The 144,179-nt window shown below is 43.0% G+C and overlaps 1 protein-coding gene across 1 annotated transcript; it reads left to right on the forward strand.

The window, feature by feature from the left end:
- The first annotated feature begins 2,716 nt into the window (after nt 1-2,716).
- LOC124777751 (transcription initiation factor TFIID subunit 9-like) lies at nt 2,717-109,151 on the forward strand. The gene is made up of 5 exons (XM_047253253.1): nt 2,717-2,936; nt 66,567-66,703; nt 66,780-66,911; nt 89,481-89,790; nt 108,739-109,151. The coding sequence occupies exons 1-5, from the start codon at nt 2,816-2,818 to the stop codon at nt 108,885-108,887; spliced, it is 849 nt and encodes a 282-aa protein (XP_047109209.1). The 5' UTR covers nt 2,717-2,815; the 3' UTR covers nt 108,888-109,151.
- The last annotated feature ends 35,028 nt before the right edge of the window (nt 109,152-144,179 follow it).

Below are 144,179 nucleotides of genomic sequence, written 5' to 3' on the forward strand. Positions count from 1 at the left end.
ATGGACAGGATAAATGTCCAGTACTGTACAGGAGTTAAGAGTCCAGTAGTCACTGCACAGTCTATAGGTGCCATTTTGTCTAACAATACCATCTTGCTAAAGCTCCTCTGTAACCAGCTTAGCCACATGGAGCTAACATATGTGGCCTGAGTCAGATTGGTGAGCCCAGCGTGGTATTTATTTTATGAAGTGTTTCCTTCGTAATATCACACTGTCTCAATTGCAAATGTAAATCTGATGCAGAAGGGTAAGCACACACAACAGGTGCATGAGCACCAGAAGAAGAAAGCCCTGGACCGACCCATGGTGGTGCTGGTATAGTTGTTGCAGGCTGCACCGATGGTGTGTGGATGTCTGCTGCTCGCTGCTCGACGTCCGCAGACTCGTTCATGATGACGCTGCTCCTGAGTGTGCTGTTCCAAGTACAAACACGCCGCTATGAGATCGTGTGCAGACGCGCAAATTATGCGATGTATAGTGTGGTTCTCTTCGTGAGGAGAAGCTTTTCGTGTTGTTTGATGATGTATTGCCGAGTCTTTTGGAGCAATTTTAGCGCTGGTGATAGGTAGCCTCATAGTATCTGTCAAAGGAATTGACAGTCTGCGAGCTGGAGTCTATAGTTGTGTTTGCGTGTGGCACGGTAGGGCGCTGATGATTACTGTCACAGAATGTTCACTGCAATGGTGTAGGAGAGTTCCCTTTACCAAATCGGTTTAGAGATGAGAACGACTTAGAAAGGCAGCCACAGTACTGGACCGTTGATCTACATCTACATCTACATCCATAATCCGCAAGCCACCTGACGGTGTGTGGCGGAGGGTACCTTGAGTACTTCTATCCGTTCTCCCTTCTATTCCAGTCTCGTATTGTTCGTGGAAAGAAGGATTGTCGGTATGCCTCTGTGTGGGCTCTAATCTCTCTGTTTTTATCCTCATAGTCTCTTCGCAAGATATAGGTAGGAGGGAGCAATATACTGCTTGACTCCTCAGTGAAGGTATGTTCTCGAAACTTCAACAAAAGCCCGTACCGAGCTACTGGGCGTCTCTCCTGCAGAGTCTTCCACTGGAGTTTATCTATCATCTCCATAATGCTTTCGCGATTACTAATTGATCCTGTAACGAAGCGCGCTGCTCTCCATTGGATCTTCTCTATCTCTTCTATCAACCCTATCTGGTAAGGATCCCACACTGCTGAGCAGTATTCAAGCAGTGGGCGAACAATGTCAGTGATGAAAAATTGCCAAGAGAATTATCTAAGTCCAAGGTTCGATATGTAGTTCCATGCACAACAATGTACAAATCGTCTGCAGTCTGGAGTTGAAACAGAGGTTTTCCTGTTTGTGGCCGTTCGCATGGTATGACACTCACTTCAGACCCAGTGGCAATGAGAAAATATTGGTTGCAAGGGTAATCCACGATTTAGAGTCTGCCCCAAGAGAATGGTGTGTAATGAGATTGGTTCACATGACAAGGCATTAGGCGACTTGAATTGGTGCAACGAGCTGGATCTTTATCCCATGTGGATATTCATGAAATGTTGCACAGTTCATTCTCTCTCGCCAAAACGGTCATGAAACCAACAAAGGCCTAGTCATGTCTTCTTGTTGGTGAACGGTCAGTCGTTGTTAGTTGGCCATGCATTTGTTATGGCTGGCTGGGGATCCCTGCCGCAGTGCGTGCAGGTGACGTCATCCTTGATGGTGTCCGTGTATGCTCAGAGTCATTTGGCTGCCTGCTGCTGCGTGTCATGGCATGGTTCCCTAGTGAGGTAGGGCTGGTCATTATTGTTTGGTGAATTAAAGCATTGTCACTGTTGTAACACGGTTAGGAGTCAGTCCATAAAAATTAACTGTACCTGGGGAGATAAATTTATAATCCATAGTGCTCATGGACTGTAATCTAGCACAATTGTTGCATCAATCAATATTTGGAGACATCTCTGGCGATCATCATAAATAAACTGAAGCAAGTGTTGTTGCAGCATTCGTACGAGGCACTGGATAAACAGTATCTTCACCATGTTGCATTTTTGGTAGCCAGGGGTGACAAAATAACATCAGCGTGCTCATCGAGGTGGCACAGTAATGTGACAAACATGGAGCTGTCCTCTTCCGGTATTGTCAAACATACATCATTTTTCGCTTTCAGATATCTAACCTCGCTAATGGAAGAACACTCAATGGAAAAAATATCCAAGCCGTCGTGGAATATTTGAAATTTGTCCCAAATAAGAAGCAAAATGGTGAAGATTAAGAACATACAAAAACACAACATTCACTACTGTCAGATGTGTAAGTGCGGCAAAAATGTGTTAAGGTCCGATGTTAGCAGACGACGGCACCTTCAAAACTTTCTTCCCCAGAAACGTTGACTGACATGACATGTTGTGACGTACCCTTGACGACCAGTGTGACTTCTACAATTTGAAGTACATTGCGGAATGAATAGGCGTGGCTTGACGTGACAGAGCGTGTAAATTGGTTTATAAGCAACTGTTGCTTTTATTTGTCTGCTAGAGAGTGCACCACAGTGTGAGATACGGTGCTGTGAACGCATAGACTTACTACGTTATTGGTGCCGCCGATAGTCCGAAGTCCTCCGCATATGCCGCAGCTAGACGCTTCACCGAGCAGACTGCAAAGAACACATAAAGAGATCACTGTTCGATCATCGCAAAGACATATATCGGTCCGTTCGACAGTCGACTCGATGCCAATTGCCAATTGAGTCTATGGAATAGTTATTGGAGCGTGTGTGAGCTTGTTGGTGTTTATATTTCATTGTGTGAAACTCTGTAATTCTTGTGTTTGTTGATTATGGCGGGAGTGCCGAGGCACATGCCGAAAGATGCACAAGTAATTTTGGCAATAATGAAAGACATGGGGATACAGGACTATGATCAACGAGTTCTGACACAACTTCTGGAATTCACGTATCGTAAGCATATTGATAAACTGATGCCAATAAATTATTTGTTGTGTAAGAAGGTGACAGTTTGGTTGTGAGCTGGTGAAGCAAACGAATCTGGAACAAAAAAAAAGTTTGTGGTGATAGATAGATCTGTAGGTTATAGTCGCCGTATTGTTTACAGCGTTTGTCGCATGTTTCGTACGTCATTGGTCGAAGCCGACGATTTGTATCGGACAGCCCCGTCTGTCTGGGCTACTCTCAGCAGAAGAATGTAGAAGTGACATTGTACTTCGTTGCAGTTAGCTGCATATCTTGAAGAGCTTCATCCTCTCTCTCTCTCTCTCTCTCTCTCTCTCTCTCTCAAAAGTCACGCAACTGATCACTCAGAAGCTAGATTTGTTTTACACATTTCGTAATTTATTTTACTAGTTCTGTGTGCTAGAGACCCTGTAAAATATTGTCGCATCGAATTGATCACACAGACTATTTATTAATATTCTTCGGAATTAGTGCATAATTTCTAGTTGTTATTGCCTGGAATGGCATAACTGTGTATTACATTGTAATAAGAAAATAACATTAGTAAAAAGCTGTAACAGCGAAATTTACGTTAAGCTGTTATGAAGATATATCCTCTACTTGAGTGCTTCATCATATTGGAAAATTTATAATCTAGTTTCAAAGACGGTGGGAAATTGCGAAATTGTCATGTGTGGATTCTACACGAGATTAATAGTCATTTTCGGCTACAGGAGAGAGAGTAGTTTGTTCAAGCAACCAATCTTCGTGTTGTACAGGCTAGTAGTTCTGACTTCCTCTGCCCTGGTGTTTGGGAATAGTGTTTTAAACAGTGTGTATAGAATTATACAGTTCTTAGTAGTGCTGTTCAAGTAAGAAAAAAAACTTTCAGGTGTGTGCTGCCTTTTGTGGGAGAAATTCAGGACCGCATAAATGTGTTTGCCGATACATATTTTTCCCATTAATTTCTTTAGTATTATGTGGTAGCTTTGGGACATTTGTTGACTTTCTCCAGATGATTGTGTGCCATAACAAATTACCAATTTGCAGTAACAGTGGTAATGAATTTTCCTTTTCTTGTTCGTGTTCCTGGCACATGTCAAACAGATCGTAAATTTATTTGTTAAGTAGGCCTCGGCTATAGGGATCTTACAGTTTAATCTTTTTGTCAGGCTTTAAGCTTAACAACTGTAAGTCTTTTATTTACCTTAAGGTTACATCCAAAATAAATTTTATGTATGACTCTAATCATTTACTAATTGTTGCAACTTATATGATGTATTTTATATGCAAGAAAACTTACAAGGATATTCTAATCAGAGTTATGACAGCCGATACGGCAGATTGATGGATGTCTCCATTCTGTTTGTTTAGTTTCATGTTGTAACATCTGGGTTTTTAGGTTTAGTCCAGTTTGATGCAACCAAAATTCAAGCTTTTCTCCATTGTGGTATTTTCGTCACACTAAAATTTTCTAGGCAAGTTATTTTGAATTAGAATTAATCTTCAGTCTGCAATTAAGGCTAAATGAACATAAATAATGTTGGTAAGTCATTTATATAGAAACATGAAAGAGGGGGGCACACTATTGACCCTGTGGAATTACTGTGTAAATTTTTTTCCTTCAGAGGCATGATTGCTTGACTTTAATGTTACAATACAATTTTCCTTCCCTTCTGTTACAAATGAGCTGAACTACTCTTCATTATCATATACATCCTTATTTTTTTTAGATAAGTAACGAGTGATTTATCAAGTCAGATGCGTTTGTCAGATTACGGAATAGTCATGTGTCCTTTGTAGCAATATCAGCTAAAATTATATAAGAGCAAATGTGTTATTATTTTCAACAGTAAAAACTGATCACAAAAAATAGAAAACAAACTTGGATTTTCCTGATGGCCTTTTATAAAGTCTTACCTAAATATTTAATGTGCATGTTTGATTCCATGGGAATGATTGTGCCCCATGACTTTGACGTAAGCCGGGACAGAAAGGAGGTCAGCATTGGTCATGTCATCTCTCTCTCTCTCTCTCTCTCTCTCTCTCTCTCTCTAGATTTCAACAGAAATGGCAACTATCGTCACAGCCTCATCATAACCAGTCATGTAGACTAAACATAATTATAACAACATATTCTGATCCAACTAATCAATGAGTGTACATATTTGAGTTAGATTAGAATGTGTCATTATAATTGCTTCAGTCTACATGACTACTTATAATGCACTGATGATAGCTGCGCTGTCATTTAAAATCTAGATCTGCAATGCAATAAAAAAAAGAAGGATGCCATTATCATCAATGCTGGCCTTCTTTCTGTTCTAATGTGCAGTATATTCTAAACCACGTGATGGCATTTACATTGCTTTCTTGAGCTTAGCATTCGATACTGCGTTACTAATTCAAAACCAATCTTGTCACCTTTAAAACTATCCTAGACCATGGGCTACATGACATACCAGTATGTCACATCTAGGATCTCATATTTGCATTCATTGGCTTTGCCAACTTGCAACCAAACTGTCCCCTTCCAATCTAACCTAGACCTTGGGGTGTGCTATAGATCAGTCTGTCAGTACAACTAATACAGACAAAAAAGAAACATTGTTAATGTGTGCTCTTTCTGTCTGTTAAATATTTTAATTTTTTGTGTGTGATTGCCCTATATTTGAGAAGTTCAAAACAGTTTTTTAAAATAATTTATCTTGCATCTTTACTGGTGCGCGACGATTTTTCAGTCTGCAGACATTAGTGAAAATTTGAATATCTTTCTGCTGGGTTATGTTACAACATTGCAATTGACATGATTGTTTTTAGAAAAGTGTCCTGTACAACATTGTCTATTACACAAAATACCCTAAATTCAAAAATAACCAGTCAAAATTACCTCCAAGTTTGATGCCCAAATTTTCAAAAATCCACTTTTTAGGCTCAAAAATAACAAACAAGGAGTGATGTATGAGAGTCTATTTTTTTCCCCATAGTTAGTTATCGTACACTACTAGCTTCATATAGAGCAAGAACACTTACAAATGTTTCCTTAATTTTTTATGAATTTTTGAAATTTGAAAATTTTCATTTTTTATAAAGTTTGGGGTTAGTTATCTCAGGTGGAACTGAATATAAAAATATGATTTTTTTCACAGTTTGTACACCTATATGATAGCAACATATTTTAAAAATTTCAACGTTAATGTCTGACTGTGAACAAAGATATGAATTTTTGAAATGAGGGAATAATTCACATTACTCTACAATTGATCTTATGACTGTTGCCAATTCATGTGTGATGTTGCGGGATATAATCAATTGTTATTGAAGTAAGGTAGTGAATTATATACAAAAAGTGGAAACATCACTGAAATTAACATTTATATTATTTTGACATACTTAAAATAAATATTTTCAATTAACATCCTTCGAGATGTGACTGTTCCTAAACCTGGTGATGAATGTTTAGAACACTTATTTCTTCAGACAGCTTCTGTGATACAGAAAAGACCTAACAGTTGCTGTGGTAAGTTCAAGCACTGAAAATTTCCTTAAAACGTTTTTCATTGGTATACAAACGTTTGTCACTAGTAGATTTCTTGAATGACGTTCTTAGGCCAGCAGGGTGGTAAAAATGCCTGAGAGGGCGATGTCCTCACAGAATCCCTCTGCGGGTCCAGGGGTTAGAATAGGCCCGAGGTATTCCTGCCTTTCGTACGAGGCAACTACAAGGAGTTTCATATGTTTCGGCCTTTATGTGACGGTCCCCTGTAGGGTTTGACATCCATTCTTCAAAATTTTCCCAAAGAGCGAGCCAGTTGAGGAAGGGCGCCTTAATAGGTGCGACGTGTCCATAATGCATTGAGATCCTTAGCCCACTTTCTCATCGTCACATTGCTGTCCTGCCCATTCTCCATCTCTTGGGCAAGGACACCATCCTGGGTGCATTTTCACGCATGCACTGTGCAGTTTCGATTTATGTGTCGATGGTGACCATGGACTTCTTTGCACCTGATATCCAGCACGGTAGCCAGTCCGTTGTGGAGGAGCCCGCCATGTACCCTGTTGGTTGTAGCCCCCTGACCACACAGGGATAACTCTGCCGATGCCTGCGCCGTTAACTCCTCACATATGCCAGGGGGTAGATGCCCATCTCCCTGGGGCATCAGGACTCACGGCAAGGGCAATTCTGCCAGGTGTCCCTTGCTGCGACTGGGTGGCTCCCATGGGCAGGGCCCCTGGTCAGAGTGGGTGGCATCAGGGTGGATGACACGCAATGAAGCATAGTCCATCATCTCTTGCTGGTGGTGAAACACCAGCAGCCTCTAAGCGATCACGAGCTCAATTCAATGCACAGAAGTACGACCCCAAAACCGTTCCCCTCCCTGGCCACACCATGGGAGGAATATCAGGCTAAGGATGGCAGCAGATCTTATTCGCCCCGGTACCTTGTATGTTCGAGAGCTGATGGGGAATCTTTTGTGATGATGAAGCCTCAGTTTTTTGTTGAGCATTTAGAGAACAAATTCGGGGAGGTGGAGGGCTTGTCCAAAATGAGGTCTGGGTCAATTTTGATCAAAACAGCATCCTCTGCCCAGTCATGGGAGTTACTCGCTTGTGACAAGCTGGGGGATGTTTCTGTAACCATCATGCCCCATAAGAGTTTAAATATGGTCCAGGGTATCATATTTCATAGAGACCTTCTTTTGCAGTCGAACGATGAGCTGTGTGCCAATTTAGAGTGGTGAGGTGTACATTTCGTCTGGCGAGTCCAACAGGGTCTGAAGGATAATCAGGTTGCCACCTGTGCCTTAATTTTGGCCTTTGAGGGTGATACATTGTCTGACAAGGTCAAGGTGATGGTCTGTCGGTGTGATGTAAAGCCCTATATCCGATGCGGTGCTTTAAGTGCTGGAAGTTTGGCCATATGTCTTCTCACTGTACTTCCAGCATCACATGCTGAGATTGCGGACGCCCATCACATCCCAATACTCCCTGTGCCCCACCTCCCATCTGTGTCAACTGTGGAGAGCACCATTCGCTTTGCTTGCCTTACAGCAGGATTCTCCAGAAAGAAAGGAAAATCGTGGAGTACAAGACCCTGGACAGACTGACCTACACTGAGGCTAAGAGAAAATTCGAACCCCTGCATCCTGTGTGTGTGACATCGTCTTACGCCGCTGCTACAACTTTTCTGGCACCATCAGCTCCGCCAATGCAGGTCACCTCCCAGAGCCGGAAGACTAGACGTGCACCACCTACTTCGGGAGCAACACCCCCCCCCCCCCCCCAACCATTGGCAACATCCGTCCCCACTTCTAAGCCGGAGAAGCATAAGTCTTCTTCAGCTTCTGTAGCTAGGAAGGGATCCCTTGGGTCACTCCCTTCCCAGGTTTCTTCTAGCGGGAAAGACGACACCCACCAGTGGCTGAAGAGCTCAAAATCACCTGGTCGTAGAGCTTCATGCTCATCCTCAGTCCCAGAGACTGAGCCAGTGAAGTCCTCCCAGCCAGGGAAACCCAAGGAGCAGCGAGAGAAATCCAAAACGAAAACCCCTAAGACCAAGGAAATTGCGGTAGCACCCACACCACCACTACCTACAAGCTCTGCAGCTGAGGATGGGGTGGACAGTTTGGCATCCGCTGAGGACCTAGATCACGTCAGACCCTCAGCCACAATGGATATAGACTGCTCAGGCAATAAATCGGTGGCAGCAGGTGACTCTGAAGTGTAAACTGCCTCATTAAATGTACCATGCCTTTCCAGTCACACGATGTGATCCTCCAGTGGAATTGCGGCGATTTTTTCCACTACCTGGCTGAGCTGCGGCAACTGTTAAGCTTTACACCTGGTATCTGCCTTGCCCTCCAGGAAACCTGGTTCCCAGCAATGCCGAGTCCTGCCCTCTGCGGCTATAAGGGATATTACAGTAACCATAGCGACTATAATAGAGTGTCAGGTGGAGTTTCCATTTATGTCCTAGATTCAGTCTGTAGTGAACATGTGCCCCATAAAACCCCTCTTGAAGCTGTGGCTGTCAGAATAAGGACAACACAGGAAATAACTGTCTGCAATGTGTATCTTCCTCCAGATGGTGCAGTACCCTCGAATGTATTAGCTGCACTGGTTGATCAACTCCCTAAACCTTTCCTACTTCTGGGAGATTTTAATGCCCATAACCCCTTGTGGGGTGGTACCATGCTTAGTGGCCGAGGCAGAGATGTCGAAACTTTACTGACATAATTTGACCTTTGCCTCTTAAATACTGGGGCCGCTACACATCTCAGTGTGACTCATGGTAGTTACTTGGCCATTGATTTATCAATTTGCAGCCCATCTATCCACTGGAGAGCACATAATGACCTGTGTGGTAGTGACCACTTCCCCATCTTCCTGTCACTGCCCCAGTGTCAGACACATTAGACGCCTACCGAGATGGGCTTTGAACAAGGCGGATTGGGGAACTTTCACCTCTGCTGTCACCGCTGAATCTCCCCCACACAGTAACATCGATGTGATGGTTGAGCAAGTGACTAGCACAGTTGTTTCTGCTGCAGAAAATGCGATCCCTCTCTCTTTAGGGTGCCCAAGACTTAAGGCAGACCCTTGGTGGTCGCTGGAACTCGCTGAAGCAATTAAGGAGCGTCGGCAAGCTCTACAGTGGCATAAGGGGCACCCTTCCCTGGAGCAACTCATAGCCTTTAAATAACTCCGTGCCCGTGTTCACTACCTTATCAAACAATGGAAGGAGGAGTGTTGGGAGAGATACGTCTCCACCATTGGGTACCACACGTCACCTTCCCAAGTCTGGGCAAAGATCAAACGTCTTTTCGGGTATCAGACCCCTACAGCTGTCCCCGGTGTTACCATAAATGGCGAGTTATGTACCGACGCAAACGCGATTGCCGAGCACTTTCCTGGGCACTTTGCTCGAGCCTCTGTGTCGGAGAATTACCCTCAAGCCTTTCTCACACTCAAACGAGGCTGGAATGGAACACCCTCTCATTCACTACACGCTGCAGTGAATCCTATAACACCCCCTTTACAGAGTGGGAGCTCCTTGCAGATTGCCCTGACACAGCTCCTGGGCCTGATCGCATCCTCAGCCAGATGATAAAACATCCTCTCATCTGACTACAAGTGACATCTTCTCGTCATCTTCAACCGGATGTGGTGTGATGGCATCTTTCCATCGCAGTGGTGGGAGAGCATCGTCATTCTGGTGCTCAAACCCGGTAAAATCCCTCTTGATGTGGATAGGTATCGACCGATCAGCCTCACCAACGTTCTTTGTAAGCTGCTGGAACGTATGGTATGTCAGTGGTTGGGTTGGGTCCTGGAGTCACATGGATTGCTGGCTCCATGTCAGGATGGCTTCCGCCAGGGTCACTCTACCACTGATAATCTTGTGCACATCGAGTCTGCCATCCGAACAGCCTTTTCCAGACAGCAACACCTGATTGCCGTCTTTTTTGACTTACGTAAAGCATACGACACGACTTGGTGACACCATATCCTTGCCACATTGTGTGAGTGGGGTCTCCAGGGACCACTCCCAGTTTTTATCCAAAACTTCTTGTCGCTCCATACTTTCCGTGTCCAAGTTGGTGACTCCTGTAGTTCCATCCATATCCAGGAGAATGGAGTCCCGCAGGGCTATGTATTGAGTGTGTCTCTATTTTTAGTGGCCATTAACGGTCTAGCAGCAGTTGGGCCCTCTGTCTCCCCTTCTCTGTATGCAGATGACTTCTGCATTTTGTACTGCTGCTCCAGTACTGTTGTTGCTGAGTGATGCCTCCATGGAGCCATCCACAAGGCGCAGTCATGGGCTGTAGCCCACGGCTACCAGTTCTCAGCCACAAAGTCGTGTGTCATGCACTTCTGTCGTCGTCGTACTGTTCATCCAGAACCCCCACTTTAACTTAATGACAATCCACTCACTGTAGTGGAGACATATCAATTCTTAGGACTGGTTTTCGGTACTGGATTGACTTGGCTCCCTCATCTTTGTCAGCTTAAGCAGAAATGCTGGCAGCACCTCAATGCCTTCCGTTGCCTGAGCAACACCAATTGGGGTGCAGATCGCTGCACACTGCTGAAGCTGTACAGAGCCCTTGTCCAATCCCGAATTGACTATGGGAGTGTGGTTTATGGTTCGGCGGCACCTTCAGCATTGCATTTACTCAACCCTGTGCACCACTGTGGGGTTCGATTGGTGTCAAGAGCTTTTAGGATAGTCAGGTGACCAGGGTACTGGTGGAGGCTGGTGTCCCTCCACTACAGATCAGACGTGCACAACTGCTTGCCAGTTACGCAGCACGCATTCATAGTTCATGTGCGCATCCGAATAACCATCTGCTTTTCCTGCCTGTGGCAGTCCATCTCCCGCATTGGTGGCCCAGGTCGGGGCTAATGATTGCGGTTCGCGTGCGGTCCCTTCTCTCCGAACTGCAGCCCTTCCCTTTACCATCTCTGCTGGCCGCACGTTCACGTACACCCCCCCCCCCCCCCCCCCCCCCAGGGGGTCCACAACTCTTTTGTGGATACGTGCGTAGCGAGCATGGGACCCCGAGCTAATGTGGTCTTCCTTCCTTTCCGGGCTGCATACTTTCCCTTTCCGCATCCTTCCCCATCCCCCCTCTTCGCCCTCCTCCCCTCACCTCCGCCCTTCCCTTTCTCCCACTCTGGGAGTATGTTTCGTGCCTACGTCCGGAGACGGACGCTCGAAACTGTAACAAATTCTTTGCTTTCTCCGCTTGCAAGTCTTCGTTCTTCCTTTGTCCTTCTCTTTTCCTTACCTCTTCTCCTTGCCCTTTTCTCCGCTGCGGCATTTGAGACATCTCTTCTTTCCTTTCCCTTTCTCTTTTTTCCTCCCTGTGCGTGTCTGAAGGCTGACCCACACATTGCCATGCGTAGCCGGTGATGGGGTTACGCGTAATTCCCCACCCCGGGTAGACAGGTAGGACATGTACATACCCCCTGGTAACGGCCAGGCCTAGGGAGGGGTGATTACCCGAGCTGCTACCTTCCGAAAGTGCCGATTGGTCCCTCCGTCTGTTTGTCGGGAGGTGTGACCTGAGGTGTGAACAATCACCTAAGGCGGGTGTGCCCTCGGCGAGGGCCCCCACAAGGGAGGAGCGCGCCATCGGAGACGCCGGTAATCATGGGGGATTCTTCCGCAATGGTTTCCTCACCTTCCACTATGTCAGCTCACAAGTGTAAGTTCAATGAGTCTCAGCCACAGATAGTCCTTTCATCGTTGCCACATTTCCTTGCTGTTTCTCGGTCTGATGAAGGTCACGACTTCTCCATGGTCAACCCTTTCATTATTCAGAAAGGTGTCGACGCAATTGCAGGTCCTGTAAAGTCTTGTTCCAGATTACGAAATGGCACCTTGTTGTTAGAAACAGTCAGTGCCCTCTAGGCACAAAAGTTGCTGCGTACGTCACTGCTACACACCTTCCCTGTCCGGGTGGAACCTCACCATACTTTAAATTCGTCACGTGGGGTCGTTTATACACGCTCCCTCGACGGATTGTCTGACGAGGAAATTCAACACTACCTGTCTGACCAGGGCGTAACGACTGTTCATAGAGTTATGAAAAGGGTTGACATGAACATCATTCCAACCCGCACTGTCTTCTTGACATTTGACAAAGTTCAACTCCCATCGAAAATCAAAGCAGGCTATGAGATAATTTCCATTCGCCCTTACATCCCAAACCCTACGCGTTGCTATTGGTGTCAGCGGTTCAATCACACCAGCCAGTCCTGTTCCAATCCGGCCAAATGTGTTACGTGTGGCAAGGATGCCCATGAAGGTGCTTGTCCACCTCCATCCCCTCGTTGCATCAACTGTATGGGTGACCACGCTGCTTCCTCTCGAGATTGCCCCATTTGTAAAGACGAAAAGCTCATTCAGGAAATCAGAGTGAAGGAAAAGGTGTCGACCTTTGCTGCTCGAAAATTATTCGGCAGTCGACAGCCCACCGCCCACCGTGCCTCAGACAGGAAAATACAGCACTGTCCTTGCCTCTCCTCGGCTAACAAAGGAGGCGGCCACGCAGACTTGTGACCTTACCTTTAGTGCCACGGTCATCAGATCGGCCAGCGCAAAGATCGCCCGTTCGACCTCCCCACTTTCGCCTGCCCACTCTATGGCTCACCCTTCATCGGGTTCTGCTAAATTTCGAACGCAAAAGTCAGACACCAAGACTTCGAAAAAAGAGCATACTCGTGAAGATTTTTTACGTACCCCAACTTCACAACCATCGGTTCCTCCTTCATCTAAACATCATGTTTCCAAGAAGGCTAGTAAGAAACCCAGTTCCTCTCCTTCACCGCCAAGGCATGTCTCATCTACAGCACCACCTGGCGGTAATCGCCCTCGGCTGTCTTCTGTGTCGCCGAGGTGCACTGCTGGCGGCTGATCAACCGGCCGATTGCTGGTGGCAGGAGCTGCTCCTGAACAACCTATGGATCAGGATCTTCTGCCTTCGGCTGAATGCCATTCCATGCTGTCGGTCGCAAGCTCTGAGCAGTCGCTAAGTTGACGGCAACCTTTGTCACATTCCTCCATTTTCTGTTCACCTTATGTCCATTATCCACTGGAATATCCGCGGCATTCGAGCCAATCGGGATGAATTGTCAATCCTCTTACGATCCTACTCGCCGGTCATCTTCTGTCTTCAGGAAACAAAGCTGCGTCCCCATGACTGCTTTGTTCTCCCCCATTTTCAGTTCGTCCAATTTGATCTCCCCTCTGTTGAAGGCACTCCAGCACATGGAGGACTCATCATTCTTCTCCATGATACTCTCCATTATCACCCAATCCCCTTAAACACTTCCTACCAAGCTGTCGCTGTCCGTCTTTCCCTTTCTGGATATACCTTTTCTCTTTGTACTGTATACATTCCATCATCCAGACCAATGGCACGAGCTGATCTCCTTCATCTTCTTGGTCAGCTTCCACCCCCCTATTTGCTGGTTGGGGACTTCAATGCCCACCACCCGCTTTGGGGTTCTCCACATCTTTGTCCGTGTGGCTCACTATTGCTAGACGTCTTCCACCAAGCGGATCTAGTTTGCCTCCACGACAAATTTCTCTCATTTGGACCTTTCGGTCGGTACTGTTCCGCTAGCTCGGCGCTTCGAATGGTTTGCCCTTGATGATACACACTCGAGTGACCACTTTCCATGTGTCCTTAGACTGCAGCCTCAACAGCCATATATGCGCCTGCGACGCTGGAAGTTTGCCCAAGCCGATTGGACACTTTTTTCGTCTCTAGCGACATTCGATGACCGTCACTTTCCTAGCGTCGACGATGAGGTCACACATATTACAGACGTTATTCTTACAGCTGCGGAACATTCAATACCACGCACTTCCGCATTGCCCCGGCGCCCCCCAGTTCCTTGGTGGAAGGCGGCATGCCGTGACACAATACGTGAGCGGTGATGTGCTCTTTGCGTTTTCCGCCACCATCCTACTTTGGCCAACTGTATTCGCTATAAGCAGTTCCGAGCGCGATGCCGTCGTGTCATTCGCGATAGCAAGAAGGAAAGCTGGAAATTCTTTACTAGCTCATTTAACACCTTCACTCCCTCCTCGGAAGTTTGGAGTCGGATTCGACGGTTCTCAGGTGCGCCTTGTTTCTCCCCGGTCTCTGGGCTCACTGTCGTGCATGATACATTAGTGGACCCCGTCGTAATTTCTAACTCATTGGGTCAACACTTTGGTGAGATTTCAAGCTCTTCAAATTACCCGCCAGCATTTCTCCCGAAGAAACGTGCAGCGGAAGTGCGACTTCTTGCTTTCTCCTCTCAAAATCGCGAAAGCTACAATACTGTTTTCTCCATGCGGGAACTCCAACATGCACTCTCTTCTTCTCGCTCCTCCGCCCCAGGACCGGATGGTATCCACATCCAAATGTTGCTGCATTTATCATACCATAGTCTGCTTTACCTCCTTCGCCTTTATAATCGAATTTGGACCGACAGTACTTTTCCCAGACGATGGCGGGAAGCTATCGTCATTCCTGTTCCGAAACCTGGAAAGGACAAACATCTCCCCTCTAGCTATCGCCCCATTTCTCTCACGAGTAGTGTATGTAAGGTTTTGGAGCGTATGGTGAATAACCGTTTAGCTTGGTGGCTGGAGTCCCGCAGTCTTTTAACACCTGCCCAATGCGGTTTCCGAAAGCATCGTTCTGCAGTTGACCATCTTGTTGCTCTCTCCACTTATATCATGAACAATTTTCTCCGGAAACGCCAAACGGTAGCAATATTTTTTGATTTGGAGAGAGCATACGATACCTGTTGGAGGACAGGCATCCTTCGCACGCTGTTCTCTTGGGGCTTTAGAGATCGGCTGCCCCTTTTTCTTCAAGAATGTATGGCAGAGCACACATTTAGGGTGCGGGTGAACACCACTCTCTCCCGTACTTTCTCCCAAGAAAACGGGGTACCCCAGGGCTCCGTGCTGAGTGTTGTACTGTTTGCCATTGCCATAAATCCAATTATGGACTGTCCTTCCCCATGTCTCAGGCTCCCTCTTTGTGGACGATTTTGCGATCTACTACAGCTCTCAATGGACCAGCCTTCTTGAACGACGTCTTCAAGAATGTCTCGATCGCCTCCACTCTTGGAGCATCGAAACTGGCTTCCGCTTTTCTCCCAGTAAGACCGTTTGTGTTAATTTTTGGCGTCATAAGGAGTTTTTTCCACCCTCCTTACATCTAGGACCTGTCACACTTCTGTTTTCGGACGTCGCTAAATTCTTGGGTCTTATGTTTGACAGAAAACTGTGCTGGTCCTCCCACGTTTCCTATCTTTCGGCTCGCTGTCTGCGATCCCTCAACACCCTCCGTGTCCTGAATGGTACCTCCTGGGGAGCGGACTGCGTGGTCCTTCTCTGCCTCTATCGCGCCTTAGTGCGCTCGAAATTGGACTATGGAAGCATAGTTTACTCCTCTGCTCAGCCGTCTATTCTTCGGCGTCTCGACTCTATCCACCACCGTGGATTACATTTAGTGTCTGGAACTTTTTACACCAGCCCTGTGGAAAGCCTTTATGCTGAGACTGCTGAACCTCCGCTGTCCAATCAGCGAGCTGTCCTTCTGAGTCGTTATGCTAGCCATCTGTCTTTTTTCTGTTTTCGGACGTCGCTAAATTCTTGGGTCTTATGTTTGACAGAAAACTGTGCTGGTCCTCCCACGTTTCCTATCTTTCGGCTCGCTGTCTGCGATCCCTCAACACCCTCCGTGTCCTGAATGGTACCTCCTGGGGAGCGGACCGCGTGGTCCTTCTCTGCCTCTATCGCGCCTTAGTGCGCTCGAAATTGGACTATGGAAGCATAGTTTACTCCTCTGCTCAGCTGTCTATTCTTCGGCGTCTCGACTCTATCCACCACCGTGGATTACATTTAGTGTCTGGAACTTTTTACACCAGCCCTGTGGAAAGCCTTTATGCTGAGACTGCTGAACCTCCGCTGTCCAATCAGCGAGCTGTCCTTCTGAGTCGTTATGCTAGCCATCTGTCTTTTTTCTGTTTTCGGACGTCGCTAAATTCTTGGGTCTTATGTTTGACAGAAAACTGTGCTGGTCCTCCCACGTTTCCTATCTTTCGGCTCGCTGTCTGCGATCCCTCAACACCCTCCATGTCCTGAATGGTACCTCCTGGGGAGCGGACCGCGCGGTCCTTCTCTGCCTCTATCGCGCCTTAGTGCGTTCGAAATTGGACTATGGAAGCATAGTTTACTCCTCTGCTCAGCCGTCTATTCTTCGGCGTCTCGACTCTATCCACCACCGTGGATTACATTTAGTGTCTGGAACTTTTTACACCAGCCCTGTGGAAAGCCTTTATGCTGAGACTGCTGAACCTCCGCTGTCCAATCAGCGAGCTGTCCTTCTGAGTCGTTATGCTAGCCATCTGTCTTCCATGCCTGCTAATCCGGCCCATGACATTTTTTTCGACGTCTTCTAGGATGTAGGGTATGCAGGCCGCCCTTCCTCCCTACTACCACCGGGAGTCCGCTTCCATCAACTGCTCCATTCTCTTTCCTTCCGCTTTCCTAAAACCTTCTTGACAACTTGGGGTACAGCACCGAATTTCCCAAGGATGGTACCCCTTCACTTGTTTATCGTTGGGCATTTGCTGCTCTATGTGCACAAATGAAGGAAGCCACATTTATTTACACTGATAGCTCGAAAATATCGTTAGGTGTAGGGAGTGCCTATATTGTTGGTGACACCCCCAATCGATTTCGGCTTCCCGACCAGTGTTCGGTTTATACTGCGGAGCTTTACGCTGTTCTCCAGGCTGTCCAATACATCTGCCGCCATCAGCGGATACAGTATGTTATCTGTTCAGATCCTCTCAGCTCTCTCCTCAGTCTCCAAGCTCTCTACCCTGTCCGCCCTCTGGTCCACCGGATTCAGGACTGCCTGCGCTTGCTCCATTTGGGGGGCGTCTCTGTTGCGTTCCTCTGGCTCCCAGGACACGTTGGTATCTGTGGCAATGAGGTGGCCGATATAGCGGCCAAGGCTGCAGTCTATCTTCTTCGGCCAGCTATTCGATCGATTCCCTTCGCCGATCTACGGAGCGTTTTATGTAGTCGTGTTGTTCTTTTATGGCACGCACATAGGTCGACACTTCCCCATAATAAATTGCGGGACATGAAAGCTCTTCTCTGTGCTTGGACCTCTTCCTCCTGATCGCGTCGTCGGGAGGAGGTAATTTTAACTAGATTCCAGATAGGGCACTGTCTTTTTAGCCATCGACATCTTTTAAGCGGCGATCCTCCCCCACTCTGTCCCCACTGCTCTCAGCTGTGGACGGTAAGACACCTTTTAATTGAGTGCCCCTATTTTACTCCGTTACGCCCCCGTCTACAGCTGTCGCCTGATCTATCTTCCATTTTAGCAGATGACACGCGCTCGGCCGATCGCATTCTCGAGTTTATTAGTGCCAGTGAGATGACGTCAGTCATTTGAAGCTCTTTTTGGGCACAACCAACCCCTTTCTGTAGTGGATTTTTAAGCTTTTCTTCTCCTTTTAGTTTCTCCAATTTTTTGAGTTTCGTTCCCATTGCTGCTGCTTTCCATTTTCGTTTTTTACCGTTCCTAAGTCACAGACCGGGTGCTAATGACCATAGCAGTTTTGCGCCCTAAAACCAAACCAAAACAAAAGCAAAAAACGTTCACGTACGCCTTCATGGTGTACACCTCGGCCGCAGCTTCTCCTGGACCTTTAGCATGGCCCTAAGGACTCGGTTAACCTCGCTGCTCTCCGCTGTCAATTCCTCTTGATTCTTGACGTGTTCCGGGACTCTGAAGTGGTTTACACCGACTCCTCAGTGGCTGATGGTCATGTAGACTTCGCATATGTTCATGGAGGACATTTTGAGTAGCACTTCTTGCCAGTTGGCTGCAGTGTTTTCACTGCAGAGCTGGCGGCCGTATCTCGTGCTCTTGAGTACATCCGCTCATGCCCTGGCGAGTCATTTCTCCTGTGTACTGACTCATTGAGCAGCCTACAACCTATCGACCAATGCTACCCTCGCCACCCTCTGGTAGCGTCCATTCAGGAGTCCATCTATGCACTGGAACAGTCCTGCCGCTTCGTGGTGTTTGTGTGGTCCCCAGGACACGTTGGAATTCCCGGCAACGAACTTGCCGACAGGCTGGCCAAACAGGCGACGTGGAAACCGCTGTTGGAGATAAGCATCTCCGAAGCTGACCTGCATTCTGTCTTACACCGCAGGGTTTTCCAGCTTTGGGAAATGGAATGGCATAACAGCACACATAACAAACTGCATGTCATTAAGGAGACTATAAATGTGTGGAAGTCTTCCGTGCGGGCCTCTCGCAGGGAATCAGTTGCACTCTGCCGGTTCCACACTCTGCCGTGGCTAACGCATGGATACCTACTCAGTCGCTGTGGCTCCCAAATGACAGTCGTCCACTTCTTGCTGGACTGCCCACTTTTAGCTGCTCTGCAGCAGACTTTTAACTTTCCCAGCATCCTGCCTTCGGTGTTGGGCGACAATGCCTCCACAGCAGCTTTAGTTTTACCTTTTATCCGCGAGAGTGAGTTTTATACTTCTATGTAAGTTTTAGCACATGTCCTTTGTCCCTCTGTCTCTTCCACCCTAGAGCTTTTGGGGTGGAGGTTTTAATGTGTTACAGAGTGGCTGGCTTTCCCTTTTTATTGGGTGGCCAGCCACTGTAATTTGCTTTCATGTTTTACTCTCTTCTGTTACTAGCATCTCTGTTTTCTTGTCCTCATTTGTTCCTTTTAGTGTTTGTTGCCTTCCCTTCATTCTTGTGGCTTTTCCTTTCTTTCCGTTTTGTGTTTTATGTTTCGTCCATTTTATTCTCAAACTTGTGGCACTGTTTTATTAGGAACAAGGGACCGATGACTTGTTTGGTCCCTTCTCCCACCTTTAAACCAACCAACCATTCATCCTCCCAGAGAAGGTCAAGGTAATGGTGTATCAGTGTTATGTGAAACCTTATATTCCACCACGGATGAGATGCTTTAAATGCTTACGGTTTGGACACGTCTTACTGCTGCACCACTGATCCCCTCTTTGGTGACTGTGGGTGCCCCCTCCATGAGGGGAGTGCCTGTGCTCCCCCACCATTGTGTGTAAATTGTCATGGACAGCATTCTCCACGCTCGCCTGTATGCCCAGTGTTTGTGAAAGAAAGGAGGGTTCTAGAGTACAAAACCTTAGATTGGCTCACCTACACTGAGGCTCATCAAAAGTATGACCGGCTCCATCCCATGTCTATGTCTTCTACTTTTGCTTCTGTTATGTCCATTCCCCCTCCTACCCCCTGCTCTTCCCAGCCCCACCCCATTCGCCCCATGCCTTCAGCCTCCTCCTCCCACTCCACCTCCCCGTCAGTGCCCATACCCACTCCTTCGGGTGCTGCTCCCCCTCCCCCACTGGCCTCCTTTGGTGGCCACCAGTACTGGAGCTCCCTCCCGGGACTTCTCTTCCCGGCACCCCCCTGAAAGGCGATCTACAGCTCCACATTGGCAGTGCGATCCGCAGCCGGTGGGCACCAAGATTGCCCGGTGTAATTCCGTGCCCACCCTCGCTGAAGTTTGCCCTTCACTTCCTTCCCAAGAGAAGAAGCCGAAACGCAAGAACAAGGGCAAATCCCCTCCGGTACCCCCGGAGGTGCAGCCTTCCCCTCCTCCAGTCAATAAACCAACAGAGTCTAACCCCAGCTGTATGGATATTACCCCATCCTTATCGGTGATGGATGACGACTCAGCGGTGTGACCGACTCCAGTCCCTTCGCTTCCCCTTTGGACTCTGGCTTGAGAATCCTCCAGTGGAATTTTAATGGGTATTTGTGTCACCTTCCAGAGTTGCAGCCCCTTCTTTCCTCCTACTCTGCTGCCTGCATTGCTCTCCAGGAGACCCATTTTGTCTATTCTTACTCATCCACCCTTGGTGGGTTCCAAGCTTTCTGTGGAAACCGAATTGGCCCCTTGTGGGCTTCTGATGTTGTTTGCACCTTGATCCCCAAGAACATTGTTAGTAAATGAGTTCCCCTCCATACCACTATGGAAGCCATTTCAGTCTGGGTCCATCTGGCCACTCCATTCACAATCTGTAATCTCTACCTTCCACCTGACAGGCTGCCCACATCCCATGCCCTCACCAACCTTCTTCAACAACTCCCTTTCCCTTCCTGCTATTAGGGGACTTCAGTGCCCACAATCCTCTTTGGGGTAGTCATACGACCACTGCCCAGGGCAGGACAGTTGAAGCTGTTCTGGCAGGGCTTGACCTCTGTTTACTAAGCACAGATGCTCCCATACACTTTACTGTGGCGCACAGCACTTTCTCTACCATTGATCTCTCTGTCTGCAGTCCCGGCCTTCTTTCCTCCATTCAGTGGGGACTCCATGAAGACTTACATGATAGGGACCATTATCCAATTGTTTTGACCTTCCTTCAGTGTCTCTTGCTCCGTCCCTCTCCCGGGTGGGCCATATCTAAGGCTGATTGGGGTGCCTTCTCCTCTGCTCCTATCCCTCCTGTATTGCCACATGCCACTGTTGATACATCTACTCAGATTTTGGCTGCTGCCATCCTTTCAGCAGCTGTTTCAGCAATCCCTTCTTCCTCAGGTTCCCCACGCCAGAAGATGGTCCCTTGGTGGACTTCTTGGGTCTCGTCTTCGATGCCAGGTTGACATGTCTCCCTCATCTTCGCCAGCTGAAGAGGATGTGATGGTCCCATCTCAATGTTCTTAGGTGTCTGCGCAATACCGCCTGTGGTGCAGACCGCTCTGTCCTCCTGCGATTGTATCAAGCATTGGTCCAGTCTCATTTAGACTATGGAAGTCCTGTCTACGGTTCTGCATCACCTCCAACACTGCAGATCCTAGACCCCATCCACCACAGAGGGGTCCGACTTACGACTGGTGCCTTCCGGACGAGCCCCATACTTAGCCTTCTCGCAGAGGCAGGGATTCCACCACTGTGAGTTTCGCGCCAACAACAGCTGATATCTTATGCACTCCGCATTCGCTGCACCCCAAAGCACCCTAATTATGGTCTCCTTTATCCAGACACAGAAATCACCCTGCCGTAGCGGCGGCCACGATGTGGGCTTACCATGGCTGTCCGCATTCAGTTGCTCTTTTCTGAACTCCAGCAATTCCCTTTACCACCTCTCCTCTCAGCTCATGCACATACCCCTCCTCGGTGTGTCTCTTGGCCACAACTGTCTCTTGATCTCTCAATCGATTCAAAGGATTCTGTCCCTCCGATGGCTCTTCGCCACCAATTCTACTCTCTCCTCAGTTCATTCCAGTGTTCAGAAGTGATTTATACTGATGGCTCCATGGTTTCTGGCGGCACTGCTTTTGCTTACACCTATGCGCAACACACAGAACTTCGTTCCTTGCCCGATGGCTGTAGTGTTTTTATTGCAGAATTGGTAGCCATCTTGCGCACACTGGACCATATCCGCTCCTGCTTAGGACTATCCTTCACTATCTGTTGTGACTCATTGAGCGGTTTGCACGCTGTCGGCCAGTGCTTCCCTCGCCACCCATTGATCATTGCTATCCAGGATTCCCTTTCTTTCCTTGCTCAATGTGGATGCTCGGTGGTTTTCATTTGGACCCCAGGCCATGTTAGGATTACTGGCAATGAACTTGCCGATTGACTGGCTAAGTTAGTATTATCAGGCCATCTCTTGCTGTTGGCATTCCGGAAATAGACCTTTGCTCTGCATTACGTCGTCAGGTTTTGGGCCTTTGGGATGCAGAATGGCACACTCTTTCTTCGCCGAACAAGCTCAGGGCGATTAAGGATTGTACAACCCCATGGCGGTCTTCCTTCTGGGTGTCTCGTAAGGCCTCTGTCGTCCTATGCCGGCTCCGCATTGGCCATACTTGGTTGACTCACGTTGTGGGGACCCCCCCTCTCTGTCGTTGTGGATCGATGTTGACTGTGGCTCACATCTTATTGGACTGCCCCAACTTAGCCACCCTGTGACAGACTTTTAGCTTTCCAGACTCGCTACCCTTGGTGCTGACTGACAATGCCTCAACGGTGGAACTTGTTTTACATTTTATTCGTGATGGGGGTTTTTATCGCTTTATTTAAGGGAGGGACCTTCCACCTTATCGGTGAGTGGAGGGGATGACAGGCCCTCTTGCTCCCCCCCCCCCCCTTTCGCCCCGACTGGATTGTCTTCAACTGGGCTTGGTGGTTCACCCCGGCCCTTTGCCTTCCCACTCCTTTCCTTATGGGGTCTGTTATGTCTTGAGCATCTATATTGTCTCCTGTGTTTCTTCCTTCACTCCCCTGTCATTAGTCAATTTCTTTCCCTCACCTTTTCTTCTGTCCTTTTCCTTCCTTCCCTGTCAATAGTTTATCATTTTATGGGTATTGTAGTTCCCTCTTTTAATGTGGGATTTTATTGGTTTTAGTTAACCTAAGGTTGTTGGGACTGATGACTGCGTAGTTTGGTCCCTTCTCCAACCACCAAACCTACCAACCATACTCATCCATGATACTGCACTTCTTGAGTTGAGTGTTATAAATTCACAGAGTTTTCTTGTTAGGCCACCATCTTTAAATGCGCTTATTAACATGTCCTAAAATTATTTTGCCATGTCAACTTCTGTATGTGTATTGGATCTTTCAGCCGTATCAACCTTGAATTGCTTTCCATTCCGTATTTGCGTAATTTTGCTCAGTGGGCTTCTGTGCATCATTCACAATGTCCCCTAAACTATGTAAATGCAAGTATGCTTCCACAGCAAATTTCCACGCAGCATAGTTTCACAACCTATAGGTCGCTCGATTTGCAGTATTTATGCTGCACTTATTTTTTACAATTACCATTGACAGTATTAAATTATGTGAACTGCTGCACAACCAGCTCATCCCTATAGCTTTCACTTCACACGTTCATATCCAGGAGTATTCTGATATTTGCTTTCTTCTATAGACCAGATGCGTATTCGGAATGTGTTCCCTGGGCTTATAAACTGTTAGAGCCAGCACAGCAAAATAATTAATTTGTAACACTAAAGTGCAGGAATAAGGCAAGCTACATTTTAACATTCATAATTTATGTATGAGGAGCAGTCACTGAAAACCGAACACCCACCGCATTGGAACCATAAAGAGATTCCATTCGATAGTAATCACCACCAGTATTAAGACATTTATCCCTTTGCAAGATGAGATGATTGGTTCCTGTTTCACAGAACACGATCAGCAACTAACAGATCCACAACTGCACCTACTCTTGCACTTCCTCGACCTGCTGAAACCACATCCATTCAGGTATTTGTACAAATCGCCAAAGGTGTGAAAACCATGATGAACGATTCGTGTTGTACAGAGGATGTTGCAATGTCTCACAACCAAGCCTTCGTCGGATTGGCAGTGTAGGGGTGGGCATTATCATGCAACAGGAATTTCCTATCCAAAACATTCCTGAGTGTTTTGATTTTAAGGCATGTTGCAGTTCCTGCAGAGTGTCTTTGTAGCGCTACACATTGATTGTGGTTCCACGCTCAAGGACCTCGACGAGCAGGGGCTACCTACAGTCAAAGGAGGTGGTCATCATTACCTTACTGGAACTTGCGTGAATAGCTTTGAGTTTCTTTAGTGGTGGAGATGTGAGATGTTTCTACTGTTGCCTTTGACATTTGCCCTCTGGCTAGAAATGGTGATAGCACGTTTGTCTCTTGTGATGATACGGGACAGAATTGTGTGCTCTTCCTCATGGTGTGCAGCAGATGACTCAGACTTGATGCCATTCTCTCAATTTCCACCAGTGGTGTTGATTTGAGAAGGCTATTTTCTGTGGGGATTTGTTTGTAATGCTGGGGTACTTTAAATGATCCATTCGTTTTCAAAGTTCTGTATTTCCCAACTTATTACATCTACAAATATGACTGATGCAGGATTAAAACCGTAAACTCACCAAGTTTGCGTTGTGCTCCCCAATTGACATTAAGAGTGCAGCACCTACAAAAAAGAATAGAATGAGATGTTTGTTACAACAGTGTAATATTTATTCAGAAGGAATAATGGGAAAGAACTACCATGTAAACAGGGCATTGTTCCTTGCTACTGAAGTTTTAGGGACACTGGTTATCTCTATGAACAGAAGGGTACCAGTCAACCTAATGTGCTAGATGCAGCCATGGAGAGCCTTTTCCTTCTGCGAGAATCGAGGCAATGAATGAATAAAAAGGATAAAAGTAATGACCGAAGTGAGACTCAATCCAATGGCTACTGCTCTCAAGCACTGCTGATAGAGCCATGCAGCCCTTAGAAAATTATCCTGCCATTATAGAAGTAAAGTTGCTCAGAGAACTTTAAAGTAGTTTTCCTAAAATATTTTTGAGGGCTCCATTGAACTGCTTTGGCCAATTGATATTCGAGTTCTGAACTTTGTACATTAAATATAAAAAACTACAAAAATCCGAGTGCCATGTGATCCCCTTGTAAGTTGTCTATTAATATTGTCTGCCAGATCATTAATATACGGTGTGGACAGCAAGTGTACCAACACCTGTGGGGTGTGTCTGAAGAACCCTCTGTCCAAGATAACACCTGACATCCCCCTAGCCCAGATATCCTCAGTACAGTTTGATATTCTGTACAAGTGTACTTTATTAATATGCGTTGGTGTGGTACTGGTTCAAATGCTTTACAGAAGTAAAACAAAGCAACAACCATCTGATTGCATCTATACATGGCTCTCAGGATGTTGTTGAGAAGAAACATAAGTTGGTTTTCGCATGATTAAAGTTTTTGGAATCCGTGTTAGATGCCGTGGAGAAGGTCATTCTGTTAGAGACACCTCATCACATTTGAACTTGGAATAGGTCTGAGATTTGACAGCAGATAGATGGCAATGATATTGGATAGCATATTTGTGTGACATGTACTTTCCTCCAACCACTGGGCACGGTTTTTTGTTCAGTGGAGTCTACAGTATACCATGGTTAAGACAAGTGTTAACTCAGCTGCAAATTCTGTATAGAATCTGACGTTAATTCCTTCGGGTTGTTTGGCCTACCCTGGTTTACCATCCATTGTTTACCAAAATTCTCCAAAATTTGAACTGTGGTGGGAATGCTGCCCAATGTGATGCATAGATACTTATCTGCGCACAATCAATCTGACACCCGGTTCTGAGCAGACAACTTGCCACACCCAAAACCTAATGTAGTTACTAATCTGTTGTGGGACAAATTTACCTGTAACTGTTGTATCCTTGATAATGCAAGAATCCTGCTGCTGGTGTATCAGCTTCAAACTTGATATGTATGCCAAGGAGTAGAGACCTACCCCATTAGTGCACTGGGTCTGTGAATAACGTTTACTATGGCAGGTGGCTGTTGCCAGGGCTGAACGGTGCCTGTGGAGAGCTCATATTCAGATTGGGTGATATCAGGTGACCCAAACTTGCTTGAGGCAGTAGTCTGCTCATGTTGGAACTCACTGTGATGCTCACTAGTACAACACCGAAATGTCACACCCATTGGCTATTCAGTGGGAGGAGGGACAGTCGCATTAACATGGAGAATGTAGGACGAGACCTTTACGACAACCAAACCTCAAAAATGTACATCTACACAGATACTCCGTAAGCCACCGTATGGTGCTTGACGGGAGGGTACCCTGTGCTACTACTTGTCATTTCCCCTCCTGTTCCGCTTGCAAATAGAGCAATGTCTTGTACTTTATCTTCATGGCCCTTAAACGCAATGTATGGTGGCAACAGTAGAATCATTTGGCAGTCAGCTTTAAATGCTGGTTCTCTAAATTATCTCAATAGTTTTTCTCTAAAGAATGTCGCCTTCTCTCCAGGGATTCCCATTTGAGTTCCCAAAGCATCTTTGTAACGTGTGTTGTTCGAAACTACTGGTAACAAATCTGCAGCCCACTTCTGAATTGCTTCGATGTCTTCCTTCAATCTGACCTGGTACAGATCCCAAACACTTGAGCAGTACTCATGAATAGGTCACACCAACGTCCTGTAGGCCGCCTCCTTTACAGGTGAACCACTCTTTTCAAAAATTCTCCCAATAAACCAAAGTCGACCATTCATCTTCCCTATCACAGTTCTCACATGCTTATTCCACTTCATGTCGCTTTGCTACATTACACACAGATATTTAAACGACTTGACTGCATCAGGCAGACACTAGTAATACTGTACCCGAACATTACAGGTTTGATCTTCCTACTCATCCACATTAACTTACATTTTTCCACATTTAGGACTAACTGCCATTCATCACGCCAACTGGAAATTTTGTCCAAGTCATCATGTATCTTCCTCCAGTCACTCAACTTCAACACCTTTCCGAATACCACGGCATATCAGCAAACTACCACAGATTGCTGCCCAACCTGTCATTTACGTATTTAGAAAGCAATAGTGGTCCTAGCACACTTCCCTGTGGCTCTCCTGATGATACCATTGTCTCTGATGAACACTCGCTGTCGAGGACAACATACTGGGTTCTATTATTTAAGAAGTCTTCGAGCTACTCTTATACCTCTGAACTTATTCCATATGCTCCTCCTTTCATTAACAGCCTGCAGTGCTTTCCAGAAATATAGAAAAGTGAAATCTGCCTCTTGCCCTTCATCCGTAGTTCGCAATATATCATGTGAGAAAAGGACAAGCTGAGTGGTACTTTCTAAAACCATGCTGATTCATTGTGGAACTCATGGAAGATAAGTTTGGAGAGGAGGCAGTATTGCGAAAGACGTTAGGAGGCTCCCCGCTGAGCAAGACAGTGAACGCCATTCAGTTTCAAGCCTTAGTTTCATGTGTACTTCCTTAAGTGACATTCCTGTTCCTTCTATTCTCAGTAGAAGTTCAAACAAATCACATGGCATAATCTTTCACTGTGACTTGATATTACAATTGGGTGAAGAACTATGTACTGACCTAGAATGGTTTGGAGTGCAATTGTCCGCCATAACCAGAAGTGGCAGAAGCATAAGAGAGGTATAAGATAACATTTACTCTAACATTCAAGGGAAATACTTGCTCAGAACAGGTCAAGTACACTGAAGAGCCAAAGAAACTGGTACACCTGCCTAACATCGTGTGCACCCCCACCCCAAGTGCACGCAGAAATGCTACAACACAACCTGGAACCTTGCATATGGCATGGACTCGATTAATGTCTGAAGTAGTGCTGGAAGAAATTGGCACCATGAATCCTGCAGGGCTGTCCATAAATCCGTAAGAATTCGAGGTGGTGGAGATATCTTCTGAACAGCACGTTGCAAGGCATCCCACATATGCTCAGTAAATGTTCATGTCTAGGGAATTTGGTGGGTAGGGAAGTGTTTAAACTCAGAAGAGTGTTCCTGGAGCCACTGTGTAGCAACTCTGGATGTGTGGCGTGTCACATTGCCCTGCTGGAATTGCCCAAATCCTTCGAGATGCCCAATGGACATGAATGGATGCAGGTGATCACACAGGATGCTGACGTAGGTGTGTCACCTGTCAGAGTTGTATCTAGATGTATCAGGGGTCCCATATAACTCCAACTGCACATGCCCCACACCATTATGGAGCCTTCACCAGCTTGAACAGTCCCCTGCTGACGCGCAGGGTCCATGGATTCATGAGGCTCTCTCCATACCCGTACACATCAATCAGCTCAATACAATTTTAAAGGAAACTCGTCTGATCAAGCACCGTGTTTCCAGTCATCAACAGTCCAATGTCAGTGTTGACAGGCCCAGGCAAGGTGTAAAGCTTTGTGTCGTGCAGTCATCAAGGGCACATGAATAGGCCTTCAGCTCGAAAAGCCCGTATTGATGATGTTTCATCGAATGGTTCACATGCTGACACTTATAGGTGGCTCAGCATTGAAATCTGCAGCAGTTTGCAGAAGGGTTGCACTTCTGTCATGTTGAACGATTCTCTTCTGTCACCGTTGGTGCCATTCTTGCATCATCTTTTTCTGGCTGCAGCGATGTTGGAGATTTGATGTTTTACTGGATTCCTGATATTCACGGTACAGTCGTGAAATGGTCGTACCGCAAAATACCCCCTTCATCACTACTTGGGAGATGTGTCACATTGCTCATGCGCCGACTACAACACCACATTCAAACTCACTTAGATCTTGATAACCTGCCGTTGTACCAACAGTAACCAATCTAACGACTGCACCAGACACTTGTTGTTTTATATAGGTGCTGCCAACCGCAGCCCCATATTCTGCCCATTTACATAGCCCTTTATTTGAATATGCATGTGTATACCAGTTTCTTTGGCACATGAGTGTAGTATGTACTACCACAGTACTTCAAGGGCTACCATTTCAGACATGTCATCCCAGTGTCCCAGTGAACCTGCCTGTTTCAATTGTGAACATATTTAACATGATGGAACACTTTGTATCCATCCTACAATTTGTATCAGCTGTCTGGACCAACATACATACTAGAATGAAACTTTCACTTTGCAGCAGAGTGTGCATTGATATGAAACCTTCTGGCAAATTAAAACTGCGTGCTGGACCAAGACTTGAACTTGGGACTTTTGCCTTTTCCAGGCACGTGCTCTACTGACTGAGCTACCCAAGCATGACTCACAGCCCGTCCTGACAGCTTTACTGCCCCGAGTACCTTCTCTCCTACTTTCCGAACTTCACAGAAGCTCTTCTGCAAAACTTGTAGAACTAGTACCCCTGGAAGAAAGGACATTGTGGAGAGACAGCTTAGCCACAGCCTGTGGGGAAGGGGGGGGGGACATCTTGTAGCTGAGCACTTTCCCATGAAAGGCAAAGGTCCCGAGTTCAAGTCTCGGTCTGGTGTAAAGTTTTAATCTGCCACAAGGTTTTCAACACACCCACTGTTTACCAGTGTGTCCCATTTGCAAGAAGGAATGGACAGTCCAAGAATATAAGACCTTTGGTAGTACATTGATGTTAGAAAGAAGTATGAACTTCTTCACACAGTTACTATGATGATCAGTTTCTCCACTCTTACCAATGTTGGGGACCCCTGCCCCCTCACACTCACGGAAATGCGTTGTTCTCATCTGCATCCCCTCTGAGAAGCCCTCCTCCAAGAACTGTAGATATTTGCAGCCTGACACTGCCAGTCCATTGAAGGAACTGAAGCTGTAGAGCTGCCCCTCCTTATTCTGTTCCTGATCTTAAATTGGTCACGCCTTTGCAGACTTAGAAGTCTCCAAAACTTCAAAAGACAACTTGATGAATAAATCCAAGATGAAGGTGGTTTTGGCAGGCCCAGTGGTCCAGTGTCTCCCTTTTCTATGTGGCATAGAACCTGTGTTCCTGGATCTGGTACAAACACAGGTGATTGTGAGTGAAGGCTGTAGCATGATTTGCTACTGTGGGCTTTTGATTCCCCCACCCATACCTCCAGGGTGATTATATAGCGGTAAAATGTGCCACTACTGTCTCCCTGAACTGTGGCAATTACTGCATTCTTCCCCAATCTGCCTTTTTGGTAATTATTATCCTAAGCTGTAGTCTTACTGCACTTGTTGTAGAAACCTGATGCTCCTTAGAGGATGTCCAGAGGCGTCTATACATCTGCTCTCACACACATGTTCACAGTCAATGGGTGCCTCTCCAAACATAGTAACTGTGCAGATTAGAAAGAGTGTTGGTAGCACTGTTTGCCATATTTACCTGTCACTAGACAGATACAATGCATTGGTGAACCTGATAGGATAAGTTCCTCAACCCTACCTACTTGGAGATCTCAGTGTGCATAACCTGTGAACCCTTATCAATCATGAACTTCAGAGATATGAAGTGACTTGCATGCCTCAACTATACAGACAGCAGACAGCCGTACTGTAGGTACAAGCACAATGGAGGGGTGTGTATAGGGAGGACAGGTAAACCTGTGGTTCCTGAAGACAGTAGTTGTAGGGGCAATAGTCTGGATGATTGACTGATCGAGCCTTTTAACATTAGTTGGCATGTCCCCTCTTATTGGTACTGTGAATGGCTGAAAACAACAGGAAACTAAGAGCTGTTATTTTTCCCGAAGGCATACAGGTGTACTTTGTGGTTTAATGAGGATGGCATCCTCTTGGTTAATACGAGGGTCGTCCACGAAGTAAGTTCCGTTTCTATTTCTATATGCGGCAGCACTACGATCGCAGTTCCGAGCATGCGCAACAGTTACTCTGACTTGAGGAGAAGACATGTATGCCATTTTCAGATCACTGCTGCCAACGTGTGCTTTGTAGTGCTTCTTTATAATGTCAGCCATAATTGAAAATGCCACCGCATGTGAAATCAGATCTGTGATTCATTTTCTAAATGCAAAGATAGTTAAGCCAGAGGAAATTCATCAGCAAATCTTCGAGGTGCACGGACAAAATGCTATGAGTGATTCAATGGTTAGAGTATGGGTCAGACTGTTCAGTGAAGGACGTGATCAAGTGCACGATGAAGAACGAAGTGGAAACCCGTCTGTGGTTACTGATGAACTGGTTCACACAATTGAAGAGAAGATTAAGCACAACCATAAGTTTACACTTAGTGCCCTTTCTATGGAAGTTCCGCAAATCTCATGATCACTAATTCATGAAATTGTTACTGAAAAACTGAAATTTCGAAACCTTTGCTCACGTTGGGTACCCAAAATTCTTACTGAACAACACGAAAGGCAACGGATGGACTGTGCACTTCTGTTTTTGACATGCTACAATGAAGAAGGCAATGGTTTTCTTTCTCAGATAGTCACGGGGGATGAGACTTGGGTATCGTATGACACCCCTGAAACAAAATGGCAATCAATGGAATGAAGGCACACTTCATCCCCAAGAAAGGTTAAGTCTAAGCAAATCTTGACACCTCGAAAAGTCATGTGCACCATTTTTTGGGACAGAAAAGGCATTTTGCTGATTGATTTCTTACCACAAGGCCAAACAATCAATGCACATAGTTACTGCGAGACCATTAAGAAACAGAACAAATGCCGAGGTTTACTGTCAGAAGGTGTTTTCCCCTCCCCCCCTCCCACCTACGTTAATGCCCAACCTCACATGGCGAATGTGACCAAACAACTCTCAAGGGGAATTCCACTGGGACGAATTTGATCATCCTCCATACAACCCGGACCTCGCTCCTAGTGACTTTCATCTCTTCTTACACCTAAAATCTGTCCTTGGTGGTCAACACTTCAACAATGATGATGAGCTGAAAGAACATGTTACCACATGGTTGAATACACGGGTGGCATCCTTCTATGAAGAAGGCATACGAAAACTTGTGCCACACTATGACAAGTGCCTACAAAATTTCGAATGCTATGTAGAAAAGTAGTTTAACAGTTGTAGATTTTTGTACAATAAATATTTTTTCTGTATCTGTACACATTTGTTTTATATAACCAAACAGAACTTACTTTGTGGATAAACCTCATATATTCCAGAGACAAAATAGTCCACCATTTGGATCTCCAGAAGGGGCGTACTCAGGAAGATGTTATCATTAGGAAAAACAGAACTGTCATTGTAAGTTTGCAATGTGGGATGTTAGATGCGTTACAAAATATTTCCAGGGGCAGGTGTAGACTGCACTGCAGATTAAAACTGAAGAAATTGCAGAAAGGTAGGAAATTAAAGAGCTGAGACCTGAAAAATTGACAGGACATGAGGTTATTGACAGTTTGTTTGAAAGATAGCACTAGGCAACACTTGACTTAAACAAGGGAAAGGAATACAATAAAAGATGAGGGACCAGCTTTGACAGATGAAACAGTGAAGGCAGAGAGTATCAAATAGACAAAAAAACAAGACCAAGTAAAAATCCTTAATTAACACAGGACATTCTGAATTTGATTGACAAACAGAGGGAGGGGGGAAAAACACAACAAATGAAGCAGGTGAATGGGACTACAGACGTCGAGGACTTGAGATTAACAAAGAGCAAAATGTCTAAGCAAAAATGGTTGGAGGACAAATGCAAGTCTGTAGAAATATATATGACTAGGAGTAAGATGTATGCTGCCTATAGGAAAATAGAGAGACCTTTGGAGAAAAGAGAAGCAGATGTATTAATATCAAGAGCACAATTGCCAAGCCAGTGCTAATAAAGGAAGAAAACCGTACAAGATAGAAGGAATATATAGTGTGACTATACAAAGGAAATGAACTCTAATACAGTAAAATACGGAGGAAAACGAAAGTAAATGAGAATGAGTTGGGGAATATTATATTGCAAGAAGAATTTGACAGAACACTGAAAGATCTAAGTTGAAACAAGGCCTCTGGAGTTGATGACATTCCCTCAGAAGTACTAAGGTCCTTAAGTGGGGCAGCCATGACGAAACTGTTCCACTTGGTGTGCAAGATATGAGATGCAGCATTCTTTCAAACATCAATGAAAATGTAATAATTCCAATTCCAGACAGGGCAGGTGCTAATGGGGTAAATATTACCGAGCTGTCAGTCATGGATGCAAAATACTAACATTAGTTACAGAAAAACTGATGTAGGCCAATGTTGGGGAAGATGAGTTTGGGTTCTGGAACAAATATAGGAACACATGAAGGAACACTGACTCTACGACTTATTTTAGATGGTTGAAGAAAGGTAAACCTATGTTTACAGCATTTGTAGATTTAGGCAGAGCTTTTAACAATATTGACAAGCCTACACTCTTTGAAATTCTGAAGGTAGCAGGGGTAAATTCAGAGAGAGAAAAGTTATTAGGACATGAAAGGGTGGCAGCGATTAAGAAGGGAATGATATCAGATTTAGAGTATTGCGTTGAAAAAAAAATGTGAATGAAACTAAGGATAAATTGGGAAAGGGACTTGTGCCATGGGTTCGAGAACTGTAGTGTCCCCCTAAAAGGATCAGGTGTGCACTACACAACAGAGGCATCCAGCCAGGTAGCTGACTGTGTGTGGGGTGCACGTTTGGGTTTTTTAGATTAGACAGCTCTCCATTCAATCCAGATGACAATAGCTGTAGGAAACCCAGCTTCTGAAAATTGGTGCAGCTCATAAAATACTAAGTATAGAAAGCTTAAGTGTGTATCGAACAGATAGGAAATGGGAAATTGAGGCGGTGTATTTGTCACAGTAGACAAGAAACTCAGATCTGTGATGGAAATTGAAGCTACATGTGAGATTGTTTAGCCAACACGCGGTATTAGTAGTGGCATCAAGTGCCAGTGGGATCCTTCTGTTAGCCACCAGATTCATCCTGATATAACTGAAAACTCATCAGTTCGCTTATATGTAAGTTCCTCAGTCATACTATAATCATTGGTGGAGACTTTAATTATCCAACAATTAATTGAGAAAATTGCAGTTTTGTTAGTGACAGCCATAAGACATCCTGTGAAAAATTATTAAATGCCTTTTGTCAAAACTGTCTAGAACAGATAGTTCAGAACCCCACTCATGATCGTAATACACTGGATCTAATGGCACCAAATAGACCTGACCTCTTTGAGGATGTTTGCATCAGAACTTGTATCTGTGACCATGGTGTAGTTGTGGCATCAATGATTACCAGAATACAGCGGATAAAGAAAATAAGCAGAAAGCTATATATGTTCAGTAAACTATTGATAAAATCAGTATTTTCATATCTCAATGAGGAACTTGAAACTGTCAGCACCGGGCAGGAGCATGCTGAGGAACTTTGCCTCATGTTTAAAAGAATAGATATCCACCCATTAAAACAACTCGTAATGGGAGGGGACCATCCATGGTATATATAACTGTAAAGCACCTTCTAAAGAAACAGAAACTACTGCATAATAGTTGTAAAACAAAGCACAGGACTACAGATACAGCAATGCTGAATTAAATGCGTTTGGCTGTCAAGAGAGCAATGCATGAAGTCTTCAGTGACTACTACAATAGAATATTGTCAAATGATCCTTCACGAAGGCCAAATAAATTCTAATCGTGTGTAAAGTCTGTTAGTGGCACCAAAATTTGTATCCAGTCCCTAGTGAATGAGGTAGGAACTGAAATTGGGGGTAACAAAACAAAAGCTGAAATGCTTAACTCTGTTTTCAAATGCCTCATTTTAATCCCTGTGCAACTGAAAATATGAGTGAAATAGATATTAGTATCAGTAGTCTTGAATATTTCTCAAGTATTCATCTACCTGACGTCATCCAAAAGGCGTGATATTTTGGCAAAACGACTTCTTGCCATCCCAGGTATTCCTGAAGTCTGAGTGATCTCTGACAGATGCCATCTCTATAATAGTCTTACCCTCTACCCGCAGACTCCGTCTCGGTGCCTCTGTGCAATCCACGGCTATTGGAGGGCGGAGGGCGGTGGGCGGTGGGAGAAGCGCGGTGTCGTGTGACAGATCATGAACCGCAGTCCTTCTGCAGTCATTGTCATGTGCAGATCTATGCTGCTTTGGTGACAGCGCTTCTTTTTCTTCAGATGTCCCGATAGGAGTGGATTTCCGTGTGGACTGTCAATGTGATTTGATCACACTCAAGGCTGGCTCCCAGGCTTTGATAACTAAAAGCTGTTGTCAAGCAGTTGGATCTCCATTGACTCTTGGAGAATACGATCCCAGAAGGCATTTGATTGCTGCAGCACCTTTATGCCATCGTAGTTCATGTCGTGTCCATGGGAGATGCTGTGGCCCGCCACAACAGACTGTGTCGACTGTACGTTATCTGCATGGCATTTATGCTCAGTGTATTTGTCGTGTACATTTTCCCACGCAGGCAAGGGATGCGATAAACTCTCAGTTTATGGGGTCCTAAGTTGTCCTTGACTGATCCTAACAAGGTTTTCATCTTGGATGGAGTGCAAAACTCACATTTGACATTGTGTTTTCAGAGTATTCTGCCCATCTTTGACGATGTGTTCCCAACGTATGGTGTGGTGTAATCGTCATCACAGCCATTTTGTCTTTCTCCTCGGTAGGCTGCGGTCTAGGCTTCTTCAGTCTCAGGGTACATTTTTATTGGGCAATTGTTTTAACTGTTCATGAGGAACATGGTTGTAAGTGCTGTAATTCAGCTGCTAAGCTGTCTTAGTCAGAGATTTCACATTTTCTGTGCACCAGTGTACTTATGACACCTCCTCGCTGTGAAGGAGCATGACAGCTGGAGGCATGCAGATACAAATCTTTGTGTGTCGGCTTACAGTAGCCACTGTGTCCTAGTGAGCCATCTGGTCTTCACATGACGAGCACATCCAGAAATGGAAACTGATTGTTTTCTTCTACCTCCATTGTGAACTTGATATTCTAGTGCAGGAAGTATCGTAGGCTATGTGATCCGTGCAGTCAGATTATGAACGTATCATCCACACATTGAAAAAGCAAAAGGACTTGTGGACTGCAGATCCCAGGGCTGCTTCTTCAAAAGCCTCCATTAACATATTGGTCACTACTGGTGATAGTGGGCAGCCCATTGCTACTCCACCTGTTCATTCGTAGTAGTTCCCATCAAACAGAAAGCATGGTGATGTAACCACGAATTCGAAGTTTCCTTACTGTTGTTCCGGACATTTCTCCTATGGGGCTTAGGGAGGTATCCTAGTAAAGAGGGATATTACGTCAAAGCTCACAATGAGGTCTCTTGGCCCAGTCGGAAGTTCCGGAGCTGTTGGACGAAATGCGCCTAATTTCTTATGTGCTGCTGACATTTGCCCACAAAGGAGCTGAGCATCACGTCAGTTATTTTGCTAATTCATATGTTGGTGCTCCAGTATTGCTCACAGTTGGGCAGAGAGGCATTTGTTCCTTATGGACTGTAGCTAGTCTGTAAAGTCTTGCAGGCGTAGCCACTCATGGACTGAGTTTCTTCACCGTTATCTTGCCTGGGAAAGTGTCCCCCCGCCCCCTTCTTCCACCCTGCGGTGTAGAGGCTAGAATAGACATGCAGCCATTCCTTGCTGGCATTAAAAGCAACTAATTGAGTTTTTTCGTTTGGTCACGTTTTTCCTTGGTATTTTGACTTTTCTTTGGACTTCTGAAGGTTTTCACTTTTTTAATAGTTTTTCCCTCACCTTTTTTGGCTTTTTAAATTCTGGTCTCCACTTTTCAAATTTTACAGACGTACGGGCAAGTTGGAAAAGGATGCCTTACTGTGGTGCATTAACTCCCCACTGTGCGCTGTTATCTTTTGCACACACCAATCAAGTGGATCTTATCTTTGCACCTGAAACCCAGTGCAGTATCCAGTCCGTTGCGGTGGAGTTGTCATGTACCCTCTCAGTGGTAGCCCCCTGCCAACGCAGGGATGCTCTGCCAATGCCTGAGCTGTAACCTCCCTGTGTCACCCAAGGGGTAGGTACCTATCCTCTCCAGGGTACCAGGGCTCTGGGCAGCAGCTACTGCACCAAGCGGCCTTTGCTTTGGTGGGGTTGTCACCACTGGGAGAGCCTCTGATCGGTGTGAGTGGCATTGGGGCAGATGATCTGCAATGAAACGGATCGAACTTAACAATGACCATGCCAACACAGCCATCTCAGCAGTCAGAAACCATGATTTTAATGCAGAGGTTTACAACCCTACGGCATTTCCATCTTTCACCATGCTTTAAGACGAGAACCAGGTAAGGGGAAATGGGTCATTCCAAGGATCCCCACTCGACCATCTCCAAATCTAGTGAAATTTGGTGTGAAGGTTCTATATGGTCTTGGATGCTTGTATACCAAATTTCAGTCCAGTATCTCCACTGGTTAAATTTTTAGGTGCTTTTAAAGAGAGGCTACTCATGTTCACATCACGTACGAAGGTGCAAATGTGCCAAGTTTGCTCGCATTTCTTAGATCTTCTAGAAAACATTTGGTCATTTGCTTTAATAAACATAGACACCTTTTTGTACTGATTCACACCAGGGCAAAAATTAGGGATTTAGCCACACCTAAATATAGATACAAGCCTCTAAAGTGGCTAAAAAATTCGTTGCACTATTCTGAGAGCCAAGGTTTGACCGACCACAGCTAATTTTCATATGACCCAATCACACAGAAACTTCAGAGATTTATTCCTAGCTGCAATTTCTGTATATGGATCAAATTTAACTAACATTGGATACTTAAATGAAAAGATATCCATCTGCAAAGTTGGCCAACATTTTCTAAGTGCAAGTATTTGGGTATTTTTGGGCAGCAGTATCTCAACTGTGTCTTGTTCAGTCCTTTCCTTTCCACGGCTGGAAATAGCATGCTTTAAGCTTTCAAAGCTATGTTGTTTAACTTCTGGATCTTGCATATTGATGAGTTAGGATACGTTTCAAAAGTTATTATTTTAGCACTTTGAGAAGATAAAAAGGTGAAATATCTTGCTCATGAAGTCCTGTAAATAATTTTTTTTGTTCCAGTGTATAAATCAATTTCAAACATTAATTTAACAAGTACCATGAAAACAAATATAGTACACAACACAACAAATTTGCAAAACAAAAATATTAAAGTGTCAGTTCCATTTTTGGTTAAACAGTTCTACAATTTTGTTAAGGACAGATTGTGGATAACAGTATTGTCTTGCTGATGATGAAGATCATGGTGCATCTAAAGTCATGAAAATATGTTGCTTAGGAATCCAGCAGGTTTCTTCAGCAGTTGGCCAGTGGAGGGAACAAGCAGAACCAAGTAGGTGCATAAACGTGATGAGGACATCTTGTTGTTCATGTGAAACTTAACACGTTTCCAACCCACCAAAAATTGTCATACATACATGCAACATATTGCCCTGGTTGTAAACTTTCAATTGATATTGCTGGAGCTTCTTCATCTGCTTCGAAGTCATGAACTCTGAACACTGGAGCATCACTGGAAACTCTGCTTGCTCTGAGCTGATTACAATTAATTTGCTTAAATTGACAATTTTCTCTTTTCCATATATTGCATGTCCATGGCAACCTTGTTTCTTGATCAGGCTGATTTTTTCAATCTCTTCTTTTGGTACACAAAAAAACCTCATGCCTTGATTACTATCACATATGGAGTCAATATTTGGTTACCTAAGGGGCCCTGCAGACTAGCACAGGCTGCTAGTCTTTTTAGTGTTCCTCCAGTGCCATCACAAGGCGATTTACCATGCCTTGTTCCAAAAAAATTCTGTTCGGCTGTGATGCCAAAATCGTTTTCAACCAGACATAAATTGATGACATTTTTGAAATTCTTATACTGAGCAGCTGAACTATCACTAAAGTAATACATGTTCTTAACATTTTCAGTCTTTGCTTTAAATATGCTATTAACTTTATTTGAAAGGCATGAACAGCAATGGTATCGTGACTGAGACAGTAGCTGATCATACAAATGCTAACACTCTGACATTCTTTGCCACCAAAATAGACAACAAATGGATGTAATGTGGCCTGACTATTCTCCCAATGAAATCCTTGCACAGCATCTTGAACAACAAATAAATAAATCTCAGCAAACTCCATAAATATGATTAATTCATTTTCTGCAAGATTTCTTTTTAGCTGCTTAAGGTATAAACTTTGGTGTTTTGACGCAAAGTGATGGTGCCTTAAACCGGTAATTTTCAAAATCAGTGCCCTCACAAAATCTGGAACAGTTCTCTTACATGTCTCTGTAAGAATGGACCATTGCTCGTATTCCATTGTTTCTTCAGAGTCTTCGTCTTTAAAAGCATCTTCAAGAAAAGCCTCTGGTTGCATTTTTCCTGGACATTTCGCACATTGTTGCAGCATACAATCTTTTGATTCCAAACTACATAGTTTGTTTGTTTTTTTCATCAAATTATTGAAGTCCTCTTGGATGACTGTTGCTGAAGCCAATATCAGTTTGGCATTTTGATGAAGTCACATGCACATAATGAATGTGATCCAAAAGCACCAACTGCAGTACACCATTTCGGCCTAAGCTCATGAAATTTAGAGAATCTCGGTTGAGTTCCATATTGCGTACAATAAGCAACGAACATTTCTTTCAGGTTACAAAGGAGCAGGCATTTCTGGTTGTGAATCTTTTCCCCATTTTTTCTTGGTGCAACACAATCCTTTTTGCAAGGACATAAACAAGAAAACTCATCTTCAAAAACGTGAGGACATTTTGTTTACTTCAACACTGAGCTTTTTCCCTTTCCGGTTTGCAGGTGTTGCCAAAATCCCTTCTTCCATCTTTAGTTTTCTAGCCTTCTTCACCATTTTAGTTGAAACAGCAAATTCTTTAGTCTTTGTTTTTCTTCCTTCAATAGTCCAGCTATTTGGGGCCGGGGTCAAAATTTGAACTTTACTGCAATTGCCTAAAGTCTGAAGCATAATCTTAAGTTCTTCAGTTAAGGTGTCCATGTCTTTAAGTTTTTGGCACTCTTCCATTTGCATTTGAGCAACATCTGCCTGGCTCACACCAGCAGTTGTGGCAACTACCTTAGTAATGGTGCCTTGGGCTTTCAGAACTCCATGCTTTATGTATCCCATTGAATGCCTTTTGCTGATCTGGTGAAGCTTTAATGGTGACTGTCCAGTCGATGATAATGAAGTATTAGAAGTAAAGTGAGCATCAACAACACCCATGTCTTCAGTGGATGGTGATTCTTGCTCATCCTGGTGGGATGATTCTTTTTGGGCCACTTCATGTCTAGATTTGGTACATATTTTGTGACCAGGTTTAAAAACTTCGTTAGTCAGTAACTTCAATCTGTCAGACATTGCAATGGTTACCGGTGTTAAAGCCTTCTTCATTACACTTTTTTCTTTACCAAACGAGTTGCAGTAATTCTTTTGCAGGAATTGAAATTTTGTCATCAACAAGGGAATATGGTATGGACAAATCTGGGCATCTTCAGTAAAATCATGCCCACACCTACGTCGTAGAAGCTCCCGGTCCAATGGTAACATTTACTTAACTGATTGTAGTTGACTTTTTCCGTAATAGAAAGGTGATGACTTACGACATTCAGCTCCGTCTGATCCACCAAACTAGCTGGGGGGTGCATTTAATGCAATAGTTTATTAAACTATAACAAGCAGTTTTGAAAGCTCGTAAATATTCTGGTTTGAAGTGCAGCAGATTTAGACTTGTTTATACATAAAACATACAAATTAGCGTATTAAAACATATTGTTTTATTGTTTACCTTCAGCTACTAACAATGGTTATTGATTGTTCAAACACTCAGCACTCAACACTAAGATTGTACAATGTCAGCACCAAAGATTACACCGCACAGAAGACTGACATTATGAAAACTGGCAATATTGAAAGCAACAATTGAAAGTAGTGATTCAGCAATGTATCACTGCTGTGAGGATAGAGCCTTAAAAACTATTGCAGCTTTATAATGTTGATGGGAACTGAGTGACAGGCCATATATACATCGCTAAGTATTGTAGGGTCAAAACATTCTGAAGCATCATAGCATTCCGTTATGATCTTCTAGATATTATAATCTTAAGAGCATTTTCTGAAGTTTTATTATATTTATATTCTGTACTGTAAAATAATGTAAAAATATTTCTTATTAGCATAGTTACATTCCCTAAACCACAGGCAAATCTTATACTATTAAAAGACACTACAGTTACACGTTTTTTGACTTACGTCTTCAAAATATATTAATTTTTTGTATTTATCAGTAATACATTTTCCCTACTTTTGATAGGTATTCTTACTCATCAGTATGCAAGATCCAGAAATTAAACAATATAGCTTTGAAAGCTTAAGGCATGCACTTTCCAGCTGTGGCAAGAAAAAAAACAATTGGACAAGACACAGTTGAGATATTGCCCCCCAAAAATATCCAAAAATTTGCATGTGGAAAATTTTGATCAACTTATGCAGATGCATATCTTTTCATGTAGGCATCCAATGTTAATTAAATTTGATCCACATATAGACATCATAGGTAGAAATAACTGTCTGAAGTTTTGGTGTGATTAGTTCCTATGAAAAGTAGCAGTGGTCAATCAAACCTTAGCTCTCAGAGTAGTACGATGAAATTTTTGGACACTTGGCTTTTATCTATATTTAGGTGTGGCTAAATCCATAATTTTTGCCATGGTGTGATTCAGTGTAAAAAGTTGTCTATATTTATATTAAAGCAAATGACTAAATGTTTTCTAGAACGTTTAAAGAAGCCTAGCAAACTTGGCACATTTGCACCTTCGTACGTGATGCGAAGATGAGTAGCTGCTCTTTAAAAGCCCCTAAAAATTCAACCACTTAAGATATTGGACTGCAATTTGGTATATATCCATCAAAGGCCATATATAACCTCCACATCAAATTTCATTAGATTTGGAGAGGCCTGGATTTTAACATTGCTCCCTTTGACGTGGAATGACCCAAATGGAAGTGTACAGTTTGCCAAGTTCTTAGTTTGTTCCAGAACTGAAGGTGAACCTTTCACTATGACGGAGCCACTGTTTTTCTTTACAAATGTTAAAGATCAATCTGGGGAGGTGGGTGCAATAGAGAAGATGAGAAATGGATCTTTGCTGATCAAAATATCGCACGCCAACCCATCTCGGGCACCTAAGGCCTATGTCAAGATAGGGGATATACTGTAGTGTCCTGCGGTTGACAGGAAAGAACCAGCAGTCGATTTTAACACACTTTATTACAATAAAAGAAAAAAATGCCTTCTTGGCATACACTAAGCTTTAAACGCAGAACAAAAAATAAGACCCACACTCCGTGGTAGCAAAACAGATAAGGAAACAAGACAATGGAAGAAAATACTGACCAGAACTACTCTGTGAAATACAATTTGCTGCTACAAGAGTACGGTGAGCGAATACAAGGCTAGGGTCGGTGTAAGTACTGGCCGGAGCTGTTCCTAGCAGTTGGTAAACTCTGACAGTCTAGGCATTCTTATAAAACCAGGTCAGCAGGGTGCTACAGTAGTCATATGAGTTCCGATCGGTGGAACAGTGTCACATGTTGTCTGGCAAAGTAGTTCCATGTTTATTTGAAAAGTCTGTTATTGTTTCTGTCCGCTGGCGATGTTTCTCTCTGCGCTGCTGAAAGGGCGTTAGTAACCCGTCTTGTGTGTCGGTTATGCGGGCCCTCTAACAATAAGGGGCCGCTACGACATTTCTCCCCCTGGAAAAGAAAAAAAATGCACAGCACCACAAATATCCATAGGCGTTGGGGCGTCCTGGTTGACATCCATGGGTTCGTGAGTGGCAGGGGCGGGAGGTGGCGACGCAGCACGGGCAGCTGGCGGAGGAGACAGCAGCTGAGGCAGAGGTGGAAGTGATGGTTCCGCCACAGGGCAGTTGGCGATGGGCACTGGCAGCTCCCCTGGGGCGTTGTGGTCCACCAGACAGGGGAGGAGGTGGTTGAAGTGCTGGCGGGTGGCGGAACCGTCGGTCCACTAGAGAGATGCCATCGCCTGGCCGCAGAGCTCAGTGATGACGGCAGTCGCCCAGTGCACCCGTGGATGAGAGAAGGTCCACTCCCAGACCTCCTGCCCGACACAAAAGGAGTGTGTCGGCGTGTGGGTGGAGGGTGAGAAGCCTCAGGAGCCAAGACAGATAAGGGGGAGTGGAGTGGTCGACTGTCAAGTATCTCTGCTGGACTTCTACCAGCATGGGGGGCGGTGCGGTACGCAGCCAAGAAAAGCAGCGCAGCCTCCTCCAGCGTGTGATGGCTCAGCAGCTTATTGAGCTAGGTCTTGAATGTCTGCACAAAACATTCCGTCCAGCCATTTGATGCAGTGTGAAATGGGGCAGTATGGATGAGGGAAATTCCATTGGCAGTACAGAATTGTTTAAACTCGGTCGAAGTAAACTGTGAACCGTTATCCATAACAATTGTTTTGGGGAGTCCCTTGACAGCAGAGAGGCGCCGGAGAATGTTGATAGTCTGAGCACGCGGAATGACCACCCGGGGAACATCGGAATCGCTATGCAAAAGTATAACACCACTGCGGAAAAAGAGACTATGCCGATGATCCCAAAAGTGCTGGACCTCTGCATTGCGGACGCTACGATGGCTGGTCGGCCAACACGCAGTGATTTGGTGGCAGAGAGCTTGCAGTGTCTGATCCTGAGCGATGGCCCGCCGGCCCACGTTAGCATCCAACGGAAACGCATCCAGAGCTGCGTTCACGCCTGGGTCCACATGGAAACAAACCAAAGGGGAAGCGTCAAACTCACGGTCCACCCCGGCAGGTAGCCGGGACAGAAAATCGACATTTGCATGCCGTTCAGAGGTGCGGTAGACAATATTAAAGTCGACAGTTGCCAGAAAGAGCACCCAACGCTGGAGACGGCGCGCCATCTGGATGAGCACTGCAGCACCTAGGTGGAACAAAGAAATCAAAGGTTTGTGATCGGACTGCAGTGTGAAATGATGACCATATACGAAATCGTAGAACTTCAACAGGGCAAAAACCAGCGCCAATGCTTCCTTTTCAATTTGACTATATTTGGTTTTAGCGTCGGTCAATTTTTTGGATGTGAGTACTACCAGCCTCTCAACGCTGTCAACCACTTGTGAGAGGACCACACCCAGGCTATAGTCCGAGGCGTCAGCGGGGACGATGAGGGCAGGCCAGACAAGGAGGGCAGGAGAGAGCTGACTTGAGACGTGTCCCAAAATCTTGGCAGCATGAGGCATAAAAAGCCGATAACAGTTGATTTGACTGAGGACAGACTGCAGTTGCTTCACATTCTTGTGCAAAAAAGTCACACTTTTCTTTCTGGCAACACAGGTTAGCCTTGGAAAAAACATGAAACAGCCGTCCAGCTTGTGCACGAGGTCCACCGCTGATGAGCCACCAACGATGACATCGTCCAGGTAATTGGTAATTGGCTGCCCCGAGCACCTGGCTTGTGAGGCGTTCCAAATAACATTGGAAAATGGCGGGGGCATGGGCAATGTCAAACGGGAGGTGGTTGTACCAGAAAATGCCACATGGGGTATTGATGACTAGGATCTGCTGCGATACCTTTCCAATGGCAGCCCCAAATAAGCATTGCACAAATCAATTTTGGCAAAAATGGTCGAACCCACAAGACGTATGAGTATGTCATCCACTGCTGGGACAGGATAGGCATCGATGAAAGACTGAGATTTGTCCGTAACCTTAAAATCACCACAGATGCGTAAAGCACTGTTCAGCTTCTCGACTATCACAATAGGAATTGCCCAGTGACTGTGCGTGACGGGAGAAAGGACGCCTTCATCCTGTAAGTGGCAAAGTTCCACCTGGAGCCTGTCTTAGGGAGCAAAGGGAACCGGGCAGGCCTTAAAAAAAACAAGGAACAGCAGAGGGAAGAAGCTGAACATGCGTGGTGAAACCCTTCACCCCTGGTGTGGAGGATGAGAACAACGTCATATTTTCTGACCAATGGGGCAAGGAGGGTATCCGATGAGGGAATCTACACTGCTTGTACTACGTCCTGCACTGATAAACTCAGATGACCAAAAATTTACACACCCAGAAGGTTAGTAGCTCCAGAGGATCTGACCACCAAAAACAGAGCGGTGAAGGAACAACCGCTGTAAGAGATTTGTGTGGAAAAAAACACCATCGACATATATAGAGTGATTACTGAAACTGCGCAAGGCGTGAGTGTACGGGTATAAAGTCAGTGAGCCCAAATGTTGCTATGCGGCACCATCCACTGTAGAAAGGGATGATGCCATGTGAATTTGGAAGACCACTGGAATATGCACGACCTCCAAGGTAATGAGAAAACGGGCACCCAACTGGGGAATGATAGAGAATACTTGACCGTCAATGGAATGCGAGGCTCCTGAGGTAACAATTCGTGACGAGCCTATGTGTCCACAGGAGGAGTGGCATCAACACGATGTTTTTGTAAAGCCTGCACACCACGGCAATATGGCCTGCTCGGCTGCAAGCCATGCATCTTGCGCACCAGTGGGGCCACTTCGACCGTTGTTTAGTCCAGAAACAGTCTGGACAGGATGGAAACCAGGTGAAAGACTTCCTGTCACAGAGTGGGCCAACGGATTGACAAGACTCCAGCTCGGTGCTAGGCAACTGGTAAGCCACGAAAACAGCTGGGTAAAGATGTGATGATTGTAGCCGGTGAGACTGTTCAAATGCACGAATGATTGGCAGACAGGTGTCGAGGGACGGGTCCTGTAACTTCAAAATTTCAGCCCAAAGACCCTCGTCTGGCATGTGAAATAACACCTATGCCTCTTCATTTATGAAGAGGCATAGGCTGCTTGCAGGAGACATTGGCGCACCAGAATTTATAATCGCGAGAGAGACCCTGGAGCATTGTAATCCATTCCTGATAAGTCTGACTTGGAGACTTTTTTGACAAGAAAAGGAAGTCTGATGGGTAGAGGTGATGTGTATTTGTTTGTCAGCGTACTCAGAAAGGGAGCCCTGTGGACCGACTGTCACTAAAAAAAAAAAAAAAAGCCCAACTTCAATTTTCGTCGTGGATCCCATGTCCCAGTAAATGTAGTTCCAATCGTTCGACATAATTTGACCATGGTTCGACAGACCTATCGAAAACCGGAAACTTCAGTGGAGCCATGTGCAGCATGTTCAATTTACCTGCGATGGAATCGACCCTATGCGCTACTCCTTGCAACGCTGGCGAGTGAGAGGGAATTTCTGAACATGCGAGCATTGCCTGAATCTGCAGTAGTTTCCACCAAGGACTCCATTCTGTTCGAAAATGAAAGTTTTATCCTAATCGCCAATAACTGTAGTGTCCTGCAGTTGGCAGAAAAGAACTAACAGTTTTAACACACTTTATTATAATTAAAGAAAAAACGCCTTCTTGGCATACAGTAAGTTTTAAACTATTACAAGAGTACAGCGAGTGAATACAAAACTAGGGCCGGCGTAAGTACTGTCTGGAGCTGTTCCTAGCGGTTGGTAAACACTGCTGGTCTGACGGTGTTGGCGTGCTTATAAAGCCAGGTCGACAGAGTCCTACAGCAGTCATATGAGTATGGGCAGAGGTCATTTTTAGCAACCGGAATAAAATAATAATTGGATCCTTTTACCGACATCCCACCTCAGATGATACAATTGCTGACAGGTTCAAAGAACAGTAGAGTTTAATTTTGAACATGTAGCTGACTCATACAATTATAGTTGGTAGTAACTTTAATTCACTTTTGATATGTTGGCGAAAATACATATTTAAACCCAGAGGTATGCATAAAATATCATCCGAAATTGTGCTACATCTACATCGATACTCTGCAAATCACAATTAAGTGCCTGGCAGAGGGTTCATTCTCTGTTATTCCAATCTCATGTAGTGTGCGGAAAGAATGAACACCTGTATCTTACTGTATGAGCTCTGATTTCCCTTATTTTATCATGGTGATTGTCCCTCCCTGTGTAGGTCAGCATTAACAAAATATTTTCGCATTCAGAGGAGAATGTTTGTGATTTTGTTTTAATGATGTCCATCCCAAATCCTGCATCATTTCAACGACACTCTGTCCTCTATTTCACAATAATACAAAACTTGTTGCCCTTCTTTGAACTTTTTTGATGTACTCCGTCAATCCCACAACGCACAGTGGTATTCTAAAATAGGATGGACAAGCATAGTGTAGGCAGTCTCCGTAGTAGATCTGTTACATTTTCAAAGTTGTTCGTAATTGTAATTCTTAGGTATTTAGTTGAATTAGTGGCCTTTAGATTTGACTGATTTATCATGTAACCGAAGTTTTAACGGTTTCCTTTCAGCACTCATGAATGACCTCACACTTTTCGTTATTTAGGGTCAATTGCCAATTTTCACACCATACCGGTGTCTTTTCTAAATTGTTTTTCAATTTGTTATGCTCTTCTGATGACTTTACTAGACGATAAACAACAGTGTCATCTGCAAACAACCTAAGACGGCTTCTCAGATTGTCTCCCAAATCGTTCATATAGATACGGAACAGGAGAAGGTCTGTAACACTGCATAGGGGAACACCAGAAATCACTTCTGTTTTAATCCATGACTTTCCATCAATTACTATGAACTGTGACCTCTTGGACAGAAAATCAGGTCACATAATTGAGACAATATTCCACAAGCATGCAATTTCCAACACTCCATGTGAGCAAAGAGCTAGTCGTGTTTCACAAGAATTATGTTTTCTAAATCTGTGTTGACTGTACGTCAGTAGAACATTCTCTTCTATGTAATTCATAATGTTCCAACAAAATGCATATTCCAAAATACTGCTGCATGTCGACATTGATGATATGGGCCTGTAATTTAGTGGTTTACTCCTACTACCTTTCTTGAATATTGGTGTGACCTGTGCAACTTTCCAGTCTTTGGGTATGGATCTTTCGTCTAGGCGAGTGGTTGTATATGATTGTTAAGTATGGAGCTATTACATCAGCTTACTCTGAAAGGAACCTAATTGGTGTAAGTCTGGACCAGAAGACTTGCTTTTATTATATGATTTAAGTTGCTTCACTACTCTGAGGATATCTCCTTCTAAGTTATTCATGTTGGCAGCTGTTCTTGATTCGAATTTTGGAATATTTACTTCGTTTTCCTTTGTAAGGTTTTTTGGAAGGCTGTGATTAGGAACTCTGCTTTGGCAGCACTGTCATCAATAGTATTTCCATTACTATCGCACAGAAAAGGCATTGATTGTATCTTGCCTCTAGCATACTTCACATACGACCAGAATCTCTTTGTATTTTCTGCCAGGTTTTGAACAAAGTTTTACTGTGGAAACTATTATAAGCATCTTGCATTGACGTCCATGCTAAATTTCGATCTTCTGTAAAAGATCGCCAATCTTGGAGATTTTCGTTGTTTCTGCAACAGTGTCCCGGTCTGTTTTATGCAAATTCAAAGAAATAGTACTGACAGTGATTGACAGATTTATACAAAATAAATTAACAAACGATAGAGCTGATTCCCCTTGGTGCATAAAACAGACCGGTACACTGTTGCAGAAACAACGAAAATCTCCAAGATTGGCAATCTTTTACAGAAGATCGAAATTTAGCGTGGACGTCAATGCGAGATGCTTATAATAGTTTCCACAATAAAACTTTGTTCAAAACCTGGCAGAAAATATAAAGATATTCTGGTCGTATGTGAAGTATGCTAGAGGCAAGATACAATCAATGCCCTTTCTGTGCGATAGCAATGGAAATACTATTGATGACAGTGCTGCCAAAGCAGAGTTCCTAAACACAGCCTTCCAAAAAGCCTTACAAAAGAAGATGAAGTAAATATTCCAGAATTCAAATCGAGAACAGCTGAATAACTTAGAAGGAGATATCCTCAGAGTAGTGAAGCAACTTAAATCACATAATAAAAGCAAGTCTTCTGGTCCAGATTACACCAATTAGGTTCCTTTCAGAGTAAGCTGATGTAATAGCTCCGTACTTAACAATCATATACGACCACTCGCCTAGGCGAAAGATCCATACCCAAAGACTGGAAAGTTGCACAGGTCACACCAATATTCAAGAAAGGTAGTAGGAGTAAACCACTAAATTACAGGCCCATATCATCAATGTCGACATGCAGCCGTATTTTGGTATATGTATTTTGTTGGAACATTATGAATTACATAGAAGAGAATGTTCTACTGACGTACAGTCAACCCAGATTTAGAAAACATAATTCTTGTGAAACACGACTAGCTCTTTACTCACATGGAGTGTTGGAAATTGCATGCTTGTGGAATATTGTCTCAATTATGTGACCTGATTTTCTGTTAGAGAGGTCACAATTCGTAGCAGTTGATTGAAAGTCGTGGATTAAAACAGAAGTGATTTCTGGTGTTCCCCAGTGAACAGGCCTCCTTCTGTTCCTTATCTATATAAACGAATTAGGAGATGATCTGAGCAGCTGTCTTAGGTAATTTAGAGATGATGCTGTTGTTTATCATCCAGTAAAGTCATCAGAAGATTAAAACAGATTGCAAAATGATTTAGAAATGATACCTTGTATGGTGCAGAAATTAAATAATGAAAAAGGAATCTGTTAAACTTTGGTTACATGATAAGTCAGCCTAATCCAAAGAATGTAAATTCTGCTAAGTACGAACAATTTAAATTGGAATGAACACACAGAATATTTTGTGGGGAAGGCAAACCAAAGATTGTGTTTTATTGGCAGAACACTTAGAAAATGTAACAGATCTACTAAGGAGACTGCATGCTTGTCCATCTTCTTTTGGAGTACTGCTGCACGGTCTGCGATCCTTACGAGATGGGATTAACGGCATACATTGGGAAAGTTCAAAGAAGAGCATCACATTTTGTATCATTGTGAAATAGGGGAAAGAGTGTAACAGTCATGATACAGGATGAGGGATGGACACCATTAAAAGAAAGGCATTTTTCGTTGCGGTGACATCTTCCCGTGAAATTTCAATCACCAACTTTCTCTTCCGAATGTGAAGATATTTTGTTGACACTGACCTACATAGTGAAAAACAATCATCATAGTAAAATAAGGGAAATCAGAGCTCACATAGAAAGATATAGGTGTTTGCTTTCTCCACGCATTGTTCGAGATTGGAATAACACAGAATTATTGTGTAGGTGGCTGCGAAGCACTTAAGTGTGATTCGCAGAGTCTCTATGCAGATGTAGATGTAGATGGACACTGGAGGTTTTATGCTAGCTTTCAAAGGCAACATTTTACCTGAGAAGGTTTAGGTCGTGGCTTGCAGGTGTTATGTAAGGCCTTAGTTTCTGATGTTTTATGTGCCAAAGGTAATGTCCTTCTGCTGACCAACCCCTTCAGTGTCTCAGCTGTCCGGAACCACACCCTCCTCATCCACCACAGTGCCCATTGTTCAAGAGAGAGTAGAAAATTCAAGAGTATAAAATGCTTGACTGTCTGTCTTATCAAGATGCAAAGAAAAAGTTTGAAAGACTTAATCCGACTGTTAGGACCTCAAATTTTTCAGCTGTTGTGTCACAGTCCATACCTCACACAATGACAAGGTTTCCCATGATGCCTCCTGGCCCACTTTGTGTTCCATGTCCTGCGCTACAGTTAGCAGAGGGAATGTCAACTCTCTTGCCCCCTCAACGTATAGAGACCATTGGTGTGGCCAGAAATGTCTAGTCATCTTCAGTGACGAGGACACCTGTTGAGGTACCCCCATTCTCGAGACGTGGACCAGCAGGCACAAGCTGTGGGCCAAAGAAAAGTATTGTCCTCTTAAGTTCTGGAAGATAAAATGGGGAAATCTTCACAGAAATTGTGTCTCTCAAGGATAAGAAGGAAAACCAAAAAGATAAAATACTTTTTGAGGCTGCAGGTCGGGCCTATGCACTGACAACAGATCAAGCAATCAGGTGGACTACAACTTGGTAGCGAAGTAATCACACCCATCTTTTCCATTCACCACTTTCTCAGATCTGACTAATGCTCCTTCAGTGGAACTGTAACAGCTACTATTGCCATCTGACTAAACTCTGTCATTTAACTGTTATTTACGCTGTAATTGGCATAGCACTTCTGGAAATACAGTTTACAGCAGCACATCTCCCTGCTCTGAAAAACTACAAACCCTGCGATACCAATTGTGTTAATTTTGAGAGAACTTCTGGTGAGGTCATGCACTAGAGGCTGTGGCCATTAGCCTCTACTTATCAGTTTGAATGACAATATGTAATATTTATCTACCCCCAGATGGCCTTTCCAATATCGTGAGCTGTTAGAGTTAGTGGAACAACTACCTCCCCCATTCATCTTATTGGGGGACTTTAATGCCCATAATCCTCTGTGGGGTAGTGACACTATGTCTCAGAGAGGCCAAGTACTAGAACACTTGCTTTCGAAATAGGACGTATGCCTACTGAACACTGGAGCTGCTACGCATTTCAGTGCAGCCCACAGAAAAAGCTTAACTGTTGATCTCACAGTCCGCAGCCCGACTATGCTACCTCTGATTCAGTGGCGCATACATGGCAATCTTTGGGACAGTGACCATTTTCCTATTGTTCTCTCCCTCTCCACTCACTGACATCTGGAATGTGCTCCATGTTGGTCGCTCTGAAAGCTGACTGGTGGCTTTCTCCTCTACAGCCACTTTTACAGCCAGTTGTGCAACATATGTTGACAAAATGGCGTAGGATATCATTGATATTATTATTCATGCAGCAGCAGCAATGATGTGCTACTCCTCCTGCTCATCTTGAAGACTGTGGTGGTTTGAAGATACAGCCACAGCTATTAGGGATTACCACAGGTTGTTTCAACAGCACAAGTGCCATCCCTCTGTGGATAATTTAATAGCATTCAAGAGGCTCTGGGCGAAAGCGTGGTTTTTGATAAAGGGAAGGAAGCAGGATTGTTGGGAGCAATAGGTATCATCTATGCGATTATCCTGAACATGGGCAAATCTCCTTGCATTTGTGGCCATCCACCACCATTTGCGGTTCCTGTCATTCTTGTCAGTGGTAAAATTTCCACTGATCTCATGATACTTGCTGGATGTTTTGTGGCACACTTCATGGAAGCATCCACTTGCAGTAATTACCTTCCTCGTTTCCTGACCCAGAAACACCTTACTGAGTGCCGCCTGTTATCCTTCCTTGCTCGCAGCTGTCTTTCGTACAGTGTCCCATTTAATGGCTGGGAGCTCAGAGCACTTTGACAGGGTGTTGAGATACGGCCCCTGGACCCAACAAACACCACAACCATAAATGCAGACATCTTTGTGCTGACTGCATGAACATATCCTCAGGCTTTCTAATTGTATTTGGCAGAAAGGAGAATTCCCTTCCCAAAGGCTGGAAGATGTTTTAACTAACTACCAGCCAGTCTCTCTGATGAATGGGCTGTGTAAGTTATTTGAACAAATGGTCAACTTTGTTGGTGCCTTTTGAAGCATATGCACATATTGTGATTCCAAAGTGGCCGTCAGGCTTTCCAGTTCACTGCAGATCATCTAATGTGTTTGGAATCTGCAGTTTGCAATGCTCTCACCCACAGCCAATATCTGATTGATTGCCGTGTTCTTTGACCTACAAAAGGCATACAATACCACCTGGTGATGTAACATTTTGTCTACAGTGTGTGAGTGCAGTTTCCAGGGCAGTTTACCAATTTCATCAAGAATTTCCTATCTCTCCGACTTTTTCAAGTCTGGATAGGTTCGACTCTCAGTAACCAATATGTAAAGGAAACTGGAGTCCCTCAGGGATAGGTTCTGAGTGTAATGCTGTTCACTATCTCCATCATAAATTCAGTGAGCCCCACAGAGTCTATATCACTGTATGTGGATGATCTTTGCCTGTACTATGCCTCTGCATCACTGTGCACTGCTGATCGCCAACTTCAGGGGACTTTGCGGCAAATTCATGACTGGGCCCTGAATTACGGCTATCAATTTTCTCTTGCAAAATGAGTTGTGCATTTTTGCTGACTCCGGACTGTGCACCCGCACCCAGAAATTTATCTGGGTGACCATTTAGCTGAAGTCGAAACTTTTCAATTCTTAGGAATTTTATTTGGCAACAAGCTAACTTGGTGGCCACATGTCAGCCAGCTCAAAACAACTTGCATGAAGAAGCTAAATGCTCTCCATTTTTGTAGTAATTCCTCGTGGTGTGCAGACCGTATAGTTCTTCAGAGATTTTACAAAGCACTGATTTTATCCCACTTGGACTATGGATGTGTTGCCTATGGGTCAGCAGCACAGTCTGTACTAAGCTGGATGGACCCTGTTCACCACACTGGTGTGTGTTTAGCAATGGGGCCTCCCCTATGAGCCTGTTGACAACCTCCTGGCGGAAGCTAGTGTCCCACCGTTGCGGGTTAGACAACAACAGCTGCTTGCAAATTACGCAGTCACAATCTGTCAGATGCCTACTCATCCATGTTACTCAGCTCTGTTCCACAATCAACAGTTCAGACTGTTTGCGCATTGCCCAGAACTGGATAGACCATATGGGAACCAATTCGGTACTTTGCTGAAGGACTTCCAACAGCCTCTTTTAGTCTGTGTTCCTAGAATTCCCTCTCAACACTCCCCTTTCCTGTGATATGAATGAACCTCTTTGTGGCCTCACGAAGAATGCTGATCCTACTCGTCTCCAACATCTGTTTCATTCAATCCTCCATGATTATTCTAATTCGGTGTGCATCTACACGGACAGATCAAAAGTCAAGTGCTTGCGGTGTATACACTAATGCACTACAGTGTTGTTTGCCATATATCAGGCTTTGCGGTAAATGAAATCCCTGGCCACAACGAACTTTCCGGTCTGTAACAATTCCATGAGATGCTTAAAAGGTGTAGCCCTGGCTTTTGGTCACCAACATCGAGGACCTTCTGGTTGACCTTAACAGCTCTGGAAAGACAGTGACCTTCATCTAGACACCAAGCAACATAGGCATTCCAGGAAATGAACTCGCCGACTGTATGGCTAAAGGTGCAACTACAGGAGATCAACCTGACATTGTAATACTGGCACAATATTTTGAGGCTCTAGGAACTGGAATGACAGACTATTGTGACACTAAACAAGTTGAGAGCGACTGAGGGTCCACTAAGGCGTCGCATACATCTTTCCAGTCCTCTCGGGAAGGAGCCAATGTGTTGTGCATTGAGAGGATCATTCTCACTGCAGCTGTGGTAGTCTACTGACAATGTGCATGTTCTTGTTGAGTGCACACTGCTGGCCGATGTGTGACATGCTGTCATTTTGCCTACCTCACTACCTCAGATGCTTGCAAATAATGAGACAGCCACTATCAAAGTGTTGCATTTCCTGAGGGAGAGCAGATTTTGCACAAACTGTAATACTCCTCCACTTTCACTGTTAGAAATGGTTGGTGGTGAGGGGGAGGGGGAGTGTCCCCCTGCAGTGGGTACCCTCCACATGACCACAGGGTACTTTCTTTCCCTCTCACCTTGTTGTGTCTTTAGACCCTGTTGCCCGGTGTCTCCCATGCCCAGCCACCCATCTTATGTCCTCTTTCTCGATGGCTCCCTTGACCACCAATATGGGGCATGGCCCTTTTTCTTTGTTACCTCCTGGAGTTCGCTTTCAGTTACTGCTCAGGCAGCTTAACTTCACACTACCTGCCACGTTCTTGATGGGTGTGAAGCCCTCACTGCTTTGGCTTCATGCAGTGGCCCATGTTCATCTTGGACTTCATTTGCTTCCCAAGGAAACTACTCCGGATTCGATCGATCACTGTAAATTGGTAGGATTATCTTCAGTTCTCCTGTAGGTGTCGTCTTTTACATGTTCTACCTTGGTGGTGAATTGCACTGTTGGTGTTGTTAGTGTTGGTGTGAAATGCAGCCGCTATCCAAATGGGATAAGCTGAGATTGTCAGTTATTTTCTCTGTAAAGGTGATAACAGTTCTCTCTGGCTCTTTTGTGGTGGTTTGGCTGCAAGGCATTCACATTCAGAAGTTTGTGTGCAGGTGGTCGATTGCCATGCCCTGTTGGACCTTGAGACAAGCTAACTGCATCTATCCACTCCCCTGAGTCAGAGGAGGGCGTCAAGGCCAGCTGTAAGTGGAGTGAGAAGAGTTCTCGTGATGTCTCGTTGAGTGTACTGGATCCTCTACCTAACAAGGATGATGGTAGCTTTTTTGATGATCAGGTTGGCTGCTGCAGTTCTGATATGGTGAACGACCTTCACAAAATATGGTATGATTTGGTCCTCTCGCCATCTCAGTACAAAGACAAGTCAGACCGAAAAACGCTTCTTGCTGTTCCAAAGCTTTTCAAGCTTGTTGGTTTTGCTGTGCATCTCCTGCATGTAGAGGTACTTAATGTGGATTTTAAATTTTACCAGCGTATGGAAGTATTGAATATTTCTCACTTATTCAGCCATGTGGCCTTGCCCAAAAGGCAAGCCAACTTCTTACCATCTTCAGGTATTTCTGAAGTCTGTGATCTCTGATGGATGCTGACTCTGTATAGTCTTTACCCCTCCTCCCAAAGTTTCTGTCTCAGTGCCTCTGCGAGGTCTGTGCCCGGTGGTGGGGAAGTGTGACACTCCATGACATGGAGTGCTACGTGCAGATCTTGGTCGCCGTGGTGACAATGCGTCTTCTTCAGATGTCCTGACAGGAGCAGATTTCTTTGTAGACTGTCAGTGTGATTTGATCATACTCAAGGCTGGATCCCAGGCCTCAGTGTGATTTGTTCATACTCAAGCCTGGATCCCAGGCCTTGCTTAACTGAAAACTGCTGTCCTTATTTATTAGGCTCGTTATGCAACCAGATCTCCACTGCCTATTTGAGAATACAATCCCAGAAGATATTTTATTTCTTCAACACCTTTATGCCGTCGTAGTTCATGTCATGTCCGTGGGAGATGAAATGCTCTGCCAAGGCAGACCATGTTGGCTGTGTGTGTGACATGTTCAGTGCATTTCTCCAGCACACCTTCCCAGATAAGAAGACCGTGCAGAAACTTCATCCACGAGCAGTTGCCCAGATAAGAAGACCGTGCAGAAACTTCATCCACGAGCAGTTGCTCCTCCTAGACTTTACAGACTACCTTAAGTCCACAAGGAACAAATGCCTCTCTGCTCGACTGTGAGCAACACTGGAGCGCCAACATATGAATTAGCAAAATAACTGATGTCATACTCAGCCCCTTTGTGGGCAAATGTTAACACCACATAAGAAATTCGCTGCATTTTTTCCAGCAGATCTAGAACTTGCAACTGGGCCAAGAAGACCTCATGGTGAACTCTGTCATGGTATCCCTCTTTACTAGCATACCTCTGACTCTGTAAGCCTCATAACAGAGAAGTTCAGACCAGTGCTACTATAACTGTTCGAATTGTTACTTATGTCAATGTATTTTTCTATTCAACGGGAACTACTATGATCAAACAGGTGGATTAGTGGCTGGCTGTCCATTATGGCCAGTAGTGGGCAATATGTGTATGGAGGCTTTTGAGGAAGAAGCCCTGGTGTCTGCAGTTCACGTGCCCTCTTGCTTTTTTCGATATGTAGATGATACATTCATAATCCAGCCGCATGGACGAGGTTGCCTACAAGTCTTTCTGCATAAGAATATCAAGTTCATGATTGAGGTAGGAGAAAACAACCATCTTCCATATCTGGATGTGCTCGTCAAGTGAAGACCAGATGGCACACTAGGACACAGTGTCTACCATGCCTCCAACTATCATGCTCTTTCATGGTGAGAATGTATCCTAAGCAAAAGCACAGAGCAAGCAAAATCTTTGACCATGACAGCTTAGCAACTGAATTGCAGTGCATAAAGGCAATGTTCTGCACAAACAGTTACAACTACTGCCAGATAAAATGCCCCTAAGACCGAAGAAGCTGAGACCGCAGCCTACACTGAGGATGAAGACAAACCAGCTGTGATGGTGATTATACCATACGTCAGGAACAAATTGGCAAAGATCGGCAGAATACTCTGATAACACAATGTCAGGTGTGTGTTTCACCCACCATCCAAGACAAAAACATAATTCGGATCAGTCATGGACAACTTAGAACTCTGGAAACAAGGAGTTTAGCACATTCCTTGCCAGTGCGGGAAAATGTATGTAGGCCAGACCATTGGAATGGTATAGGAGAGATGTACTGAGCATAAATGCCACATAGACAATGCACATCCAACATAATCAGCTGTGACAGAGCATTGCATCTCCCATAGACATGACATGAACTACAATGGCATGAAGGTGTTTCAGCAATCAAATATCTTCTGGGATTGTATTCTTGAATAAGCAGTGGAGATCTGACTGCATGATGAGCTAATAAATAAGGACAGCAGCTTTCAGTTAAGCGAGGCCTGGGATCAAGCCTTGAGTGTGATCAGATCACATCGGCAGTCTGCGCAGAAATCTGCTCCTGTCAGGACATCTGAAGAAGAATATGCTTTGTCTCCACAGTGCCTGAGATCTGCACATGGCCATGACCATGTGAGGATTGTAGTTCAACATCTGTCACAGGGCACTGTGCTTTCCCCATCACTAGCCACGGACCGTGGAGGTGCCGAGACAAAGGCTGCGGGAGGGAGGTAAAGCCTGTATAGAGGCAGCATCCATCAGAAATCGAACTCCAGGAATGCCTGAAGATGGCAAGAAGTCATCTTGCTGAAATATTGTGCCTTTTGTATTTCGCCACTCGCCTGAGAAATATTCAAGATTTCCGTACGCTGGGAAAACCTATAATCACATATCAGTATCGGTACTGTTGAATAACAGCTCAAATCGTTAAAATTGAGCAAAGCTCCCAAGTTCCGATGCAATCCCTATCAGATTCTGTACTGAATTTGCAGCTGAATTATCCTGTCTCCTAATTATAATTTATTGTTAATTCCTCGAGTAAGAAACCATGTCCAGTAAGTAGAAAAAAATCACGTCACACCTCTGTGTTGCAAGGGTAATAAAAGTTATCCACAAAGCTACCATCCAACATCCTTGATATTGATTTCTTGTAGAGTCTTAAAACATATTATGAGCTCGAACATAATGGCCTTCTTCCATGCCAACCAGCATGGATTCTGTAAACATCAGTAATGTGAAACACAACTCATGCTTTACTTATGTGACATACAGAAAGCTTTGGATCAACGCAGTCAGGTAGACACAGTATTTCTTAATTTTTGGTAAGCATTTGACTCAGAAACAGAGCTATGCTTATTGTAAAATGTATGATCATATGGTGTATCAAGTGAAATTTGTGACTGGATTTAGGTCCTTTTGGTAAGGAAGACAAAGCATGTTATCTTGAATGGAGGGCCATTGTCAGATGTAGAAGTAACTTTGAGTGTGCCCCCAGGAAAGTGTGTTGGGACTCTTGCTGTTCATGTTGTCTGTTAATGAAGTTGCAGACGATATTAATGAAATGAAATGTCGTGTGGCTAGGGCCACCCATGGTACAAGTCTTTTGAGTTGACGCCACTTCGGCGACTTGCGCGTCGATGGGGGATGAGACAACAGAACACCCAGTCCCTGAGTGGGGAAAATCTCCAAGCCAGCCGGGAATCAAACACGGGCCCCTTTGCACAGCATTCCATCGCGCTGTCGGGGCAGATGGCAATATTAATAGTAACCTCCGACATTTTGCAGATGATGCAGTTATTTATATTGAAGTACTGTCTAAAAGAAGCTGCATAAATATTCAGTCAGATCTTGATAAGATTTCAAAGTGGTGCAAAATAAATAAATAAATAAAAATAAAATAAAAAGATTGGCAACTTGCTTTAAATGTTCAGAAATGTAAAATTGTGTTCTTAACAAAATGGAAAAGTGTAGTGTGCTATGACTGTAATATTAATGATTCACATTGGAATGAGCCAACTCATACCAATACGTGAATGTAACATTTTGTAGGGATGTCGTTGTTGTGGTCTTCAGTCCTGAGACTGGTTTGATGCAGCTCTCCATGCTACTCTATCCTGTGCAAGCTTTTTCATCTCCCAGTACCTACTGCAACCTACATCCTTCTGAATCTGCTTAGTGTATTCATCTCTTGGCCTCCCTCTACGATTTTTACCCTCCACGCTGCCCTCCAATACTAAATTGGTGATCCCTTGATGCCTCAGAACATGCCCTACCAACCGATCCCTTCTTCTGGTCAAGTTGTGCCACAAACTTCTCTTCTCCCCAATCCTATTCAATACTTCCTCATTAGTTATGTGATCTACCCATCTAATCTTCTGCATTCTTCTGTAGCACCACATTTCGAAAGCTTCTATTCTCTTCTTGTCCAAACTATTTATCGTCCATGTTTCTCTTCCATACATGGCTACACTCCATACGAATACTTTCAGAAATGACTTCCTGACACTTAAATCAATACTGGATGTTAACAAATTTCTCTTCTTCAGAAACGCTTTCCTTGCCATTGCCAGCCTACATTTTATATCCTCTCTACTTCGACCATCATCAGTTATTTTGCTCCCCAAATAGCAAAACTCCTTTACTACTTTAAGTGCCTCATTTCCTAATCTAATTCCCTCAGCATCACCCGACTTAATTAGACTACATTCCATTATCCTTGTTTTGCTTTTGTTGATGTTCATCTTATATCCTCCTTTGAAGACACTGTCCATTCCATTCAACTGCTCTTCCAAGTCCTTTGCTGTCTCTGACAGAATTACAATGTCATCGGCGAACCTCAAAGTTCTTATTTCTTCTCCATGAATTTTAATACCTACTCCGAATTTTTCTTTTATTTCCTTTACTGCTTGCTCAATATACAGATTGAACAACATCGGGGAGAGGCTACAACCCTGTCTTACTCCCTTCCCAACCACTGCTTCCCTTTCATGTCCCTCGACTCTTATAACTGCTATCTGGTTTCTGTACAAATTGTAAATAGCCTTTCGCTCCCTGTATTTTACCCCTGCCACCTTTAGAATTTGAAAGAGAGTATTCCAGTCAACATTGTCAAAAGCTTTCTCTAAGTCTACAAATGCTAGAAACGTAGGTTTGCCTTTTCTTAATCTTTCTTCTAAGATAAGTCGTAAGGTCAGTATTGCCTCACGTGTTCCAGTGTTTCTACGGAATCCAAACTGATCTTCCCCGAGGTCGGCTTCTACTAGTTTTTCCATTCGTCTGTAAAGAATTCGTGTTAGTATTTTGCAGCTGTGACTTATTAAGCTGATAGTTCGGTAATTTTCACATCTGTCAACACCTGCTTTCTTTGGGATTGGAATTATTATATTCTTCTTGAAGTCTGATGGTATTTCGCCTGTTTCATACATCTTGCTCACCAGATGGTAGAGTTTTGTCAGGACTGGCTCTCCCACGGCCGTCAGTAGTTCCAATGGAATATTGTCTACTCCGGGGGCCTTGTTTCGACTCAGATCTTTCAGTGCTCTGTCAAACTCTTCACACAGTATCGTATCTCCCATTTCATCTTCATCTACATCCTCTTCCATTTCCATAATATTGTCCTCAAGTACATCGCCCTTGTATAGACCCTCTATATACTCCTTCCACCTTTCTGCTTTCCTTTCTTTGCTTAGAACTGGGTTTCCATCTGAGCTCTTGATATTCATACAAGTCGTTCTCTTATCTCCAAAGGTCTCTTTAATTTTCCTGTAGGCGGTATCTATCTTACCCCTAGTGAGATAGGCCTCTACATCCTTACATTTGTTCTCTAGCCATCCCTGCTTAACCATTTTGCACTTCCTGTCGATCTCATTTTTGAGACGTTTGTATTCCTTTTTGCCTGTTTCACTTACTGCATTTTTATATTTTCTCCTTTCATCAATTAAATTCAATATTTCTTCTGTTACCCAAGGATTTCTACTAGCCCTCATCTTTTTACCTACTTGATCCTCTGCTGCCTTCACTACTTCATCCCTCAAAGCTACCCATTCTTCTTCTACTGTATTTATTTCCCCCATTCCTGTCAATTGCTCCCTTATGCTCTCCCTGAATCTGTGTACAACCTCTGGTTCTTTTAGTTTATCCAGGTCCCATCTCCTTAAATTCCCACCTTTTTGCAGTTTCTTCAGTTTTAATCTACAGGTCATAACCAATAGATTGTGGTCAGAGTCCACATCTGCCCCTGGAAATGTCTTACAATTTAAAACCTGGTTCCTAAATCTCTGTCTTACCATTATATAATCTATCTGATACCTTTTAGTATCTCCAGGGTTCTTCCATGTATACAACCTTCTTTCATGATTCTTAAACCAAGTGTTAGTTATGATTATGTTGTGCTCTGTGCAAAATTCGACCAGGCGGCTTCCTCTTTCATTTCTGTCCCCCAATCCATATTCACCTACTATGTTTCCTTCTCTTCCTTTTCCTACACTCGAATTCCAGTCACCCATGACTATTAAATTTTCGTCTCCCTTCACAATCTGAATAATTTCTTTTATTTCATCATACATTTCTTCAATTTCTTCGTCATCTGCAGAGCTAGTTGGCATATAAACTTGTACTACTGTAGTAGGTGTGGGCTTCGTATCTATCTTGGCCACAATAATGCGTTCACTATGCTGTTTGTAGTAGCTTACCTGCATTCCTATTTTCCTATTCATTATTAAACTTACTCCTGCATTACCCCTATTTGATTTTGTGTTTATAACCCTGTAGTCACCTGACCAGAAGTCTTGTTCCTCCTGCCACCGAACTTCACTAATTCCCACTATATCTAACTTCAACCTATCCATTTCCCTTTTTAAATTTTCTAACCTACCTGCCCGATTAAGGGATCTGACATTCCACGCTCCGATCCGTAGAACGCCAGTTTTCTTTCTCCTGATAACGACATCCTCTTGAGTAGTCCCCGCCCGGAGATCCGAATGGGGGACTATTTTACCTCCGGAATATTTTACCCAAGAGGACGCCATCGTCATGTAATCATACAGTAAAGCTGCATGCCCTCGGGAAAAATTACGGCTGTAGTTTCCCCTTGCTTTCAGCCGTTCGCAGTACCAGCACAGCAAGGCCGTTTTGGTTATTGTTACAAGGCCAGATCAGTCAATCATCCAGACTGTTGCCCTTGCAACTACTGAAAAGGCTGCTGCCCCTCTTCAGGAACCACACGTTTGTCTGGCCTCTCAACAGATACCCCTCCGTTGTGGTTGCACCTTCGGTACGGCTATCTGTATCGCTGAGGCACGCAAGCCTCCCCACCAACGGCAAGGTCCATGGTTCATGGGGGGGGGGGGGGGGGGGGGGGGGGGGGTTTGTAGGGATATGAAATTGAATGACCACTTAGGCCCAGTCACAGGTACAGGAGGTGGTAGATTTTGATTTATTGTTAGAATATTGGTGAAGTGCAGTTAGTTTACAAAAGAGATTGCTTATAATCACTCATGCTACCCATTCTAGAATATTGTTAAAGTGTGTGGGACTGGTATCAAATAGGGCTAACAGTAGATTTGGAGTGTATACAGAAAAGGGCAGAATAAGTGGTCACAGGTTTGTTTGACTTGTGGGAGACTGTCACAGAGATGCTGAAGAAACTGAACTGGCAAGACTCTTGAATATAAGCATCACCAATCCCAAGAAAGACTGTTAGCAAAATTTCAAGAGCTGGCTTTAAATGGTGACTCGAGGAATATACTATAACCCCCTACGTATTGCTCACATAGGGATCATGATGACAAGGTTAGAATACTTACAGAGAGGCAGTAACACAGTCATTCCCATGCTCCATACATGAATGGAATGGAAAGAAACCCTAATAACTCATGCAATGAGATGTACCCTGTGCCATGCACTTTACTGTTGTTTGCAGAGTGTAGATGTAGATGAAGTTCAGAGGGAAGAAAAAAAATTTGGAAATTTCATGACATTGTACTTCAGTCAAAGACCTCTAAAGACTTGAGGGAGCCTTTAAATGGCTCAGTAGTGTCTTAGAAAGATATTATGAGATCAATATCAACAAAAGTAACATGTGGCTAATGGAATCTAAAAGAATTAAATTATATGATACTGGGCAAATTAGATTAGTGAGCAAGACACTAAAAGGAAGTCACGAGTTCTGCTGTTTGCTTAGTAAAATAGCTGATGCTGTTCAAAATAAAATGGATATATAATGCATACTGGCAATAGCAAAAAATGAATAACTGAAAAAGGGAAATTTGTTAACATTAAATATAAATGTTAGAATGCTTAGTTAAAGGTCCAGAGTGTAGCCTTGAACAGAAGTGAAATGGGAAATATAAATATTTCATATAAGAATATAATAGAAAATTTTGAAATGTGATGGTGCTGCAGAAGAATGCTGAAGGTTGGATCAAATAACTTATGAGTAGGTACTAAAGGAAATGGACCAAAAAAAGTTATTGCACAACCTCACCAAAAGGAGGAGTTGGTTGATAGCACATTTCATAATGCATCAAGGAATTGTCAGTACGGTAATGGAATTAAGTGTGAGGGTTAAAAATGATAGAGAGAGAGACCAAGGGCCAAATACAGTGAGCAGATTCAAGCAGATATTGATTGCATTAGTTATATGCGATGAAGTGACTTACACAGGATAGACTAGTGTAAAGAATGGGTGAGTTTCTGACGAACTGGTAGGATTCTCCTTGATGAACAGTTGCTTAATGATTTTGAATTTTATTTCTGTTACATATTATTTCAGCACAGCAAAAGGCTTGTTCTATGCCATAGTACTTATTCTTTGCTCACCCAACTTAGTTATGTTATTACAATGGGCTATACATAATGATCTCAGCAACAGTCAACTCCAAGGAGCCACACAGAGGGTGTAGTCTTGGGTCCTGGATCGTGAACCTTATTTCTCCCCTGACAAAGCACGGATCACACACTTCGTTTTCACACCACAATCCACTTGGACCTGGAAATAATCACAATTGTACTGTGGGTGGCAGGTATACAATCCGGTGGCACTGTCAGCATTGCAACCGCTGGAGGCAGTACACCATTGTGGGGTGAAGCTTCCCATCAGGGCTTTCTGAAAGTGCCCAGTAAACAGTCTCCTTGTGGTTTTGGCATCACCAGTTACTGCTTTGTAACCATGCCAATTTCCATATTCTCTCAGGAGTCCCAGCCCCCTGATGCTTGACGAAGAGCAGGATTCCAAATTGAGATTTGACTGGAAATCCTCCGTAGAGATATTTCTCTCCCGTCACTCGACTATATCCATTGAATCATTTCATGCATTGGTGTGTCCCTAGCCTGCATGTTTGGCTAGATCTATCCCATGACCTTAAACTTTGATCCCTTGCAGTGTCCATTGAGAAATCAAAGCTAATCATGGGGATACATGTGAAAAAGGAGGACAGTGCCACAATCACAACTGTGGGAAGAGACCAAATTCAATTCCTTAATTGTAATGTATGTTGCATTTAATAGTTACAAAGTGACAGAAACAGTTACTAAGCACTAAAATTGGAATGTAAGAGCACACTAGTGTTCAATATCAAGTTCACATGTTATCAGCCATCAACTAAAATATAAGTATGAAATTGCAAGGCCCTGTAAGTTAAGAATAGAGAGAAAGAGAGAGTGTTAAGAGGTGCTAGTAGTGTGGAACAACAGAGGAACACGATGGTGCCTTCGCTATGCTGTAGGCCATAGCATCTCACTGTGTTATGCTGAGTGGCCAGCAGTTGTCCACGAGGTCCTCTGTGGAAGACATGTATGCTATGTGTTGGCTACTCCAGGATACCGACAAAAGTGAGGCTGGTTGACCTGCTAGGCCCTATGTAAAAACGCAGTTCCAGCAAGAAAACTGCAGACTATCACGATAGGCACTATTTTCTGTTGACTCCCGAAATGACCATTCCTAAAAAAGCTATGTCTGTATTACCAGTGATTTCTGAGGAAACTCTCGAGATCTATTAGGCTACCATTACCTCATTACATGGCTGGTCCTAATCACCAACTACCGTCCAGGAATGTATCCCTGTACTCCTAACATCCTTCTTCAAACAGAGGAGCTTCTCTAACGGTCACTGCTGTCTTGGTAATCACCAATAATTACAGTTTTAAATGCATTGCCTTAAACGACCCTGACCTAAAATTTCTCTTTTATGTAAGGAACAATGTTAATTAATTTCTATCTCACTCTCATTTGAAGACACACAGAAAAGTGGGCGGCAGGCTTTTGTTAAATATTAATTTACAGCTTAAATGCCTAATGAAGTAAATGTACTATCATACTGTCTTGTTTTATTGAGAAGAAAGACTGTGTCCAATGTCTGGTACACAGCGACTCAACGAGTAATCTGCAGGCCATTAGGCAATGCTACCCAGTACTGTTCCCTATCCTTGATCTTCCATATGATCTGATAACACTGGCCATTCAGTTGTCTTCCACTGGATCCTGAGTCATATCTGAACCCTCGAGTATGAGGATCAGATTGTTGATTGCCTAACCAGGGAACTAAGCTCACTACCGGCTCTTGTAATAGGAACATCCAGCCCTTACTTACGAACCCACCTCTGACAGGCAGTCTATTGCAGCACAAACAGGGAATGGTGGGTGACACTTCTAATGAACTATGTATTATCAAGGAAACCACTGATATGGAGTATTCCACCTTCTGTTCCACGATTTTTTGTCAACTCTGTATTGGACATGCTCATCTGACCCTGGGCTTCGTACTGCCTAATGAGTACAAACCCCTTGCCCCCTGCCTCTCTTCACGATAGCTTTGATGCCTTTATTATGTCTGAGATGCCAGGCTTTCTGGTCTTTTATATTGTTTTATCACAATCTATGCCTTTTGATCTTTACTATGTTTTTACTTGTGTTGACTTCCACTCCATCAGTCTAGAGGAGCATTGTTTATTACATCACTGTTTCATCCCTGCATCATGTCAGATGGGGATGGGGATCAGGTGTCGGGGGCACTCAGTCATCATGCATGAGCCCTGAGGGTCCCCCATTTGCTCCCAAGGCGACTCAGCCCTACGTTCACATTATGTCTTGTTAATGCCAAACATCGTAATTGCCGCAGATACCAACACTACATTGCTTGGCGATACAACCAGATGGCCTTTATCACAGATGACATTACCCTTTTAAGGGTTATTTTATGACTGAAGGTCTGATGACAGTCTATTTTTCTCCTTTAATTTCAATATGTACAACCACTTGCTCTCAGGCAGGGGTACTTGCCACCTGTTTCCCTCAAGCCCGCACCCTTAAATTTCAATTTGGCTAGTAACCACCACTCGATAATATGACGAAAGTTAAAAAGTCCTGGTCTGACACACTTATTAATCTGTCAGTAAGTTTGTTACACCCATAGAAGTTGGTCTAGAGATATTATATTCTCAACTCATGTGTATTGTGAAGAAGTATTCTTGTGATAATAATCCTCCAGAATATGCATACTACCTGTAACTAAGAAATTCTACTGATTTAGGTCTGATATGAGACTAACTGTGTTTCTAATAACGTTATGCAACAACAAATATGTAGCAACTTCAGAATATTTAATGTGTGTCTGTTTATATAACCATTAAGTAAAATTAATTTTATATTGTTATACATTTCAAATTTAACTAGACTTAACTAATGAGTGAAATAGGAGAACTTTTTTTCTTGCAAAGATCAAGTTCCAGTACAAGAGTCTGTGGACAGCTACAGTGTTCACAGGAAATCTCTGTGTCTCTCATGTAATCTGAGTTTGGAATGAATTTCATTGCTTTTGACTCCTGTACCTATATTCTTTCCTATTGTAGTCCAGCAGACATGGCCCACCCACCCCTCTTCCTGTTTCAAGTATTTTGAGGATGTTTGAGTAATATAGGATAGCTGAATAATGATGTTTATTCTCTTTGTTTATAGGTTATGTCACAACTGTTCTGGAGGACGCACGAGTGCTTGCAAACCATGCAAAAAAGAAGGCAATTGATCTGGATGATCTGAAACTGGCTGTCCAGATGACAACAGATAGGATATTTACCAACCCTCCACCTCGAGAAGTATGTTATTTGGTTTCTCCTTTTCTTGTAGTTGGATGTGATAAAATGATTTAGTATTGGATTTTAAATTTTGCAGATTCTTTTAGACGTTGCTAGGACGAAAAACAGTACACCTTTGCCACTAGTGAAACCTCATTGTGGGCTAAGGTTACCACCTGACCGGTACTGTCTTTCATCTTGCAATTACCGACTCAAGAGTATGAAAAAGGTAAGTCCACTTGAGTTTATAATTAAATTCTGATTCATTATTTTGTGCTGGGAACTCTGTTATTATGCATTCCATTTTTTATTCAGGGTGGATTAGTTTTCTGTCTGTTTTTACGCTATTATTTTTTTCCTGATATCCTTCTGTCCAAATGCAGTTCTTGCACAATCACATGTCCATAATGGAATTGCTATAAGAGAAAGTTATAAGAGAAAAAAAGACTGTAATAGAGAACTAATGTAAATGTACATCTCAGTGCAGTAATATTTTGTTATATATGGAATGGGAGGGAACAGTTGGCCAAGCCATTGTTCTGGTAGTCAGCTTGTGTGATAACAAGTGGACATTTTTGGAGACACTAGTGAAGGAGGACAATCTGGAGAAGGAGCAGTAGTGTGATGGGATAGCTTTCACAGTAAGACAAGGGCTTTTTGTCCAGACGAGTTTATTTTACAACTACCACCCACTTGTTCAACTATGTCTGTTTAAGTGTTTAAATATGAACATAGACGAGTTTATTTTACAACTACCACCCACTTGTTCAACTATGTCTGTTTAAGTGTTTAAATATGAACATCTGAATGACAAAAGTGTAACTCTCGAAAGTGCGTAGCTGTTTCGCAACATTACTTTTGACAATATCAGTAACATATCTCTTCAAATGCATTCATCTTTCTTTCCATATTATGAGTGGAGGTAGTATGGGTCAAAGGAAGAAAAAGAGTCCAATAAAAATGGTCTGTAAAATGCATATGTTAAGAGCTATAATCTGGGCTGTGCCAAGTAATGACCACAGTCTACTGTAACTGCGAGCTCTGCATACACTTCAGCTTCAGAAACCACTGTGAAATATTGTGTGTGACAGGGAGCATGGATATTGGCTTCACTGCCTGGATCACACGTACAGTTTGTTTCTCTAAAACAAAATGAAAAGCTCAACCTTGTGGTGTGCTACATGCCTTTGAGACGGATGACTGTTGCGGCAAAGCAGTCATTAAAGGGCAATGTCCGGGAAACCTGCTGCATCTCAGTTATATTGGGCTTACTCAGCAAGCAGAGTGCTCTGTCTGAGTTGACATGTGTATCCTTAGCTGCTCTTGGGACACCCATTAATACGTGTTCGGGTGGCCTTTGGGTAGTAGCTACATCCAAATCAATAAGGGAGCTCAGCCCTCCTGAACACTTTCAATCTTAGATGCAAGTAGATAACAGCACCAGAACACCAGTCAGTTGCTGCATGTCAAGCAACACTGCTGCAAGATAAAAAATATCATAGTGAGCACCCAGTCATTCCGGAGCTCCACCTAAACTTTAGTAGTGATGTGACTTGTAGGGGCATAGTAGACCTAGCCACTAGTGAAGGAAGAATAGGAGGCTAATGTAGTCACAAATGTATTTACAGTTGTGAAAAAAGTCTATGGAAGACAGCTGCATTTATTTTGACTTTTCATGCGTTTGTTCTCCCCAATTCATCATGGCATGGTCTATCTGCTTAAAACTCTGGTCCTACACATGAAATCTTTTAAGACATGTGAATGGCAGAATTTGGACACACTGCATTAATGTGCAAGGGCCAGGCAACTTGAAAAAGTTTGGAAAAGATGTCATGAAACTCGCATTTCATTGGGTGTTAATTGTGGTGAGATCCATCAGTACTGGAGTCGAGATTGTCCCGTTTATTTGGGAGAGAAGAAGATTCAGGAAATCAAAATTACTGGCGAAGTACCATACAGTGAAGCAAAAAAGATATGTAGGCCACAACAGCAACCTACTTCTGCATTGTCACTTGCACACACTGTGAAGATCATGTAACAAAATGCTAGCATGTCAGGGTAGAAGAGAGACGAATAATGAAACAAAAATATATATACCTATTTGTGGAGGTTCAGTGACTACGTAGCAAGTTACTGTCTCCAAGCTGATAGCAGAGCACACACAAATAGTGCATAGCAAATCACACCAACATAAAGAACAAACAAAAGCAAACTACAGGTGTCTGTGCAGTAATTAAATCTCCACACTAATAACATTTTTTTTAAAGTCTTCAGTCTTGTGACTGATTTGATGCAGCTTCCTGTGTCAACCTTTTCATGTCAGAATAGCAGTTACAACCTACATCCGCAATTATTTGCTGAATGTATTTCAATCTCTGTCTTCCTCTACAATTTTTACAGTCTACAGCTTCCGCTAATAACATGGCAGTCATTTCCTGATGTGAAAAGGTGTCCTACCATCCTGTCCCTTCTTCCCGTCAGTGTTTTCCATATATTTCTTTCCTTACCGATTCTGTGTAAACCACCTCATTTCTTACCTTATCAGTCCACATAATTTTCAGCATTCTTCTTTAGTAGCCCCACCTCTCAAATACTTAAATTCTCTTCTAATCTGGTTTGCTCACAGTCCCTCTTTCACTACCGTACAATGTTGTGCTCCAGACATACATTCTCAGAAATTTCTTCCTCTAATTAAGGCCTATGTTTGATACCAGTGAACATCTCTTGGCCAAGTGCTATCTTTCTTCTAGTGCTAGTCTGCTTTTTGTGTCATTTTTGCTCCATCCATCATCTGTTATTTTGCTGCCTAGGTAGCAGAATTCCTTAAGTATGTCTCCTTGATGATCTCCAATTCTGATGTATGTTTTTGCTGTTCTCATTTCTGCTACTTCTCATTATTTTCACTTTCTTTGATTTGCACTCAGTCCATATCCTGTACTATACTGTTCATTCACTGCAAGAGATCCTGTAATTCTTCTTTAGTTTCACTGAGGATAGCAGTGTCATATGTGAATCTTATTGTTGATATTCTTTCACCATGGATTTTAATCCCACTCTTGAACCTTGCTTTTATATCTGTCATTGCTGTGTCAATACTAGAGAAAGAAAGTTGCTACTCACCATATAGTGGAGATGCTGAGTCGCGATAGGCACAACAAAAAGATTCACACATTATAGCTTTCGGCCATTAAGGCCTTTGTCAGCAATAGATACACACACACACACACACACACACACACACACACACACACACACACACTCTCTCTCTCTCTCTCTCACTCACTCAAACACAACTTGCACACACGTCTGCAGTCGCAGACAACTGAAATCACACTGTGAGCAGCAGCACCAGTGCATGATGGGAGTGGTGGTTGGGTGCGGGTAAGGAGGAGGCTGGGGTGGGGACGGGGAGGGATAGTATAGTGGGGGTGGTGGACAATGAAGTGCTGCAGTTTAGATAGAGGGCAGGAGAGAAGGTGGAGAAGGGGGTACGTAGCGGAAAGGAGAGAAACTAAAAGACTGGGTGTGGCAGTGAAATGACGGCTGTATAGTGCTGGAATGGGAACAGGTAGGGGGGCTGGATGGGTGAGGACAGTGACTAACAGAGGTTGAGGCCAGGAGGGTTACAGGAACATAGGATGTATTGCAGGGAATGTTCCCACCTGCGCAATTCAGAAAAGCTGGTGTTGGGGGGAAGGATCCATATGGCACAGGCTGTGAAGCAGTCATTGAGATGAGGGATATCATGTTTGACAGCGTGTTGAGCAGCATGGTAGTCCACTTGTTTCGTGGCTACAGTTTGTCGGAGGCCATTCATGCAGACAGACAGCTTGTTGGTTGTCATGCCTACATAGAATGCAGCACAGTGGTTGCAGCTTAGCTTGTAGATCACATGACTGGTTTTACAGGTAGCCCTGCCTTTGATGTGATAGGTAATGTTAGTGACCGGACTGGAGTAGATGGTGATAGGAGGATGTATGGGGACAGGTCTTGCATCTAGGTCTATTACAGGGGTATGAGCTGTGAGATAAGGGACTGGAGCAGCGGTTGTGTAAGGATGGATAAGTATATTGTGTAGGTTTGGTGGATGGCGGAATACCACTGTAGGAGGGGTGGGAAGGATAGTGGGCAGGACATTCCTCATTTCAGAGCACGATGCGAGGTAATTGAAACCCTGGCGGAGAATATAATGCAGTTGCTCCAGTCGCGGATGGTAATGAGTTACGAGGGGAATGCTCCTCTGTGGCTGGACTTTGGGAGGTGGTGGGAGACGGGAAAGCTAAGGGACGGGAGATTTGTTTTTGTAGAAGGTTGAGAGGACAATCACAGTCAGTCAGTGAAGGCTTCAGTGAGACCCTCGGTATATTTTGAGAGGAACTGCTCGTCACTGCTAATGCGACAACCACGGGTGGCTAGGCTGTACGGAAGGGTCTTCTTGGTATGGTATGGGTGGCATTTGTCGAAGTGGAGGTACTGCTGGTGGTTAGTAGGTTTGATATGGATGGAGATACTGATGTAGCCATCTCTGAGGTGGAGGTCAACGTTTAGGAAGGTGGCTTGTGGGGTTGAGTGTGTCCAGGTGAAGCAAATGTGGGAGAAGTTGCTGAGGTTCTGGAGGAATGTGGATAGTATGTCCTCACTTTCAATCCAGCTAGCAAAAATGTCATCAGTGAATGTGAAGCAGGTGAGGGGTTTAGGATTCTGTGTTTTTACTTACGATTTCTGTAGATGGCTCATGAATGGTTTGGCATTGGATGGTGCCATGTGGGTGCCCATAGCTGTACCCCAGATTTGTTTGTAGGTAATGCCTTATCAAACCTACTAATAGAGACCTAGATGCAAGGCCTATCCCATACATCCTCCTACCACCATCTACTTCAGTCTGGTCACTAACATCAGCTAACCATCAAAGGCAGGGCTACCTGTGAAACTAGTCATGCGATTTGTAAGCTAAGCTGCAACCACTGTGCTGCATTCTATGTAGGCATGACAACCAACAAGCTGTCTGTCCAATGAATGGCAACCAACAAACTGTGGCCAAAAAACAAGTGGACCACCCTGTTGCTGAACACGCTGCCAAACATGATATCCCTCATCTCAATGACTGCTTCACAGCTTGTGCCTTCTCACAAACACCAGCTTTTCTGAATTGCACAGTGCTACTTACCCCCTCCCCACCTTCTCTCCTGCCCTTTGTCTAAACTGCAGCACTTCACTGTCCACCACCCCCACCATACTATCCCTCCCCCTCTCCGCCCCAGCATCATCCTTACCCCCACCCAGCCACCACTCCCATCATGCACTGGTGCTGCTGCTCGCAGTCGGGTTTCAGTTGTCTGAGACTGCAGACGTGTGTGCAAGTTGTGTGTGTGTGTGTGTGTGTGTGTGTGTCTATTGCTGACAAAGGCCTTAATGGCTGAAAGCTATAATTGTGTGAACCTTTTTATTGCGCCTATCGCGAATCAGTATCTCCACTATATCGTGGGTAGCAACTTTCCTGGATTTTACGTTGTTTGATTGCTTTGTCAATGTTACTCAAGGCATAAAAATTAATAGGTGTAAGAGGTGGAGTCAAAATCTGTAAGACCAATCAACTTTAATTTTATCTATCTGATCTGATGACACCTCAGCAGATGTTGAGGACTATTAAGACAGTCTGTTCAAACCGTCAAGCCCTCCATGATCCGCCATTCTGATAGTTATCCATTTGTCTGCTATTGTACTCCTTTACGCATGAGTCAAACGTTGCAAATACTGTCTGTGAAACTCTCATCTGTTTCTTTCAATTTATCCGGGTCCCATCTTTTTAATTTCCTGCCTGTCTCCAATGTCTTCAGTTTTAGTCAGTAATTCAGAAGCAGTAAATTTTGGTCAGAGTTCACATCCACCCTTCGATATGTTTTGCAGCTTAAAATCTGGTTTCTAAATGTCCATATTACCATTATATATCTTCTTAAGCCTTCTGATGTCTACAGATCTCTTGCATGTATACAACCTTCTTTCATTGTTCTTAAATCAAAATTATGCTTCTGCCACATTAACTTCCACTTTCATACCCCCTTCCTACTCTTTTGCTGTCCATGTTCTATAACTGTTTTTCCTTCACTTCTTTTTCTTACTTTCAAATTGCAGCTCCCATCACAGTGTAAGTTTTGTTCCCCTAGCTGTATGTAGCATTCTTTTATCTCATCACACACAGTCTTTCAATTTCTCCATCATCTGTGGAGAAACTGGGCATTCTTGTACTACTGTGGTGGATGATGGCTTTATATCCAACTTGGCTACTAGGAGACATTCGCTATCCTGTTTGTAGTACGCAACTTGCATTCCTATTTTCTTATTAATTATTAAACCTACTCCTGCAGTAGCCCTGTTTCATTTTCTTTGTCTAACCATGTACTCACCAGGCCAGAAGTCGTATTCTTCCTGCCACCACACTTTAGTAATTCCCACAATGTCTGGCTTCAGCCCATCCTTTTTAAATTATCTAACCTACCTACCCAATTAAGGGATCAAACATTCAACACTTAGATCCATAGAATGCTCATTCTGTTTTTCCCGATGACATCGCTCTCCTGAGTAGTCCCTGCCCTGAGATCTGAATAGGGGACTATTGTACCTCTAGAATATTTTACCCAAGAGAATCATAAAGCCATTAAGCCCTTGGGAAAAATAATGGGTGTAGTTCCCTTGACTTTGAACTGGTTGCAGTACCAGCATAGCAAGGCTATGCTGGCTAGTGTTAGAAGGTCAGACCAGTCAACAATACAGACCGTAGCCCTTGCAACTACTGAAAAAGCAGCTGCCCCTCTAGGAACCGTAACTTTGTCTGGTCTCTCCACAGATATCCCCTCATTGTGGTTGCCGTATCCATGAGACATTTAAGCTACCCCATTTCCGTGAAGTCAATAATTCATGGAGGGGGAGGGGATCGCCTATGCATATTTGTTTATTCAGATATATGCCCAGAGTTAGTGAAAGTCAGCAGAATTATTCCTGTTTAGCTACCTAATGAATTCTGTAATCTTCTTAGGAATTGAATTTCGGGCATTAATCCCTGTTGATGGTGCACACAGTGTCTGCCCCCCCAGGGGATCCACAACTCTTTTGTGGATACGTGTGTAGCGAGCACGGGGCCCCGAGCTAATGTGGCCTTCCTTCCTTTCCGGGCTGCATACCTTCCCTTTCCACATCCTTCCCCATCCCCTGTCTTCACCCCCCCCCCCCCTCACCTCTGGCTCTTTCCTTCACTTTCTCCCCCTCTGGGAGTATGGTTTGCGCCTACGTCCGGAGACGGACACTTGTAAATGTACCGCATTCTTCTTCTTCCTTGCTTGTATGTCTTCTTCCTTCCTTTGTCCTTATCCTTTCCTTACCTCTTCTCTTTACCCTTTTCTCCGCTGCGGCGTTTGAGACCCCCTCTTCTTTCCTTTCCCTTTCTCTTTCTTCCTCCCTGTGCGTGTCTGAAGGCCGACCCACGCACTTCCATGCGTAGCCGGTGACGGGGTAACGCGTAATTCCCCGCCCCGGGTAGACAGGTAGGACACGTACGTACCCCCTGGTAAAGGCCAGGCCCAGGGAGGGGTGATTACCCGAGCTGATACCTTCCGAAAGTGCCGATTGGTCCCTCCGTCCGTTTGTCGGGAGGTGTGACCTGAGGTGTGAACAATCACCTAAGGCGGGTGTGCCCTCGGTGAGGGCCCCCACAAGGGAGGAGCGCGCCATCGGAGACGCCGGTAATCATGGGGGATTCTTCCGCAATGGTTTCCTCACCTTCCACTCTGTCTGCTCACAAACGTAAGTTCAATGAGTCTCAGCCACAGACGGTTCTTCCATCGTTGCCACAGTTCCTTGTTGTTTCTCGGTCTGACGAAGGTCACGACTTTTCCACGGTCAACCCTTTCATTATTCAGAAAGGTGTCGACGCAATTGCGGGTCCTGTAAAGTCTTGTTCCAGATTACGAAATGGTACCCTGTTGTTAGAAACACACAGTGCCCTCCAGGCTCAAAAATTGCTGCGCACTTCTCTGCTCCACACCTTCCCTGTCCGGGTGGAACCGCACCGTACCTTAAATTCCTCGCGTGGAGTCGTTTATACACGCTCCCTCGATGGATTGTCTGACGAAGAAATTCAGCACTACCTGTCTGACCAGGGCGTCACCGCTGTTCGTCGGGTTATGAAAAGGGTTGACTCGAACATCATTCCAACCCGCACTGTCTTCTTGACATTTGACAAAGTTCAACTCCCATCAAAAATCAAAGCAGGCTATGAGATAATTTCCGTTCGCCCTTATGTCCCAAACCCTACGCGTTGCTATCGATGTCAGCGGTTCAATCACACCAGCCAGTCCTGTTCCAATCCGGCCAAATGTGTTACGTGTGGCAAGGATGCCCATGAGGGTGCTTGTCCACCTCCATCCCCACACTGCATCAACTGTATGGGTGACCACGCTGCTTCCTCTCGAGATTGCCCCGTTTTTAAGGATGAAAAGCTCATCCAGGAAATAAGAGTGAAGGAAAAGGTGTCGACCTTTGCTGCTCGAAAGTTACTCGCCAGTCGACAGCCCACCGTGCCTCAGAAAGGAAAATACAGCACTGTCCTTGCTTCTCCTCGGCCAACCAAGGAGGCGGCCACGCAGACTTGCGAACTCACATTTAGTACCACGGTCGTCAGATCGGCCAGCGCAAAGATCGCCCGTTCAACCTCACCACTTTCGCCTGCCCACTCTATGGCTCACCCTTCGTCGGGATCTGCTAAATCTCGAGCCCAAAAGTCAGACGCCAAGTCTTCGAAAAAAGAGCATTCTCGTGAAGAGTTTTTACGTACTGCAACTTCACAACCATCGGTTCCTCCTTCATCTAAACATCATACCTCCAAGAAGGCTACGAAGAAACACAGTTCCTCTCCTTCTCCGCCAAGGCGTGTCCCAACTACAGCACCACCTGGCGGAAATCGCCCTCGGCCATCTTCCGTGTCGCCGAGGCGCACTGCTGGTGGCCGGTCAACTGGCCGATCGTTGGTGGCAGGAGCTGCTCCTGACCAACCTATGGATCAGGATCTTCTGCCTTCGACTGAATGCCATTCCATGCTGTCGGTCGCAAGCTCTGAGCAGTCGTTGAGTTGACAGCACCCTTGGTCACGTTTCTCCATTTTCTGTTCACCCTATGTCCATTATCCACTGGAATATCCGCGGCATTCGCGCCAATCGGGATGAATTGTCGATCCTCTTACGATCCTACTCGCCGGTCATCTTCTGTCTTCAGGAAACAAAGTTGCGTCCCCATGACCGCTTTGTTCTCCCTCATTTTCAGTCCGTCCGATATGACCTCCCCTCTGTTGAAGGCACTCCAGCCCATGGAGGACTCATGATTCTGCTCCATGATACTCTCCATTATCACCCAATCCCCTTAAACAGTTCCTTCCAAGCTGTCGCCGTCCGTCTTTCCCTTTCTGGATACACGTTCTCTCTATGTACGGTATACATTCCATCGTCTACACCACTGGCACGAGCTGATCTCCTTCATCTTCTTGATCAGCTTCCACCCCCCTATTTGCTGGTTGGGGACTTCAATGCCCACCACCCGCTTTGGGGATCTCCACATCCTTGTCCACGTGGCTCACTATTGCTAGACGTCTTCCACCAAGCGGATCTAGTCTGCCTCAACACTGGGGTCCCCACGTTTTTGTCTGCCTCCACGGCAAATTTATCTCATTTGGACCTTGTGGTCGGTACTGTTCCGCTAGCCCGGCGCTTCGAATGGTTCGCCCTTGATGATACACACTCGAGTGACCACTTTCCATGTGTCCTTCGACTGCAGCCTCAACTGCCATATCTGCGCTCGCGACGCTGGAAGTTTGCCCAAGCCGATTGGACACTTTTTTCGTCTCTAGCGACATTCGATGACCGTCGCTTTCCCAGCGTCGACGATGAGGTCACACATTTTACCGACGTTATTCTCACAGCTGCGGAACGTTCAATACCACGCACCTCCGAATTGCCCCGGCGCCCCCCAGTTCCTTGGTGGAACGAGGCATGCCGTGACGCAATACGTGAGCGGCGACGTGCTCTTCGCATTTTCCGTCACCATCCAACTTTGGCCAACTGTATCCGATATAAGCAGCTCCGTGCGCGATGCCGTCGCGTCATCCGCGATAGCAAGAAGGCAAGCTGGCAATTCTTTATTAGCTCATTTAACACCTTCACTCCCTCCTCGGAAGTCTGGAGTCGGCTTCGACGGTTCTCAGGCGCGCCTAGTTTCTCCCCGGTCTCTGGGCTCACTGTCGCGCATGATACCTTAGTGGACCCCGTCGCAATTTCTAACTCATTGGGTCAGCACTTTGCTGAGATTTCGAGCTCTTCAAATTACCCGCCAGCGTTTCTCCCAAAGAAACGTGCAGCGGAAGTGCGACATCTTGCTTTCTCCTCTCAAAATCGCGAAAGCTACAATACTGTTTTCTCCATGCGCGAACTCCAACATGCCCTCTCTTCTTCTCGCTCCTCCGCCCCAGGACCGGATGGTATCCATGTCCAAATGTTGCTGCATTTATCAACCCATAGCCTGCGCTACCTCCTTCGCCTTTATAATCGAATTTGGACCGACAGTACCTTTCCCAGGCGATGGCGGGAAGCTATTGTCGTTCCCGTTCCGAAACCTGGAAAGGACAAACATCTCCCCTCTAGCTATCGCCCCATTTCTCTCACGAGTAGTGTCTGTAAGGTTTTGGAGCGTATGGTGAATTACCGTTTAGCTTGGTGGCTGGAATCCCGCAGTCTTTTAACACCAGCCCAATGCGGATTCCGACAACATCGTTCTGCCGTTGACCATCTTGTTGCTCTCTCCACTTATATCATGAACAATTTCCTCCGGAAACGCCAAACGGTAGCAATATTTTTTGATCTGGAGAGAGCATACGATACCTGTTGGAGGACAGGCATCCTCCGCACACTGTTCTCTTGGGGCTTTCGAGGCCGGCTGCCCCTTTTTCTTCGCGAATTTATGGCAGAGCGCACATTTAGGGTGCGGGTGAACACTACTCTATCCCGTATTTTCTCCCAAGAAAACGGGGTACCCCAGGGCTCCGTGCTGAGTGTTGTACTGTTTGCCATTGCCATTAATCCAATTATGGATTGTCTCCTTCCTGATGTCTCGGGCTCCCTCTTTGTGGACGATTTTGCGATCTACTACAGCTCTCAACGGACCAGCCTTCTTGAAAGACGTCTTCAAGGATGTCTCGATCGCCTCCACTCGTGGAGCATCGAAACCGGCTTCCGTTTCTCACCCAGTAAGACCGTTTGTGTTAATTTTTGGCGACGTAAGGAGTTTCTTCCGCCCTCCTTACATCTAGGTCCTGTCAACCTTCCGTTCTCCGACGTCGCTAAATTCTTGGGTCTTATGTTTGACAGAAAACTGTGCTGGTCCTCCCACGTTTCCTATCTTTCGGCTCGCTGTCTGCGTTCCCTTAACACCCTCCATGTCCTGAATGGCACCTCTTGGGGAGCGGACCGAGTGGTCCTTCTCCGCCTCTATCGCGCCTTAGTGCGCTCGAAATTGGATTATGGAAGCATAGTCTACTCCTCTGCTCGGCCGTCTATTCTTCGGCGTCTCGACTCTATCCACCACCGTGGATTACGTTTACTGTCTGGAGCTTTTTACACCAGCCCTGTGGAAAGCCTTTATGCTGAGACTGCTGAACCTCCGCTATCCAATCGGCGGGCAGTCCTTCTGAGTCGTTATGCTAGCCATTTGTCTTCCATGCCTGCTAATCCAGCCCATGACCTTTTTTTCGACGCCTCCCTTGATGTCGGGTATGCAGGCCGCTCCTCCTCCCTACTACCCCCGGGAGTCCGCCTCCGTCAACTGCTCCATTCTCTTTCCTTCCGCTTTCTTAAAACCTTCTTGACAACTTGGGGTACAGCACCGCCTTGGCTCCGTCCCCGGATCGACTTGCTCAGAGACCTATGTGAATTTCCCAAGGATGGTACCCCTACACTTGTTTACCGTCGGGCATTTGCTGCTCTATGTGCACAAATGACGGAAGCCACATTTATTTACACCGATGGCTCGAAAACATCGTTAGGTGTAGGGAGTGCCTATATTGTTGGCGACACCCCAAATCACTTTCGGCTTCCCGACCAGTGTTCGGTTTATACTGCGGAGCTTTACGCTATTCTCCAGGCTGTCCACTACATCCGCCGCCATCAGCGGATACAGTACGTAATCTGCTCAGATTCTCTCAGCTCTCTCCTAAGTCTCCAAGCTCTTTACCCTGTGCACCCTCTGGTCCACCGGATTCAGGACTGTCTGCGCTTGCTCCACCTGGGGGGCGTCTCAGTGGCGTTCCTCTGGCTCCCAGGACACGCTGGTATCTGTGGAAATGAGGCGGCCGATATAGCGGCCAAGGCTGCAGTCTCTCTTCCTCGGCCAGCTATTCAGTCTCTTCCGTTTACCGATCTACGGAGCGGTTTATGTCGCCAAGTTGCTCATTTATGGCATGCGCATTGGTCAACACTTCCCCATAATAAATTGCGGGAAGTGAAAGCCCTTCCTTGCGCATGGACCTCTTCCTCCCGATCGCGTCGTCGGGAGGAGGTAATTTTAGCTAGACTCCGGATAGGGCACTGTCTTTTTAGTCATCGACATCTTTTAAGCGGTGATCCTCCCCCACTCTGTCCCCACTGCTCTCAGCCGTGGACGGTCAGACACCTTTTAATTGAATGCCCCTATTTTAATCCGTTCCGCTCCCGTCTACAGCTATCGCCTGATCTATCGTCGATTTTAGCAGATGACACGCGCTCGGCTGACCGCGTTCTACAGTTTATAAGTGACAGTGAAATGACGTCAGTCATTTGAAGCCTTTTTTTTTTGGGGGACAACCAACCCCTTTCTATAGTGGATTTTTAAGCATTCCTTCTGCCTTTAGTTTCTCAAATTTTATGACTTTGTTCCCATTGCTGCTGATTTTAAATTTCGTTTTTTTCCTGTTTTCTACGTCACGGGCTGGGCGCTAATGACCATAGAAGTTTTGCGCCCCAAAAAAAAAAAAAAAAAAAAAAAAAAAAAAAAAAAAAAAAAAAAAAAAAAAAACAGTGTCTGCACAAGTAAATGTAAAGCAATTCTATTTGGTTGTGTATTTCTGTGTTCAGTGTTTGCTGCAACTGCAAGAAGTAATAACTGGAGTTGGTGACCTGTGATTCATGTGATTTAAAAGTTTCCCCAGTCTGACAGAGCTATATTCTGGGAATTCAATTCAGTTTGCATCACTATTTTTGTGTGTTTCTTGTTTACTAATGTTTATAACAGTTTTCCCTTATTCTTGATGTTTCAGCCTTATTCCAGAAGTATTTTATTTTTTGAGCATACAGTATAATCCCGTTAGTACGAACTTACTAAAGAACAACTCATAACCCTAGCATAGTTAAATTTCATTGTAACACAAACTTCCAATGTTACAGTATTTTTTTTTTAAGTGTTAAATTTTTTCTGAAATGAATGCAATAAATTTAACTACAGAGCTAACGACCCATTGTTGACTCATTTCTAACTTATTGTGGGTTGGCAGCCACAACTATCATCTCAACAATCAGTGTGTATAGTACATTTAAATAAATTCAGTAATGCATGCATTAACATTTAGAAACATATTCGATGCCAGGTGTTCTTTTAGTCATAGCCAGATCAACTTAGAATACTGAATAAAAATCTGCAAACAGAAGCACGCTAAATGTGGTAAAGAGGAAACAGATGGCTCTAAAAGTACAAGTAAAGCTTAAGATTCTACGTGAGATGACCATGGTACAAAGAAAAGAGCAATTGCATAATAGTTTGGAATTCCTAAATCTACGTTATTCTACGATGATTAAGAATTGAGAAAAAACCATTAATGCTGCTGCGTCAGATTCGAGAAACAGATCTAAACGATTTTGTAGTGCTAAGTATGAAGATACAAGACCTTACTGCTAGAATGGTTCAATCAACTGTGTGCATCTAACACACATTTAAGTAGCCTGATGATTCTGTCAGAGGCAAATGAGCTTGCCAATAGTATAGCCATCAAAAACTTCAGTTGTTCTGCTGGTTGGCTGTATCATTTCCTAAAGAGACATTCAGTTTTATCTTTACGAATTTGTGGTAAAGTAAATACAGTAGATGAAGAAAGTGTGAACAACTGGTTGCATGAGTTCAGCCGAGTGAAGGAAAAGTATGCCTTGTGTGATGTGTTCAGTATGAATGAAACTGGACTTTTGTAGAAACTTTTTCTAAATTGCACGCTGGGGTAGAAGGTGGTAAGTGTCGTGGTGGAGGACACAGCAAACAATGTATAACTGTTGCCCTTGAATATAGTGCGGACAAGCATTAGAAATTTCATCCCTAGGTTATCGGTAAGTCTGAGAAACCACATTGTTTTAAAAATATAAATATTGACACTTTACCTTGCATCTACTCTCACTATGAGAAAGTTCGGATCAACAGCACGTTATTTCACTAGTGGCTTCTTCAATTCAGCATTCCAATGGTTGCGCAAAACAAACATGTTCTCCTTACAAAAATGGCTCTGAGCACTATGGGACTTAACATCTATGGTCATCAGTCCCCAAGAACTTAGAACTACTTAAACCTAACTAACCTAAGGACATCACACAACACCCAGTCATCATGAGGCAGAGAAAATCCCTGACCCCGCCGGGAATCGAACCCGGGCACGGGAAGCGAGAACGCTACCGCGCGACCACGAGCTGCGGACTGTTCTCCTTACATTGGACAAGTGTACCACCCATAACATACAGTATCTGAACCTAACCAACATAAATGTTCAATTTTTTCCACCAAATGTGACAAGCTGCCTTCAGCCCTTGGACCAAGGCATCATTTCTTTCATGAAGAGAGCTTATCGCAAGCAGATTGTAAACACTGCAGTTTGTGCTGCTGGAAACAACACTGCTTGATGCAATAAAAACCATTGCAGCAGCCTGGAACTCTTGTGTTGCTACATCATATAAGGAAGTGCTTTAACAGAGCATGGGGACATAGCAACACTGAAGATGCCCACGAGTTAAACGATGCCGCGTCACCTGATGAATGGATAGTTCTGCAAGACATTGTGCAAACCCAGGGATTAGTTTTGAGACATTCAGTAGTGCATATGAGTGTTGCTGTATGTGGTTCTGTAGAATCTAATGTGCTGAAAGCTGTGACTGAGGTGCAAGAAGGGTCATCAGAAAAAAGAGGAGGAAGAGAATACAGGTACCATTCCACCTATACTTCAGGATATGTTTACAGCCTTGGACAGTTTAGAACAGTTTTCTTAAACATTCAGTGTCACTGCTGGGTTTACGTGCGCTTTAGTTATAATTAGTTGTGAAATTATTAGATATTTTCATTCCCGTAAATGTCAGTAAACCATGCTCGATTTATTCCCAAGAAAATAGTGTAATTTGTGAGTACTTGTACTTCTACAGTCGCTTTATAGTGTTACAAGTCTATAGTAATGTAAAGTGATTGATATTGTAGTGCATTACGGGTTACTGTACTGCTGTAACCTGAATTTTTTTAACAGGAACTCTTGATTTTTTGGTCCTGTCAGATTTGTGTCAACGATGTTATACTGTAGTACATGACTTTTGCTTTTGTAATGACAGACTGGAGGATTCCACACCTGTTGTTGGAAGTGTTTCACAGCTCAAAATCAGGGATTGAAATAATTATCTTATCATTATATAATCAGTCTGAAACCATCCTCTGTCTCCAGGTCTTTACCACTTACACAAAGCTTCCGTCTCATTTCTTTCCCCCATGTTTATGTTCTACTGTAAAGATTTCTAATTACAGCTACCAGTCACAAAATTTGTTAACTAATGTATTATTTATTTATTGTGCGACATGTTTCGAGGGTATACCTCAACATCAGGTTATAGGACATTACAAAAACAGTTTCACAATAGGATCATGCAGATGTTAAAAAGTCTTTTCATAAATGCTGTGGTTCTCCTGTAGAAGAAGAGTAAACCTAGTAAGAGGCGAAGTCACTTTGTAAGCTGGAGTGATGTTTGCATGAAAATGTTTTGTAACAATCACTCACTTTGTTCTTATGGCGTGACAGTCTTGTTGTGATGAGCTGAGGTGTTTCCAGTTCTGTGGCTCTCTTGGCTTTCTTGATCACTGGTATGTGTGTGAAGATTTGTGAACAGTGATCAAGAAAGCTGAGAGAGCCACAGAAATCGAAACACCTCAGCTCATCACAACGAGACTGTCACGCCATAAGAACAAAGTGAGTGATTGTTACAAAACATTTTCATGCAAACATCACTCCAGCTTACAAAGTGACTTCGCCTCTTACAAGGTTTTCTCTTCTTCCACAGGAGAACCACAGCATTTATGAAGAGACTTTTTGACATCTGCATGATCCTATTGTGAAATTGTTTTTGTTATGTCATATAGCCTAATGATGAGGTATACCCTCACAACATGTCGCACAATAAATAAATAACACATTAGTTAACAAATTTTGTGGCTGGTAGTGGTAGTTAAAAACCTTTACGTATTTTTTGAGACACTCACCGTCAAAAAATAGTACAAATGCCTTCAAACTCTCTTATGTTCTACTGTTTAACTTCTCTTCCTCTTCCTCCTATCAAATTCCATTCTCTCATCATAATTACTTCCATTTCCTCATGATCTGCAGAGCTAGTTGGCACATGAACTTATACTACACTTGTGTGGCAGGATTTATGTCTGTCTTGGCCATGATAATGTTTCTAATAACCAAATATAGCTGTGCAATAATATAAAAATAAGTGCATTAAAATTTTGAGTTTGAAGAAGCGTTAAGAAGGACTTGCTCACTGGAAAAGTAACAAACAAACTGATGTTAGTCAAAATTAAATAAAAAAATTATCTTTGGAGGTTAAAGCATTGGGAATAACTCATCTGCTATGGTGTAGTGGTTAAAGTTGTTGTATAGTGGCACTGGGTCACCAATTTCATTTCTGCCTGTTACATTTATTTATCAGTTGAGAACTGTAATTTCTGGAAGTTTCTGGCAGTTATTTATTTATGGAATATTGGAATTTACTAGAACATTGTCTGTATGCATAAATCACAAACTCTGCTGAGGGAGACAGTTCAGCTCTGTCTGTGCTTTTATGTGTTCTTAATAAACATGCTCTCAGTGTGAAATCCTAGTTGTGTTTATGATCCTGCTGTTATAAGTGGGTGGTTTCTACGTGACATGTTTACCTGATTGTAAGGCGATCCCTTTTTTCTTTAAGAGTTTTGTTGAAAAAACTATATTTTTAGTGTATTCTGACTAAACAAAATTAAAAACTGTTTTATTGACATTAAATATTTCTCTACAATGTTAGAATTGTTCCTATTTAAACTTAGGCCATTTCAGTGTCTACAATTTAATAATGCAGGAAGAAATAAAATAAAAAGAAACGTTCTAATCTCCACAACCTTTTCCACATACTAAGCCCATCGGCTGTGGTATCACTATTTCTAATCATCGCCATCATCCTAATAGCATAGTTGTGTAATTTATATCTTTATTCTCACAAATATTTCACTAATGAAAGAGAGGCACACAGCAGTCAGTCGCGATCCCATTAGCTTTTATTATTCTTAAAAATTTGGATTTTGGCTATATTCATAGCTGAAATCTAGATTTGCAAGAATAATAAAAGCTAATGGGATTGCGACTTATTGCTGTGTGCCTCTCCTTCCTTATAGTTTACAATCGCTGTGCGCAACAGTTGGTGGAATCAAAGTTGGTTATATATTTCGCTGTTTCTTCCAAATATGTTGCAATATCTGAGATTGTGGTTACAGTGGAACCTGGGAATGCAGCTGTCTTTTTTCCAAATACGTATCAGATTTCTCTTCTATACTGATGTGAGAATGTTACAATGTTTCTTGCTTCCTAACATATTGTCTACCCTCTGCTCTTTCATTGGCTGCGCAGAATATCATCTCATAATCAAACAAAATATTGGCTTGCATTCAGAATAAAGTAATGTTTTTTGAAGGGCAGCATTTTCATCTTTCAATGTTAACTTTACTTAACAAGTACCATAATTGTTTGTATGTGGTAGCCATACAGGTATGAGAACTTTTATCACAAACCTCTTCAAGTACAACAAAAATTGTAACATAATAGCATTAAATTCTATGTCTTCCTGTGCTTCACAAAATGTCAGATTTTAAGCAGAGCAATAGATTGTTCTGGATTGTTCTGCTGGGTAGTTCATAGTTTCTCGTATATCCCTTGCATTATGCCACGTAAGTCAAATGTCACATAATTGTTCGAGCGAGGTTGGTACTGTATTGAGCACTTCAGCTTGTCAGGAAATCTTGAACTTGTTAGAGTGCATGTATTATTTGCCCTACCTAACCTGCATTCTTCAAAATAAATCTGCCCATGATCTCAATAGCCAAAGTGTCATCTGTTACAGTAAGAAGACACCTGTATCAATCTATTAAACAATGTGAAAATTTGACCTCAGCAGCAATAGTTGAATATGCAAATGTAAGATGAAAAACTAAATGGTACTGACCAACTGTCATTCCATCCTCAGGCTATAGGCATCATTGGATGCAGATATGGAGGGGCATGTGGTCAGCACACCGTTCTCCCGGCCGTTGTCAATTTTCGTGACCGGAGCCACTACTCCTCAATCAAGTAGCTCCTCAACTGGCCTCACAAGGGCGGAGTGCATCCCGCTTGCCAACAGCGCTAGGCAGACCGGACGGAGACCCATCCAAGTGCTAGCCAAGCCCGACAGCACTGAACTTCGGTGATCTGGCGGGAACTGGTGTTATTACAGAGGCATGGCCATTGGCTTAAATGTAAGATGACCCCGTAGTTTTCCAATCACAAATTTGGGAAAAAACCTCATCTATAATCAAGTACGTACAATACATTAATAAAGATGCTGGGCATATCTAGTCATTGAGATAACGATGGCTCCAATAAGACTGTGTAAAAGCTGCCACCCTCACTGACACATGACTGAATATAAATAGTACATTCCTCTTACAATCCAAATTGTCAAGGTATCAATGGTTACAAAAGTGTCAGTGAGTCAGGTACAATCAAGCAATCGAAAGTGTTTTCGGAAGAAGCTGGCCAGGATCCAACGCAATGGCCGAAAGAGATTCATTGTTCTCACTAAATCCAAGTGATAGGATGACATTAATGGTTTTTGCCAGCATCTGCTTTTACATGGCTGGTACAGCCCAGCAGTGGTTTGTGAATAGAGGTAAAGCTCAAGAGCTGGCCAAATGTCTGCTAGAAATTAACAAAACATTTGGTGACATGCAGCACCAGGTTGGTATAGCCAAAGTACAACTGAACCCAAGGCCAATGTCAAGGGCAGACTACACAGTTGTATTAACGAAGTGTGTTGGCACTGTGTCAGTCATTGTATCCAAATATGATACTGAGCAAGGTGGCGCAGTGGATAGTACACTGGACTCACATTCGGGAGGACAGTGGTTCAAACTCACATCTGGCCATCCTAGGTTTTCCATGATTTCCCTAAATCACTTCAGGCAGGATGTTTCATTTGAAAGAGCACAGCTGACTTCCTGCCCCATCCTTCCCTAATCTGATGGGCCCTATAACGTCACTGTTTGGTCCCTTCCCCCAAATCAGCCAACCAACCAAATATGACAGAAGCCAACAAAGTTTCACACTTAATGGAGGGTGTGGCAGAGAACATCTATCAGGTGCTTCTTTTGAAAGATCTTCCTACACCAGAGGACTTCGTCAAGTGCGCTGGCACAAAGAAATGGGTCACAATAGAGAATCCTGAATTATGTTTCATAGATGTCCTATTGTAGTATCAATGGCAGTCTTGATGGGCCTCGCATTGCTAGGTTAAGAGATCATCAGAAAAGAAATATGAGGATTTATGACATCTGTTAATGTCAACCCTAGATAGCCAGATGTAGCAGCATTGGATGTTTAACCTCGCCCGCAGGAGATACCATCATTAAATCACAAAGGGGCTGGACGTTCATTGACACCAATGTCTGAAAGCCAAATAGTTCATTTAGAAATAGAATTGGAAACCCCGGATTTATTCTGCATAAGACAACATCTAAGTTCCTTGTCGTAGATATAACTGGCTCCATTGCCAGTTGGTTTAGTGTGCAGAAAAATGGACATTTTGTTATTGAATGACAACAGGCCAATATGTTTCCATTGTGGCTGTCGGGGCCTGTCATACTCAAGTGTAAAGAACGAAGAAGAATGTTCAGTGACTAATGTACTGCAAGACACCATACAGGGCAGTTCTATGTGCTGCCGCCCTGCCGGACACAGCTCCTCACCATATCCTAATCTAGGTTGCTCTTCAGTGCGCTATAGTCATGCAGGTGTTCACCATCATAATACAGAAGTTCCAGTCACTTGTCCAGCTTCCAAAGTCAGGAAAACTAAACGAGGTGACCACCTGCAGTTGTGGGCCTAAAGCAAATGAAAATCCTCCACTGATGGCAAGTGGCAAGATGTTGGAAAATCACATTGATATCATTAGCGATCTCTGACCTGCACTGATACTAGTCTATTCTGGGTCATCATTTTCTGTGGTGACAGATGGCTATAGTCACCACGAAGATTATGTTCTGAGATTAAGGATCATTGTGCTGAGGGTTCCAAATGAAAAATATGTCCAGCCAGCAGGAACTTCTGTGTGAGAGCAAATATCAGTGACAGAACACTGCCGTTGTAATTTGTCATTTTACCAGAATGTGGCAACGATGATAATCTTAGATGAGACTTCTTGCAAGCCTCACAACCAAGGTTGGTGTGGCTGTTTATAAGAAGACTGCTCTTGTTACATTTTTGAGCCTCTACCAGTTCAGAGTAATGCTGTCTGGTCTGTGTGACAATGCAGCATTGAGTGCATGATGGACATCCTACTTAGACAACTTAAATGGATGATGTATCTAAATAGAACTGTTGTTTTCTATCAGACAATTGAAGAGAATTTAAGCTATTTGACAACTGTGCTGAAGTGCATGTCAAAAACTCAGTCAGAGAAAGTATCTCTTTTTTGTCCAAAAAATAAAAATCTTGGGGCACCTGGTTAATGGAAATGGAGCCCATCCTGATCCAGAAAATGTAAGAACCATAACAGATTTTGCAACCACTCTGTATATATAATACGTGAGAGGCTTCCTCTGAATATGGTCTGACTACAGACAATTCATAAAGGAATTTTAATTGCCAACTGCTGCCACTACAAGAACGACCCAATAGGATGGAAAATGTTGCTCATTATTGCAGCTCACTTATGGCCAACCATACTGAAGTATTTTCACAACCCTCCAAATCAGGCATCTGTTACATGTGAAACCCCTTGATAGACTCAGAAGCAGGTATTGTATGTGTCATCTCTGCTGGTCTGTCAGACAATATGTAAGACACTATAGGGAATGCGAACTATCGGAGCATGTCTGTCAGTTACCCTCATGGTATATACTTTGGAATTGACCTCTTGACAAGGTTTCCCAAATTGATGTAGGACTTAATGGATAAATAGTGTACCCTGACTGCCTTGCCCACCAAGGCTGTACTAACTGCTGAAGTCCCAGATATCGTCAGATTGCTTGTTGTAAATATAATTTTGAGGCATGGTGCAGCACATATAATGATAATGGCTAACTGTTTCAGTCAAAACTGAATAATGAACGTACAGAATATATACAGAATAATGAACGTCTGCTGTCAATGGCCTCAAGGAATGTTTTTAATAAGGTGATGTATGTTGATGTTGAATGGTAAGACTCCAATTAGGTACTGTCGTAGCCTCTGCATACAATGCAGAAAAGAAAGGCACAGCAGTTTTCGTGCTGTTTTTTCTAATCCACAGTCGGGAGGATGAAAAACAAAATGTTTGTTTCCAGAGATATGGGCTGGTGGGAGCAGTATTATGCTATGGAAGGCATCCTCCTGAGCTTGTGTGGGCCCTGTGGTAGTAATCGAAGACGTGCTGACTGCTGTGAACTGCCTGCATCCCTTTATGATTGATGTCTTCTTTGATGGTGATGTGTGTCTCAGAGCCAGTAGTGTACTACAGTAGTTTTAGGAGCATTATAGTCAACTCATATTGATGTCTCGGCGACCAAATCCATCTGACATACGTCCAGTGGAATCCGTCTGGGCCGCTATCAGATGACATTACCATATACGCAAATTAAATTACACAAATTACGTGACCTGTGCACAGACATCGAATGCCAAATACCTCCACAAACCTACCAGTAAACTGCCGGATCCCTGGTGGTCGTAATGTTTTGGATCATCAGTGTAGTGTAGTGTAGTGTAGTATAGTATAGTGTAGTGTTTAGTAGACACTTATATTAAGGACACAAAGTTTGAACAGTTTTGAATAAAGCAAACTGTACAAACGTTATTTCAGTAATTATTTCAGAACTGCTTGGGTAATCATTCAGTAATGAATGGACATGCGTGCTTGTCTGTGCATCTGAGACAGACAAATAATATACATTAATAGAATACAGTTATTTGCTGATTCTTCTGCCAACAGACTGTTAGAATTCCACATCCACGAATAAGACTTTTATGGCAATTTCATATAATATTTTTATCTTTAGTTGAAGAGCATGAAGAGTATTAAAGGCAACTTCTTTTCCAAAGTTAAAACACCAGCATCAGCTTGGATTTGTGATTTTGTTTTCAATCCAAAGAGAGAATATCAGGTAAAAGTGTGACAGCTTCAATTTTCCTCTTTATTAAATAGCTATAATAAACTTTGTTAATTTTATGTTCCAGCCACAGCCCAAGCAACAGATGGTTCACCATATGGCTGGTAACACAGGCACATACATGTCTGGCTCAATTACAAGTTTATCAAACACTGGGAATGTTAAACTATCTGGCAGTAAGCAGCAGCAACAACAACAACAACAACAACAGCAGCAGCAGCAGCAACAACAACACTTGCAGCAGCACTTGCAACAGCAGCAACAACAGTCTCAAGGACAACAGTCTATGTCAATTGTGAAACGACAAGGACCATTGACGACAGTTTCAAGAACACAGACAATTACAATTCCAAAACCAGTAATTAAACTCTCTGCAGGTACTGTATAACTGCAGCACTCGAGTCAGTAACATAGAATATATTTTAGTGTTTCAGTGTGTGTAATAATGTTTCACAGTGGAGTATGTGTCATGAAAGTTTTCCGACTACATGTTATAGCAGGATTTCACATTAATAATATGGTCCAAAGGTAAGCCTTCTTCAGCCACTGTGCTGATGTTTTTCTCAGTGTTAGCAATTTTTGGAAATTAGTGTGTTACTACCATCTCTAGAAAATCCAACAACAATATGAAATGGATAGGACACTAATCGCCACATAGAGGAGGCATTGAGTGGCATTGAAAAAATCCAGCTAGCCATTGTCAACTGTTGGGCTGAGACCATCATATAGAGACAAAATGCACGCCATTCACAAATGCATAATATACAAACGTGGACACTGTCATCTCTGGGTGTGACTTCATCTGCTGTGAGCAACAGTCTTGACTGGAACGAGTAGTGGTGATACAGAAGAAACCTGGGTAGGAAGGAGAAGGGGCAGCATCAGGGCAGGGATGGAGGATAATCCTATTGTTGTCTGTGGTAGTGTGCAGGAGTGTGATGGAGACAGGATAGTGGGCTGTCAGGTGCAGCATCAGGAGGCTTTGCTGGTGTACGTGCGTGCGAGAGGGAGGGGCAGAGGGGAGAAGAGAGAAGTGGACAAAGAAAGGAAAAGGACAATGCAGGTGTGCTGATAGGATAGAAGGCATTTTCAGGGCTGGAGTGAAAAGTTCTCACAAGTACAGTTCAGAAAAGCTGATGTCAGTGGGAATAATCCAGAGAGCACAGGCCTGATCACTCAAAGACAACAGTGACCTTGTGTGTGTGAGCTACGCATGTGTGGATGTGTGCATGTTTTATGTATGTTTGATGGCAGACTTGTTCTATGTAACTGCAACGTAACCTCACTAAATTTATTGAACATATGTGTTAAACAAATAATGTCCGATTTCTGCTCAAATTTCCATTTAAAATTGGATCTTTAGCATCAAAATACTCTAGAACGGTCATGCAGAATGAGAAAAATCTTGCCAAATAAAAGGCTTTTTGACAGCCATCATACTTAATTGTAAAGAAGTAATTAATCAAAGATCTTGTAATTTCCTTCACATAACTGTACGAGGAACCTAGAATTCGATGTGTTGTGTCAAATTTTGTTTATTGCATTAATGCAGATTGAAGACACTGGTGCATCTACCATACAGATTTGTAGCAACTAAGTGTTGTCTATGGCTCCAAGCAGCCGAACAGAACAATTTCTAGTCAATGATCCATGTAAACACAGCCCACAGCATTATGGAGCTATCACCTGTTACAGAGTGTCTTGTTAAAAACTTCGGTCCATGGTTTGTGGGGTCTGCACCACACTCGAGTACTGTCATCAGCTCTTACCAATTGAAAACTCAACTAATCTAACCAGACCACAGTTTTCCAGTGGTCTAGGGTCGCACCAACATGGTCAGGAACCCAGGAGATGTGCTGCAGGCAATGTTGTCCTATTAGCAAAGGCACTTGCATCAGTCATCTGCTGCCACAGCCCATTAATGCCAAATTCCACTGCAATGTCCTAACAAATATGTTTGTCATACATCCTAGATTGATTTCTGCAGTTATTTCACACAGTGTTGCTTGTCTGTTAGCACTGACAATCCTATGCAAATGCTGCTGCTCTCAGTTGTTAAGTGAAGGCTGTCAGCCACTGCATTGTCTGTGGTAAGAAATAATGCCTGAAATTTGATATTCCCAACACACTTTTGACACTGTGGATCTCAAAATATTGAATTCCCCAATTATTTCTGAATTAGAATGTCCTATGCGTCTAGCTCCAACTACTATTATGTGTTCAGTCTGTCAGTTCCCATCATGCGGCCAAAATCGCATTGGAAACATTTTCATATAAACCATTTGAGTACCAATGCACTGCCCTTTTATACCTTGTTTACATGATACTACCACCAACTGTATATGTGCAAATTGCTATCCCATGTCTTTTGTCATCTCAGTGTACATACATATAAAGCACACATATGCTTCTATATAAACGTATGTACCTTATAAACAGAAAAATACTCATTGGTAAATGGCCAGTCATTGTATTTGTATGTAATAATTGTCATGTCTACAGTTTCATATGTAGAGGCAGTGTCATGTGTCTGCAGTTTTACTCGTGAACTTGTGTACTTGCTCTCCTTTGTATGTGGGGCAAGTTGAATTGTACCCAACAACAGATTTGAGTGACAAGTTTTTAGCTACATGGGCAGTGCCAGACACTCATGAGTACGAGTTCAGAGCACACAGAGACAGCAAGCCCAAAGATGACATCACAGGATTCACTGGCAAGTTTAAGCTAGTGTACAGAGCTCGTACCTAATTTTTGATCACTGGTACCACACTTCCAGCTACCATTACTATTATACTAATGGTGAAGTGGATGATGAAAGTGGCACTTGAAGAAAAGAAATAATGCTCCCTGCTGCGGTAATGGCACAGCTGGGAACAACTTCAGACTAAGTGATGTTAGTGAAACGCCCACACAGCTCTGAAATGTCTCACAAGTTTGAAACAAAAGAAACTTACACAATATTTCAGTAAATAAATGGGAGCAAACTATAATAAATATAGCATTCTATATTGTATTGCTTACAAGGAAACCTCCCCATCGCATCCCCCTCAGATTTAGTTATAAGTTGGCACAGTGAATAGGCCTTGAAAAACTGAACACAGATCAATCGAGAAAACAGGAAGAAGTTGTGTGGAACTATGAAAAAATAAGCAAAATATACAAACTGAGTAGTCCGTGTGCAACATAGGCAACATCAAGGACAATACGAGCCAAGGAACGCCGTGGTCCTGTGGTTAGCGTGAGCAGCTGCGGAACTAGAGGTCCTTGGTTCAAGTCTTCCCTCGAGTGAAAATTTTACTTTATTTATTTTCGCAAAGTTATGATCTGTCCATTCGTTCATTGACGTCTCTGTTCACTGTAATAAGTTTAGTGTCTGTGCTTTGCGACCGCACCGCAAAAGCGTCTACTAATCGCACGGTCGCACGCTTTTGCGGTGCGGTCGCAAAGCACAGACACTAAACTTATTACAGTGAACAGAGACGTCAATGAACGAACGGACAGATCATAACTTTGCGAAAATAAATAAAGTAAAATTTTCACCCGAGGGAAGACTTGAACCAAGAACCTCTCGTTCTGCATCTGCTCACGCTAACCACGAGACCACGGCACTCCTCGGCTCACACTCTCCTTGATGTTGCCTATCTTGCACATGGACTACTCAGTTTGTATATTTTGCTTATTTCTTCATAGTTCCACACAACTTCTTCCTGTTTTCTCGATTGATCTGTGTTCAGTTTTTCAAGGCCTATCCACTGTGCCAACTTATAACTAAATCTGAGGGGGGGTGCGATGGGGAGGTTCCCTTGTTAGTAGAATATTTCCAGATTGTCTGGATTTTCAGTAAGTCAGATTATATCAGGTCCCACCTGGTATGGATGAATGAAGTTCTTGTGTAACAATTAATTAAAGTTGTATTTCTTTTATTTTTCTTATGGTGGTAATGAAATACTGCCCCCCCCCCCCCCCCAAAAAAAAAAAAAAAAAAAAAAAAAAACCACACACACACACACACACACACACACACACACACACACACCTCTGACAGTAGTAATCATTACTGAAAATGCATTAATATTGCGAGGGTTGAAGTTAATCAATTGCCTACCTTTCTTCTTGGAAAGAGGAAATACTCAAATTGGCTTCACAAAAATATATTCCACTTCTTAAAACTATTGTCAATTCAGAACTCTAATGTTTCGTTAAAAGCAGCAAAGGGAAGAATGTGAAACATTCAAAATTAACCCAAACCACACCAGATGTGGATATTCATTTTTTTTAGACACATTCTTGTCATCCTGAACGTGTAGTGATTACAGTGAGAGAATTGTTGTGAAAGAAAATCTAGATCATCACAGTAGATAGTATAATTACAATAATACAAAAAACATATTGTACAACAGATAAAGAGGAGTAGGCCTCATGTAAATAAATGAGAAGGGAATTTTCTTTCAGTGGAACAAACTATTGGCATGTTGACAGAACAGTTTTTCATCAGTTACAGGCAAATGTGCAGTGTTTCTCTGTAAACTGGTGTTGATCCTTATTGCAGTGTTAATTAATTCATCAGCACTGGACTTCTTGGAAACTCGAAACACCGCACATCCAGAACTAACTCTCTCATAGCTTTGAAGTTCTGTTCTCATAAATATGGAAGTTCAGATGATGCAAAATCCAGCATGAAATAATGACAATATTATGAAAAGGATAGTTGCTACTCATCATGTAGCAGAGATGCCGAGTCCCAGATCAGTGCAACAAAAAGACTGTCAGCAAATAAGCTTTCAGCCAAAAAGGCCTTAATCAGAAATAGACAAAACACACACACACACACACACACACACACACACACACACACACACACACACACACCAACACCAACATGACTGCAATCTCTGGCTGCTAAATCCACAGTGCCAATTTGTAATAAATCCTATCGCATAGAACTGAGAAAGTAACAATATTCTGATAAGGATAGATTGCTACTGACCATAAAGGTGACACATTGAGTTGCAGACAGCCACAAAAAAGACTATTACACACTTATCTTTTGGTGAAAGTCTTCTGTGGCCAGAGAGAGCAGTTGTGTGCCTGAGGTGTACTTGCGTGCAGGAATGTGTGTTTTCCTTTCGAAGAAGACTTTGGCCGAAAGCTAAATGTGTAAACAGTCTTTTTGTTGTGCCTGTCTGCAACTCAGCGTGTCATCTTTACAATAAGTAGTAATCTATCCTTTTTATAATAGTGTTGATATTCCAATCTGGACTTTACATTGTTTGGATTACATTAATAAATTCCTCACTAACTGTATACAATACTGATGTTATCAATGTGAATGGACCAAGACTTAATGGAGATTGAACATTTTCATTATCTAATTACAAGCTCAGTCAAAAAGGTTTTGATTTCTGATAATGACATGATTATTAGAGTAGATGCACCAAATAGCTGTTTATAATAAGTAATCTTTATTTACAACAGACTGTTCCGGCTTTATCGCCATTTTCAAGTATGTCTAGGTTGATGTGACATCCATATTACGTCGTTAGTGGACTGTCTGATAACTGTCACTGTTTTAATAAGATGGTAAATGATGTCAGTATGTTGAAAATAAAATGTTAATTATGATGTGACAGTAGTTTGACAGTAAGCGTGGAACTGTCAAACTACTGTCACATCATAATTAACTTTTTATTTTCAACATATTGACAATATTTACCAGCTTATTAAAAGAGTAACATTTATCAGACAGTCCTCTAACAGTGTAATATGGACGTCACATCAATTTAGATGGACTTGAAAATGGCGATAATGCCAAAACAGTATGTTGTAAATAAAGATTGCCTATTATAAGCATTATTTGGTGCATCTGCTCTAATAATCATGTCATTATCAGACATATATTATGCTGGAGGCTCTAAAGAAAAAAACTTCTAATTTCTTGTTATTTTTAATTATTGCAATAATGCGAAACAAGATTTGTGACACTGCAGATCCCAGCTTCTCACACCCGTTAGCCATTGGCTATAACATTGCTGTGACCAGCACTGCAAAGTGCTGCATCAACTGAGAAATATAATACTACATTGTCACAGTCTTTTAAACTCTTTACATAATAGAAAGCGAACAGCATTTAGTGAATATTATGAAAGATGGCTACTATAAATACATTGAAATGAAAATTTATAATTACCCATTGTAGCTAAGGTGGAAAGAACATCAGAATTACCATCGATATCTGGAACACTGCATATTCCCCTTCCTAAATGAGCAATATAGATTTTTATGATTGCTACTTTTTAATTCTATAACAAATCAATTACAGCACAGTGCTGGATAAATGAATCTAATAACTTACTCCTCAAAGTAATAGAATTTAACATGCCAAGTGTTCTTGCTGTTTGACTATTACACCACAGTAGTCTGTTATGAGATTATCATTCTGTAATAATAATAATAATAATAATAATAATAATAATAATAATAATAATAATAATTATTATTATTATTATTATTATTTTATGTGCCTCAACAGCCTGATACATTTCACTTGGATACCACTCAGGCAGTTTGAACAAACGTGTTGTGACATTACTACAAGAACGCTGATACAACATAATAATTTTGTGTGACTCAGTGGCCTGACGCTAGTCTTTCACTTGGATGCCACTCGGGCAATTTGAACATACATTGTGACATTACTACAAGAATGCCAATACAGCCACAGTACAACATGTCATTCAACTAGGTGCTCATTATGTGCCCGATGTCTTTCAATCTCTTAATAATTTCAGTTGGAATGAAAGCTCTAAATTTCTTTACAACCCATCATTTAAATCTCTGCACACTATGTGCTCAAGGTTTACTTACTTCTTAATACTCACAATAAAAGTGAGTTGCAATTTCTTTACAAACATTAATCCAGCTTACACACACATACACTCAGCCGCAATTTCGCTTTTAATAAACACAGTAGGAATGGATTTGTTTTCCTCATAATGACACATTATTCAAATCTATGCACGTTGTGTACCTGTGTCTTTCTACCTTGTAATTACAGTAAATGAATGACAAGAGCTTTCGTTTTTCCACTGACAAAACCATTTCTTCAAATCTCTGGCAGCGCATGTGGTTTCTTCCACTGTCTTTACAACTTGGGCCTGTTGCTCTTGAAACTACGAAATTCCTGGGGGCTCATACTCGATGAGAAACTTTCTTTGTCCTTCCATGTGTCTTACCTGGCAGCCTGCTGTATGCGGTCCCTCAATGTCATACGTGTCCTCAATGGTACTTCCTGAGGTGCGGATCGAACCAGCCCCCTCAGTTTGTACCAGTCCCTTGTCCATTCAAAACTAGACTATGGGTATTTCATTTATGGATCTGCACGTCCATCCATCTTACGTAGTCTCAATACTATCCACCATTGTGACATCCGTTTGGCCACTGGCACTTTTTACACTACCGTGGTTGAGAGTCTGTATGCAGAGGCTGCCAAACTACCACTGCCCTACCGCCATGGCTTCCTCCTCAGCAGATTTGCATGCCGTTTGTCTGCCATGTGTGGCCACCCATCCAATGCCTCCTTCTTTGATGACCCCAGCAAGGGGTGCGCTCCTGTTCTCTGTTGCCTCCTGAAGCTCACTTTTGACTCTTGCTCCAGCAGCTTAACTTCACACTACCTGCAACTTTCCCGGTGGGTGTGAACCCTTCACCATCTTGGCATCATGAGGCTGCCCATGTTCACTTTGGCCTTCCTAAGCACATAACTTCAGCCTCGCTCTATCGCCATCAGTCTCACGACCTTTGCATGGAACTCCATGATAGTACCTTTGTGTACGCTGATGGCTCTTGGATTGACCATGGTGCCAGGTGTGCCTTTGTCAATGGCGTTGAAGTTTTTTGGTATCGCCTTCCAGAAAAATGCTCGGTATTTACAGCAGAGCTGTTCACTCTATATCAGACCATGCAGTTCAGCCAGCGACACAGGTTTTTCAACTGTGTCATCTGCTCAGATTCTCTTACTGCCCTTCAAAGTTTGTGTGTGCTGTACACCATCCATCCCTTAGTCTAAGGGATCTAGGAAAGCTGTCACTTGTTCACTCTTGATGGATGTTTATGTGGGTTCCTGGTCACATTGGTCTGACAGGAAATGAGGCTGCTGATGCTGCTGCCAAGGCTGCACTGCTTGTACCTAAGCCTCCTAGTTCTCACATTCCCCTGATGATCTGTGTTGCCATGTGTCAGCAGGTGGTGTCACTTTGGCATCACCACTGATCTTCCCTTCATGGGAACAAGGTCTGAGTTGTTAAGCCTCTCGCAACAGTCTGGACAACCTCCCCTCAGCCCTCTCGCTGCGAGGAAATCATTTTAACTAGGTTCTGTATTGTGCACTATTTGTTAAGTGGTGGTCCCACCCTACTGGTTTGTGCACATTGCACTGAACTTGTGAGTGTCCGCCATTTCTTGATGGAATGCCCCTTTTTTTTAACAGCTTACATTCCTGTTTGTGTTTGCCATCTGAGTTTTTGACCATTTTAGTGAACAATGTGCGGTCTGTCAACCGCGTTTTACTTTTTATCCATTGTAGCAATATGGCGAAGGCTTTTTAATTTTACTTCTGGACCTCCGTTTCTCTAGGGCGTATTTTATAGACCTTTCTCCACGTCCCTGTTTTTGGCTATCTTCTCTTCCATCGATTGGGATCGACATGTAGTCGTTTTTAACTCCTCCCTTTGTCTTCGTGTTCTACAGTTTTGACATGGGTGTGTATGACTCTAGTTGTTTTTGCACTCTGAAACAAAAGAAAAGAAAAACAAATAACCTGTTATAAACTTTTGCACCAGAATATGAAACTCCAGTTTGAGCTGTAGAGAGTGATATATGGTCAATTTGGAAATTGTTTCTACTTCTAATACTGTGGTTGTGAATTGTTGAGTTCGTTGTAGAATAAATCTTTTTTCTAATTAGCTGGAATGCCCCTGAATATTATGATCTAGGGCAAAACTGAAAGTGTGCTAGCGATCCTTCACAAATGTCAATATGGCGAGAGTGATTTTAATTGAAAACCAGGCAGAACTGAGCTTTTTGGCTAACTTACCCACTTGTTGGTACAACAGCAGTTTATTATCCATCTGGATGCTCAGGAGTGTCTCACATGGAGCCCTGACCGGTGTATGGTCATTGATCTTTATTTACTTCTAATACCTGTAAATCATTTCTATTTGTTTGGAATTGCATAGTAAAAGTTTAGGTAAGATTACAGGGTTAAATTGTTACATGTGAACAAGTTAAAGGCTGTCCCACTATTCTCCTGGCTGTGTTTGGGCACTTTATAGGTTTTTTGTGTCATCAGCAAACATTACAGTTTTTGAAGAGTCCTCCAATGCTGCAGGTGAATCACGCATATAGACTGAGAATGAAAGTGAGCTGAGCACCTTACCTTGCAGCACACTGTATTTAATGTTTTCCCACTCTGAATTATCTCTTATTCCTGTCGTATAATATGCTAATATTACTTTCTGTTTTTTGTTATTATGATATGACTCCATCCATGCAAGAGGAAGACTTTTAATGGTGTACAATTATAGTTTCCCTTATGACCAAAGACCTTAGTAAGATAGCAGAAAATGCCAACAGGGTAATTTTTCTAGAATTGAGTTCATGAGATCATATATTTCCTTCTCAGTAGTGAATTCTTTACAAAAGTGGAAGTGAACTATTGCTAAAAGGTTATTATCAAAAAGATGCTTCTTTACTCTTTTGTAAGCTACTTTCTCAGGAAGTTTTGATAGCAAGGGAGATTGGTCTGTTAGAACTCTGTTGTTAATCTCCACTTTTGTATCCTTTCTTCAAATACAGTTCCTCCAATAGCTAAATGCTGTTTGTGTTCCAAAACATTCAGAAGTTCAGTAGTTTATCCAGCACTAAATACCTTAGTGTTCTGGTGAGAAATGTTTATTTGACAAAGAGATATCTTCTTTAGTTTCCTTGAAGTGGTTTTGCATTCGTTAAGTGACTATTTCCATCACTCTGGCACTTCAGGGAGCTCACAACTCTTTCAAGAGTATGTGTGTGGCGAGTATAGACCACAAGTTACTGGACCATTTTCTTCCCTTAGTGTGCTGCAGTCTCCCATTACAGACTATCCTTACTTCTCTTACTACAAAACTCATGATGGCAGTCCTTGCTCTTGACCTGGGTCTTTATCTAGGTTGTTCATTCTTTCATTTAGATCTTTTCCCTTTATTTTTCATCAAACTTTCTGGGTAAAGTAATTTTTATCTCATTTTGGGTTTAACTGCTATTTTTCCTGTAGTGTGAATTGTTTGGGGAGGGACACATTAGATAGCATCAATTTACCTACATATCCTCTATTACCAACAACTTGGTAGACACACAGATGTTTTAAAGTCAATGTGCTCGTGGTTTTGTCTGTAATGAATCTTGCCTCCTAAAAACTTTCGTCCAATTGTGTTGTCTCTTTACTGTGGGAGTCAGCACTGGCACAAACAAGGAAAGAGAGAAGTTTGAGTGGCTGGTGGCAGGAATCCAAAATATCTGTACAAAACAATGAAACACTTTCAGATTAATAGGGCACTTTATTTCTAAAAAGAAAAGAAACATAACTTCTCATTATAAAGTGCTTTCCTGTGCCTCGTACATACACTACTACTACTACTACTACTACTACTACTACAACCACTCGCAGTACTCAGGCTAAGTATTGTCCTCCTATTACTGAGTACTGATGCTCTCAACGTGGCTGAGCAGCGACGAGGCGGCTGGTTTAATCAGCATTGACAGCAGGCACTGAACTCTGTCTTCGTGCCCGCTCTTTCCATTGGCATGCAGGTCAGCACATTTTTGATCTGTTTCGCAGCACTGCGCTGGTCGGTGTGCAGTCGACGCTTTAACACTGGAAAATATCGACTCACAAAAGAATTCTGAATGTTTTTCACTGAACGAGGGCCTGGCTGTACAGATGTAGTGCAACAAAAGGTTCAAGTATGCATCTGTAGCCTGAGTAATTTTCCTATAGTGCAGTGGAAAAGTCTGTAAACGTTCAGTATCCTGCGCATCTATCTGACAACAAGATGTGGCAGTAGCATAGAATTCAGAATCAGGACAAACAGGAAGACAAGAAAGGGTGAGCCGGTACAAGATTTTGTACTGATACAGTGATAGTAACAATGCCCAACATGGCAGCTTCTGAGCCATGCACAGCAGAACAGGTTTGGGTGGATGAAACAAAAGACTGAAGTGGCTTATGGTCCATCACTAGGTAAAACTTCTGATCAAACAGATAATTGTGAAACTTTATCAGGCCGTAGATAATACAGAGTGCCTTCTCGAGGTGGGAATAATTACATTGAGTCTTGGTCAGTAATTTGCAAGTGAAAGCATTCGGCGTGTCCTGTGAACCAAATCTGTGTGAGAGCACAGCTATGATACCATACGAAGAAGCATCCACTGCCAAAACCACAGGCTTCGCAGGATCAAAACGAACAAGGCATCTGCCACTCGACAAAGCATTTTTAAGTTTCTGAAATGCATCCTGACACCCTGTGGTCCAAACAAAAGGCACATCCTTTCGGCACAGAGGATGCAACTGAACCGCGATCTGGGCTGCATTGGGTATAACCGTATATAATATGTCAGCTTCTGAAAAAAAACTGCCCACAATTTCATGTTCTGCAGGTCAGGGAGGTTCCAGATGGCCAGCAAATGTGAGTGAAAGGGATGAGCAGCTTGGCAATTAAGAGCATGGCCTAAGTACTGAATTTCAGTCTGAAAAAAGGCACATTTGTCCAGGCAACACTTCAGACTGGCAGCTGAAAGCACTTGAAAAAGTGCGCAAAGTTTATTGATATGTTCCTCTGGTGTACATCCTGACGCAATATCAACCAAGTAATTTGAAAGGAATGGAACTTTTGCAGTAAACTGTTCTAAATAACATTGGAATATGGCAGGTGCGGAAGTGCTGCCAAAAGGTAAGTGCAAAAATTTGAACAACTCTAAATGTGTGTTGATGACGAACACTTCCTGAGACTTCTTGTATAGTGGAATTTGCAAATATGCATTGAGTAAGTCAATCTTTGAAAAATAGCTTCCTGCACCAAGTCTGTCCATTAATTCCTCAGGGCAAGGCAATGGATAAATATCTATAATTGTTCGTGAATTCACAGTGGATGTAAAGTCAACACAAAGTCTTCCAGAAGGCTTTGGTAAGATAACTAAGGGAAAAGTCCATTGACTAGCCTGGATAGGAGCAATAACACTATTGTCTTGCCATTCTTTAAGTTCATTTTCAACTTTGTCTCTAAGTGCGTTAGGGTCGAGACACAGCCGATAAAACTGAGGTTGCACATTGTCTTTCATTGTAACATGTGCCACAAAATTATTTGCCCTGGCAAGAGCTTCAGAAAATAAATTGGGAAACTCCTCAGTCAAATTAGTAACACTGTCTTTTGAATTGAAAGTAGAAACAGGAAGTACAATGTCGTGACTACAGAGACCAAACAAATTGAAGGAATCTAACCCAAAACTATATTAACACTCACGAACATAAAATTTTATGTGTCACCGTTGTGGTTTGAAACTGGAATTGGCAGGCAAATTACATGTACCAAGCACCAGAATGTCCTGACTGTTATATGCAGTAAGTTGCGTGCAAGATTTTGTCAACTGTGATGAGCCCATCTGCTCATAAGTGGCACATTTAAGCAATGTAACCGAAGCACCATTGTCGATCTGAAGTCGCACATGGTGTCCGGCAATGACTAAGTTCACAAACAGTTTGTTTAACTATCATTGCACAGCACTTGGGCTGGGTGAAGGCATGTTCCGAAGTTGGTCATTACTAGTACCAGTAGCCGGTTTAGAAAAAAACTATGTTCACTGAGCGAGAAGGTGCCCACACTTACGAGAGCAAATGTGGGTAAAGTTCTTGTTCTGTTGCAAGCACACACAGGACATGACCTGGCTTTCTACAAGCAAAGCAAGCAATGGTGCTTCGGTTACATTGCTTAAATGTACCACTTATGAGCAGATGGGCTCATCACAGTTGACAAAATCTTGCACGCAACTTACTGCATATAACAGTCAGGACATTCCAGTGGTTGGTACATGTAATTAACTGAATGGCAGTTTTGTCTTTTATGCATGGAAAAGCACTGGGGTCATGATCTCACAGTAGACACACTTGTTTACTCTGTCCACAGTGAGGTGGCCTGTTTGCACGCAGTGGTTGGTTGCAAGGCCATAACTGTTTGTTACTTTGTGTCACACTGCAAATCAGAGCCACCTCAAAAATTTCCATGGCATTACCACATGAGTTCTGACGTTCAATAATTTATAGCACTTGTTTCAAAGGGATCATAATGGGAATTCGTTAATAAATCCTGCTGTCTGGTACATTGTATGTAATTTCATCACTGTAGTGCTGTTCACAGCTACATTGAAAATGACACTGCCGTGTCAAACCCTGAAGTTCAGTGACCCACTGATAGTGTTTCACAGTAACTTGTGCTTGATGTGTAGCGCAGTGATCGTTGACCTGATGAGCACTGGTTACATTCCTGTTGTTGTTCATTGAAAGCTTGGAACGGCATGATGCAAGGAAGTTGTGCCATGTATGTGGCTGGTTGTTGTGACAGAGATGATGCAGCAGCTCGTGCATTAATGAGATGCAGCAGCTTGTGCTTAATGAGCTGTTGGACTGCCGTCAAACATATTGAGGATAAGTTACGCAAGTTTGCTGGATTGGAGAAAATGAGAAATATTTCCCTGCTTATCAAAACATCAATGGCTATGTTAACAACAAGCACTTTTGAAATGTGACAAACATTGTCACTGCACATAAAATTTCAGTATGGCTGAAGGTATTGCATTCCACCAAGGCTCGATACCTCAGAAAGCGACAAATTGTGAACCAGCCTAGGAAAGTGATGAGTCAGTTTCATTCTCCAAATCCAGAAAGACCTGAAGGACAATTGAAACGACCCAAGTGCTTTTATCCTTGGTTTTGAAGGCAATATATTACCCAAGAAAATTAAAGTAATAGTTTAGAGATGCAATGTTAAACCTTGTGTTACCCCACCTATGAGATGTTTTCAGAGCCTACATTATGGTCACTTGTCCTCTAGCTGCAGTGTTGAACCTATATGTGGATATTTTGAAAGGGCTTTACCCAGGAACCAAACATGACAACATGTGTTAATTGTCCATACCAGTGTTCTCCATGTTCTAGGCCTGCCTCATGCTCAAATAAGAAAGGAAGATCCAAGAATGCAAAACACTAAACTGATTACACCAGAAAGAAGTATGAACATCTTCCCTCCATCAACGTTATCACAGCTTCTGCAGGTACTGTGATCAGTTTTATACCTGATACACCTTCTAGCTACATCCATGCAAATCATTCAACCACCTATCGGAAGGAGAGGCTGCTAACTCCTTTGGTCCCCAAACCTATAGCACCAGCTGAGGCCTCCATGCTGATGCAGCCGAAAACACTTTGAATGTCTCTGATCCCAACATAGGAGAGGACACCATCCAAGGCATCCTCCTCCAAACACGAAACAGAGATGTGACCTCACACGAACTAGTGGACCGAAGAGCATTGGGCACTGTATTGCAGAGAAGCCTGGTCATAATCCAATCCAGAGCTAAAAAGACAGCAAAATCTCACACAAACTCTAACTCACCAGAAACAAAAAGAAAGAAAAGAGAACAAAAACCCAAACCAAAAAAATATCTGACGATTCTGACCAAATTGGATCCCTGCCTGACATAAGGAAGAATCCTCGTACGTGGATTTTCCACCAACCTCATATGAGGTGCAAGGCCAAGTAGCACAATTGTGCATGCCAGCTAATTGCATCTGTGTTGCAGTACAGGAATAAAATCTTAGAAGACCTTTTCTATAGTGTTAGACATTACCAAGCCTATTACAATACTCACGACGAGAGAGAGAGAGAGAGAGAGAGTCTTGAAGCATATTCACACTAATAAACTGTAACATCTACAGCAAACAGCTGCCACTAAACACCAGACTAAAAGCTATAACTGTCTCTATCCACATATTGGGAAATATCTTATCGAGCAATAGCAACCCTTATAGTATAACTAGCCCAACCCTTTATTTGTTTAATGGGGGACTTTATTGCCGACAATTCTTTGTGGAGGAGCAGTGCTAGTAACGTAGAGGACAACTGTTTTTCTCTGAATTTGAACTCTGGCTATTAAACACAGGAGAACAATCACATTTTATTGCTGCCTATGGCATCTGCTATGCTGTTAGAATGTTTGCAGAGACCTGTGAAATAGTGATCACTTTCTGATGGTACTTTCCTCACCAAATCAAAACATCAGTGAGTTTTTACCATGTTGGTCCCTTAGAAGAGCTAATTGGCCAGCATATACCTCCAAAGTGCAAGTTTGAGTCACTGAGGAGAAATATGGTGTAGGATTCTACTTCTGTGAGCAAAGGTGGTGCAGAAGTGATACCATTTTCCACACACTGTCCCAAATGGAAATCCATACCCTTGTGGTCCTATGAAATAACCAGGGCCATTGGTGAATGATGATGAGCACTAAAATGGCATCACTCTGTGACCAACTTAATCGCATTTAAGTGACTTGCAGTGCATGTTCAATTTTTAATTTAAAAAAAAAAAAAAAAAAAAAAAAAAAAAAAAAAAAAAACCAGAAAAAATGATGAAAGTAAAGTGAACACTACGTCTCCTCTATGAGAGTACATACTTGAGTCTAGTTTAAACTTTGACAGATTTGTACACCTTGACTACCCACAGCAGTTTAGCATTTCACAGAGTAGAGACGTTATCACTGTGTCTTTGGATTGCTGTACATATCGCTGAGAAAAATATCAATCCTTTAATTACCGCCCTACCTTTACAGACTACTGACATGTAGCAGAATGCAGCACTTTGTCGTTTCACTCCCACCACCTAAAAACTTATAATGCTCTTTTTACTGAATGGAAACTCAAAAGCCCTCGTATAGAGAGATGTCCCCGGGTATTCTACAGAATACTCAACCAACGCTTCGATGTCTGACCAACAGCAGTTAAAAGAGTACTGTGTTGTGGAGCATCTTAATTGAATGTGGCGAGAGGGAATTTTTCTCTCCAAGTTGACGGAGAGCAGAGTTGTCCCTACCTGATGCTGGGAATAGACATACTCAACTTGGATAATTACAAACCAGTTCATCAGACAGTTACTTAATGTAAATTGTTATAATGGTATCTAGGTAACTATGCTAGTGCTTAGAATCCAAATGACTACTTTCTCCATAACAGTGCATCCTCTGACAATTTCAGTTTACTATTGACCACTTTCTGGGACTAGAGTCTGCAGTTGGATGCCTTTGCGCACCGACAACACCTGTGTGCTGTATTCTTTGATAACCAAAAAGCATTTTGATTCTACAGCATGCTATCACATTTTGTCAATATTGCACAAGTGTGGTCTTTGGGGTTGCCTACTGATTTTTTTTTCTACAGCAGTTTTTACCATTTGGTCTATTTCGTGTACAACTTGGCACAATCCCTAGTACCCAATATGTCCAGGAGATGGAGTCCCACAGGGATTGGTGCTGAGTGCTACCCTCTTCACTGTGCCCCCCCCCCCCCCCCCCCCCCCCCCCCCCCCCCCCCACAGTCTTATTGCCTTTACTTGTCGATGATGTCTGTACATATTACAGATCTCCATCACCATGTAGTTTGTAATGGCAACTTCAGAATGCCACACACAGGATACAAGATTGAGCCCAGAAGCACACGTAGTGTCACCAACATAATGCATGTTGTGTATTTTTGTCTGTACTTTAGTATGTACCTCCACATCCACAGCTTTACTTAGGAAACCAACTACTTGAAGTAGCTGACTAACTTCGCTTTTTAGGATTATTATTTGTAGTAAACTAACATACGACAACTCCAGGATAATTGCATGAAGAAACTGAACCTACTCCACTTGCTCCTCAGGGAATGGATTTTGGGGGTTATATGAATCTTTTAGAGCATGCCAATTTTATCGAGCTTGGCTATGGACGTGTTGCTTGTGGTTCAGCAGCTCCATTGTACTAGGTTTACTAGAACCTGGATTCGATAACAGCGTAAAACTAGCAACTGGAGCCTTTCATACAAGCCCAGTCGACAGTATCCTTGAAGAAGCAGGCATCTCACTTCAAAGAGTACAACACTAGCTCCTTCTGCTCAGCTAAGCGATCATTATCAACTATCAAAAATGTAATGAGGGAAAAATGAATGTCTATATTCCTCCATACGAGTGCTAATTTCTTTTATCTTGTCTTCACATTTGTTACACATAATGTATGTTGGAGACGGTAGAGTTGTTCTGCTGTGAGCTGAAAATTCAGATTCTCTAACTTTTCTCAGTGTTTCAGGAAAAGTATATCAGATCGCATTTGAGTTCACAGAGCGTCTCTGTAACACTTGTCTGTTGCTCTAATCTACCACTAGCAAATCTACAGGAAGCCTCAGAATTGATTCAGTATCCCATTAATCCAAATCTCATGGCGATCCCAAACACTAGAGCAGTACTCAAAAATTGGTCACACTAGTGGTCTTATGCAGTCTCCATTATAGATGAGCTGCAATTTTATAAAATTCTCCTAATAAATCAAAGATGAACATTCGCATATCGTACTACTGTTATTAAGTGTTTGTTTCATTTCGTATTGATTTGCTATGCCTGAATATTTAATTGTATCCAAAAACAAAGATGATGTAACTTACCAAACGAAAGCATTGGTATCAACATACCAACACTTTCGTTTGATAAGTTACATCATCTTTGTTTTTGGATATATTTTTCCCACGTGGAATCTTTCCCTCTATTATTTGAATATTTAATTGACATGACTGAGACGAGTAACACAGCACTAATAATGTATTTGAACAGTGCAGGATGTTTTTCCTAGTCATCTGCATTCGCTTACACTTTTCTTTATTTAGACCCAGGTTCCACTCGTCATAACGAATGGAAATTCCATCCAAGCCATCTATGCTTCTGCAGCTACTCAGTAATGGTATGTTTCTGTGTACTACAATCTCATCAGCAGTCAGTCACATGTTGCTGCTCGCCCTGTCCATCAGATCCATTTATGTATATAGAGCACAAAAGTAGTCATATCACACTTCCCTGGGACAAACCCTCGCAGTTGATAACAATGTAGTGTGTTCTCTTACTCAAGAAATCTTCGAGACAATCACATATTTGGGAACCGATTCCATATGCCTGGAGCTCTGTTAACAATCTGCAGGGTGGCACCATGTGAAACACATTCCATAAATCTAGAAATGCGGAATCTGTGTATTTCCCTACATCCACAGTTCTCAGGATATCATTTGAGAAAAGGGCACACTGTGGCATGAAGACTCCACCACTTACCACTAGATATTTAACTTTCTATACGACAATTATAGACTTCACTAAACTGTATATACAGAGGGCTCCAAGGTCAGTTTAATGTGCAAGGTCCGGTACCAGATATGGTCGGCACATTTACTTCAAAACTGACAGCTGTATTTTGAGCTCTTCAACATACTGGAACTCTCTCAAACCTGAACTTACTTGTATGGAGTGACTCATTGAGTGGACTGCAAGCAGTAGACCGAAGATGCGCTGATCTGTAACATTCACAGCCTGCTATAGGTCTTCCATAGAAATGAAATTTTCCTGTGGATGCTGAGTTACTCGGATATCATGGCAATGAACTTGCCAACAAACTTAGTGGAATTCCATGATTAATTTTGGTGTTTGTTAAGCTACACCTGCAGATGTACTGTAGCATCTTGCTAGAGGAGCCAAAACAAAATGATGTAGTGAATTACCATACACTAATTCATTTTCGGCAACAGTTGAAATGTTTTAGCTGTCTCAGGCTTATTCATTTCTCTTCTTTTGCCGTCGGGACACAGCTGCAACACTTCCACTGCTGCCAAAAATGAATTAATGTATGATGCTGCATGTTATTAGTGTCCTGTTCTATTTTGATTTAACTTTTCTAGCATGATACTGTGGTATCGTGGCTTGTTGATATCAGTCTCTACCAGGTCTGCTGGTATGCTCTTTTTTTTTTTTTTTTAAAGGTAACAAAATTTTATGAACACACCTCCTGTGTAAATCTAATGATATGTCACCATGCACCAATTCATATAATTGCTGTCAACCTTTCTACAGAATTTGCATAAATTATTTTAGCAGTGCTAATCGTTTATTGATGTTCCATGTAAAATATTTTTTAACTAAGTCATAAAAATATTGTTTGATTATCTTTTTTCCCAGGACCCAGCATCCAGAAACCTGTAACCAAGCCAAAAGTCCAAATAACGTCAGGTACTGGCACCTTAAAACTGGAGGACAGTGACACAAGTGGGGGAAGCTTAAAACGAAAGCGAGAAGATGAGAGTGAAGATTATGATACTTTAGAGTGAAAATGTGTGAACTGGAAGAGATTGTGTTTCAGTTAACTATGTTTTTGAATGGATGATATTGTACAATTAGAGAAACTTTGTCTTCACTACCTACTATGTTAAATGGCTTTTTTATTATTATTTTTTATTTATTTTATGTCCTGAAGAAAATTGTGAGGTGACAGTTAGTGCTCGAGACGTAAAGTACTGTAGCTACTTTATTATTATTATTGTGGACTTCAAGATATGCATTGTACAATTCAATTAAAAATGGTTCTGTTTTCATCAGTGCTGTCATTTCTTTACTCTTTGGTGTTAAAATTACTACCCTGTTTCCTGTTGCATGTAACAAAATTTTCACAAAACAAATCTAATATTTTAGTGTGGTAATAACTGTGATCATATGTTGCAATCGGTGTATGGTACTGCATTCAGTCAACACTAAATGAAACAAAATAGCTGAAGTAATTGTTGGTATTGAGAGCAGCAAACAGTGACAACATGGCAGATCATGTCAACACACACACACACACACACACACACACACACACACACACACACACACACTACTTTACATGGCATCCACAGTGATCCTTATAACAGGTTTTAATACATTTTTTAATCTGTGCACATTGTGCGCCAGTCGAATGCAAACTTAATGTGAACACAGACCAACTATGACACTAACAAGATGAAAACATACATATTCGATATATGCAGCAACCCATATACAATTGTGATGTTGCATTCATGTTGTATTTTATTACATCCAGTTTAGCACCCTCATATGTCACGTGTAATTAGGCGAGCACAGCTGTATATTATAATCACAATGTCTAATACATACAGTACTCTGAAAGATACTTTGTGAAAAAAATGTAGTTTTATACTTTTGTTAAAATCTATAGCTCCACAATCTTTCTGTCTCAACTTACGCACACATTATTTGTGTCTCTGGCCACTGAGCCAAATTGAACGGCCAGAGACAGTGGTCATGCGTGTGTGTGTGTGTGTGTGTGTGTGTGTGTGTGTGTGTGTGTGTGTGAAGGCCTTTTGGCTGGCAGCTTAAATGTATAGCAGTCTTATCATTGTGCCTGTCAGAGGCTCTTCATAATTAAGTGAAGAATGAGATTGATTAGTGACAATAGAAGGCAATAAGGAAAATTTTAAAAATGTTGACTGGGATGAAATTTACAGTGAATACAATGCCAGGTCTAAATTCAACATGTTTAGTAATAAGTTTGTAAAGATGATTGAAAGTAGTTTCCACAAAGAAAAAAAGCGATACTAGGAAATCTTGGATCACTACAGGTAACAGAGTGTCTTCAGAATGAATGAGGGAAACCTACAAAATAGCCAGAACAAGTAAATATCTCAAAGTGCTTATATGTTGTTGTAACAGTGTAAGGAATGTTGTAAAAAAACTTAGCAGTATCCACACTGTTATACCAAGAACAAACATGATGCATGGAACATAGTAGTTAATACAGCAAAATGTAAGATACAAGTTGTGCATAACAATGAACAAATTTACTGGACAGCAGTAATACAGGTTACGGAATAGGCAGAGTGCTCTTTTGCGATCACTTAAATAATACTTTTTCTTTAGCAGCTCACCAGGGGGCTGACCCAGGTGGCCTCTCTAAGCAGGCCTGTGAACTGTATGGACACATGCTCTCTGGAATCGTGCATCATGAGTAAAGCTATGTCGTTCGTCCGTTCTAGGGTGTGGGAAAGCCACACATATGTATAAAACACTAGACACAGAAAACGTAGCCCATAAGAAAACAATGCTACTGTGGGGAGGAGGGGGGGTTGTCTGAAGCAGCTTGCAGCTTCAGGGGACCTGCCAGATGCATCTAAGTTTTAAATGTTTGAACCATGGGTTTGGTCTCACCATAGATTGAGGATGAAACGGGGGAGTTATGAGATGGCGAACACAACTACCGTAACAAAGAGATGCAAATTCTCAGGAAACAAACTGGGAGCCTTTATCGATAACCATGGTATACGGGAGTCCTGCAAATGTAGAGCTGCAGCACGTGGCGAGCAGGGGTGGTTTGGCGTGTTGTCCCCCCACTCATGAGAGGCCATAGGGAAGGATCGCGGATGGTGTCTCCCTAGCGATGTCTTCGTCAAGGTCAGCAGTCGGCGCCCCTTTATGTGGCGCAAACCGGACAATCTGCGATGCAGGAGCAGGCATCAGCAATGGGGGTGGTAGACCCTCCAGAACAGGCCCCATAGCTGGTCGATGTGACAGGAGTGTGGATGACACACATGTGCCAGCTCCAGCGATGCTTGATGACCAATAGGAACTCAAATCAACTGGCAGCCAAAACTATGAGCCCAAATAGGTGCACCTGGCCAGAACTGTCGCAGACCCGCTAACACTTGTGGATGTGGCATCAAATGCAGCGGGTGAAGGAGTGTGAGTGCTTGGCATCCATGTAGCAGCTCTGCAAGGCTCTTGTCCCCCACCACAGTGAAATAGTCCAAACTCAAAAAATTGTCTAAAGTAGCTTCAGGGGACCTGCCAGGTACATACTTTCGCATCCGAGTTTTAAATGTTCGAACCATGTGTTTGGCCTCACCATAAGACTGAGGATGAAACAGCAAACACCACTACCATGACAAAAAGATGCAAATTCTCAAGAAACAAACTGGGACTCTTTATCAGTAACCATGGTATACGGAAGTCCGTCAATTGCAAATTTCTTAGACTGAGTCAAAATAGGTGGCTGCTACAGATTGGAACAGACAATGTGCCGTATAGAGAAACTAAGAGTAGGCATCCTCTGCAGTGAGCCAGTACCGATTTACGTAGGCCTCAGCAAAATTGACATGTAGATGCTCCCACGGGCACTGAAGTGTCGGCCAGGGGGTAAAAGATGCCTCCAGGGCCGGGCTGTCTGTTGCCGAAAACAGTGAATGCAAACGGTGATAAGCCACGTAATGTCCCCATCTATGCCTGGCCAGTAAACATGCCAGCAGACCAAAGCTCTGGTGTGACAGGTCCCACAATGCCAGACATGCAGAACATTGCAGCATAGGAAAGCAGGAATCACAACGTGGGGGAGTAGTGCCCTCCATAACTATCAAATTAAACCCGTCAAACACAAAAAGGCAGTGCCGGAGGGAGAAGTAATAATGCAAGGGATCTGAGGCATGGCTCGGGGGTTTTTCTGGCCAACCAGGCAGCACAAAAAAAGAGGACACGACTAAGTACAGGATCCTCTGTGATGAATGATGCTATTGTAGCACAAAACCATTGACTGTGTTCTGGTTCTCAATATTTAAATAGAAGGGAAGCAACTCATGGTTCAAATGGCTCTGAGCACTATGGGACTTAACATTTGAGGTCATCAGTCCCCTAGACTTAGAACTACTTAAACCTAACTAACATAAGGACATCACACATATCCATGCCCGAGGCAGAATTCGAACCCGCGACTGTAGCAACTGCACAGTTCCGGACTGAAGTGCCTTGAACCGCTTGGCCACAACAGCCGGCTGAAGCAACTCATATTGATTGAAAACCGGGTCCAGGCTGATCGGAAGGTGAGATAAGGCATCATCATCAGCGTGTTGCACTGTCAGCCAGTAATGGATACAATAATGCTAACGGGAGTGCAAATGAGGCCCTGCCTTGTCCGGCGCAGAAGCTGAAAAGCTAAAAAGAGCAACCAACAGCTTGTGATCTGTGATTAAATGGAACTTAGAACCACACAAGCAAACATGAATTTCTTGAAGGTGAAGACATTCACTATAGCCTCATTTTCAATTTGAGGAAACCGCCGCTCAGCAGGAGTTAGCATCTTAGAAGTGTAAGTAATGGGTCATTTAGACTTGCCCATGTATTTGTGTGCCAACGCCACACCAAGACTGTACTGAGAGGCATCTGTAGCCGACACGAGATGCTGACCCTGCTGAAAAGTGGCCAGGCACGAGGCAGATTGAAGCTTAGATTTAAGGAAAGTGAATGCTCAGTCACAAGCTAGGGACCAGAAAAATGGCACATTTTTATGTAAAAGCGCATGCAGTGGCTGAGCAACAGTGAATCGTTCCAGTAAAAACTCATGATAGTACGCAACTTTACCGAGAAACACCTGCAGCTCCCTAATAGAGGTCGGCCGCAGCTAAGCTGCAGTTGTGTCAACATGGTGACCCAACAGCTAGATCCCCATGCGAGAAACCTCAAAACCTAAGTACTCAATTGACAGCTGAAAAAATTGGGATTTGGCAATAGTGCACTTTAGACCCACAGACTGCAAAACAGAAAACAACGATCGGAGATTGGTAAGGTGGTCTTTAGTGTAAGAACATGAAACAATGTTGTTGATGTAACAGTTGCACCTGGGTACAGAGGTCAGCTGTTCTTTCAGTAAACAACTAGATGTCAACCTTAAATTTCTACAACGGCCAGATAGTAAAAGACGTATTATAATGTAAGTGGAACAGCTTTAAAACGTTGCTGAAAATAATATTGCCGCAGAAGAAGCTGAGTAGCACCGTGGTGTAGTGGTTATGATACCGAACTGTTGCATGGAGGGTCGCCTGGACTGTACAATTTTAATTTCTATATTCAGTTGGAGTTCATTCTAGAAGTATCCACAAATGTCAAGAATCATTGTACTGGAATGTTCTGTATGGGTTCTGACCGGAGGCAGTTTGCCCCACGCTCTTATATGTGCAAGTGCTGAATAAACCTTTGTTAAGTGAAGTTAGTGTTCATCATTCATCTAACTATACCTTCTTCTATGTGACATTATTCGGTGGAGGCACTGGGTAATGGAACTTGTGATAGCACACATTATCGACAACACAGTGGCTCCCATCAGGCCACGACAGAGCCGCCATTTACATGGCAACAAACCAGAGTTTGAACCATATTCAACAGATCACAATCTATAGGAGACAGAAGAAGAGGAGGACATTATGATGACAGCAACTATGTGTCACCACACGAGACAGCCTTTCAGGTTCTCTGGTGACAATGGCCAAGATCCAAACAAGTGGCTGAAGGTATATGAGTGTATAGCCAAATTTAACAAATGGGATAACACCATGTGTTTGGCTAACGTATTTTTCTACTTGGAAGGCACTGGCAAGTAATGGTATGAGAACAATGAGGAGAAGTTCACAAGCTGGGAAGTACTCCAGGCGGAACTGCGCAAGTATTTAGGCGACACACAATAACAGAAGTGCAAGGCTAAAGATAAAGTGCAGGGCATAGCATCCAGGACAAACGACAGCATCCTACATTCAAGACATGTTGGAGCTGTGTAAAATAGTGGATCCTAGAATGAAGGAGGAAGATAAGATTGCACATCTCATGAAGGGTGTTGCTGAGGACATGTATCAAACCCTACTCCTGAAGGAGGTTTCGACAGCAGACGACTTCATAAAATGGTGCCAGTATATCGAGACAATGCATCAAAAAAGAATTACACGCAAGAAGTTTGAACGGCTTCCAACATCATATCATGTCTGTGATGGAGGAAGCAACTGATTTCACAAGTGTTCTTCATCAGATAGTGAGAGAGGAAGTTCAGAAGGAACTTGGATTGCACGGCGAGCAAAAAACCGAGACTCTTCAAGAGGTCATAAGTCAGGAAGTGGAACAGACATTGAACCCAATCTCTCGTTCTTCATTTCCCTTTAAAACGGTGAAAAAGTCGAGGCCCAGGCAGAGTTATGTTCCTACAATGCCGCATGAGGAACCTGTTTGGGCACCAAGGAAGGCTGATGTCTGGAGGACCCAAGATAACCAACCAGTATGTTTCCACTGTGCCCAACCAGGACACGTGGTGCACTATTGTCGAGGAAGGCAGTGGACATTTGAGGACACCCGCGCCAGAATACAGCAGACCGATCTTGGCTGACGCCATCTCCTGGACAACGAGGATGAATAAGATGATGTGGGTGCAGGACAACATAGGTCACCAGTGCCGCAAGCTAGCTGCTGGAGAGGACGATCAAGGTCTCCATCGCCGTTTAGAAGCTCCAGCCGATCACCTAGTCGCTGCAACCTGGAAAACTAAAGGGTGCAACCTTCCTTGGAGGTGAGGCCGCCAAAGAGAAAAATCCTCTGCCGTCGAACACTACAAAAACTACGTCGATATCCTCACGGATGGCTGACCAGCCTAAGCTCTTGTGGACTCTGGAGCATCATATTCAGTCATTTCGGAGAAGTACCGTCGCCAATTGCATAAAACCGTATTCATCAACAACAAAACATCTCTGCTGAAGGTGGCTAATGGGAAATATGTAAAACCTACAGGAAGATGTACCATTCATGTGGGTATTAGTGGCCTTACACAGCCTTTAGAATTCATTGTCTTACAAGTGTCATGACGTCATTCTCAGATGGGACTTTTTGAAAGCTTCTCAGGCAATTATAAATTGTGGTCGCTCAAAGATTATTCTAGACGAGATGAGATACTGTAGACAGGAAGATGCACATCTGAGTGTGTGGGGAGACTGTGTGCTGGATGAAGTGATCATTCCTACAGTCAGCGCTAGAAAGGTAACTGTCATGTGTCATGCCATGCACCAACCCATGGATCTTGTAGTGGAATGTAAGAGAAGCATACAACTGAAGAATAACTTGGTCATCCCAGCCTTTGTCGTCTCATTTAAGAATGGATTCGGTGAATTGTGGATAGTTAACTATCACTGAGAACCGCAGATCCTTCCAAGACGCATGTGCATAGCAAACGCTGAACCGTTAATTGAAGAACAACTGAGCATCATAGAAACCTCCCATGCCGAGTCTGCGGGCAAAATTAGCGTTACCACTACGAGACAAGATCTTCTAGCTCCACTATCACCAGATCTCACTAAGGAACAACAGAAGAAGCTTCCAGAATGAGATTTTCAATCTGCAGCGGAGTGTGCACTGATATGAAACTATCTGGCAGATTAAAACTGTGTGCCGGACCGAGACTCAAAGTCGGGACCTTTGCCTTTTGTCGGCAAGTGCTCTGCCACATAGTTTTAATCTGCCAGGAGACAACAGAAGAAGCTACTTGCCATTCTCCAAGAATTCTCTGAATGCTTCAGTCCAAAGGTGAAGAGCAAATTAGGCAAATTGACGGTGAAGCACCGGATTAGCACTGGAGACCATCAACCAATAAGCCAGAGAGCATACCATGTGTCAGCAACGGAACGTCGAATAATTTGTGACGAGGTAGAGAAAATGATGGAGAATGACATTATTCAGCCTTCGCAGAGCCTATGGTCATCACCAGTGGTCCTCGTCAGGAAGAAGGATGGCAGTTGGCGCTTTTGTGTTGATTACAGGAAGCTTAATAAGTAAAAAAGGACATTTACCTTCTTCCACGAATTGACAATACACTAGATTGTCTGAAGGGGGCTAAGTTTCTCTCAACCATGGACATGTACTCGGGATACTGGCAAATCGAAGTAGATGAGGCTGATCGTGAGAAAACTGCATTCATTACCCTTGAGGGTCTGTATGAGTTTAAGGTAATGCCGTTTGGTTTGTGTAATGCACCAGCAACTTTTGAACGGATGGTGGATAATCTTCTAAGTCACCTGAAGTGGACGATGTATCTTTGTTGTTTAGATGACGTTATAGTGTTCTCAGAGACATTTGATGAACATGTAAAAAGACTGAGTGCCTTTCTTAAGTGTGTCCAACAAGGCGGACTGAAACTTAATCCAAGAAAGTGTCTCTTTGGAGCAAAAGAAATCAAAATACTTGGACACCTTGTGTCAAATGAAGGTGTGCGACCAGACCCAGAAAAGGTGAGATCTATAACGGAATTTCCTATTCCTAAAAGTATTAGAGATATGAGAAGCTTCCTCAGCTTCCTATTACCATCATTTTATCAAAGCCAGGCCACTCCAAGAGTTGTTAAAAGCTGATGCTAAATTTATCTGGGGTGGTGCTCAACAAGATTCTTTCGATGTGCTGCGAAAAGCTCTGAAAACTGACTCTGTACTTGGTCTGTATGATGAGAGAGCACCTACAAAACTACACACAGATGCCGGCAGGTATGGGATCGGTGCTGTTCTGGTTCAAATTTCGGATGGAAAAGAGAAGTTTATAGCCTATGCTTCTAGGACACCTACAAAAGCCGAGAGAAACTACTCAACTACAGAAAGAGAATGTCTTGCTGTGATCTGGGCCATGTGCAAATTCGATAGTATCTCTATGAAAGGCCATTCACTTTGATGGTTGACAGGTCTTAAGGATCCAACAGGATGACTCATCAGGGGCACTACATCTTCAAGAGTATAACATTACCATAGTGTACCAAGATGCTGACTGTCTCTCAAGAAACCCTGTGCAAGACCATCAAGACTTTGATGAAGATAGTGACTGTCTCACTGCACTCCAGGATCTCTCTGCTGAGCAGAAGAAGGTCGTAAAGATATCTCAAATTATGCTTGCCTTAAATCGGTCAAAGGATGTGAAAGGACAATTTAGAGTAGTTAATGGATTACTTTGCAAGAAAAACTTTGATCCATTTGGAAAGAGGTGGCTACCAGTGATTCCTAAACACATGCACTTAGATGTTCTACTGAAATTCCATGACACACCTGAGGCTGGACATTTAGGATTTATTAAGAGATATGATAGGATCCGCAAGAGATTTTTCTGGCCAGGTTTATTTAGGAGTGTCTGTCACTATGTGTCACACTGTCGAGAGTGCCAGAGGAGAAAGGCAGTTCCTCAGAAACCACCTGGCCGACTCATACCAATTCCACCAGACGAAATGCCTTCCCACCGTGTTGGGATTGACCTCTTTGGACGATTTCCAAAGTCTGCTAGTGGCAATAGATGGATTATTGTTTGCATTAATTATCTGACACACTATGCCATTACAAAAGCCGAGAAAACAGCCGAAGCATTCGAGGTAGCCAAATTCATCATAGAAGACATTGTATTAAAACATGGTGCCCCAACGTCGTTAATTACAGATCGAGGGAAAGTTTTTCAATCGAATCTTGTGACAGAGATAAACCATCAGTGCAACATTACTCATCACATGACGACTGCCTACCATCCACAAATTTAAGGGCTTACTGAACACCTTAATGAGACCTTGGCCGACATGCTATCAATGTTTGTTAATGTTGAGCAGAGCAACTGGGATGAGGTGTTACCTTACGTGACGTTTGCCTACAACAACGCCAAACAAGACACCACAGGATTTACGCTACTTTTCCTGGTGCATGGGCATGAGGCGACTACGGCGATGGAAACTTTGTTTCCGTTACATCCTGATGATGTGGACGACAACTACATCAGCCAGGTGTTAACCAGAGCTGAGGAAGCCCGGCAGTTAGCTTGAATCCCCACACTGCTGTCTCAAGAAAATGATCACCGAAGGTATGACGCGATCCGCGCCCTGTTGTCTACCTCATCTGTATCTTCAATCCTGTTCGGAAGGTTGGTGTCTCTGAGAAGCTCCTCAGGCACTACTTTGTACCTTATAAGGTTGTAAAACAGTTGTCTGATGTTGCTTATGAAGTTGAAGATTTTGACCCCGACACAAGACGATGAAAGATCAGTCCTGCAACCCAGGGTAAATTCGAAGCTCCAGAGACAGGCAACAAGCAGAAAGGTGATGAAGAGTGTAGTGGCAAAACAAGTTCTAAGAAGATCACTGCCAGGACGAGAATCAGGAGTCGGAGTATGCAGGGCCGATGACTCGTTTCCGGACTAGGAGGACATAACACCGAGACACTGTTCCCTTAAGGAGGGAGCAATGTCACAGAAGAAGCTGAGTAGCCCCATGGCGTAGTGGTTATGATAATAAACTGTTGCATGAAGGGTCATGAGTTCAAAACTCACCTGGACTGTACAATTTTAATTTCTATATTCGGTTGGAGTACATTCTAAAAGTATCCACAAATGTCAAGAATCATTGTACTGGAATATTCTGTAGCCATATATACAGAAGGGAAAGCAGAAAGGTGGAAGGAGTATATAGAGGGTCTATACAAGGGCGATGTACTTGAGGATAATATTATGGAAATGGAAGAGGATGTAGATGAAGATGAAATGGGAGATATGATACTGCGTGAAGAGTTTGACAGAGCACTGAAAGACCTGAGTCGAAACAAGGCCCCGGAGCAGACAACATTCTATTAGAACTACTGACGGCCTTGGGAGAGCTAGTCCTGACAAAACTCTATCATCTGGTGAGCAAGATGTATGAAACAGGCGAAATACCCTCAGACTTCAAGAAGAATATAATAATTCCAGTCCCAAAGAAAGCAGGTGTTGACAGATGTAAAAATTACCGAACTATCAGTTTAATAAGTCACAGCTGCAAAATACTAACGCAAATTCTTTACAGACGAATGGAAAAAACTAGTAGAAGCCGACCTCGGGGAAGATCAGTTTGGATTCCGTACAAATGTTGGAACACGTGAGGCAATACTGACCCTACGACTTATCTTAGATAGATTAAGGAAGGGCAAACCTATGTTTCTAGCATCTGTAGACTTAGAGAAAGCTTTTGACAATGTTGACTGGAATACTCTCTTTCAAATTCTGAAGGTGGCAGGGGTAAAATACAGGGAGCGAAAGGCTATTTACAATTTGTACAGAAACCAGATGGCAGTGATAAGAGTCAAGGGGCATGAAAGGGAAGCAGTGGTTGGGAAGGGAGTGAGACAGGGCTGTAGCCTATCCCTGATGTTATTCAATCTCTATATTGAGCAAGCAGTAAAGGAAACAAAAGAAAAATTCAGAGTAGGTATTAAAATCCATGGAGAAGAAATAAAAACTTTGAGGTTCGCCGATGACATTGTAATTCTGTCAGAGACAGCAAAGGACTTGGAAGAGCAGTTGAACGGAATGGATAGTGTCTTGAAAGGAGGATATAAGATGAACATCAACAAAAGCAAAACGAGGATCATGGAATGTAGTCGAATTAAGTCGGGTGATGCTGAGGGAATTAGATTAGGAAATGAGACACTTAAAGTAGTAAAGGAGTTTTGCTATTTGGGGAGCAAAATAACTGATGACGGTCGAAGTAGAGAGGATATAAAATGTAGACTGGCAATGGCAAGGAAAGCGTTTCTGAAGAAGAGAAATTTGTTAACATCGAGTATAGATTTAAGTGTCAGGAAGTCGTTTCTGAAAGTATTTGTATGGAGTGTAGCCATGTATGGAAGTGAAACATGGACGAAAAATAGTTTGGACAAGAAGAGAATAGAAGCTTTCTAAATGCGGTGCTACAAAAGAATGCTGAAGATTAGATGGTTAGATCACATAACTAATGAGGAAGTATTGAATAGGATTGGGGAGAAGAGAAGTTTGTGGCACAACTTGACTAGAAGAAGGGATCGGTTGGTAGGACATGTTCTGAGGCATCAAGGGATCACCAATTTAGTATTAGAGGGCAGCGTGGAGGGTAAAAATCGTAGAGGGAGACCAAGAGATGAATACACTAAGCAGATTCAGAAGGATGTAGGTTGTGGCAGGTACTGGGAGATGAAGAAGCTTGCACAGGATAGAGTAGCATGGAGAGCTGCATCAAACCAGTCTCAGGACTGAAGACCACAACAACAATATATACGGTATGTGTTCTGGCTGGAGGCAGTTCGCTCCGCGCTCTTGTATGTGCAGGTGCTGAATAAACCTTCATTTAGTGAAGTTAGTGTTCATCATTCATCTAATTACACTTTCTTCTATGTGACAATATAACAACCACAGGCAGCAACAACTGTTTACACAAAGTTAACATATGCCCATTTACATCATCAGGTCATGCACTGATGAAGGGAATAAAGCTGAAATAAGCTTACATACCAAACTAAAATATCGAGAAGCATGCTGTTTTCCAGTTCTCTACATAATGTCCTACTATGACATAATATATGCTGCAGGTCGCCCAGTAAAGAAAGTTTGAAGAAACGTTGAAAAATTGTGGTCGCACTAGTGACACCAAAATGCAAGTGTTAATATTGGTATAAGTCGAAAGATGTACTGACTACGAGAAGGTGGCTAGTAGCCTCGTCCAAAGGGAGTTGAACATATGCTTCCAACAAATGAATCTTGGAAAAGTAGTGGCTGCGCCTGACAACTTTGCAAGCAAGTCGTCAGGGCGGGGCAAAGGATAGGTATCTATCACGAAATGTATATTAATTGTGACACTGAACTTGCCACAGAGACAAAGCTTACCTGATGGCTTCTTAATGATGAGTAGGGGTGTAGCCCATTCACTGGAACAAATAGGTGAAATGACAACAAATGCTCTAATTTGGCCTTGACAATCATGCAATACGACAGGAACCTGTTGCACCCAAACAAAACAAAGGCAGACAGACCCTTTCGTGGTAATATGGACCTGAAAACCGTTTAGCACATTCTAGCCCTGGGAAAACAGATATGAAAACTTAGAGCGGAGGGACTCCAGTTGCTGATATGGAGCTTGATCTGACACTAAATTTACCTCACTGGCAGTGGAGAAACCAAAAGTGTTAAAAACGTCTAACCCGAACAGGTCTGTGGTATGGGAATGATCCACAGCAAGGAAAGTGAGAGGGCAACAATGGATTTGTAAGATACAGGAGTGGAGAGCTGAACTAGGACTGGAATCAGCTGTTTATTGTAGCTAACCAACAGCATGAAACCTGTGTGAGGGGAGGGGAGCCCAAATCCAAGTACATTTGTTTATTTACTAAAGTTACTGCAGCTCCTGTGTCCACTTGCATTTTAAGCAGTTTATTAAACACATTCAAGTCTATAAGCAATTTGTTTGGGGAAACATTCATTGTAGAGATACAGTTTATGTCCATCGGTACTACTGTGTCTGCCACATTTGAAGAGCAATGTGGCCTTTCTTTTGACACTTGTTGCAAATGGCCAACACTTGAGGCATGCAACACGCAAGTGTTGGACAAAATAGTACAAGGAAGACGGAAGGGCGGCTCGTGACTGCTGCTGTGACACAGCCTGTTTCTGCTGTGGCCGTAACTGATGCTGTAACTGAAGCTGCCCCATGCGATACTGAGTTGAAGGTTGTACTGCTGCAAGGACTGCCCCATCATCCTGAACACTTACAGCATGCAGAACAGGCGTTGACTGAGCAACTTCTGATACCTCCCCTCATGCAGCAGCCTTATCGTCTGCGGCCCGTGACAATTCACTGCAGCCTGTGACACGTCAAAGGGTTGTACAATATTGAGCACATCCATAAGAGTTAGATTCTCACACTGACGTGCTTTTTTGCGGACTTCCCTATCCGAGGCGAGACGAATAATAACATCACGCATCATGTGATCAGCGTAGGATTTATGATGGGTACTAGTGACGAATTTACGACGATGGCTCAATCCTTGTAATTCTGTAGTCCAGGCTTTGCAAGATTTGTTTGGGCATTTCCAACAATAGTAAAATTCTACACTCAGTATAATGACATGCACTCTGTCACAGTAATAGGTTAGGGGAAGCTTGCACATTTCATCAAATGATAAACTGACCAGTTCTTGCAAAGGTGCAAGTTTGCGCAACAATTGGATACATGTGCAGCGAAAGCCAGCAAAGAAAGAATGCCCTACACAGGTTTGCATCACCAACATGAAAAACATGGAAATGTTTGCGTAACTATGTCTCATAGAAGACCCAATCTTCAGCCGATTCATCATGTCAGAAAGAGCAATGGTTGCACTGACAGGAGAGTAACCTGCTGTGAATACACTGATGCCACTTGATTGAGAGTCATGGCAGGAGCCTGTTGTTGTTCCACAAAAGCTTGCTGCTGGGCTATTGGATGTTGTTGTATTTCTTCCATCGAGATGCTCTTTGGGTGATTTAGCACTGACACTAACACACGGAGAAAACGTAACACTAGTCACCAAGTTTGGTATAGCAAAAACAAACACAGTGTATGGAACATAATACTTTATAGAGCAACAAGTAAGGTAAGCACTGAACATATTGACTAGACAATAGTAATACGGTGTAAAGAATAGGCTGAGCACTTGTTTGCAATCACTTAAGTAATGCTGCTTTTTTGGCAGCTCACCAGAGTGCGCCAGGGGGCTGACCTAGCTGGTCTCTATAAGCAGGCCTGTGAACTGTATGGATGCGCACCCTCTGAAATCATGCACATCCTGAGTGAAAGCACATCACACATATTATCAGAAATTGGTAGATCAGACAGTAAAATCAAGTCAATATTTTTTTATTTTTAAAAGAGAGACAGGGAAGTAAGACTTAAGAGATGACATTATGCCTGCTAAACAGATTTGTACCTTTATAAAAGTATTTCATGTGTAACGTGTTTTTACCAACATTATTTCTGTAAGCAAGTAAAGATACTGGTTCAAGAAGGTTGGAAGTGATAATACCAAAGCAACATTGGCAGGCACCAGGTTTTGGTCAATAAGCTTGAGATACATGAAGACTGATCAGTTTACTGGAGTCTGGAGTAAGTTGTCAGCCTTAGGGCTCTAATTGATTTTGGTTGCTGTAAGGCAAGTTTGTTATGAGAATAACAACCAATGTCAAGTTATTGAAAGTTAGAAGTCCTGAGTGAGGCATCCAGGTTAAAAGTCAGTTCAAGAGTGATTTATTTAAGCATCATACCATACAATGAAGTGAATTCTTGAAGACCGAATGCCTCTTGTTCAGGGTGACCAAGTAACTGGACCTGAAATTGATTACAAAGAGCATTTAGTCTAGTGGAGAGTTAATTTTGAATATGAAGAAAGAAGATAGAGGGCAAAAAGCCATTAATACTGCTGTGAGTTGTGGTGTTAACAGTGTGGTATAGTGGTTAGCATTGCTGACTGGCATGATATAGGTAGCCAGTTCAAACCTAGCCACCAGCAGTTATTCGTTATTTAGTATTTACTGTTTCTGGAATGTTCTTGTCATTGTCATATGTTTGAAGTGTTTGTGTATTCTGGTGTACTCAATGTTTATGTGACTAGTGCCATTCTTGAATATTCAATGTCCGTGTAAATAGCAGCACTCTCCATTCTGGAGTTCAGTTCTGTTCTGGCTGTATCTTGGTGTCTGTAATAAACGTACTTTCAGTGCCAAGTGTCAAACTTCATTGACAACTCTGCTCTTGGAGTTGGACTTGATTGTCATTTTGGCATGACAATGTTAAAGATAATTCAAATTTTCTTGGTTAGTAAGACCATGAATAAACAGTTGAGATTAGTGACTGAAAACTGGAAAGCTATTGTGTAATTGCTCCAGCATGCTATGTAAGCCAGCGAAGAAGAAGAATTTGGAGAATGGGAAAAAATTAACATTAATAAATATGCTGAGTTTTATTGAAATCAAATGATCACATAGACAACTACTCAGCAACAGCAAATATACTCACAAAATTAATATGCTGAGCAAGTCTTACGAAAGGAAGATGGGTTACTATTAGTTAATGAAGAATTAACACCATCAATTGAAGATTATTCATATTTATTTGGATCAAAACTATAAGAAGAGGTGGTTCAGAAACAGTATAGAGTCAAAGAAGATGATGTACAACCAGAAATTAGCACAAAACACTATCTTAGTAAAAGGTCTGGTGCAATTAGAAAAGAGGACAAGAAGAAATGAAGAGAGGGACAAATGTTCCCCCACTTTTGTTAGTGCAATTTTGCAGTTTCCTCGTGACATCAGGCCCTAACAGCTATTGCCTCTCTACCAGTGACAGAGGGGTGCAGCATTTACAATGGAGGCTGGGCAAGTGCATCAAATGAACCAATGGCAGAGCTGAACAGTTAGTGGTGCCTGCACAGCTGACTGGTACAGTGAAGGTGTGCAGATCAGTGGGCACAAGCTGCTGTGTGCATATAGAGATGACTGCATGATTTGTCAATCAGTATTAATTTATTTGGTTGGGAACTGATTTTAGTGTGATATTGTATAAACACGGCAATGTCAGGTGACAATGAACCATTTAACTGAATCTTTGCTAGGCATGGTGAGGATGGATCATTTAACTTGATTTTGGAAGCAATACCACGATTTCTGTTTAAATCTTTCCATATAAATGTTTCCATTATGATGTAAGTCAAATGACAAATACATAATGTGGACAAATCGACATGTTAGAACAATGACTTCATGAGGGCTCTACTTTTCACAGCCAACCAGACTGCACTGATTTGCAGTTTAGGGCAGGTTTCTTTCTTGACTGAGGCTGCCAACACTGACGAAGCATAACAGACAAAACTGGTTCTGTGTCACCTCTGTGGTGTATTCTTGCACAAAGGACTGTTCAAACGGCACAAAGGGCTCCCTTACAAAAGAAACTGCTATCTTGGAGAAAATTATCAACTTCTGAATTAGTTGCAATTATGAACAGCAAAAATTATGGGTAATACTACTATACTGGGCCATCATTACTGCCTGTTTAGTATCTTGTTTGCCTTAGAAACACACATTAAATCATTCATCATTGTCAAAATCAGTGAATATCATTGCTAGCCTCAGAGATTTGTTAGCCTCTAATTAACCTAGTTCTGATTTGACCCCCGGAGTGTGTGAAATCACAAGGCTATTGGACTGAAATTCAAATAGAACATGATAGTATAAGTGGATATGTGGATGAGGTAGCTATTGCTTCCCAGACTTGGGAAGAACATTTTGGAACAAGTATTAATCAGGTTACAAAACAAAGGGATCATGCCCAAACTTGCAAAATTCCAATTTGGTCATAAGGAAGTTAAATTCACAGGCATTTAATGAGTACTAAGGAAATTAGGCCCAATCCTAAGAAATTAGGAGCCGTAACGAAATGTTCAGTTCCTTCTAACAAAACATAAGTGAAGGCATTCTTAAGAATAGTTGGTTTCTACAGAAAGTTTATACGAGGATCAATTCTGAACACTACATCCCTTTTACACATCTTTAAAGTAAAAACCAAATGGCAATAGATGGATTGATGTAGTAAAGAGATTGAAACAGCTAAAAGTTGCTTATAGGAGGCAGCACAATTACATAATCCAGATCTCAATTTACCTTTCTCATTACCTTCTGCTGCTACAGATTGGTCTCATATGTATTTTGTAGAAACCAAAGTAGTGCTAGAAAGTAAAGGCGATGTTAAACATCACCCAATGATGACAAAACGCAAGAGAAACTAAGGGATTATGGCAAAAGAAGCTTTGTGGTTGTATGGGCATTCAAAATATTTAAATATTTCTTAGCAGGACAAGATATTGTGGTATATACTGACCACAAGGAATTGACATTCTCGGAAAAAATTAAATTAAACAATGGAAAATCCAGGATGGTATGTAAGATTGTTATAAAAAGGATAGTCATACTCAACATATAAGGGAGATACTGAGTCGCACATAGGCACAACAAAAATAGAACTTTTGGCCAACTACACCTTCGTTGAAAATAGAACACACACACACGCACACACACACACACACACACACACACACACACACACAAAATTGCAAGTCACTCTGGCTACTGAAGCCAAATTGTGAGTAGCAGCACATAATGGGATAGGCGACGAGATGGTGAGGGTAAGGAGGAGTTTGGGGCAGGCAGGGGGAGGAACTCTTTGACAGCTGTCACCCATACCATACCAAGAAACCCCTTTCATACAGCCTAGTCATACATGGCCATCACATCTGTAGTGACAGGTGGTCCCTCTTGAAATACACCAATGGTATCACTGAGGCCTTTCTATACCATAGGTACCCTCTCAACCTTGTATAAAAACAGATCTCTTGTGCCTTATCTCTCCAGTCACTCACCACGTTCCAAAATCCCACCGTCCGGCCACAGAGGCCCCTTGTGACTCAGCACCACCCAGGACAGGTGCAACTGAATCACATTCTTCACCAAGGTTTTGGAACATCTTGTCCTGGCCTGAAATGATGAATGTCCTACCCACTATTCTCCCCACCCCCTCCCCTTACCGCCACTGTGGTATTCTACCACCCACCAAACTTATGCAATATCCTTGTCCATCCCAACACAAACCCTGCTCCCGAACCACTGCCTCATGGCTCACATCCCTGTAATAGACCTCGATGCAAGACCTGTCCCACACATCCTCCGACCACCATGTACTCCAGTCCGGTCACAAGTATCACCTACCCCACCAAAGGCACAGCTACCTGTGAGACCAATCATGTGACCTACAAGCTAAGTTGCAACCACTGTGCTTCATTTTATGTGGGCATAACAACCAACAAACTGTCTGTCTGCAGAAATGGCCAGCAACTAACTGTGACCAGGAAACAGCTTGACCACCCCATTGCTGAGCATGCTGCTCAACACAATGTTCTTCATTTCAATGATTGCTTGACAATCTGTGCCATCTGCATCCTCCCACCAACACCAGCTTTTCTCAATTGCACCAGTGGGAACACTCCGTGTAATATACCGTATGTTCCTGTAACTCTCCTGGTGTCAACATTCATTGGTAATTGTCCTTATCCATCTAGCCCTGTCCCTGTTGCCATTTCAGAACTACACAGCCCTCTATCACACCGATGCACCCACAGTCTTTTTACTTCCCTCTTTTTTCATTACTCCTCCCCCACCAGCCTGGTCTAACCTCCCAACTGCACCTGGCTGCCCTACCCTCACTCCACCTTTTCACTCTACATTCCCTCAAGCAGCACTTTACTGTCCCCCACATGTACCTTGCATCCTTCCCCCTCCGCAGCCCGACCTCCTCCTTACCCTTACCCTTATCCTTACCCCACCACTTGGTTGCTACTCCCATCATGCACTGTTCCTCACAGTCTCGCTTCAGTAGCCAGAGACTGTGGTCATATGTGTGTCAGTTGCATTTGTGTGTGTGTGTGCGCGCGTGCGCGTGTAGGTGTGTGTTTGTTTTGTCTGAAGAAGGCCTAGCTGGCCAAAAGCTCACTTTCTGAGTCTTTTTGTTGTGCCTATCTGCACCTCGGCATCTCCGCTGTATGATGAGTAGCAACTATCCTTTTTTTAATATTGTTGGCAAAAAGTAACTTTACAGTATGGTAATTCAGTGGACAGGATTTTAGATTCCAAATGGACACTCAAAAGGTTGGAAAACGAGTAGTATATGCTCTTTTGATACTATCATTAGGATTAAAGGGACATGAAAAGATTTACAAGTGAGGAAAGTTGAATATTTTATTTCTAAGAGCACTGAAGAAAAAGAGGTGAAGCAAATTTGTGTAAATCTTGGGACCATACCATGGTGGGACAACTATTTTGGACATATTATTAAAAAATCTGGAGTTGATTCCAAGTAAGGAGTTCAAAAGTTGAAACTTTATGAAGGAGTGCTACTTAAATATGTATATTCAGGAAATGACTAATGGTTAATATGTGTACCACAAGAATTTGTTGAGACCGAGGTGTGTTATATTCACAATGAATATTAGCATCTTTGTGCTAAAAATGTTGGATGCATAATTTTAGCATACATATTTCCTTTTAAATTTGCACCAAAAGATTAAGCAAGTTATTAGGACATAAATTGTTTGTCAAAAGTTGAAAGTATCTACTTTAAAAATGAGTACACATTTATACTCATTTTTCCCAGAGGGATGGTGGGATATAGTGATTGTGGATGTGTATGGTCCATTGTCTAGTGTGTGGAGAGAAATGCATACTTATTAGTTGTTGTTGAATGTTGGTCAAAACTTGTGAAGCTACAGGACATGAGAAAAGACAATTCATGAATATTGAGGTTGACTCCTCATTTGTGGTCAAGTGGGAGGTTATTTCAAGGCATGCTCGGCAGTGAAAGACCTTCCTGGGGAGAGAGGTGATCAAAAGGCCTCGCCACTCACCAGTATGTGTGATGAACAATTTTCTGGCACTATCTGTGTCTGATAAAGAACCTGAGCCAGATGCAGTCACTTGTCCTTCGTGAGCAGAACACTCTCGACCCGCAAGATTTGCGCAGTCACAGAGGGTGGGATTACTGGTAGCTCAAATGTAAGGTGCATAATTGGGCCCCTTCAGAACATAACTGCCAAGGAGGGGAAGAAGCCCAGTGCGTACTATGTAAGCATAATAGCGAGTCATTCCGGATGTGAAATGAATACTTCCGGATACCATGAAGAGCACATGGTGCAGCCAACTGCATATGGTATCTCATGAAAGTAGTAATTATGTGTGTCTTTTGGATTGAACGAGATTCTCTCTGGGTTTGGGAAGCTACCTGAATTTTAAAGACTACCATCCTCGCTTTCAAGATGAAAGCAGAGCACACCATCTGTAGAATTGTCGACAGGACCAATCATGGTCCTTCAGTTCAGAGCTAGTGAAGGGCCTGAATCAGCAGCTCAGACAGTTCTGCAACCACGTAGGCTGCAGATTTCTCAACTTGCAAGTGGGCTTTAGGGTTACACTTAATACATCAGAGGTACATTACACACAGGAAGTAGCTACACATGTAGCAGGGGCAGTGTGGAATGGACTGAGCAGTCTCTTAGGTTAGACGATTTTGGGAAATTACAGAAAGAGCTTCAGTCTGAAAGTGTGCAGGGCAACAGAGAGTGGGGGGAGTCCTAGCAACAATTGGTATTGTAGTTGTAAAGTGTGTTGGGAAGGAACCGGAGCTCCATATGCTAATAGAAAACCCTAAAGCTCAAATCGCTATAGGTACTGAAAGCTGGCTTCAGTTCGAAATAAGTTAAGCCAAAATTATTACAGTGGACCTGACTATGTTCAGAAAGGATAGGTGAAATATATTGGTGGCAGAATGTATATAGCTCTTAGAAGTAGTGTATCTCATAGTGAAATTGAAGTAGATATTTCCTGTGAGTTAGTTTGGTAGAGATTATATTTGATAACCTGACTAAATTAATAATTGGTTACTTTTACCAACCCTCTGACTCAGATTATACAGTTGTTGAAATTTTCCTACAAAACCTGAGTCTCATATGAAATTGGTATCCCACTCATATAATAGTTAGTTATGACTTCAATCTACCCTCGATATGTGGGTGAAGATACATGTTTATAAGATTGGTGGCAGGCATAAAATATTATCTGGAATTGTACTGAATGCTTTCTCTGAAAATTATTTTGAACAATTAGTTCAGGAGTCTACTTAAAGTGTAAATGGTCGTGAAGGTATACTTGACCTCTTAGAAACAAATAATCCTTAACAAATAGAGTGCATCATGAATGGATACAGAGATTAGTGACCACAAGGTTGCTGTAGCAAGACTGAATACCATACCATCCAAATCCACCAAAAATAAATGCAAAATATATATATTTAAAAAAGCAGATAAAAATTTGCTCGACACGTTTCTAAGTTACAGACTCCATTCCGTCCAATCTGTTTATGTAAGTGTAGACCCGAGATGGCTTAAATTCAAAGAAATAGTTTCGACAGCAGTTGAGTGATATATACCAAATAAATTAATAAGAGATAGTTCTGGTCCACCAAGATAAACAAGACAGATCAGAACACTGTTGCAGAACACAACGAAGAAAGCATTCCGATTTAAAAGAACAAAAAACTACGAGATTTGCAATGTCTTACTCAAGCTCAAAATTTAGTGCAGATTTCAATGCAAAATACTTTTACTGGTCTATACAATGAAATTCTGTGTCACAATCTGTCAGAAAAACCAGAAATAATCTGGTCATATGTACTGAATTTGTATTTGTATTTCTTTATTCATCCTGTAAGTCGTCATTAAGAGTAAACTTTGTTCAAATGATGTAGGATAAGTCATGTTTGATATACTTCACACAAGTTTATACATACTGTGATTTAGAAAACAACAGTAATTAAATGTTGAATACTGGTAACATAATTATAAATACAATAAGATGATTGAAAGAACAGTCTGATGAAGAATAACTATGTGATCAATTACATTATATTTTCTTGGTGCTCCAAAAACTCAGAAACAGAACAGAAGCAGTGGTCAAGCAAGTACTGTTTTAATTTCACTTTAAATTTAGGTAAATTTTGTATCTTCCAGAAAGTTATATAACATAATGCCAGTACAATACACTCCTCTCACACAAATATTTGTACTTACAGAATTTACATGTGGGTAATGCTTCTGTCTAGTATCACAAGTGAGGAAATCACAATTATGCTTGAAGATATTTTCTTCTCTTAATATGCTTACTTTTATTAAGATTAGTACTTCATAGATATAAAAAAAAGTACACCAGTGGCAAGATAGAATCAATTCCTTCGCTGTGTGACAGCAATGTTAATGTTACTGATGAAAATGTCACTAAAGCAGAGTTACTACACACAGTTTTTCGAAATTCCTTCCCCAAAGAAGATGAAGTAAATCTTCTGAAACTGGAGCAACATAAGTGACTTAGATATTCTTCATGTAGTAAAGCAACTTATATCACTTAATAAGGCCTCTGATCCAGATTGTATATCAATTATTTTTCTTTCAGAGTATGCTGACATAATAGTTTCATACATTGCAGTCATAAACCACCACTTGCTCAACAAAAGATTCATACCTAAAAGCTGGAAAGTTGCACAGATCACACCAGCACTCAAGAAAGGAAATGGGAGTCACCTGCTGAATTACATATCACTGACATCGATTTTCAGTTGGATTTTGGAACATACACTATGTTCAAACATTATCCATTACCTCGAAGAAAACAATCTATCGACAAACAGGCAGCACAGGTTGAGAAAATATTGTTGTGAAACAACTAGCTTTTTATTCACTCTAAGTAATGAATACTATTGACAGGGGACCTCAAAATGATTCCATATATATATATATATATATATATATATATATATATATATATATATATATATATATATGAATATAATAGAGGGAAACATTCCACGTGGGAAAAATATATCTAAAAAGAAAGATGATGAAACTTACCAAACAAAAGCGCTGGCAGGTCGATAGACACACAAACAAACACAAACATACACACAAAATTCTAGCTTTCGCAACCAATGGTTGCCTCGTCAGGAAAGAGGGAAGGAGAAGGAAAGACAAAAGGATATGGGTTTTAAGGGAGAGGGTAAGGAGTCATTCCAATCCCGGGAGCGGAAAGACTTACCTTAGGGGGAAAAAAGGACAGGTATACACTCGCACACACACACATATCCATCCACACATACACAGACACAAGCAGACATTTGTAAAGGCAAAGAGTTTGGGCAGAGATGTCAGTCGGGGCAGATGTACAGAGGCAAAGATGAAGTTGAAAGACAGGTGAGGTATGAGCGGCGGCAAATTGAAATTAGAAATTAGCGGAGATTGAGGCCTGGCGGATAGCGAGAAGAAAGGATATGCTGAAGGGCAAGTTCCCATCTCCGGAGTTCTGACAGGTTGGTGTTAGTGGGAAGTATCCAGATAACCCGGACGGTGTAACACTGTGCCAAGATGTGCTGGCCGTGCACCAAGGCATGTTTAGCCACAGGGTGATCCTCATTACCAACAAACACTGTCTGCCTGTGTCCATTCATGCGAATGGACAGTTTGTTGCTGGTCATTCCCACATAGAACGCTTCACAGTGTAGGCAGGTCAGTTGGTAAATCACGTGGGTGCTTTCACACGTGGCTCTGCCTTTGATCGTGTACACCTTCCGGGTTACAGGACTGGAATAGGTGGTGGTGGGAGGGTGCATGGGACAGGTTTTACACCGGGGGCGGTTACAGGGGTAGGAGCCAGAGGGTAGGGAAGGTGGTTTGGGGATTTCATAGGGATGAACTAAGAGGTTGCGAAGGTTAGGTGGACGGCGGAAAGACACTCTTGGTGGAGTGGGGAGGATTTCATGAAGGATGGATCTCATTTCAGGGCAGGATTTGAGGAAGTCGTATCCCTGCTGGAGAGCCACATTCAGAATCTGATCCAGTCCCGGAAAGTATCCCGTCACAAGTGGGGCACTTTTGGGGTTCTTCTGTGGAAGGTTCCGGGTTTGAGGAGATGAGGATGTGGCTCTGGTTATTTGCTTCTGTACCAGGTCGGGAGGGTAGTTACGGGATGCAAAAGCTGTTTTCAGGTTGTTGGTGTAATGGTTCAAGGATTCCGGACTGGAGCAGATTCGTTTGCCACGAAGACCAAGGCTGTAGGGAAGGGACCGTTTGATGTGGAATGGGTGGCAGCTGTCATAATGGAGGTACTGTTGCTTGTTGGTGGGTTTAATGTGGACGGACGTGTGAAGCTGGCCATTGGACAGGTGGAGGTCAACGTCAAGGAAAGTGGCATGGGATTTGGAGTAGGACCAGGTGAATCTGATGGAACCAAAGGAGTTAAGGTTGGAGAGGAAATTCTGGAGTTCTTCTTCACTGTGAGTCCAGATCACGAAAATGTCATCAATAAATCTGTACCAAACTTCGGGTTGGCAGGCCTGGGTAACCAGGAAGGCTTCCTCTAAGCGACCCATGAATAGGTTGGCATACGAGGGGGCCATCCTGGTACCCATGGCTGTTCCCTTTAATTGTTGGTATGTCTGGCCTTCAAAAGTGAAGAAGTTGTGGGTCAGGATGAAGCTGGCTAAGGTAATGAGGAAAGAGGTTTTAGGTAGGGCGGCAGGTGATCGGCGTGAAAGGAAGTGCGATGATGATGAAACTTACCAAACAAAAGCGCTGGCAGGTCGATAGACACACAAACAAACACAAACATACACACAAAATTCTAGCTTTCGCAACCAATGGTTGCCTCGTCAGGAAAGAGCTTTCCTGACGAGGCAACCATTGGTTGCGAAAGCTAGAATTTGGTGTGTATGTTTGTGTTTGTTTGTGTGTCTATCGACCTGCCAGCGCTTTTGTTTGGTAAGTTTCATCATCTTTCTTTTTAGATATATTTTTCCCACGTGGAATGTTTCCCTCTATTTTTTTATATATATATATATATATATATATATATATATATATATATATATATATATATATTTTATTTTTTTAGAAAGCTTTTGACATCGTTCCTTGCAAGTGACTTCTAATCAAATTGCATGCCTATGGAGTGGTGTATCAATTGTGTGACTGAATTTGTGATTTCCTGTCAGAAAGACCACAGTTCATAGTGACTGATGGAAAGACATTGAGTAAAATGGAAGTTATATCTGCTGATCTCTCTGTCATTTCTGATCTGTGTAAACAATTTAGTAGACAATCTGAGTAGGCCTTTTAGATTGTTTACAAATGATGCTGTCATTTACAGTCTCATAACATCATCAGAAGATCAAAACCAATTGCAAAACGATTCAGACTTGATATCTGTAAGGTGCAAAAAGTGGCAATTGATCTGTTCAATGAAAAGTATGAAAAAATGTTCAAGAGTCATAAAAGGAATCAGCTAAATTCTGGTTATATGATAAATCACACTATGAATAACTGCAACATCACATTGATAATGTTGTGACAAGAAAGTGAATCAAAGGCTGTGTTTTATTGGCATAAAGCTTAGAACATGCAATAGATCTACTAAAAACATTGTCTACTCTACAGTTGTCCTTCCTCTTCTGGAGTATTGCCGTACTATATGAAATTCGCATCAAGTAGGATTGATGAGGGACACTGAAAAAGTTCAAAGAAGTTTAATTCGTTTTGTATTATCACGAAATAGGGGAGATCCTGTAACAGATATGATAAGTGATAAGTGAGTTGGGGTGGCAGTCATTAAAACAAAGGTGTTTTTCATTGTGGCGGGATCTTTTCACAGAATTTCATCACCAACTCTCTCCTCGGAATGCAAAAATATTTTTTGCCACCTATCTACAGAGAAACGATCATCATAATAAAATAGAAAAGTCAAAGCTCAACATTGAAATATTTAAGTGTCTGTTTTTCCTGTGCTCTGTTTGAGAATGGAATGGTAGGGAAATAGCTTGAATGTGATTTGGTGATCCATCTGCCAGGTCCTTAATTGAGAACTGCGGATTAGTCATGTACATATATCATGAGAGTGTTGTTCAGAATTGAAGGTGGGTAGAATTTGTGTCAGAAGTGGAGGTGGTTTTGAATGAATTACCACATTCAGCAAAAGTGTTTTCACCAATAGAAATAATGAGCAGTCAGATAAAGGGAGAGCTAGTATTAAAGTGGGTAAAGACTTGGAATCTAGAACAGGTAGTTTAGAAGGCCACTCATGATGAAAATATATTAGACCTAATGGAAACAAATAGCTCTGACATCTTTGATGATGTCAGTGGCTAAAGTGGTATCAATGACCCTGAAGCAGTTGTAGTTCCTTCCCTGGGGTCCCTAATCCTCTTGGACCATTTTCATGCAAATACTTTCCTTAATTTCAGAAGAACTTTAAATGCTAGGGAACCATAACGTGGTTGTTTTCATGGCTATATGTATAACAAATGTCCATGGTGGCAACAAATATGAATTAGTAACACTTACAACCAGTCACTTGAGACTAAATGCATAGCGGCCAGCATCAGACTACATAACACTCACGGCACTCCACTTCTTTTTTGTTACCCACTGCGATTCTAGCATGCCAAGCGGCCAGAAAGTTATACTGTTGACTTCAGCGAGAGCTTGTGAGAGTGGTAGTGAATCATAATTGTTTATATTGGTCTGTACAATGGTTTTTACAAATGGGAGCATCTGTAGTGCAATAAATTGCAGTAACAAGAAGAAGGAGACACCACATTTGTCTTTTTTCAGGTCTACTAACAATCCTAGGAGGTGTGAACTACTACATTATAGAACAGTTTATTTATGAATTTCTTGTAACCTACAGATATTTAGTGGAAAATGTTACATTTTGAAAGAACAAAAAAATTGCTAGTAAGCAGCAGAAGACCTGACCTTTTGTAGAAAGTCATCATGTTTCTGCTCAAAAAGTGAAGTTTTCTTCATTACACCTCCAGTCAAATCATTGAATATGGGAAACGTGTAAGGACCTGCATTATTTATCAAAGCAGATAAGGTACCACAACTGTAGCTGCAGGAAAAACCACTCACGCGTGATAATAAAAGAACAAAAGCAATAAAGCTGGTTCCAATTACAGAAGAAACCAGTTCCATAACTGTTGCTGCATTTGAGCCACAAATGGCAAGAATCTTCAACACATTCACTTTTGAAACAAAAGTAATTATATTTACAAAAATATTTATGTACTGGAAGTTGAGTGCGTTGTGAGATGAGACCGCGCAAAACATCAGGTTCCCTACAAAATAGTTACACATCAAGGAAAGTGTCTGTCATAATAAGAACAGACAATAAAATAAATATATTCTTCTCATGTGTGAAATGTATGTTCATATACTCTTGTTTTCTGTAAATAAACTGCAATTATCCACATGTTCAAAAGTATTTCTCCATGATTAAGCTGTAGCTTATGTCACTGAATCATAGAGTTTCAGTTGTTTTTACGTGTATTTCATGATCATTAATGTCTCTTGATAATTTACTAATGCTTGGAATGCAAAAATGTAATAACTATTTCCCTTAGAAAAATAATTAAAAACAAAATTTAATCTTACAGTTGCTTTCTCATTGCTTGAGCTTCCTCCTCTTCCCTCTTGTCACCTTGCAGCATCAATCACTATCCCTTCCTTCCTGCACGTCATGGACAGGAGTTATATGCTCAGACTGCAGCAGCCATAAACCATTATTGCATAGCTTATTATGAAGCATTATTGTCAGTATTACCAGTTTCTGTTCACCTGTAGACAGAGCGTGATGCATTTGTGATTCACTGATTTTCTTGCAAGACCAACTGATCTTGCAGACATACTGAAATCAGGCTTTTTGCAGATGATGCAGCTATGTATAATGAAGTACGATCTGAGAGAAACTGCATATATATTCAGTAAGATCTTGATAAGATTCCAACGTGGTGCAGATATTGGCAACATGCTCCAAATGTTCAGAAATGTAAACCTTTGCACATCACAAAACAAAAAATGAAGTATCCTAAGACTGTTATATCAATGGTAAAGACAGCTACTCAAACTGGTGGCACTAATGTGCACTTTGTGCACCTGTTTTAGCGTCATGATCAGCCTCATCTTAATGCTGCTGTTAGGTGCGTTAACATGGGGCTGGAGAAGGCACTGATGTCAGAGGGCATGGCTCACGTTGCAGTGGTGCCGTTTGAGTCTATCAATACATCAGGTTTCATTAGGCATGGCCTGCACCTCAACAGGTATGGGAAGGGGAGGCTGGCAAAGCTTACAGGTGACAGTGTAGTGGATGGTGGTGGGATGACTCATGGAAAAATTCCTGTAGTAGTTGGTCTTAGAGCTGAACCTTTTTTAGACTGAAGTCAGCTGATACGTATACCTGCTTAAAGGAAATCCCTCTGAAAAACGAATCATTTTCAGAGCTCAGGTATCCAAGTCGAAAAGGAATTAGCACATTTCATCAAAATATAAGATTTATTAGAGATAAAGTTACTGAAGTGCTTATAGATGTTGACTCTGACATTATTGGTATATTGAAGCACCACTAAATAATTTGACAGTTAAGAGGCTTCCTTTACCAGGCTACAGATCAGCTGGCTGTTTTTCAAGGAGTTCTCTGCAGAGTGGGGGAGTGGCCACGTACACATGATCTAATGCAGACTGTGTTCTTCCCAACCAGGGTGCAGGGGAACAGTAGCACAGCTATAGGCAATATTTTTATTCGTTCTTCATTACTAGATGGGCATTCTGTTAGTAAAAGGGTGAATGCACAAATTGTAACACTAAAAGGCTTCTGTACTCAAACAAATGTTATATATAATTACAAACAATGCAGGGAAGCTAATCCAATGGCAATAGAAAGTTTTTTAAGCTTTGTTAAGGAACAAGAGTGGCAGGATGTTTATGGTGCCAATAACATAGATGACAAATATAATGCTTTCCTTAACACATTTACCACGCTCTTTGAGAGTTGCTTTCCATTATAACATTAGAAACAGGGTACTACCACTAAAAGGTAGCCTGGGTGGCTCACTAATGGGATAAGGATATCATGTAAAACAAAGTGGGGATTATATCAAAATGTTAGAAGAAGTCACAATCAGACTACAGTGGCCCATTACAAACAGTATTGTAAGGTGCTTAAAAACGTTATTATGAAGCCAAAGATTATGTGGTAGGCAAATAGAATAGCTAACTCACAGGATTAATTCTGTTACTGATAAGTCTCATATATGTACAGTTGATATATGTACAGTATTTAACAATCATTTTCTGAGCACTGCTGATGAATTAAATAAAAACTTAGTTTCTACAAGGAATCATACAACTCTCTTGGAAAATGTCTTTCTGAGATTGATGCCTTAAATACTCCTCTGTGATACTGACAGAGGCTAGATGGAGTCAATAATGAAATCACTGAAGACTAAGGACTCTCATGGATATGATGGAGTGCCTGGCAGAAAATTAAAGTACTGCACTGCACCTGTTAGTGTTGCACTTAGTCATGTTTCTAATTTTTTCTTTATGAATGGTCAGTTTCCTGAACACTTAAAGCACTCAGTAGTAAAGCTGCTTTATAAAAAGGGAGAAAGGGATAATGTAGATAATTTTAGACCTACTTCTATGCCATCAGTGTTTGTTACAGTTATTGAAAGGGCTTTGTACGTAAGGATAATGGATCATTTTATATAACATAATTTGCTATCAAATGTACAATTCGGCTTTAGAAGTGGTTTAACAACTGAAAATGCTATACTCTCTTTTCTCTGTGAGGTAATGGATGGATTAAACTAAAGGCTTCTAATGCTAGGCATATTTTTTGATTTAACTAAGGTGTTTGATTGTGTTGATCTCAAAATATTGCTCCAGAAGTTGGACCATTATGGAATATGGGGAGTAGCTCACAACTGGTTCACCTCTTACTTTAACAACAGACAGCAAAAGGTCCTTATTCACAGCATTGAGAATGGTTGTGATGTGGGGTCTGAGTGGGGCATGGTCAAATGGAGAATGCACCAGGGATCAGTGTTGGAGCCACTACTTTTCCTCATTTATAGAAATGATATGCCCTCTAGTATTACAGATAATTCTAAAATATTTCTGTTTGCTGATGACACTAGCTTTGTAGTAAAGGATGTTGTGTGCAACATTGGCTTTGTTTCAAACAGTGCAGTTCATGATGTAAGTTCATGGCTTATAGAAAATAAACTAACACTAAACCATGGTAAGACTCAGTTTATAGTTTATAACACACCATTCAACAAAACCTGACATTTTAATTTCACAGAATGGGCATATGATTAGTGAAACTGAACAGTTCAAATTTCTAGGTGTTCAGATAGATAGTAAACTGTGGAAAGCCCACATTCAGGACCTTATTCAAAGACTTAATGCTGCTATTTTTTCTACTCAAATGGTATGTGGTGTAAGTGATCGTTTGACATGAAAATTTTGTGGCGGCGTTCATAGCAACAAACAATTCGCTGTAGAAACGGCTTACGAAGTCACCGCCACACTTTTAATAGCGGGCCGACCAGTCCGCTGGAACAGTGAACAGAAAGATGAAAACCCAAACACTCTGATTAAATAAAAGTCGGTACTTATCTTTATTGGTGAAGATACAGAAACACAATAGTGAACTCCGTGTCTACAGAGATCTGTCTAGTTCGAGTCTGAGCGGCTAGGTCAGCGTCGGCTGACGACAAACAACAACTCTGCTGCGATGAACACACAACTGACTAGCAAGTACACAATTCGGTGGCGAGTATACAACTGAGCGGCGAATACAGAACTGTCCTAGCGCTCGCGACTCCAGCGCTTAAGAAGCCAGAAGCCAGCGGTGGCGCGCGCAGACTTGCGGCGATTTCCTGTCTCGCTGGCGCTGCTTATGCGGACGGCGTCCGGACTTTGATGCTGCCAACCTTTTGGCAGCGAGCTCGGGTGGCATTACCGGCTAGGATATAACACTCCTCCCCCCCAAATCGCCGCACCGTCGTTGAATAATGACGTGGAGAGCGTCGACGGCGGGGGAGGGGTCTGGCCGCAGGCGTAGCAGAAGAGACCGGGGCAGAGACTGTTGTCGGTGGCAGTCCCCGGTCCGCACCCCAGCATTGGCTGCGCGGGGCCTCGGGAAACACCGACTGAAAACCGAGGTCAGGGTGCACGCCTGTGACCACGGGCGCAGCTTCTGGTACTGGACGCGACGGGGCGTTGGGACCCATGAAGAGAGGCAGCGTCTCCTGACGCTGCGTCGACGGCTGCTGAGTGGGCGCCGGACAAGGCGCTGCGGTGTCAGACTCCTTGGGGGTGCCCAAGGAAAGCGGCTGCAGGACAGGCTGCACAGCCACCGCTTGGGAAGGCGGCCCGGCTGAGGGGTTGACGTCCATCAGCTCCGAAGGTGGTGGCAACTGAAGAGGGACCGCAGGCGCCGGAGCGACCACCTGGGGCGCTCCCGGAGGAAGCTGCGCGGGAGGCATCAACGAGACGGGCTGTCGGCGTGGGAGCGGCGACGGCTGCTGCTGCTGCCCTGGGGGCGGTAGCGAAGTCGGAAGGCGCGGCTGGAACCTGCCGCGGACCAAATCTGTGGACAAAGAACGAGCGGCAGAATCCGGGCGGCCAGCGCGGCGCAACTGGTGCTGATGCCTCCTGTGCACCCCAGTAGCACCTTGAACAGTATAAAAACCGCGACCCTGGACACTTATCACGGTACCACGTTCCCAACGACGGCGACCATGATAAACTCTGAAAAAAACGGCGGCGGCGCGCTGAAAACGCGTGCAATGCTCAGAAGCGGCGGGTCGATCCGGGCGGTGCAACAATCGTAGTAGGGTGCGATGACGACGGCCGTGGAGAAGCTCCGCAGGCGAAGGGCCGTCACGTGGCGTGGTCCGGTACGACGACAGGAACGTGATGAGGGCCTGCTGACGAGAGTGCGTAGCACGAAGGCGGTCCATATGATCCTTGAATGTGCGTACAAAACGTTCCACTGCACCATTCGATTGAGGGTGGAATGGCGGAGTAAGAAAATGGCGAATGCCATTGGCAGAACAAAAACTTTCAAATTCAGCAGAGGTAAATTGTGGACCATTGTCAGACACTAAAACTTCTGGAAGACCCTCAATACAAAAAATTGAAGTCAACGCCTGTATAGTTTGTGCAGACGTTGTAAACTGCATGGGCACAACAAACGGAAAATTACTAAATGCATCTATCACGATGAGCCAACGAGAATTCCAATATGGACCAGCGAAATCAATATGTACTCGCTGCCAGGGACCGGCAGGGCGTGCCCACTCAAAATAGCGTTGAGGCGGAGCAGCTTAGTGTTCGGCACACGTCGAACAATCTGTAGACATCTGCGTAATCTGCTTATCAATGCCGATCCATGTACAATGACGGCGGGCAAGCTGCTTGGTGCGGACCACTCCCCAATGACCTTGATGCAACAAGTCGAGGACCTTGGATTGGAGCACTTGGGGAACCACTACACGAAGCTGGTCATTCTCGGTGCGTAACAGCAAAACTCCGTGCGAAACAGACAACAGATGACGTTGCGGATAATAGCGACGAACCACAGGATCCGATATGTCCTTTGCCTTGGACGGCCAACCACGTTGAACAAAACGTAATAGTAAACTCAGATGAGGATCCGTAGCTGTCTCACGTGCCACCTGACGATAATCAATCTGAAAATCCCGGAGGGATTGATGCTCATCGGCGTCAATCTGATGGCAAGAGTCTTCAGAGGAATCGAAGACATCATCCGCAGCAATCGGCAATCTAGAAAGCGCGTCAGCGTTTGCATGCTGAGCTGTAGGGCGATACAGTATCTCATACTGGTATTGTGATAACAAAAGAGCCCAACGTTGTAGTCTCTGAGCTGTCCGCTGAGGAACTGGTTTAGACGGATGAAACAGTGACGTCAGGGGCTTGTGATCTGTTACTAAATAGAATGGTCTACCATAGAGGTAGTGATGGAATTTTGTGACACCGAACACAATAGCCAACGCTTCCTTGTCCAATTGGCTATAATTACACTGAGCTTTGTTTAGCAATTTAGATGCGAACGCAATAGGACATTCGGTGTTACCGACTCGGTGAGACAACACAGCACCGAGGCCGAAAGAAGAGGCATCACAAGCCAACACCAGAGGCTTGTTAGGGTCGTAATGGACCAGACAACGATCATTCAATAAAGCCTCTTTAAGCTGCTGAAAGGCTGATTGGCAATCAGCTGACCACACAAACAGAACATTCTTACGACGGAGACGATGCAACGGTGCAGCAATCTGTGATGCATTAGGTATAAACCTAATATAATACGTCAATTTGCCAAGAACTGCTTGCAAGTCATTCAGATTGCGAGGGGCGGGCAAATCACGAATAGCTGCTAAATGTGACTGGGAGGGATGAATGCCTTGAGCATTAATAACATGTCCCAGATACTCCATCTCCGTAAGGAAAAATGAACATTTATCGATGTTGCAACGTAGGCCTGCGTGAGACAACACTGTAAACAAACACTCCAAATTACGGAAATGTTCAGCAGGCGTCCGACCGGACACAACAATATCGTCTAAATAGTTGCAACACGATGGCACATTAGCCAGAAGTTGTGACAAAAAACGCTGAAAAACAGCTGGAGCTGACGCACAACCAAAAGGCAAACGCAGAAAACGGAAAAACCCCAACGACATGTTTATGACAAAATACTGTTGTGATTGCTCGTCGAGGGGCAATTGCAAATATGCTTCACGGAGAACAATTTTGGAAAAGAAACGAGCTTCCCCTAACTTATCCATCAGCTCGTCCGGTCTAGGCAAAGGAAAAGAATCAATGACAGTCTGAGGATTAACTGTCGACTTAAAATCAGCACACAAACGTAACTTGCCAGACGGTTTCTTTATAATAACTAAGGGAGAAGCCCACTGGCTCGCTGAAACGGGTTGAATAACACCGTTGTTTTGCTAACGACGAAGTTCATCTTCTACAGGTGCCCGGAGGACGTGAGGCACTGGACGAGCACGACAAAATCGAGGCTGAGCATTATCTTTTAACGTAATATGAGCGGCAAAGTTCGCAGCACAACCTAGTTCGTCTTTAAATATGTCACTGTATCGTGTACACAAATCGGTTATGCTGTCTTGAGGAACAACAACAGAATTAATTTGCAACACATTGTCTTGGATGGACAGGCCAAACAAGTCAAAACAGTCTAATCCGAAAATGTTTACACTGTCTGTAGCGCGGAGCACTGTGAATGAAACTGTTTTTGTATTGCCACGGAATGTGGCTGGCACGCTACATACACCTAACACAGGAATTTGTTCTCCACTATAAGTAGCCAAAGAATGTTTTGCCGCTGAAAGTTTAGGGCGGCCGATAGCCACATACGTAGCACTATTTATGAGAGTCACAGACGCACCAGTGTCTAATTGAAAATTGAAGGTCTTATCCTGGATGCGTAGCTTCACAAATAGTTTATTACACTGTCTCTGGATCGGTGCAGTGGAGGCAGAAGACACAAAATCAGCGCGTTTAGCGCGTGTTCGCTGCTTACGACAACTCGTGGGTTGGGCGGGTGGAACAACAACTCCCGCTTCACTTGCAGTCTGTACATTACTTTTTACAGCGTTTGAATTACGCTTGGGTCGCATAGCAGAGGGCTGGGTGGGTGGCTTATTGCGAACAAGTTTATTACCCACACGAACCGTGGAAGAGTCTTTAAACGCGACCTTCTGGGCGGGCTGGCTTTGAAGAACATGAATATCCATGGGCTGGGCAGCACTAGAATTGTTCTTGCGTTTACGCAAACAAACAGTCTGGAAGTGTCCTTTCCTTTGACAAAAGTGACAAACCGCGTTTCTTAACGGGCAACGTTCACGAGGATGAGCAAGAACACACTTAGGGCAAGACTTAACTCTTGCATTTTGCACACGCGGCTGACGAATGTGTTTAACATGACGCGGCCGGCTAGTGTTTACAGTCTGACTCTGCCGGTGGGGCCGCGGGCGTGACGTAACTTGCTTAGCACAGGCAATTTGAGAAATACATGGCTGATCTAACTCACACTCAGCATAGTCAAAAGTATCTTGGGCTTCAATGATGTTCATCACAGTCTCTAATGATGGGTCAGGCAACTTTAAGATAGCAGCACGAATACGAGAATCTGCAATGTTTTGAGTAATAGCGTCTCGTAACATGACATCACTGTAGGAAGCTCCACACACTCAATTAAATCGGCACTGACGGGTGAGGCCCCGTAAATCTGTTAACCACTGTTTATTAGATTGATGTGGCAGTTTCTTTAATCTGAAGAACTTGAATCTGGCTGCTGCCACATGAACTCGCGACTCGAAATACTCAGCAAGCTTGTTTACAACAACGTCATAGTCTAAAGCTTCTGGCTGGGATTCTGGGAACAACTTACAAAGTAGTCGATAGACTTCCACGCCTGCAGTGGAAATTAAATAAAGCTGCCGCTCAGTACCTGTGATTTTGTAGACTGTC

The sequence above is a fragment of the Schistocerca piceifrons genome, chromosome 2 (assembly GCF_021461385.2).
Source record: "Schistocerca piceifrons isolate TAMUIC-IGC-003096 chromosome 2, iqSchPice1.1, whole genome shotgun sequence".
In the NCBI taxonomy this organism is placed as follows: Eukaryota; Metazoa; Arthropoda; class Insecta; order Orthoptera; family Acrididae; genus Schistocerca; species Schistocerca piceifrons.

What these genes read in the sequence shown, in the direction of transcription:
- LOC124777751 (XM_047253253.1), top strand. Translation starts at nt 2,816, where the DNA reads ATGGCGGGAGTGCCGAGGCACATGCCGAAAGATGCACAAGTAATTTTG. An exon ending in ACTTCTGGAATTCACGTATC is followed by an intron (nt 2,937 to 66,566) that starts GTAAGCATATTG and finishes CTTTGTTTATAG; the next exon opens with GTTATGTCACAACTGTTCTG. An exon ending in AGTAATTAAACTCTCTGCAG is followed by an intron (nt 89,791 to 108,738) that starts GTACTGTATAAC and finishes CTTTTTTCCCAG; the next exon opens with GACCCAGCATCCAGAAACCT.